The sequence below is a fragment of the Oncorhynchus masou genome, chromosome 9, assembly GCF_036934945.1.
Source record: "Oncorhynchus masou masou isolate Uvic2021 chromosome 9, UVic_Omas_1.1, whole genome shotgun sequence".
NCBI classification, from domain to species: Eukaryota; Metazoa; Chordata; class Actinopteri; order Salmoniformes; family Salmonidae; genus Oncorhynchus; species Oncorhynchus masou.
This window is the reverse complement of record NC_088220.1, coordinates 64,352,839-64,497,017: the sequence shown is the minus strand read 5'-3', so window position 1 is coordinate 64,497,017 and position 144,179 is coordinate 64,352,839. Positions and strand designations below refer to the sequence as shown.

The following is a 144,179-nucleotide window of genomic DNA, read 5'->3' as shown; positions in this document are numbered from 1 at the left end:
TGTGTCTCTGTGTACAGGTGAAGGATCATCTCAGTGTGTCTCTGTGTACAGGTGAAGGATCATCTCAGTGTGTCTCTGTGTACAGGTGAAGGATCATCTCTCAGTGTGTCTCTGTGTACAGGTGAAGGATCATCTCAGTGTGTCTCTGTGTACAGGTGAAGGATCATCTCAGTGTGTCTCTGTGTACAGGTGAAGGATCATCTCTCAGTGTGTCTGTTTACAGGTGAAGGATCATCTCTCAGTGTGTCTCTGTGTACAGGTGAAGGATCATCTCTGTGTGTCTCTGTGTACAGGTGAAGGATCATCTCTCAGTGTGTCTGTTTACAGGTGAAGGACTGTAAAGACCCAGCGGTGTGATCCAGGAGCTTCCAGCATTAGATATGAGCAGAAGATAAAGGCAGTATGAAAGACTAGCTGCTCCAGTCAGCCAAACCTCATCCACACCTCAGCTACAGTAGAGCTGGTTTGGTAACCACACATCCATCCCTCAGATCTAACTCCATACCATGGCAGCACAAGAATTCATTTGATGCCTGTTTGAAACATGTACCATCAGACTGCTTTTACATGTTCACAATAACTGTTCATGGAGAGAACATACTTAAGTAAACACGTACACACTAGCATTCATCCTTTGCCACACCATAATCCCCACCTCAACCCATCCATAAGAGTCCAGAGTGGGGTCCACAGAGAGGTCAGTCTGTGTGTGTGTGTGTGTAATGGTACAACGAAGTCTCAGCACACTCGGAAGAACAGCTAACCACAGAGAGTTAAAGCAGGTCACCCTGATAAGAGCACAACCAGTGGACCAGATAAGGATGCCAAAACACAGCTCCACTTCTCTCTGCTCTGATACAGAGAAAAGATAACAGAGCACAAGTCTACTGCTGCTCAGCACATGACTCCACATCCATGTCCTCACTAAAGATACCTTCCAGCCACCTCTCTATGGGCCCAGCAGCAGTAGCTTAGCTCCACGGAGGAGTCTATTGCAGAGGTTTTGCAGTAAAGATTGGAGGTGTCCATGTCAACTGGTGAGGTAGAGCACAATGGTTGTTAGGCCAGCAGTAGTATTCTAGTCTAATTAGCTTCATGACCAGTGCTTCAATGGCCGCACAGCAGGGCCAACTGTGGTAGGGAGAGTTAGAGGAGGAGGAAATGTTATCATAGTCAGTCTAACAACAACGCATTTGGGATTTCATAAATGTCCCTGTAAAATGTACTGTAATTCATTAAAGCAGGTAATACTCTGAGTTGTGACACAGCCTGTTTGATGAACCCAACAGGGATCAAACTCAGAGTCATCCAGCTTTATCATACATATGTCAGATGTTGATCTGTCAATGAGGGGGTTTCATTGGGATGTGATAAAATAACATAGAACATAATGAGAGTCAGTGTGAAGTCAGTCAGTCAATGTATGTGTGACAGATAAACATATATTTCCATATAGATCTGGCTGTGAAAAACCCCGGGATGAATAGATAACATCATGATAATGAGATAGACTTACACAGAACTGTGTGTGTGTGTAATACCATGAGAGTAGGGCCTACAGGCTGGGTGTGAATGTGTCACAGTAACACCAGGATATGTTACACTGGATGGTGTGCGGGGACGTGCCTTACTGCTATTCTCACACACACGCGCACACACGCACACACACACACACACACACACACGAGGCAATAAACATGCAGGAAGCCATGCATTTACAATGATTGTTACATAATCTCACACCCAGTCATCTCAATCCTTATACTGTCTGTAACAATTAACACACAACATCCGAGCTGGTATTTTCATCAATGATAAACACATTACTCCTTCCACATAACCGGGCCGTCCAGATATTCACAAGACCCCTTAACGAGCTATGATACAGTAGTATCAAGCAGCAGGTTAAATAGCAGAACCACATTCATCTGCATAATACCTCTCAGATATAACATTAACACTGAACCACTCAAATGTCCAACACATGGTGATAATTTAGACACACATACAGGGAAAAGGTTTCTAGCCAGAGGAAGATTGATTCTGATGACTCATAGAAAATAAATATTTTATCACTGCAAGCTTCACAATCACGACTGTTTTCAATGTGGATTTCAGGAGACAATATTTTTACACCAAATACTGCATTTCCCATTTGTGTCATCTATATCATATTCAAGTGTACATATATTCTAATGATAATGTAATTCACATAGACTATGATAAAGAAGGCAGACTAATATAGGTCTTCATCTCTCTCTCTAAAAATAAGCACGTTTACCCAAGCTTATTTACCTTTTAAACACACAGAAGGAATGTGAATAACATTGTGTATAATAGATGATTAGGCAAAGATATGATAACAATCACCCATCCCCCCATGGAAAGAGACTGTAAACCTGAGAGATACAAGGCATGAAGCAACGCAGGCTGCTGATTTTAGATCCCATCATTTGACTCCATACATTCATATTTCTTGTTAAGGAGGCCCGTGACATTTATGGCAGGAAGAGGGCCTTCCAAGGGTTTGAGGGCATGGCAGCAGTAGTGGGGCTGAGGCTGGGGCCAGGACTGGAACTGGGCCCCTGGGAATTGGTACAACGCGCTGGAGCCAGGAGCCTCTGTCCTGACACTCAGACACATACTCAGACAGCTATACACACACACACACACACACACACGGTACACACAGACACAAGCACGAAGTGCATAGATGCACACATGCACATACGCACACACCATCTCCCAGCCAATCACAGTGGGTTTCCTCTGGACCATGAGGATCCAGCAGTTATTCCAGACAAACAAAACAAATCACAGCTTAACTATGACGGGGTTACACACATTTCTTAGGGCGGAATCCTCAACATACAGCACGCTGTTTGGCAAACACAGTCACACTCTACAATATCTCCCTCTGTGAATATGTGTATGCTAATCCTAAAGCCTACTTTTAGCTTCCTCATTTGATAGAAAATGGGACGTGTCATAGATGACTTACACTTGTGGTACAGTTGTGTCCCATAGACTATAATGATGCAGAGAACATCCAATCATCCCACCACTGATTGACTTGGTGTCTCTTTTAATGACAGTTGGCTGGGGCTGCAACCGACCGTCTGACCCCCACAGTGAGTGCACTGACAGGTCAGAGGCCAGAGGTACTTCCACATTGGCAACAGCACAGCACTCGCTAACCACACACCAGAGAACACCACTTCTGCTACCTCTTCTGGGACAAAAGGTCTCCTTCGCAGGCATGCTCTCATACCTACTTTCACTTCTATCAATTTGACTCTGCATAAAGTGTTTACACTAGCAGATACAGAATATATATTTTGCTTCAGTGTTCTCGTTGCAAAAGTATGACCTTTGGTTGACATTACTGCAGTCTTTAATGGATCCCATGCTGTCCACTGGGCAGTGGTCTCATCATCGGTGACAATTGTTAACCATACTACTTCATGACCAAGAACCAATCCACATCCTCACAAAATGTTATCGTTTAAAAATGGTATAGTAGTGTGTCACATCTAGGCTTTCCATCAGACAAACATACTATGAATACAACCTTGGGGTTCAGAAGAGGCTGAGATCACTGAGGGAAAACTGATGATGGAACAAAGTGGCGTTTTGCTCCTCTTTATAAACGCTTATAAAAGCTTTATCACAGGATACATTAATATATTCACACCCAAATAAAAATCACCCCACTTAACTAATGTGCTTTCATAAGAGAAAACATATTTGTGACTCTGTGTGTGCATCAGGTAAGTGAAACTGGTCACAGGGGCTACTACACTACACCACAGAAGCCAACAGCTAAAGGTCTTGACCCTTGGTCAGCTGAGAAGCCTTGTGTGTGGGACTGAAACAGCAGCAGCATGCGAGAAGTAAAAACCCCAGGCCTCTGCTGGTTGCTGGCTGCCTGTGTGGCTTCCTCCTCAGTCTCTGTTTCCTTGTCTGCAGGGGAAGTGTGATGGTGCCAGGGTGCAGGAGTTTATGAGTTGGTCTCAACCAAACTCACCACATTCCCACCGGCTGGAGGCATGAGGACGTGACTCTGGCCATGCTGCAGAAGCAGCCAGACCACAGGTCACATGCAGTTGTACACACACACACGAACGCACACACACCCACACAGTCATTTCCTCATAACGCCGGCACACTGGGTGACGCAAAAACATACATGAACTAATACCGTAAATCATTCTCTACATACTTCATATCAAACATGAACAATCATTTATGTCAACATATTCACTGCCAAAATATTGTTAATATTGGTGTTACAGCGCCAATGAGTGGAGCCATTGGATCACTCAACAACTGTCCCTCAACAACCACCTCCATCTCTGCCTCTGCCCACCAAACCCATTCCAACTGGTCTGGCTCAGTAGAGGACATTGCGATTGTATTCCAAATGACACACTATGCCCTATATAGTGCACTTCTTTCAACCAGAGCCCTAAGGGTCCTGGTCAAAAGTAGTGCACTATATATGTTATAGTGTGTCATTTGGGACACAACGGGATTAGAGAAATGTTGACCCCTCCATATTCAAATCTCTATGTTCTCACCCTGGCCAAATCATGTTTCCTAACTGCAGTATATTATCATGAGATTTATGGAGGATGGACATAGCGAATTCCAGTGGCCGATCATATATGGCTCACAGACAAGGGGTGGTTGTTTGAAAGCGTCATATTTGTAAGATAGATCCACATTTTTAAAGAAAATGACTTTACCAATGTGCCCCACATGTGACCACAATGATCATCAATAACTGTACGTAATGCCAAAAGTCACTTTGGTGATTCAAACAATTTCATGATTTCCTCATTTCAATACCAAAGAAAATAGCAGAGCTTGAGAGACACCATAAAGAGACACACTCCTATAAAGGGTGTGTTGGCATATCCTTCCTGTGAAGTTGTGAGGTTGACCACAGGGTGATTACACACCCAGGACTGGTGGTGTGGTGAGAGCTGTGCGGCAGCAGCCAACCAGCCAGCCAGCGGTGGTTTGGATCATAACACTAAATCATCTCCTATCACAGCCATATCTAACGTTCCCATGGTAATTATGTTATCTAGCCACCGCTATCTTTAAGACCACTGGCACTAAAGGAATGTGCTACAAGATGGATCCCATTTCAACAAGTACAATGATTCGCAGCAAAAATGTAGATGTTTTTACCCCCCACAGAACCTTTAGGCCCAATGTTAAGAAGTATTATATTTCATATTTGTCGCCAGTGTTAGAGACAAATCATAAGACAGTGGTTAGTGGGTGTTGGGGGTGTTTGTTGCCCTTCAGCGCAGATAGAACATTAGCATTTGAATCTGTAGAGCCCACGTTATCAGGGAAGGTGGTATGTTGTGTAGCAACAGCAGTCAGTCAATAGTGAAGTGTAAGGACAAATCTGGCCTCCACTCCATGTAGATCCGAGCTCCTGGCCTTAAGCTATCTGAGTCAGGCTACAGAGGACTCCTGGTTGGGTGCTTCTGGAGGAGAGGAAATCGAAATCGTATCAATAATTCAAGCAAGCCAAGGCCAATGAATCCTTTTGAATTAGTTTGGTTTGCAAGTGTCAAAGTAAACAATCCTACAGTTAGAACTTTCCTTCAGGCCTAGACTGACACCTAATGGTGAACTAAGAAAAACCTCACTTCAAAAAGAGGAATATGAGCCTAGGCACACACAAAGTACTGTTAGAAAACTAATTAAATAATTGAATCAATCTGATAGGATTAAGTTGTCTAAAATTGTGACTATTTATACATACATACATACATACATACATACATACATACATACATACATACATACATACATACATACATACATACATACATACATACATACATACATACATACATACATACATACCATACTGTACATACATAGATACAAACTGTACATACATACAGTACTAGTCAAACATTTGGACACACCTAGTCATTCAAGGGTTTTTCTTTATTTGGACTATTTTCTACATTGTAGAGTAATAGTGAAGACATCAAAACTATGAAATAACACACAAGGAATCATGCAGTAACCAGAAAAGTGTTAAACAAATCAAAATCTATTTTATATTTGAGATTCTTCAAAGTAGCCACCCTTTGCCATTATGACAGATTTGCACACACTTGACATTCTCTCAACCAGCTTCACCTGGAACGCTTTACCAACAGTCTTGAAGGAGTTCCCACATATGCTGAGCACTTGTTGGCTGCTTTCCTTAACTCTGCGTTCCAACTCATCCCAAATCCTCTCAATTGGGTTGAGGTTGGGTGATTGTGGAGGCCAGCGCATCTGATGCAGCACTCCATCACTCTCCTTCTTGGTCAAATAGCCCTTCCACAGCCTGGAGGTGTGTTGGGTCATTGTCCTGTTGAAAACCAAATGAGTCCGACTAAGCGCAAACCAGATGGGATGGTGTATCACTGCAAAATGCTGTGCTAGCCATGCTGGTTTAGTGTGCCTTGCATTCAAAATAAATCACGGACAGTGTCGCCAGCAAAGCACACCCACACCATCACACCTCCTCCTCCATGCTTCACGGTGGGAACTACACATGCAGAGTTCATCCGTTCACCGAGGTTGGAAGCTAAATCTCAGATTTTGACTCATCAGACCATAGGACAGATTTCCACCGGTCTAATGTCCATTCCTTGTGTTTCTTGGCCCCAGAAAGTTTATTCTTATTATTGGTGTCCTTTAGTAGTGGTTTCTTTGCAGTAATTCAACCACGAAGGCCTGATTTACACAGTCTCCTCTGAACAGTTGGAGATGTGTCTTACTTGAACTCTGTGAAGCATTTCTTGGCGGTGTCATTTCTGAGGCTGTTAACTCTAATGAACTTATCCTCTGCAGCAGAGGAAACTCTGGGACTTCCTTTCCTGTGGCGGTCCTCATGAGAGCCAGTTTCATCATTGCACTTGATGGTTTTGAGACTGCACTTGAAGAAACTTTCAAAGTTCTTGAAATTTTCCGTATTGACTGACCTTCATGTCTTAAAGTAATGATGGATTGTCATTTCTCTTTGCTTATTTGAGCTGGTCTTGCCATAATATGGACTTGGTCTTTTACCAAATTGAGCTATCTTCTGTATACCAACCCTACCTTGTCACAACACAACTGATTGGATCAAATGCAGAAGGAAAGAAGGAAAGAAATTCCACAAATTAACTTTTAACAAGGCACACCTGTTATTTGAAATGCATTTCAGGTGACTAACTCATGAAGCTGGTTGAGAGAATGCCAAGAGTGTGCAAAGCTGTCATCAACGCAAATGGTGGCTACTTTGAAGAATCTGAAATATATTTAGATTTGTTTAACACTTTTGTGGTTACTACATGATTCCTTATGTGTTCTACAATGTAGAAAATAGTAAACATAAAGAAAAATCATTGAATGTGTAGGTGTCCAAACTTTTGACTGGTACTGTACATACATACATACTGTATATTAAGTACATACAGTAGATACATACATGCATACAGTACATACAGTAGATACATACATATATACAGTACATATATACAACAGATGGAGGTGTTAGAGAGATCACAGTGCTTTATAAAAACCAGCACCTTTCTCTTTCTCTGTCAAGGTTAGCCAGGGAAGATAATAAATACATTGATGTGTGAGCATGTGTTTGTGCATGTGGGGAAGGAAGGGGGAGGGGTGACTCATCAAGATGAGTCATGTGCTGTGTGTGTGGAGGGCGAGGGGAGGGAGGAGGGGAGGGTCACAGGTCCAGCATATACAAAAGGAGGAAGTGATGTGTGACAAAGGAACATTGAATGATAATGGCCTGAACAGCTTCCAAGGGCATAATATCTGTTGACCATATTATGCAGATCAAGTAGACATTCATCAGAGACTCAGCAGCGAATCTCATTTAATTTCATGAATCTGAGGCTCCTGTACACATCATATGGTATTTCTGAGAGGAACCCTAAATGATTTCACCTCAGGAACTGAAACTGGGGACTGGGACAAGTGAAAGGCAATGTTTATGTCTTGAGGCGCTGTGTGTGTGGACAGTGATATTTATGGCTCGATGGAAACAATTAAATACATTTTCATCAAAGCATTTCATACACACACCACACTCCTGCCTTTCACTCAGAGCTTTCAATCCGTCGCCCTCCCTCCCTTCTCTCTTTCCCCTGGGGAATAGGTGCAGATGAAAGGCTGACGTATTTCCCTGATGCCAGTGCTCTCACTTTCCATCTCCCTCGTCTCTACATCACTCCCTCCATCTTAAGCCAGAAAGTCACCCACCCATCTACATGACAGGAAACACATCATGATTTCGTGCTCTATACATTTGACTATATAGTACCATAGTGAAACATTGATGTAGTTTGGGTCTGAAATATCAGATATACTATATAGACAAGCGAAATTAGAAAATGTGATTTGAGGAGACATTTTCTAGTTGTTGGAGATCAGAGAGCATCGCTACATGGTTTCAAAGTTATTACTTGCTAGGCAATAATTTGTCATAAACTAAGTCAGACTTGGCGACTACTTTCTCCAAATGTAACTTTGTCTCGTCGTGAGTCGTGAGTCAGTGGTAGGAGGGAGTCTACCCTTAGCAAAGGCGTTTCTGTCTTACATAAATGACACCAATGACAAACACACCTACACAGTTTGGCATTGCTAACGGTCTATGCTGGCTGTATGACTCAGTGACAGGTGTTAGCAACATGAAGGTACAGCAGCCTTCTAATCTACCCCATATGGAATACTGACAAGTAGTGGGGCGATGATGACTAGCTACAGTACAATGACTATGGTGTTTCTCTCACCTCTCCTCAGTCAGTCACGTCTTTTACATCCAGGCTGCCTGCCTTCAGGTGATCCTTGTTAATTAATTATCACTCACCAAAAGAACAGTGGTATTTCAGAGGAGAGAAGAGGAGCTGTGGGAAGGAGAGAAGCTGAGGAGAGCTGAGGATTGGACAGGGTGGCAGAGAGGGAAGGAGAGGAAAAGAGAGGTTGGGCTAGGGAAGGAGAGGGAAAGAGGTTGGGTTAGGGAAGGAGAGGGAAAGGGAAAGAGGTTGGGGTAGGGAAGGAGGGGGAAAGAGAGGTTGGGCTATGGAAGGAGAGGGGAGGAGAAGAGAGGCTCTTAGGAGAGGGTAGGGTAGGGAAGGAGACAAGAGGAAATGAGAGGGGAGGAGAGAATAGGGTGGGAGAGAAAAAGAGTGGAATGGAGAGGAAGTCAGAGAGGAGTTGAGGAGTGGGTAGGGAAGGAGATGAAAGGAGAGGGGATGAGAGGGGAGGGGAGGAGGGGAAAGGAGAGGGAGACAGAAAGGAGCTGAGGAGAGGAGAGAGAGGCAGAGAGAAGAGGGAGGCAGAGAGGAGCTAATGAGAGGCAAGGAAAAGAGAGGGAGGCAGAGAGCAGCTGAGGTGAGGAGAAGAAAGGAGAGGGAGACAGAAAGGAGCTAAGGAGAAGAAGGCAGAGAGAAGCTGAGGAGAGGAAAGTAGAGGAAGGCAGAGAGGAGCTGAGGGATGGAGAGCGAAGGAGAGGAAAGGAGAGAGAGGCAGATGAGCGGGAGGGAGGCAGAGAGGATCTGAGGAGAGGAAGTTGTAAATGAATGGTTGATCTTTTCTCTCACTGGTATCTGGATCTCCTGATGGGCTGCCCCCAGATGGTGATGGTAGGCAATAACACATCTGCCATGATGACCCTCAATACGGGGGCCTCTCAGGGGTGCGTGCTTAGTCCCCTCCTGTACTCCCTGCTCACCCACGACTGCGTGGTCACGCAAAACTCCATCATTAAGTTTGCTGACGACACAACTTTGGTTGGCCTGATCTCCGATGATGATGAGACAGCCTATAGGGAGGTCAGTGACCTGGCAGCGTGGTGTCAAGACAACAACCTCTCCCTCAATGTCAGCAAAACAAAGGAGCTGATCGTGGACTACAGGAAAGCACGCACCCCCATCCACATCGACGGGGCGGTAGTGGAGAGTTCCTCCACATCACTAAGGAATTATCACGGTCAACACACACCAACAGTCGTGAAGAAGGCACTCCAACGCCTCTTCCCCCTCAGGAGACTGAAAAGATTTGGCATGGGCCCTCAGATGCTCAAAAGGTTCTACAGCTACAACATTGAGAGGATCTTGATTGGCTGCATCTGACTGCAAGGCGCTACAGAGGAAAGTGCGTACGGCCAAGTACATCACTGGGGCTGAGCTCCCTGCCATCCAGGACCTCTATACCAGGCGGTGTCAGAGGAAGGCCCTAAAAATTGTCAAAGACTCCAGCCACCCAAGTCATAGACTGTTCTCTCTGCTGCCACACTGAAAGCGATACCAATGCACCAGGTCTGGAACCAACAGGACCCTGAACAGCTTCTACGCCTCAAAGCTTCAAAGCCATAAGACTGCTAAATAGTTAATTAAATAGTTAACCAAATAGCTACCCAGACAATCTGCATTGACCCTTTTTGCACTAACTTCTCTGACTCATCACATATGCTGCTGCTACTATTTATTATGTATCCTGTTGCCTAGTCACTTTATCTATACCTATATGTCCATATCTACCTAAATGACCCCGTACCCCTGTACATGGACTCGGTACTGCTACCCTGTATATACAGTATAGACAAGTTATCACTACTCACTGAGGATTTATTTCTCTATCTTTCTCTCTGCATTGTTGGAAAGGGCCCGTAAGTAAGCATTTCACTGTTAGTCTACATCTGTTGATTATGACGCATGTGACAAATCAAATCAAATAAATGACTTATTGATACAGTATATCCCTTGGCTATGTTTTGTTGCACTACTCTGCAGATAGAGGGGAACAACTGTCAATGTTTTGCTTCAATGCAGGTAAAGCTACAGCTCCAGAGATTTGATGTGCGTGTGTGTGTGAGAGAGAGAGCGAGAGAGAACGAGAGATGGAAGGAGGAGAGGCAATGCAGAATACTGATGACTGATGTTCCGTTCTGTGAGAGTGACGTGATGAGGGAAGGTGGAGATGAGGGGAGGTGGAGATGAGGTGGAGATGAGGGGAGTTGGAGATGAGGTGGAGATGGAGATGAGGTGGAGATGAGGGGAGTTGGAGATGAGGTGGAGATGAGGGGAGTTGGAGATGAGGTGGAGATGAGGGGAGTTGGAGATGAGGTGGAGATGAGGGGAGTTGGAGATGAGGGGAGTTGGAGATGAGGTGGAGATGAGGGGAGGTGGAGATGAGGGGAGTTGGAGATGAGGGGAGGTGGAGATGAGGGGAGGTGGAGATGAGGTGGAGATGAGGGGAGGTGGAGATGAGGTGGAGATGAGGGGAGGTGGAGATGAGGTGGAGATGAGGGGAGGTGGAGATGAGGTGGAGATGAGGGGAGTTGGAGATGAGGTGGAGATGAGGGGAGGTGGAGATGAGGGGAGTTGGAGATGAGGGGAGGTGGAGATGAGGGGAGGTGGAGATGAGGGGAGGTGGAGATGAGGGGAGTTGGAGATGAGGTGGAGATAAGGGGAGGTGGAGATGAGGGGAGGTGGAGATGAGGTGGAGATGAGGGGAGGTGGAGATGAGGTGGAGATGAGGGGAGGTGGAGATGAGGTGGAGATGAGGGGAGGTGGAGATGAGGGGAGTTGGAGATGAGGTGGAGATGAGGGGAGTTGGAGATGAGGTGGAGATGAGGTGGAGATGAGGGGAGGTGGAGATGAGGGGAGTTGGAGATGAGGGGAGGTGGAGATGAGGGGAGGTGGAGATGAGGGGAGGTGGAGATGAGGGAGTTGGAGATGAGGTGGAGATGAGGGGAGGTGGAGATGAGGTGGAGATGAGGGGAGGTGGAGATGAGGTGGAGATGAGGGGAGGTGGAGATGAGGGGAGGTGGAGATGAGGTGAGGTGGAGATGAGGTGGAGATGAGGGGAGGTGGAGATGAGGTAGAGATGAGGGGAGTTGGAGATGAGGTGGAGATGAGGTGGAGATGAGGGGAGGTGGAGATGAGGTGGAGATGAGGGGAGTTGGAGATGAGGTGGAGATGAGGGGAGTTGGAGATGAGGTGGAGATGAGGTGGAGATGAGGGGAGTTGGAGATGAGGTGGAGATGAGGGGAGTTGGAGATGAGGTGGAGATGAGGGGAGGTGGAGATGAGGTGGAGATGAGGGGAGGTGGAGATGAGGTGGAGATGAGGGGAGTTTGAGATGAGGTGGAGATGAGGGGAGGTGGAGATGAGGTGGAGATGAGGGGAGTTGGAGATTAGGTGGAGATGAGGGGAGGTGGAGATGAGGTGGAGATGAGGGGAGGTGGAGATGAGGTGGAGATGTGGAGATGAGGGGAGGTGGAGATGAGGTGGAGATGAGGGGAGGTGGAGATGAGGTGGAGATGAGGGGAGGTGGAGATGAGGTGGAGTGGGGCAGCAGGAGCTATGCTGGTGAATGCTGAGCCCTGTAGGGTCCCTCCCCTCTGCAGATGATGTGCATGTAACCAGCAGCAGGGAGGAATGAACAGAGCCAGGCTGGGGGGAGAGAGAAAGAGAGATTCACTAGTAATGCGGAGAGAAAATGATACAGGGGATGGGGTGGGTGCTCAACACGTACAGAAAGTGGCTTCCCCAATCTCTCTCTTTCTGACAGCTAGATGTGATTAGTGCTGCATTGGCAAACATTCTGTTGTAAGGAAATGGGGGGGTGGTAAAGATACAACCTGCAGTAAGAGAAAGGGGGAAGAGATATATGATGCTGAAGAGCACACAGAGAGATTGGAGGTGAGGTCCTAAGGAGTAGCAGGGGGGTAAAGGTACAACCTGCAGTAAGAGAAAAGGGGAAGAGATATATGATGCTGAAGAGCACACAGAGAGATTGGAGGTGAGGTCCTAAGGAGTAGCAGGGGGGTAAAGGTACAACCTGCAGTAAGAGAAAAGGGGGGTAAAGCAGACCCGGGGACATATTTACATTATGCTTCATTCATAATCCCCTTAAGAGTGAACATGTATATGTACAGTGGGGCAAAAAAACTATTTAGCCACCAATTGTGCAAGTTCTCCCACTTAAAAAGATGAGAGAGGCCTGTAATTTTCATCATAGGTACACTTCAACTATGACAGACAAATGAGGGGAAAAATCCAGAAAATCACATTGTAGGATTTTTAATGAATTTATTTGCAAATTATGGTGGAAAATAATTATTTGTTCACCTACAAACAAGCAAGATTTCTGGCTCTCACAGACCTGTAACTTCTTCTTTTAGGCTCCTCTGTCCTCCACTCGTTACCTGTATTAATGGCACGTGTTTGAACTTGTTATCAGTAAAAAAGACACCTGTCCACAACCTCAAACAGTCACACTCCAAACTCCACTATGGCCAAGACCAAAGAGCTGTCAAAGGACACCAGAAACAAAATTGTAGACCTGCACCAGGCTGGGTGATGATGAAAATTACAGGCCTCTCTCTTTTAAGTGGGAGAACTTGCACAATTGGTGGCTGACTAAATACTTTTTTGCCCCACTGTAGGTATAAATAAGAGAACTGACCAGCAGTACCGTTGATATGGCATGACTTATTAAAGGCTTCAACTCATCTACAACATCTTAGGTTTCTCTCTGAGATAGCTATTACTGTAGTTTTAGGAGGGATGTGTTATATGCTCTATTGAGAATGGGGGAAGATGGGTTCACTGTTAAAATATCTCGGGTGTAGGAAATGAACAATTCCACTCGGACGGCGAGAGATGGTAAAAGAGGGAGAGAATTGAGAGACGGAGTGGAGAGATGAAAGCGATGGTGTGAATGAAGAGGACAAATGAAAGGATGTCTATCCACCATGTCAGAGCTGACTAAGCAATACTACTACACACTGGCCCTGTTCAATTAAACAGGTAGGTTAACTACATTTCCCCGGAAGTTTACACATTTTCTTATAAAAAAAACGCAAAATTAGATCAATTTTCTTACAGTATACAATGTCAGTTCTGACTAAAACCGTCAGAATGCACTTTGGTTAAATATGGTTCACATTGATCTGGTATACAAAGTAGAAGCATAGCTCTATACAGTTCTATAGCTTCCCAGAGGTGCCTCTAGATAATAGATGGCATTATGTGATATCTGCAGGGCTGAAGAGGGAAAAGAAGAGGTGAACTCAGTGGCTTTACATATCATTTTCTTAACCACTTACCAGTGCTTTCAAGAACTTCCCTTTACTCATCTAACGCCCCTATTTCGCTGTTATAAAGCTTCACCATTTATAGTGTCAGTGTATTTTATACCCCTCAGTATCCCCTGCACTTTTACTCCCTCCCTGTGTCGCTTCCTACCTTCATTACTAATGAATCATCTGTCTCTTCCTCCATCCTCTCCCTCTTTTCTCAGACACTGCACTGACTTTCTCATTACAGACATCAGCAGCCAACCAGAGTAGGAAGAAAACACAAATGATCCTAGATATGTAGAAAGCGTGGTGGAGAAAGTGATAGATAGAGAGAGGAATATACAGATAAAGAGGAGAGAAAGAAAGCAAGAGCGAGAGAGAGAGAGAGAGAGCGAGAGAGAGAGAGAGAGAGAGAGAGAGAGAGAGAGAGAGAGAGAGAGAGAGAGAGAGAGAGAGAGAGTGACAGAGAGGTGTCAATACCAAATGAAGAATATAATAAAATCTTGGCAGTCTGGTTGACAGCATTATGAATAAATTACTAACAAGAACAATAAACGTCTAAAATATCACATGTACAAGTAATGAGAAGATTCTTTACTAAATACAGTTTCCGACAAGATCTCAAATCCAAAATGCTGGAGTATAGAGCCAAATTGACTATTTAAACATTGTTGTCCAAATACATAGGTTGGGGAGGAAAGATGCAGAGCTATCTAAATGGTAATTTCACTTTTGAAATGTGCCCTGCCCTTTGTGAGTTTCTGAGGACTGGCCTGTCGGTAAATTGCATTTATTAAACACATTTGCAAATATCTGGCATACAGTATTTCAATTAATGAAGCCAGAACACATATTCTACAGTAAATATCCAATTTAAGATTATGACTGAACTTGATTTGGTCAGTGGCAAATACAGGATACACATTGATGATCTGTGTTGTTTACCAATACCTCCTCCCCATAACAAATACCATCATCACAAATAGGTCAAAGCCAGAGGGTTATTAAGGATCCCACTTGGGGGATATCTCTTCTCCGAGCTGTGATCTACAGAGTAGAACAGGTTGTGTCCCAAATGGCCTACAGGCCTGCTCAAAAGTAGTGCACTATATAGGAAATAGGGGGCCATTTGGGATGGTTACATGGTTTTTGAGAGCTGTAATGAGAATAAGAGGTTTTACCCATATATTGACTGGTGATTGGAGAGGTTGGTGCTTGTTAAATCTACGGCTCAGGTTACAGACACGGTTTACTATCACAGTCACTTTACCCATCTATGACAGTTGAATAGCCTGGATTAAAAAACATTTAATGGGAATCCAATGAGGATTGGTTCATGTTAAAATGACCTGTAAAACAATGTTCATACTGTTTATTGTTAATTCTTCATACACACTTATTAACGTTCTGCTTCAGTTTTTGTTACAATTACACAGCAATGATTCATGTTGTTACATATTAACTGTAGATTAAACATGATGACTTCCTGTTATAATCACAGGATTTCGTGTCGTTAATTTTGTAATTAATTACAGCTTGCAGATAAGACAACACTACCCCCCACAAATAATTCATTTAAAATAAAATAAAAGGTTGGGGGCCACCAGATATCATATGAACACCTCATAAGCAATGGCAAGATGTGTAGAATTGCAGGAAATTAGCTTTAACAGTCAACTTTGGCTCAGAAAAAGTCCAACTTCTCATCTTTCTCATTTGGGGTGTGCCCTTGGTTGTTCATCGATGTGTCATTCTGGTCATGCACGCCACGACTGATGTAACAAGTTCATTAGCTAAGCAAGCCACTTGTAGCGAGCCAGTAACTCCTCCAGTGTGATGTACTGTATACGCAGTAAGTCAGGAAGCAGGTTGAAAAAGAGAGTTTTATAATAAGACAAGGTAGTGTACTGAATATGAAAACAAACCAATACTGCATGATGACTGAGGCTACTGAGGGATAAATAAAGGGAATGTAATCAAGGTGATGAAGAAGTCCAGGTGTTCGTAATGATGGTTGCCAGGACCGGTGGTTAGTAGACTGGTGACGTCGAGCGCTGGAGAGGGGGAGTAGGCGTGACAGTACCTCTCCCCTACGCGCGGGTCTAGCCACAGGACAACGTCAGCCAGGAGGATGGCCACAAGGGCGAGGAGCGGGCCAGTTCAGACAGCGGAGATGGGACCCAACAGTGTTCCTCTGGACCGTACCCCTCCCAATCCATCAGATACTGAAGACGACCCCCACAACGTTCGGAGTCCAGTAGGGACCTGACAGCATAGGCAGGGGTCCTGTTGATGTCCAGGGGAGGCGAATGTGTATTGCAGGGGACGGCATCAGCCAGGGGACAAGGATCCACTGTCTTGAGGGAAACATGAAAAGAGGGTGAGATCCTGTTGTTGTTGGGGTGCTGCAAACGGAATGTTACCTCGTGTTCCAAACCTCCTGGGGCAGGAACCACTTGTCCACAGCAGGGGCTTCGGTCTGGCTCGTTGTCCATGGGGCCAGGGCCAGCTGATATCCCAGGACGCACTGGAGGGGAGTCAGATTGGTGGAGGTGACGAAGTGAGTTCTGGGCGTACTCCCCCCCAGGGAAGGAACCGGGCCCACTCCCCCTGCTGGTCCTGACAGTAAGTTCTAAGGAACCTCCCCAGCTCCTGGTTGGTCCTCTCCAACTGCCCGTTGGACTGCCCGTTGTACCCGGATGTGAGGCCGTGGCCCCAGCTTCTCCATGAACGCTCTCCATACCTGTGACGTGAATTAGGGGCCACGGTCGGAGACAACTTCCTCCAGAAGGCCAAAGTGCCGGAAAACATTCTGGAACAGTTCCTCAGCGACCTGGAGAGTGGTGGGGAGACCAGAGAGAGGGATAAATGGCAGGATTTGGAGATTCTGTCCACAACAACCATAATAATGGTAAATCCATCAAACGGAGTAAGATCAGTGACAAAATCAATGGACAGATGAGACCAAAGCCTCTGAGGCACCGGAAGGAGTTTCCCTGCTGGAGAACGTTGGGGAGATTTGGTTTGGGAGTTGACATAACGGGTGACGTCCTGCGCCAAGGTGGGCCACCAATACTTATCACAGATGGATTGAATTTTGTGGGTGACACCTGTGTGTCCAGCGGAGAGCGATGTGTGTCCCCAGGTCAACAGCTGATCTCTTACTCCTGTGTGGACATAGATGCGTTCAGGAGGGCAGGTAGCAGGAGTAGGTTCCCTCTCCAGAGCCAAGCAGATGTCCACATCTACGTCCCAAAGCACAGTGCCAATGATACAGGAGGCCAGAATGATGGGCTGGAGGGCACTTACAGGACTCTAAACCGACATAGAACAACAGGGTACGGGAAAGCAGGTCTTCCGGCATCCTGGTGCCCAGGTGGTGATTTTCATCCTCGACCAGGAGATGGTGGGGTTATGACGTTGGAGACACGGGAGGCAGAGGTTGACTTTGTGTATGGGTGTGGTGATGATGAGGAAGGGAAGGCTTTCCTGGTGCTTTGGTCCCACGGTGAGGGTGAGGGGTGCTGTGATGTGTGTGATTATGCCGGATCCCAATGGTCGATTATCCAGGGCTTGGACTGGAAAAGGAGAGGACAAGCGTATATGAGGTTATGTTCAGGGAGGAGGCAAGGGCCTTGTCAATGAAATTCCACTAGAGCTGTAGAGACAACACCTGAGGGACAGCCAGCCAGTGAAATGGAAACCAGAAAGGATTTGGCAGAAAATGAATACTCATGCCTACCCTGGGAGAAGGAAGATCACGGGTCCGCCCCTCAAATCAAATGTTATTTGTCACATACACGTGGTTAGCAGATGTTAATGCGAGTGTAGCGAAATGCTTGTGCTTCTACTTTCGACAATGCAGTAATACAAAACGAGTAATCTAACCTAACAATTCCACAACTACTACCTTATACACACACAAGTGTAAAGGGATAAAGAATATGTACATAAAGATATATGAATGAGTGATGGTACAGAACGGCATAGGAGTACAGTATAAACATATGAGATGAGTAATGTAGCGTATGTAAACATTATATTAAGTGGCATTGTTTAAAGTGGCTAGTGATACATTTTTTACATCAATTTCCATTATTAAAGTGAGCTGGAGTTGAGTCAGTATGTTGGCAGCAGCCACTCAATGTTAGTGGTGGCTGTTTAACAGTCTGATAGAAGCTGTTTTTCAGTCTCTCGGTCCCAGCTTTGATGCACCTGTACTGACCTCGCCTTCTGGATGATAGCGGGGTGAACAGGCAGTGGCTCGGGTGGTTGTTGTCCTTGATGATCTTTATGGCCTTCCTGTGACATCGGGGGTGTAGGTGTCCTGGAGGGCAGGTAGTTTGCCCCCGGTGATGCGTTGTGCAGACCTCACTACCCTCTGGAGAGCCTTACGGTTGTGGGCGGAGCAGTTGCCGTACCAGGCGGTGATACAGCCAGACAGCATGCTCTCGATTGTGCATCTGTAGAAGTTTGTGAGTGCTTTTGGTGACAAGCCAAATTTCTTCAGCCTTCTTCACGACGCTGTCTGTGTGGGTGGACCAATTCAGTTTGTCCGTGATGTGTACGCAAAGGAACTTAAAACTTACTACCCTCTCCACTACTGTCCCATCAATGTGGATAGGGGTTGCTCCCTCTGCTGTTTCCTGAAGTTCACGATCATCTCCTTTGTTTTGTTGACATTGAGTGAGGTTATTTTCCTGACACCACACTCCGAGGGCCCTCATCTCCTCCCTGTCTCGTCGTTGTTGGTAATCAAGCCTAACACTGTAGTGTTGTCCGCTGTTACGCACGCCTCTATGAAGAGGGAACGCAACACCCTGCTACAACTAGGTGGTGCTAAATTAGGTAAGTAGTGGGTAGGCAGGTAAGATAGGAGAGGGGGGGCTTTGAGGTTTACTTTCTTTGCTTTGGTTCCGTCCAGCCCCTTTTCCCCATATTACCGTGTGAAGGAATAAAGTCCTGGTAAACGGTACCACATTCTGCATGTTTTCATTCTTTCTTGCACCTACAGTCCATACATTTTTCACTTCACGGAGAGTTTAGTTGTAGCAGGGTGTTGCGTTCCCTCTTCATAGAGGCGTGCGTAACATCCGCAAACTTGATGATTGAGTTGGAGGCGTGCATGGTCACGCAGTCGTGGGTGAACAGGGAGTACAGGAGGGGGCTCAGAACGCACCCTTGTGGGGCCCCAGTGTTGAAGATCAGCGGGGTGGAGATGTTGTTACCTACCCTCACTACCTGGGGGCGGCCCGTCAGGAAGTCCAGTACAGTACCCACAGGGCGGGGTCGAGACCCAGGCTTGATGACGAGTTTGGAGGGTCCTATGGTGTTAAATGCTGTTAAATGCTGAGCTGCAGTCGATGAACAGCATTTTCAGAGGTATTCCTCTTGTCCAGATGGGTTAGGGCAGTGTGCAGTGTGGGTGCGATTGCGTCGCCTGTGGACGTATTGGGGCGGTAAGCAAATTGGAGTGGGTCAAGGGTGACAGGTCGGGTGGAAGAGATATGGTCCTTGACTTGTCTCTCAAAGCACTTCATGATGACGGAAGTGCTTTGAGAGACTAGTCAAGGACCATACTTCTAGACAACCCTCTGCCCTAGAGGACCAGGGTTGGGACTCACCAGATAACGCTGAAGCTGGTGGCCCTCCTGGCTGCAATTGGAACTAAGCCCCGAAGAAGGTTGTCTAGACGTATGTCCATCGCGATGAGCGCGACCAAGGAAAGGTTGTCGTCCAGGCACGCTAACTCTGTCTGGACCTCCCCGCACAGTATGGAATAAACCAAATCAAACTTAATGTGTCACATGTGCCGAATACAACAAGTGTAGACTTTACCGTGAAATGCTTACTTATAAGCCCTTAACCAACAGTGCAGTTCAAGAAGAAAAAAATATTTACCAGGGCTAAAATAAAAAGTAATAATAATAAAAAAATAGTAACACAATAAGAAAAACAATAATGAGGCTATATACAGGGGGCACGGTACCGAGTCAGTGTGCAGGGGTACAGGCTAGTTGAGGAAATCTGTACATGAAGGTGGGGGCGAAGTGACTATATATGTATAGTCACTTCACCCCCACCTACATGTACAGATTACCTCAATTAGGTAACAAACAAACAGCGAGTAGCAGCAGTGTACAAGAGGGGGAGGGGGGATCAATGTAAATTGTCTGGTGGCAATTTTTATGAATTGTTCAGCAGTCTAATGGCTTGGGGGTAGAAAGCTGTTGAGGAGCCTTTTGGTCCTAGACTTGGCACTCCAGTACCACTTGTCGTATGGTAGCAGAGAATACAATCAATCAATAAATTAAGTGACTGGAGCCTCTGACAATTTTATGGGCGTTCCTCTGACACCGCCTATTATAAAGGTCCTGGATGGCAGGAGGCTTGGCCCCAGTGATGCACTAGGCCATTCGCACTAACCTCTGTAGCGCTTACGGTCAGATGTCGAGCAGTTGCCGTACCTGTCGGTGACGCAACAGCTCAGGATGCTCTCGATGGTGCAGCTGTAGAACCTTTTGAGGATCTGGGGGCCCATGCCAAATCTTTTCAGTTTCCTGAGGGGGAAAATGTTTTGTTGTGCCCTATTCACGACTGTCTTGGTGTGTTTGGACCATGATAGTTTGTAGAGTGATGTGGACGCCAAGGAACTTGAAACTCTCAACCCGCTCCACTACAACCCCGTTGATGTTAATGGGGAACTGTTCCACCTGCCTTTTCCTGTAGTCTATGATCAGCTCCTCTGTCTTACTCATATTGAGGGAGAGGTTGCTGTCCTGGCACCACACTGCCAGTTCTCTGACCTCCTCCCTATAGGCAGTCTCATCGATGTCGGTGATCAAGCCTACCGCTGTTGTGTCATCAGCAAAATGAATGATGGTATTGGAGTTGTGTTTGGCCATGCAGTCGTGGGCGAACAAGGAATGCTGCTGATGTGAGCCATGACCAGCCTTTCAAAGCACTTCATGGCTACCGACGTGAGTGCTACGGGGCGGTAATCATTTCGGCAGGTTACCTTTGCTTCCTTGGGCACAGGGACTGTGGTGGTCTGCTTTAAACATGTAGGTATTACAGACTCAGTCAGGGAGAGGTTGAAAATGTCAGTGAAGACACTTGACAGTTGGTCCATGCCTGCTTCGAGTACACGTCCTCTTAATCCATCTGGCCCAGCGGCTTTGTGAATGTTGACCTGTTTAAAGGTTTTGTTCACATCGGCTACCGAGAGCGTTATCACACAGTCATCCAGAACAGCATTGCTTGCCTCGAAGCGAGTGTAAAAGGCATTTAGCTCGTCTGGTAGGCTCGTATCACTGGGCAGCTCACGTCTGGGTTTCCCTTTGTAGTACGTAATAGTTTTCAAGCTCTGCCACATCTGACGAGCATCAGAGCCAGTGTAGTAGGATTCAGTCTTAATCCTGTATTGACGCTTTGCTTGTTTGATGATTTGTCTGAGGGCAAAGCGGGATTTCTTATAAGCGTCTGGATTAGTCTCCTGCTCCTTGAAAGCGGGAGCTCTAGCCTTTAGCTCGATGTGGAGGTTGCCTGTAATCCATGGCTTCTGGTTGGGATATGTCACTGTGGGGACGACGCCATCGATGCACTTAATGATGAAGCCAATGACTGACGTGGTGTATTCCTTAATGCCATTGGATGAATCCCGGAACATATACCAGTCTGTGCAAGCAAAGCAGTCCTGTAGTGTAGCATCCGCGTCATCTGACCACTTCCATATTGAGTTAGTACTTCCTGCTATAGTTTTTGCTTGTAAGCAGGAATCAGGAGGATATAATTATGGTCAGATTTGCCAAATGGAGGGCGGGGGAGAACTTGTATGCATCTCTGTGTGTGGAGTAAAGGTGGTCTAGGATTTTTTTCCCCCTGGTTGCACATATGAGATGCTGGTAAAAATTTGGTAAAACTGATTTAAGTTTGCCTGCATTAAAGTCCCCGGCCACTAGGAGCGCCGCTTCTGTGTGAGCATTTTCTTATTTCCTTATGGCCTTATAGAGTTGGTTGAGAGCGTCTTAATGCCAGCTTCGCTTTGTGGTGGGAAATGGACGGCTACGAATAATACTTATTTAAAATTAGACACAAAACAAAACATAAAATTGCACAATTGGTTGAGAGAATGTAAAACGTCAGCCATGTTCTTCGGCGCCATCTTGTAATAGGGCAAAGAGCGCCGGCACATTCTACCCGCTTGAGGCTGCCATGGTCCGGAAGGTGAGGGTGTACTCAGCAGCGGTCTGGGCATCCTGCCGGAGTTGGAATAGTCGCTCACATCCCTCTCTGCCCTCCGGTGGATGGTCGAAAACAGCCCTGAACAGAGCCATGAACCTCTGGTAGGAACCCAGCCGAGCCAGGACTGGCTCGTGCAGAAGGCCCTCCGCTAGTTGAAAGTGAAACCTCTCTGGTGGTTGAGGCGGTGGAGGTTGTGGTGGTGAACCTCTTCCGTAGCCACACCCAGTTGCACCAGCTGATCGTGGTGTTGGCGGAGTAGGTATCCCTGATCACCAATCATCTGAGAGAGGACTTTTTCTTCTGCTGCTTCCATAATACTGAAGCAGTATTCTGTAATGTATATACAGTGAGTCAGGAAGCAGGTGCTGAAAAGAGAGTTTAATAATAAGACAAGGCAGATGAACAAAACCGCCTTGATTCAGTCTTATGTTGCAAAATAATTTAAAAGTGTGTTTTTTACATTGGATAAAAGTAGAAAATGGTATATCAAACAGTTGAGGAACAATGGGAAAATAATTCTGCTTTGAAAATTGATCAACTTTGATCCCCACTTTTGAGAAAATGGACCTTGAATGTTTTGGTACACTGTACCGGAGAGCTCTTCTTTGTCTACACCCATTCAGCATCGTTTACACCCTTTTAAGCCTTAGCCCCACCCATCTCTTTATGGATTCACATGTGAGGCTATGTGCTTAACAGAGTGAGTAGTTTAGTAAACAACCAAAGATTTCAAGACTAAATGTGATAAAAGTAGTAGACTACGATAAGGAAAAACTCCAGGTAAAAATACACATTATCTAGTCCTTGGCCTATATCCTAATCTGACTTTGGTGCAGGTAATGTTGTTCTTCACATTACCGTCTCTGCTAAACACACACTATATCAAATAAAATCCAAGATATGATGTGTCTCATGCCCAGTATACAGAAGGTGTAAACGGTACAGTGAAATGGTTACTCGCATAGTAGCAATATCAACAACAGAAAGTGTCCAGCAAAACAATGAACAGGCATAATTCCAACTCAAACTACTACCAATACAAACATTGTCATAGCTGTAGTATGAATCTCCAGGTAGCTAAAGCTAACCAACTAGGTTCAATGTTGGCTAGCTAACATTAGGCTATAACTTGCAATGCAAATGGATTTCTGAATCTAATAATATTACTACACAGATCATACATGTAATGTTAGTTAGCAAGTCAGCAAGCTAATGTTCGCTAGCTAGCTAACAGTACACTTTAACTTGCAATGAAAACAACTTTCTGACTAAATTAGAAATGTATAATATCTGAAGATGTAGCTAGACTCTTACCCGAATGGATGATGACTTCACGGCAAACTGGAACCTTTTAACTCTGCTTTGTTGGTAATTATATCCGTTTCACACTGAAACGTAGCCCATCACTTTTGCCAACTGATCTGTTGATAGCGCCTGCTAAATTCAGGGCAACCATGTTGTTGAAAAAAGTAGCAAAACTTTAGTAGTTCTCAATGGCTAATGTTATATATTTCAAAGTGGTAGAAAGGATTATCAACACATACTGAGTAGCTCACGTTGTAGACAGAAGCATGCTCCATGGCAGACCAATCCAAAGTCATCTCCTGACATGCCCAACCCACCAATTATCTCAGCCAACCACGACTAACGGGAAGGTTCCTGGCTTTTTCCGTGGCTAAACCAACTCGGCTTGTAATTGAACAATTGTATTCATATTTACAGATGGAATACAAAGTTTGTCATTAAGGCACATGAAAGGACACATGTTCTAGATGGCATTTCTACCACAAAACACGTTTTGATAAATAAAATGTAAAAAAAAATTACATTCAAATGCCACTCCTGTGAAGTAGTAAGTTAAACAGTTTTCCTTCTGAGTTTTTAAAAATAAGTATGTTAAAAACAGCTTTTCTATGTTGGAATGGTGTGGGCGTACCCCAACAACAGAATGGTGTGGGCGTACCCCAACAACAGAATGGTGTGGGCGTACCCCAACAACAGAATGGTGTGGGCGTACCCCAACAACAGAATGGTGTGGGTATATACCGGTCATTCAAAGTATTAATGCGAGTAGACCACTGACTGGCCAGCTCATCCTCCTCAGAATGATGACATCATCCTCTATGAGGAAATAGCAAGCATTTTTGAGATACAAGTTTGTTTTTTTGTTTTTTTAAGTGTTCGTTCTCCAATTGATGCTTTGGCTACAAATATGAGTATAGGATGAGTTAATGTTATTTGTGAGTTAACAGAATGTGTTCACTGGACATTTATTTTAAAACTGCAAAATAAATTCTCAGCCTCAGGGCAACATGTGAAGAGCAGCAGGAAATGTGCATCATATTCTCTCATCCTCATGGCAAAATGAAAAGAATAGCATGAGATGAGCTATAAAACAACACATTTTGTATCTCTGTCCTATGGCAAAATGTGTAGAATTGCATGGAATTAGCTTTAAAACTGCAAAAATGTATCTCAGACTTGTGACTAAATGTGTAGAATAGTATTATAAAACTGCAAATATTTCTTGTGCCCCATGGCAAAATTGCCGAAATGCAGGAAGTTAGCTGTTTTCCCAACAAAACAAAAACATCTCCGCCCCAAACTTATCCTTCCACTTATACTGTGATTTTAAAATACCCCTCCATATACACCCACCCCCAGAGAGGCATAATAAGTCATATTAAACTGTGTAGAATGTCAGGAAATGCGTTTTAAAATGTCCAAAATGTATCCAAGGAAGGACATCCGGACACAGTCTACTGTATGTCCCCCCCAATATCTACACCACAATTTCGCCCTTGCCTCATAGTGCTCATCACTGCCTTTCTAAAAGTGCAAATGAAGGTCCTTACTACACCCCATCCTCCATTCATACCTCTCTCCCTTCCTTCCCTTCTCCTAACGGAACCCTAAAGCGTCCTCCTGTTGACTACATTTCCTCAGTGACGTAGGATACTACGTACATAATCCATGTAGGTGATGCTTTTCGATGAATGAGTGCCCCCTCCCATCCCCATCACTAGTACTATGGCTTGTCTATAAAAACAGAATGCGGGGAGAGCCCACTTATTTTCACCGGTAGGCTATCCACGATGCAAGGGGGCAATGCATGTGGATCAAACAGAGAAGCTTTCACCTATTACAGATGATCTGAATTTCTGATATTCATAATGATGATGCCATGCCTATGGTTTTTATCTAATGCAGTTACATTTCAATTGGTGAGCTACGATCATAAATAGAAGCATCGTTTTCAGTAGAATTGGGTCGGTTTCTACACAAGATGGGTAAGTGGCTTATTTTTGTTAGTGGTTGTTTGCATAATATTTTATATGGATTGTCACAATTGAAATAGTTTGTCAACCACGTTTTAAACAACAACAAATGTAAATAATTCACGACGGTTTAAATCAAGACTAATTAGCAAGCAAAAAGTACTTTATTTTTTCGTGCGAGCCCTTTCCTAAAACTGCGGTAGATATAGAGGCTCAAAGTTACTGCAGTGTGAGTCACTTTGGCGCACATGTGCAGTGACAGTTGATAAAGAGAGACGAATTTCCTGCGTGTGCGCTGACCGCACGTTATTAACCAGCCAGCCAGCATCCCAGACCGACCGCAGATAGCAAATCAATCCCCAGTTGTTGCGTTTCTGTTGTTTGGGTACCACCGAGTTAAGGCTATCTGTGTAAAACCCTATTATTCATTCCCGATATTCAGAGTAGGCTACCACTTCGGTTTTGTTAAAAAGGTAAAGTAGACTAAACAGGAGAATGCGAGAAATATTCAGAATTGCTTTTCATCAACAGGCCAATCATTATAACCTGTTGCCTATACATTAGATTGTAGGATACCAGGCTATTTTACATGTTGACACGACAGAATCACATCAGAATGTCATTGAGTGCATCATCCTATGTCATTCTACCTGTGCCCGAGTGTTCATGTGATATTCCAGCAGCCTATCTATCGCTTAGGCATTAAGGGACTCTCCATCTCTTCGCCAGGTTTTTTTTTCTCTCACGTTGACATGACATCGTGACGCGTTCTCAATTCTGCGTCATTCCTGCGCACACCGAGACAACTTCCAATCACTGATCAGAAGTCTTTAAAGAGACAGCGCGAGGCGTGACTAGGTCCGCATGCTGCAGTGCGAGCTCACCCTGCTCTGAGTAGAGCGCGGGAGAAGAGGGGGGGGGGGGGGCGCCAGCGCCTGGGGGTCCTTTGAAATCTCCCCAAGGTAACAACTATAGAACTGCACGGAATGACGACGACTTTGGGTCGAAAAACTATTCTCTCTGCTGATTACAGTCTTCTTCCTGTTGCTGGCTTATATCCACACCGGTACAAGTGATATGACATTGTAGGCTACTCAGAAGAATAAAGTCCCTGTCTATGCTCCAGTGAAAATTGATCACTAGCTACAGTATCTCTATGGAAAACCGAATAGACAGGATACTCTGAGGGAGACTTCCATTTGATCGTAGCTGTCCATGGTGCTGAAAAGTTACCTCGCCTCTTGCTACTAAAACATTCAATGTCTTCGAAACAAGATATAGTAAACCCTGAGCAGCACGTGCCTCTGTTTGCTCAAAGAAAAGAAGGGAGTCTGTCCTGTGGGGAAACTAAACAGGCTACTCGGACTGAGGTAGACTACTGGAGGGGAGCTGAAAGACCGGTACTCTCTTGCTAGTGTCTTGAAACAAGAGTACCTGACCCCTGAATATTGATAGTCTTAGGAAATATAGGCTAATAAGACCATCGAATAGGTACTTAATTCTTCAAACATAACAATTAGACACAGATTCAGACAACCGATGCATGCTGGTGTCCTACTGTTCCCGTTCTGATTTGGCCAAGTATCACTTCCGTCTGATTGTTGAGTTTTAGCTTTTGGTTAGAAAATTGATTTGACCAGCAGTGCCCGTCAACATGCCTAATTCGGAGCACACGTGCAAAGCTATCGAAAAGAAAGTGAGCATTTATGGAGGTGTTTACGGTTCTGTGACAGAAATTTGGCCAATGGGTCTCTGTCATTTGGGATCATCTCAATTGCATATTCCTTGGGTCCTCTCTCTTTGCCTCCTCCTCAAAACCTATTGGAGAAGGTCAGAGGGCCGGAATCTCTGGCTTTCTCATCTAATGGGGTTTGAGAAGGAGGTGAGGAGAGAGGACCCAATGGGTATGCAATTGAGATTCTCCCAGTGCGACTGCATACTCCTTGCGTAGGCACTGGTCAGGCGTTTGGACAGCGACACAAAAAGCTCTAAAATCACAGACTTTTGTTATATTTTTGGTGTGGGAAATGTAAGGTTATAACTTCGAGTTCTCTCTTCTTAGATAAACCCATATTATATATTCAGTGAAAAACAAATACAATAAATACCAATGAACTTTCAAACCATTGAGTCTAAAAATATAAGATAATGTGGGTATCTTGGTCATTATTTGTTCGCTACTATGTTGTCACATAACATATTCTCTAGGTCACACACAACAGGAGCTATGGCCAGAGTAGGACAAGACAACTACATCAGCACCACTAAGAGCCAGCACACTTACACAGCTTTTTAAGAATGGCTTCAAGCTTATTTCTAAAATACCAAAAGTATCGAGTAATTGATAATGTTGCATGGGTTTATGTTTTTGTTCCTATATGTTGTGATATTTCAGATGTAGAAATGCAATGTGATTGCTATTACAGTCAGTGCATCAATACCTTGGCTCTAGACTGCTTACTGCTTAAAACTCATTGTAACAGTCTACAGTCATGGCTACTGACGTCTGGCAAATCTCTACCCTGTCTGCCCACCAGGCCCATGCAGCTGTCTTCATGTGTATCCCTGGTGGATTGAGTGTCAAAGACAGAGAGCTAACATGTGTAGTTAGATCAAGTGTGAAGGTTCTACTGCAAAGCCCTACTCTGCAGTCTGTGGGGTCCCTCAACACACCAACAAGCCAATCCTCATTCACTATGCGTTTCCACAGTAAATCCTGTTCTCCCGCTGTCTCCATGGTGACCGTGGCATTAGATTGTTACTGTAGCAACAGCACCACTGGTAACAGTCTACAGCCATGGTCGCTAGGGGGCAAACCTGCATCACATTGACAGGGGTGTGTAAGGAAGGCTGTGTGATGAGTTCCTCAGAGAAAGACTGGAAACGTCAAAACACCTGCAGTGATGCTGTGACCTTTGACCTTAGAAAATGGGTATATTGTTTGAGATTACGAGGCAGTGATGAGGGCACAGTGTTTGTTACCAGCACTTTGGTGCATGTGCTGACTAGTGTAACAAGTCTGTTTAGAATACTGTGATTTGCTAATGAAGCAACCAAGAAATGCAGAGATCTACACTTAGACAAATAGATGGCTCTGTTCAGGAGAAGCCTGACATTTCAGCAGTTAGACAGTGCAGAAAGAGCCCAGCCTATTTGCAGTAGCATAATACTGGACATTGATTCCCCAGGCCTGTGAAAGAGAACAACGTGAACTTGATGACTTGTGCATGAAAACAGTGGTGTTATCTGGATTCTGATGTATTCTGCCTATTGAGATATTACCCTTAATCATTCAAGGATCCGTCACAAATATATATTAAACACATATCCTCGAGGGGAGAAGAAAGAAGAAGTGCCAGGAGCTGATGAAGGAGATGCCTGTAGTTAGTGAGTGTTTATCATCAGAGCACAGCCCTGGGTTAGGTACACACTTCTAAGCTAAAAATGAAAGACAGTGTGAAGCACAGGGAGTACACTGAACTCTAACATGTCATCTATTTTTCACCAGCCCACATAAGCCCTGATAGGAACAGACAGAGCAGTTCTGTAGAATACAGATCACTTCAAGAGCTACAATAATTTCTTCATGAGGATATTGAAGTATGTTTTTATCTCCATTATGTCTGTAGATCTTTTTCTGACTTCCTTCTTTATACAGGTGGTTCTGATCTTCTATTTCCTACTTTTTCTGGTTGTCCTGCTTTTTCTTTACCTAAAAGCAACACAGTTTAATAAAAATAAATGTTATGTATTCAATTAGCATTTTATAAAATGATGAACATGCATTTTGTCTGTCATTTTTTAAATGTTTTAATAATTTTTTACTCCTGTTGACCTTTCTGCTTTGGAGTAACGGCATATACAGGTCAAAATAATGGAAACACGAGTAAATGAGAGGTACAAAGTATATGCCCCCATAGGGTGACAATGCCCCCATCCACAGGGCATGATTGGTAACTGAATGGTTTGATGAGCATGAAAATGATGTAAACCATATGCCATGGTCGTCTCAGTCACCAGATCTCAACCCAATTTAACATGCATGGGAGATTCTGAAGCCACACCTGAGACAGCGTTTTCCACCACCACTAACAAAACACCAAATGATAGAATTTCTCATGGAAGAAAGTTGTTGCATCCTTCCAATAGAGTTCCGGACAATGACGGGGTGCATTGAAGCTGTTCTGGCAGGTTATGGTGGCTCAATACCCTATTAAGACACTTTATGTTAGCGTTTCCTTTAGTTTGGGACCTGTATATGAAGCATCTCAGAGTAGGAGTGGTGATCTAGGATCAGGTGCCCTTTATTCATTGTCATCTAAAAGGCAAAACCGATCCTAAAATCAGCAATACTACTCTGACACGCTTGATACATAGGGCCCTTGATAGGATCTGCATTACGTACGCCTGTAGATGTGGTGTGAACGTCCTCCCAAGGCTGCTAGGCTGAGTGCAGTCCTCATGATTAAGAGTGGCCCTACTCCCTGTACTGTAAGAGGCTACATGCTGATGCTCCACTTTGACAGCACATAAAGTCTTACTGTTCAAAGAGGAGAGATCAGACTGATGGTCAAACAGACAGACAGGGGATTGATGAGCACCAATTCCTTCTGCACAGACTATATATACAAAAGTATGTGGACACCCCTTCAAATTAGTGGATTTGGCCATTTCAGCCACACACATGGTTGACAAGTGTATAAAATCAAGAAAACAGCCATGCAATCTCCATAGACAAATATTGGCAGTAGGATGCCCCTTACTGAAGAGCTCAGTGACTTTCAACGTGGCACCGTCATAGGATGGCACCTTTCTAACATGTCAGCTCATAAAATTTCTGCCCTGCTAGAGCTGCCCCGGTCAACTGTAAGTGCTGTTATTGTGAAGTAGAAACGTCTAGGATGAACAACAGCTCAGCTGCGAAGTGGTAGGCCACACAAGCTCACAGAACAGGACTGCCGAGTGCTGAAGCATGTAAAAATCATTTGTCCTCAGTTGCAATATAGCACAAGAACGGGTTTACATGGACGAGCAGCTGCACACAAGCCTTAGAACACCATGCACAATGCCAAGAGTCGGTAAAGCTCACCGCCATTGGACTGTGGAGCAGTGGAAACGCCTTCTCTGGAGTGATGAATCACGCTTCACCACCTGGCAGTCCGACCAACTAATCTGGGTTTGGCGGATGCCAGGAGAAAGCTACCTGTCCGAATGCATAGTGCTGACTGTAAAGTTTGGAGGAGGAACAATAGTCTGGGCTGTTTTTCCATGGTTCGGGGTAGGCCCCTTAGTTCTAGTGAAGGAACATCTCAAAGCTACAGCGAACAATGACATTCTAGATGATTCTCTGCTTCCAACTTTGTGTTTGGGCAACCTCCTAACAACCTTCCTTTCCTGTTTCAGCATGACAATGCCCCCGTGCAGAAAAGTGAGATCCATACAGAAATGGTTTGTCGAGATCTGTATGGAAGAACTTCACTGGCCTGCACAGAGCCTTGACCTCAACCCCATTGAACACCTTTGGTATGAATTGGAATGCCGACTGCGAGCCAGGTCTAATTGCCCAACATCAGAGCCCGACCTCACTAATGCTCATGGCTGAATGGAAGCAAGTCCCTGAAGCAATGTTCCAACGTCTAGTTGAAAGCCTTCCCAGAAGAGTAGAGGCTGTTATAGAAGCAAAGGGGGGACCAACTCCATATGAATGACAGTGATTTTGGAATGAGATTTTCAATGAGCAGGTGTCCACTTACCTTTGGTCATTTAGTGCATCTTCAATACATGACAACTTAGGACACTGTGGGTGCATCCCAAAAGGCCCTCTATGGGCCCTGCCCCTGGTCAAAAGGAGTGACTATAGGAATATGGTGCCATTTGGGATGCAGCCTGTAACAAAGTGAATGGCAGTAGCCTGAATGCCAGTAGTGTCTTCTTACCAGTCCTGAGATAGGCTGACCTTTCAATTGACTGAGGGGCACGACAACCACATGGCAGTAATGCTGTCGACTAGGGATTCCCTGTGTGGACACTCCATACTTCACCTAGGGGTTGTGTGTGTGTGTGCATTTGCATAAATGCAGGAAAAATCCTTCTCCAATTATTTTTATTACTAATGCACTGTACCAGTTTACACTATGTCATGTCAGCACTTCAATAATGCCCTAAAGACACAGCTTGTCACTAAGGAGATTAAGTGTGAAAGAGAGTGTGAGGAAATTATTGAATTAAAGAGAAACTATGAGAGAAGAAGAACACAGACAATGAAGCAGTCTTTTTCTACAGGTATTTAAAAGCACTAGAGAGATAATCCATGGCTGGCATTTGGCAGGCTGATAAGAGACAGACTGACCTCCCACACAGAATTACTCATATCTTTACAACACTTCATTTTTCCTCCATCAAAGTATTCTATCCAACCTCCTAGCAACCTTCCTTCATATTCCTATCTATTCTGTCCGTGCCCACACACATTCTGCCCACACCCACCAGCTTTTTCTCACATTAACACTTACAGATCCCGGTAGAGCTGAAAACACTGAATAATCATTAACATTTAGGACAATAACTGAGGGGGAAGTTTAACTTCCATCTGATTGTATGCTGATGATACGTGTACTAATTATTTGGAACTGCAAATAAGTTAGGCCAAGATGGTCCTTTTACATTGTATTCTTCATTGATCAACGTCATCTCACATATATTCTCCCACTGAACTCTGACTGTCTAATTCCATCGTTCCTCCCCTCAGGAATGCCCACATTCAGCTGTTTGTTTTCCTGCCAATGTGGCAAAGGCCTCACCCAGCCCTCAACCTCCCACCCCCCTCTCCCAGCCCTCAGCATCCCCCCCCCCCAAGCTCCCATTAACATTGGGGAAAGTAGACGATACTGGACAGTATTACACATCATACAGTAGCAATCTAATTTGACAGCAATATTCTTAAATTGAGACTGTTTGTATGCTTATAATCATATTTTTCCACAGTAGATACAACATTGAACATTTTGCCACAAATGCCATGTTGACATACCAATGCAGCACAAAGAGATGGGTTTCACAGCATACAACATAATTACTACCCGTAGTCACAGTCTTACCGACATAACGAACAACCAGGTCTCCAAAATTCAGCAGTCAAATGAACCAGATCCTCTTCTTTGTAGTGGTATAATATTCTAAATGGAATATACTGTCTCCGGCCAAGCCTGCGCTCCTCCAGCCGTGGCTGGCCCACTGCGCTCCTCCAGCCGTGGCTGGCCCACTGCGCTCCTCCAGCCGCGGCTGGCCCACTGCGCTCCTCCAGCCGCGGCTGGCCCACTGCGCTCCTCCAGCCGTGGCTGGCCCACTGCGCTCCTCCAGCCGTGGCTGGCCCAGTCACATCGTCTGGAGTCCACACACATAGCCTCCAAGTCACTTTTGCAGAAAAACAACAAAAACAGAGTTCTCCCTTTGTTGTTGTGCAACTTGTCAAAATAGCAAAAGTGTGTCTGACGTTTGTAGATCTGATCATATGTATGTGTGAATGAAAATAACTTTAACAACTCTGGAAAGAGAAGGATGACAAAATGAAAGAGGTGGAGGGAGGATGGCGCAAATGACAACCAGTCCCTCAAAAGATGTCAGACCTCTGAGTGAATGTTCTGTACACAGGAGGGCAACAGGGACTGATGGGGTCATTGGAGATGAAGGGAGAGCGGAGGGGAAGGAGGCTACTGTGACTCAGCTTCTCCACTGTCATGAAAATAAATGAGTAGATGAATACATCACATGGAGTGTTGCCTCTTCCCTAACAGGTGACAAACACACACGACCAGACCAGTTGCGGTCGGTGTCATTTAAGATAAGGGAGGACACTTTTTTTTCATGTGCTTATCTTATTTCTATTACAGCATATTGGATGACTGTCATTCATATTCCATACACCCAGCTCAATGTAACAGTGATAAGTTTAGGCTACTACATGATTCTTGAATTTCCCCTATACCCATCATGAGGTTGCTACAACCCAGCCTATGAATGAACGTTTACAATGTAGGTGCATACAGGTCCAGGGAAAATGTTGAGGTGACAGACAGTGACACATTCAATACCCCTTTGCACACTCTTCCCTGCATCTAGCTGATCTAGGGTAGAATCATTAGTCCAACAGTTGCAAACGAGTTTCTATTGGACAAATTCAGTTGTTTATCCCAGTTACGCTCCGTTTGCTTCCGTTTAAGAAACGTTTTTTCCACAGCGGAATGAATACACACCTGATCACGAGTAAACATGGTTCACTTTCATAGCAGCCACATTGTATCCCTTCTCGCATCTATGTGCTCCCCTCCTCTCACCCTTTCCCTTCACTTTTGGACTTCAATGCACAACACATCAGCTGTATGTGACCAGGTGAAAAAACCTTTCCAAGACAAACCATATCATAACCACTACACACAGCCTACACTGTGGTCACCATATTAGTTAAAGTAACGTCATAGGCAACATAGCTAATAGAACTAACGCGTTAGTAAAGCCGCTACAATTATGCAGTAATGTTACAGTGTATAGTTAGTAAGCAGTTAATTCATTATCTGATCCTTTGATTGGGTGGATAACTTGTCAGTTCATGTTACAAGAGCTCTGATAGGTTGGAGGACATCCTCTGGACGTTGTCATAATTACTGTGTAAGTCTATGGAAGGGGGTGAGAACCATGAGCCTCCTAGGTTTTGTATTGAAGACAATGTAGCCAGAGGAGGACAGAAGCTAGCTGTCCTCTGGCTACACCATGGTGCTACCCTACAGAGTGCTGCTGAATCTATTGTAGACCTTCATTGCAAAAAAGTGTGTTTTAATAAATTATTTGGTGACGTGAATATATTTAATACCGTTTTATCTGAAAAGGATCACTTTTGAAATGTTTTACAATTTTATTTGCATGAAATTCACTGAGGAGAATGGTCCTCCCCTTCCTCCTCTGAGGAGCCTTCTCTGGACCAGAAAAACAAACAAACAAACAAGCACATACTAGGAGTCTGAAAGTAAGCAATCAGTTGGTGCAACACATCTTTGGGTTTTACAAAAGTGCTATTTAAGATATACTACAGTGGAGGCTGCTGAGGGGAGGACGGCTCATAATAATGGCTGGAACAGTGCAAATGGAATGGCATCAAACACATAGAAACCATGCGTTTGATATATCTGATACCATTCCACTGATGCCGCTCCAGCGGTTACCCTGAGCCCGTCCTCCCCAATTAAGGTCCCACCAACCTCCTGCGATACACTATGACCTATATATTAACACATATCTTAAGAGGTCTCAAATGTTTTATTGTATTTGGGGGATATCAATGTAATGGTTTTGGGTGACCAACATAGGAACTGGGTTACAATAAACACCAGCTGACCGTACAGCGCAAACTGATAGCAGTCAAACGCCTGACAAATGACACCTGTTGTCTTTGAGAAAGGAAAGGGAAATACCTAGTCAGTTGTACAACTGACTGCATTCAACTGAAATGACTTAGTCACGTGACACATGTGTACAGGAAGCTCATAAGCAGTCAAAAGCAGTCATAACCCCTCCATAACCCCACCCTGGCCAATCCTGCCCTAGGGACAGGAAACGGGGAGCTGCTGGCAGAAGAAACATGATGGCAAAAACATTTGGAGAGAGAGAGGGAGAGGGGGAGGGATGCCAAGGGAGATGGAAGAGAGTGGAGTCACATTCCCCAAACATCTGGAAACAATTACACACACTGAATACAAAAAGCACACAGGGTTCTTGGAAGGACACCCCCAAGCACACTCACCCACTACACTGCCATACAAAACAGTGATAAATCAATCCCCCATGAGCTCTGGTGATTTAGCAGCACTATCAGAGTGGGGCTAAAACACACTGGCTATGCAGATTTCTCCATCTAGTGGCCACTGCCTCCCACTTCATCTCTGGTCCAATGAACCTGTGGTGCAATATGTCTGACACAATACACCACAGATCATACAGGGAGAATTTTCTCACATAACATGTTTTTCTGCATTTGGCCATATATGTGCATTGGATCAGAATCTCTGTGGAAGGCAAGTCAGAGAGTAGAGGTGGTGCAAATACTTGGGTTACTTCAGTTACCAAGAAAAAAAGCTAATTGTTTGAAACAGAGGAAGTACTACCTAGACATATTGGTTTAGCATGCTCATTTCTGTCTCCATTTAAAAACATTATTCCGTGCCTGTGCTTAATAAACATATCCCAGGGCTGTGGACAGGTACAGTGCTATAGTGGTTATGTTTTAAAAGACGTAGGTAGGGATTCTCTGTGGGTCAGGATCCAGACACTGGACAATAAAGAAGTAAACAGCGAAGAGAGACACAAGAGAGGATATTCAGTTTGGCTTTGCTATCCACAAAAGTTTACTCCGCTTAATTAAGTTTGATATTTTCTCTGCAGATCCTACAAGCATTAGGGAGTGAAGATTCTTTATTTATCTGTTGAATGCAATCCCCTGCCGAATCCCCACCTCCCAATATGTCAATTATACCTCAACTGAAAGAACTCTGTTTTCCAATGCTTCTATTCAAACCAACAAGACAACAGCCAGTAAACAAACACCTTTATAACTCACTAGCTAGCCTTGTGAGGGAAACGCTGAGGTGTCGAGCATGGTGTAATGTGATATTATATACAGTGACGTAGCACATTACCCAATACAACATCGAGGACCTGGGCATCTGGTGGGACCAGCAGTATCTAGCACCTGTGCTTGTGATTCGAATGAGATGCGGCTGTGACTGATCTGAGTAGAAGCTGCAGCACAGCAGGCCTTATCGGGGGGGGGCTTGTGACATCAAAGAGACTGTGGTAGATAACCTAGGGAGATGTACTCAGGGAACCAGCCTAGGCCACATCTCACACACACACACACACTGAAAGACTCCTGTCATTAATAAATAATGAGTAGAGAGCAAGTCGTGACTGACTAATACACAGCCCTAACCAGGAGCTTCTGTCTGACACACACTTCTAACTGCTACTGATTGGTAGACATGTTGGTTAAAATATTAAATCTCTCTCTCTCTCTCAAACTTTGATGCAGTAATGTCCATTCCATCAGGACAGTAAATATAATAGAGGGGTATCTGAGGTGAAGTGTCTCTGGTTCTCTGTCTCCTGGGGGAGGTGAGGTGTTGAGCAGGGCTCAGAGTGAAAGCCCTCCTGAGCTCCTTCAGCTGGTTGGCAGCCAGCAGGGGAGGTGTACATGTCATTCTCCCTGACAGCCAAAAGGGGCGCACTGGTTCTGTCCACACAGCTTAGACTGCTGTGAGGGAGTGGAGATAGGGGCTGGCTGTGAGACAGTCTTCTGTAGGGAAACAGTGGGAGAGAGTTAACATTTGGAACTGTGACAGTGCCCACCCCTAATAGTACCTATTCCTGATACAATGACAGGAAAACTCACAAGGAATGTTCATAGCAAGGAAATATTCCGCTAAAGGGACTGCATACATTTGATTGTTGATCAAAGAAGTCAAAGAAGAAATGTAAAATCATGAAATGTGTTCTGTTGTCAGTGTACCGCTGGGTGTCACCATGGTGACGTGCTCGCTCTTAGTAAGCACTTCCATTTAAGGCACATGACACACACACACACACACACACACACACACACACACACACGAGAGGCTTCAAGCATTTTGGACACACTTGGGTCCCCCCCCCCCCCCCAAGTCATTCGTCTTCTGCCCTACTCACCTGTGTCTGTTTGCGGGTGGGCCGAGCTGGTTGGTTGTCGGGGTGGTTGGGCGCCCATGGCCCCAGGCTCTGATTGGAGTAGAAGTCCATGGGGTACACCTCCTGCCAGCCCACCTGCTGCAGAGCCACAGCTGCCTGGTAGAGGAGAAGAGGGGAGGGAGAGCAGTGAGGACAGGACAGCAGTACATACACGTCCATTATACTGTACATACAGCCCATCATACTGTACATACAGCCCATTAAACTGCCCACCATACTGTACATACAGCCCATCATACTGTACATACAGCCCATTAAACTGCCCACCATACTGTACATACAGCCCATCATACTGTACATACAGCCCATTAAACTGCCCACCATACTGTACATACAGCCCATCATACTGTACATACATGTCCATCATACTGTACATACAGCCCATCATACTGTACATACAGCCCATTAAACTGCCCACCATACTGTACATACAGCCCATCATACTGTACATACAGCCGATCATACTGTACATACAGCCCATCATACTGTACATACAGCCCATCATACTGTACATACAGCTCATCATACTGTACCATACAGCCCATCACACTGTACATACATCCCATCATACTGTACATACAGCCCATCAAACTGTACATACATCCCATCATACAGCCCATTATACTGAACATAGAGACCATCATGCTGTACATACTGCACATACAGCCCATCGTACTGTACATCACACATCCCATCATACTGTACATCATGCTGAACATACATCGCCTTTTCCTATACTGTACATACAGCCCATCATACTGTACATACAGCCCATCACACTGTACATACTGCCCATCATAATGTAGATACAGCCCATCATACTGTACATACAGCCCATCACACTGTAGATACAGCCCATCATACTGTAGATACAGCCCATCATACTGAACATAGAGACCATCATACTGTACATACTGCACATACAGCCCATCATACTGTACATACAGCCCATCATACTGTACCCTACAGCCCATCATACAGCCCATTAAACTGCCCACCATACTGTACATACAGCCCATTAAACTGCCCACCATAATGTACATACAGCCCATCATACTATACATACATGTCATCATACTGTACATACACAGCCATCATACTGTACATACATGTCATCATACTGTACATACAGCCGATCATACTGCCCATACATGTCATCATACTGTACATACATGTCCATCATACTGTACATACAGCCCATCATACTGTACATACATGTCCATCATACTGTACATACAGCCCATCATACTGTACATACAGCTCATCACACTGTACATACTGCCCATCATAATGTAGATACAGCCCACCATACTGTATATACAGCCCATCATACTATACATACATGTCATCATACTGTACATACACAGCCCATCATACTGTACATACATGTCATCATACTGTACATACAGCCCATCATACTGCCCATCATACTGTACATACAGCACAGCCCATCATACTGTATATACATGTCATCATACTGTACATACATGTCCATCATACTGTACATACATGTCCATCATACTGTACATACAGCCCATCATACTGTACATACATATCATCATAGTGTACATACAGCCCATCATACTGTACATACATATCATCATACTGTACATACATGTCCATCATAGTGTACATACAGCCCATCATACTGTACATACACGTCCATCATACTGTACATACACGTCCATCATACTATACATACATGTCATCATACTGTACATACACAGCCCATCATACTGTACATACATGTCCATCATACTGTACATACATGTCCATCATACTGTACATACAGCCCATCATACTGTACATACAGCCCATCATACTGTACATACATATCATCATAGTGTACATACAGCCCATCATACTGTACATACACGTCCATCATACTGTACATACAGCCCATTATACTGTAAATACATGTCCATCATACTGTACATACAGCCCATTATACTGTACATACAGCCCATCATACTGTACATACAGCCCATCATACTGTACATACACGTCCATCATACTGTACATACAGCCCATCATACTGTACATACAGCCCATCATACTGTACATACAGCCCATCATACTGTACATACAGCCCATCATACTGTACATACAGCCCATCATACTGTACATACAGCCCATCATACTGTACATACAGCTTATCATACTGTACATACAGCCATCATACTGTACCATACAGCCCATCACACTGTACCATACAGCCCATCACACTGTACATACAGCCCATCACGCTGTACCATACAGCCCATCACACTGTACCATACAGCCCATCACACTGTACCATACAGCCCATCACACTGTACCATACAGCCCATCATACTGTACATCATGCTGAACATACAGCCCATCATACTGTACATCATGCTGAACATACAGCCCATCATACTGTACATACAGCCCATCATACAGCCCATTAAACTGCCCACCATACTGTACATACAGCCCATTAAACTGCCCACCTTACTGTACATACAGCCCATCATACTATACATACATGTCATCATACTGTACATACAGCCCATCATACTGCCCATCATACTGTACATACATGTCCATCATACTGTACATACAGCCCATCATACTGTACATACAGCCCATCATACTGTACATACACGTCCATCATACTGTACATACAGCCCATCATACTGTACATACAGCCCATCATACTGTACATACAGCCCATCATACTGTACATACAGCCAATCCTACTGTAATACAGCCATCATACTGTACATACAGCCATCATACTGTACCATACAGCCCATCACACTGTACATACAGCCGCTCATACAGCCCATCATACTGTACCATACAGCCCATCACACTGTATCATACAGCCCATCATACTGTACCATACAGCCCATCACACTGTACCATACAGCCCATCATACAGCCCATCACACTGTACATACAGCCCATCATACTTGTACAAAGTTCATAATCAAGGCTTTGGGCCAGTTCCATTCCAGTCATTTTCCATTGAGAACATGTATATGATTTAACTACTGAGCTGCCTGTAGTTGTTCTTTTCAATTCATGATTTCAATTCCTACTCATTTCCACAAATGACTGGCATTGGTATGTCATTGAGGTAGGGAGTGGGCTGATGGAAAAGGCAGAAGTGTTAGTGTTGGCCGAGAAGGAACAGTGAGGGAGAAGAGCACTGTATGGGGCACAGCTTTATTCAGAGAACCATGGGACAATGTCTGACTTCACACATGCCAGACAGGTGTCAAAATATTGAGTGGGTGTCACTTTATTTCTACCTACCTAACTGTATGCTTCCTAAATGGCACCCTATTCCCTTCATAGTGCACTATATAGGGAATAGCCTTTATAGTGCACTATATAAGGAATAGGGTGCCATTTAGGACACACAGTAGTGCAGAGCAAACAGGTGTTGGACAAGAACTAACACACTGCTTTACCATGTGCGAGAATTACTTTGAGCCAATGATTCATATTGGCTATGAATGGCATTAGTGAACATTAAGATAGAGATAAAAAAAGAATTCAATTTATAATACAGAGGATTTTCCAATTATCTCTATTAAAAAGACACGGGTCATGGAGAGATTTAATTTGATAAACAATTATGTAAATGATAAACAACTCTTGTATTGTACATGTTCTGCCTACAGTTTCAAACATTTCCCCTTTGTTATCATGTTAAACCATGTCGATACTAGAGCCTGGACGATACCAGTATTGTGGCAAGGAAACAAAACACAAACCGGATTTAACTTTCAGGAAAACAGCCCTAATGCTGGAAATAAACTTCATTTTGTTGTCATCCAGAGTCACATTTATTTACCAAGCTATACCACACAGTATTTTATATTCAGCTGGTTTTTAAAGGACCAAAGAGTTGTCTGCTTCATGTTTTCATTTTTTCCATGGAAAGAATATTGCAATACTGGTATCATCACAGCTCTAGTCAATAATGCAATGTACTCTTATCAATCACTCATTTCTCTTTCATCTTTCCCCCTTTCCTTTCCTCTCATCTCTACTCTCTTCAGCTCTAATCTATCTCCTCCCTCTCCCTCTCCCTGTGTAAACTAGCTGCTCCTGCTAATCCCTTCACTGACAGGAGGCAAGTGTGTCTTATTGACTATAAATATAACATGAGACGCTCTGAAAATAACCAATGCTCCCTCTCCACTCATATCTCTCTTCCCCCTCATCTCTCTCCTCCCTCATCCACCAATATCTCACATCCCTCTCCTCCCTCATATATCTCTCCTCCCCAACTCTCTCCTCCCTCATCCGCCCATATCTCTTCCCTCTCCTCCTTCATCCCCCCATATCTACCTCTTCCCTCTCCTCCCTAATCCCCCATACCTCTCTTCCTCATATCTATCTCTTCCCTCTCCTTCCCATACCTCTCTTCCTCATATCTACCTCTTCCCTCTCCTCCTTAATCCCCCTATATCTCTCTCCTCCCTCATCTCCCCAGTTCCTAATGCGCCACAGAGGAAAGCAGGGAAAACAGACGCAGATAGTCTATTAGAGAAGAGGTGAATTAACTTATCAAACGTACACACACAAACGCAGACAGCGCAAATCATTCATATGTATTGATAGTATCTGAAAAGGGCCGTCAAGGAAGCCAGGGAACATCTTACTAGAAGGCTTCTGAACACAAATGAACGTCATGGAGGGATATTACTACTGGGCGAATCACAGTCACACAGCGTCTGTAGTATTAGTTAATATCATAGCAGCAGCATAAACCGTGCATTATCACAGATATGGAATGTACTGACCTTGGACCATAGCTTAAAATAAGACCATGATGATGCTAATGCCCATACGACGGGCACCTTTCCCATTAGGAAACTAACCTAATATCTAAGACAATTAGTGTCTTAGTCACAATGTAAACTGTCCACTTTAAGCGTATTACTCATTTGTAAACAGTAATGACTGATGCTTACATTAACACCTCTTCGTGTCTCTAAAATGCAGCCCACCTCATATTCATACTCCTGGGCTTGATATCACTGTGCAACCAAAGCCTGTCTTAAGGGACGCACTACCTCCATAGGAGTACAAAAACAAACATTTGCTTATCATATCCATCTCTTCCTAGTTAGAAAAACAAGCTGCAGCTGGGGTGCAGTGTGGCGAGGCCCCCAGCGAGGGGAGCTGGTCTGCTGTGCTGTGGTGTGAGAGAACAACAGTCAGTCAGTCAGTGTGAGAGAGAGAGAGAGAGAGAGAGAGAGAGAGAGAGAGAGAGAGAGAGAGAGAGAGAGAAGAGAGAGAGAGAGAAGTGCAACCATTGAAGAACAAAACCACATTGTAAATACAACCAATATTTATATGTTTATTTATTTTCCCTTTTGTACTTTAACTATTTGCACATCATTACAACACTGTATATAGACATAATATGACATTTGAAATGTATTTATTCTTTTGGAACTAATGTTTACCGTACATTTTTTATTGTTTATTTCACTTTCGTTTTATTATCTATTTCACTTGCAATGGCAATGTAAAAATATGTTTCCCATGCCAATAAGCCCCTTAAATTTAAATTGAATTGAGAGCAACAGAGCTGAAAGACAGAACATAGGGGCTCCTACTGAAGAGCTTTGTCCATACCCGCCTCTCTCCCCAGACCCATCCAGCCCACCTCTCTACCCCCAGGCCCATCTAGCCAGCCTGCCTCTCTCCCCAGCCCCATTCAGCATGTCTGCCTCTCTCACCAGACCTATCCAGCCCACCTCTCTACCCCCAGCCCCATCTAGCCAGCCTGCCTCTCTCCCCAGCACCATCTAGCCAGCCTGCCTCTCTCCCCAGCCCCATCCAGCCAGCCTGCCTCTCTCGCCAGCCTCATCCAGCCAGCCTGCCTCTCCCCAGCCCCATCCAGCCAGCCTGCCTCTCTCCCCCAGCCACATCCATCCAGCCTGCCTCTCTCCCCAGCCCCATCCATCCAGCCTGCCTCTCTCCCAAGCCCCATCCATCCAGCCTGCCTCTCTCCCCAGCCCCATCCATACAGCCTGCCTCTCTCCCCAGCCTCATCCATCCAGCCAGCCTGCCTCTCTCCCCAGCCCCATCCATCCAGCCTGCCTCTCTCCCAAGCCCCATCCATCCAGCCTGCCTCTCTCCCCAGCCCCATCCAGCCAGCCTGCCTCTCTCCCCAGCCCCATCCATCCAGCCTGCCTCTCTCCCCCAAGCCCCATCCATCCAGCCTGCCTCTCTCCCCAGCCCCATCCATCCAGCCTGCCTCTCTCCCCAGCCCCATCCATCCAGCCTGCCTCTCTCCCAAGCCCCATCCATCCAGCCTGCCTCTCTCCCCAGCCCCATCCATACAGCCTGCCTCTCTCCCCAGCCCCATCCATCCAGCCTGCCTCTCTCCCCAGCCCCATCCATCCAGCCTGCCTCTCTCCCAAGCCCCATCCATCCAGCCTGCCTCTCTCCCCAGCCCCATCCAGCCAGCCTGCCTCTCTCCCCAGCCCCATCCATCCAGCCTGCCTCTCTCCCCAGCCCCATCCATCCAGCCTGCCTCTCTCCCCAGCCCCATCCATCCAGCCTGCCTCTCTCCCCAGCCCCATCCAGCCAGCCTGCCGCTCTCCCCAGCCCCATCCATCCAGCCTGCCTCTCTCCCCAGCCCCATCCATCCAGCCTGCCTCTCTCCCAGCCCCATCCATCCAGCCTGCCTCTCTCCCCAGCCCCATCTATCCAGCCTGCCTCTCTCCCCAGCCCCATCCATCCAGCCTGCCTCTCTCCCCAGCCCCATCCATCCAGCCTGCCTCTCTCCCCCAGCCCCATCCATCCAGCCTGCCTCTCTCCCCAGCCCCATCCAGCCAGCCTGCCTCTCTCCAGCCCCATCCATCCAGCCTGCCTCTCTCCCCAGCCCCATCCAGCCAGCCTGCATCTCTCCCCAGCCCCATCCAGCCAGCCTGCCTCTCTCCCCAGCCCCATCCATCCAGCCTGCCTCTCTCCCCCGCCCCATCCAGCCAGCCTGCATCTCTCCCCAGCCCCATCCAGCCTGCATCTCTCCCTCCAGCTCCATCCATCCAGCCTGCCTCTCTCCCCCCAGCCCCATCCAGCCTGCCTGCCTCTCTCCCTCCAGCTCCATCCATCCAGCCTGCCTCTCTCCCCCAGCCCCATCCAGCCTGCCTCTCTCCCCCCAGCTCCATCCATCCAGCCTGCCTCTCTCCCCCAGCCCCATCCAGCCCACCTCTCTACCCCCAGCCCCATCCAGCCAGCCTGCCTCTCTCCCCAGCCCCATCCAGCCAGCCTGCCTCTCTCGCCAAACTCATCCAGCCAGCCTGCCTCTCCCCAGCCCCATCCAGCCTGCCTGCCTCTCTCCCCAGACCCATCCAGCCCACCTCTCTACCCCCAGCCCCATCTAGCCAGCCTGCCTCTCTCGCCAGCCTCATGCAGCCAGCCTGCCTCTACCCAGCCTCATCCAGCCAGCCTGCCTCTCCCCAGCCCCATCCAGCCTGCCTCTCTCACCAGCCCCATCCAGCCAGCCTGCCTCTCTCTCCAGCCCCAGCCTGCCTGCCTCTATCCCCAGCCCCAGCCAGCCTGCTTCTCAACCCACCCCCATCCGGCCAGCCTGACTCTCCCCCTCCATAGCCCCATCAAACCTGCCTGCCTCTCGCCCTTCCTAACCCAATCTAGCCTATAGTACCTGCATTTCTCCAAAGTCCCATCTAGCCTGTCTGCCTCTCCCAGCCTGCATGCCTCTTTCCCCAGCCCCATCCAGCCAGCCTGCCACTCCCCCTAGCCCCATCCAGCCAGCCTGCCTCTCCCCCCAGCCCCATCCAGTCAGCCTGCCTCTCCCCCTAGCCCCATCCAGCCAGCCTGCCTCTCCCCCTAGCCCCATCCAGTCAGCCTGCCTCTCCCCCTAGCCCCATCCAGTCAGCCTGCCTCTCCCCCTAGCCCCATCCAGTCAGCCTGCCTCTCCCCCTAGCCCCATCCAGTCAGCCTGCCTCTCCCCCTAGCCCCATCCAGTCAGCCTGCCTCTCCCCCCCCAGCCCAATCCAGCCAGCCTGCCTCTCTCCCCCAAACCCCATCCAGCCAGCCTGCCTCTCTCCCCCCAGCCCACTCAGCCTGCCTCGCTCCCCCAAACCCCATCCAGCCAGCCTGCCTCTCTCCCCCAGGCCAATTCAGCCAGCCTGCATCTCTCCCCCAGCCCCATCCAGCCAGCCTGCCTCTTTTCCCTAGCCCCATTCAGTCTGCCTCTCTCGCCAGCCTCATCCATCCAGCCTGCCAGTCTGCCTCTTTCCCCTAGACACATTCAACCAGCCAGCCAGCCAGCTTGCCTCTCTCCGGCCCAATCCAGCCAGCCTGCCTCTCTCGCCAGCCCCAACCAGCCAGCCTGCATCTCTCCCCCAGCCCCAGCCAGCCTCTCTCTCCAGCCCCAGCCTGCCTGCCTCTCTCCCCAGCCCCATCCAGCCTGCCTCTTTCCCCCAAACCCCATCCAGCCTGCCTCTCTCCCCAGCCCCATCCAGCCTGCCTCTTTCCCCCAAACCCCATCAAGCCAGCCTGTCTCTCCCCAGTAACCATCCGGCCAGCCTGCCTCTCCAACCTCCCTAGCCCCATCAAGCCAGCCTGCCTCTCTCCCCAGCCACATCCAGCCAGCCTGCCTCTCCAACCTCCCTAGCCCCACCTAGCCAGCCTGCCTCTCTCCCTCACTAGCCCCATCAAGCCAGCCTGCCTCTATCCCCAGCTCCATCGAGCCTGCCTCTATCCCCAGCCAGCCTGCCTCTATCCCCAGCCCCAGCCAGCCTGCTTCTCTACCCACCCCCATCCGGCCAGCCTGACTCTCCCCCTCCATAGCCCCATCAAACCTGCCTGCCTCTCGCCCTTCCTAACCCCATCTAGCCTATAGTACCTGCCTTTCTCCCTAGTCCCATCTAGCCTGTCTGCCTCTCCCAGCCTGCATGCCTCTTTCCCCAGCCCCATCCAGCCAGCCTGCCTCTCCCCTAGCCCCATCCAGCCAGCCTGCCTCTCCCCCTAGCCCCATCCAGCCAGCCTGCCTCTCCCCCCAGCCCCATCCAGCCAGCCTGCCTCTCCCCCAGCCCCATCCAGTCAGCCTGCCTCTCCCCTAGCCCCATCCAGTCAGCCTGCCTCTCCCCCAGCCCCATCCAGTCAGCCTGCCTCTCCCCCTAGCCCCATCCAGTCAGCCTGCCTCTCCCCCTAGCCCCATCCAGTCAGCCTGCCTCTCCCCCTAGCCCAATCCAGCCAGCCTGCCTCTCTCCCCCAAACCCCATCCAGCCAGCATGCCTCTCACCCCCCCAGCCCCACTCAGCCTGCCTCGCTCCCCCAAACCCCATCCAGCCAGCCTGCCTCTCTCCCCCAGGCCCATTCAGCCAGCCTGCATCTCTCCCCCAGCCCCATCCAGCCTGCCTCTCTCCCCACAGCCCCACTCAGCCAGCCTGCCTCTTTCCCTAGCCCCATTCAGTCTGCCTCTCTCGCCAGCCTCATCCATCCAGCCTGCCAGTCTGCCTCTTTCCCCTAGACACATCCAACCAGCCAGCCAGCCAGCTTGCCTCTCTCCGGCCCAATCCAGCCAGCCTGCCTCTCTCTCCAGCCCCAACCAGCTAGCCTGCATCTCTCCCCCAGCCCCAGCCAGCCTCTCTCTCCAGCCCCAGCCTGCCTGCCTCTCTCCCCAGCCCCATCCAGCCTGCCTCTTTCCCCCAAACCCCATCCAGCCTGCCTCTTTCCCCCAAACCCCATCCAGCCAGCCTGCCTCTCTCCACCCAGCCCCATCCAGCCTGCCTCTCTCTCCCCAGCCCCATCAAGCCAGCCTGTCTCTCCCCAGTAACCATCCGGCCAGCCTGCCTCTCCCCAGCCTGCCTGCCTCTCCCCCTAGCCCCATCCAGTCAGCCTGCCTCTCCCCCAGCCCCATCCAGTCAGCCTGCCTCTCCCCCTAGCCCCATCCAGTCAGCCTGCCTCTCCCCCCAGCCCCATCCAGCCAGCCTGCCTCTCCCCCTAGCCCCATCCAGCCAGCCTGCCTCTCCCCCTAGCCCCATCCAGTCAGCCTGCCTCTCCCCCTAGCCCCATCCAGCCAGCCTGCCTCTCCCCCTAGCCCCATCCAGCCAGCCTGCCTCTCCCCCTAGCCCCATCCAGCCAGCCTGCCTCTCCCCTAGCCCCATCCAGCCAGCCTGCCTCTCCCCCTAGCCCCATCCAGTCAGCCTGCCTCTCCCCCTAGCCCCATCCAGTCAGCCTGCCTCTCCCCCAGCCCCATCCAGCCAGCCTGCCTCTCCCCCTAGCCCCATCCAGCCAGCCTGCCTCTCCCCCCAGCCCCATCCAGTCAGCCTGCCTCTCCCCCTAGCCCCATCCAGCCAGCCTGCCTCTCCCCCAGCCCCATCCAGCCAGCCTGCCTCTCCCCCTAGCCCCATCCAGCCAGCCTGCCTCTCCCCCAGCCCCATCCAGTCAGCCTGCCTCTCCCCCTAGCCCCATCCAGCCAGCCTGCCTCTCCCCCTAGCCCCATCCAGTCAGCCTGCCAGCCTCTCTCCTGAGCCTTGTCCTCAGTCCCATAAACCCTACTAGCCTGACTGTTACCTGCCTGCTCATAGACAAGCAGTACTGATGAGCCCCTGCAATGTTAACACCAGAACCAGACATTTTCTCACATTTACCACAGGGTACACAACACCGCCTGCTCTGAGGAAGAAAAGTCATCAGAAGTGTGTGTATGCGTGCACGCTCTTGTCGTGCTTTGATAGTGAAAGACAGCAGCAGAAAGTATGGATCGAGGCGAGCTGTTGTAAGACGCCTGTTTACCTCATAGGGAGACAGCAGGGGTTTGGAGAAGGCTGTGCCCCAATCAATGGAGAGACGCGGGCAAGCGATCTGGACCCACCTGCAAGGAGAGGGAGACAGCAGAGAAAGAGGGAGATTGCATTAAAGAGGCAGTGCACATCTCAGATAGCAGGGTGGGTAGGTCCATGATGTGAATCTGTGCTGCTGCATTGGGCTGCAGGCAGCTCTGCCTCCACCTGATCTCCTGCATATGTTAGAGGATCTGTCCTGATTCACTCTGAACACAAAACACACTCTACATTCATTCATCATACCAGGTACCAGGGAGAGAAAGAAAGAATGCTGAGAGGAGACAGGGGGAGAGAGGAGGGGAGAGGGGGAACACAAACAGGGAAACAGGGAGAGGTGCGAAGGTGTGAGAGGAGGATGAATAAGAGGTAAGACAAAGAAGAGGGAGAGGTTAGGTGAGCTTGAATAAAAAAGCTGCACTAGCCCAGTCTCCACGGAGCTAGCCTACATAGCAAGACAGACAGGGGAGGGGGGCCGGGAGTGTGTTAGAGAGGGAGAGACATTAAGAAAGATAGAGAGAGGGAGGGGTGATGGAAAAGAAAGGCGGGGGTTGGCAGTGAGATGTGTTTATCTTAGTGATTGTGAGAGTGAAGGATGAGGAGAATGGATGATGGGAGGATGGAGAGGCAGTGCGGGGTTAAAGAGGTTAGCTTCCACAAATCAATGCTATCCACAGCTCCATCTCCACGGTGACAGCCCCTCCCTGTACCGTCTATCTCCAAACACAGACAGCCACCAGTAATACACCAGACACATTTATGGATTCAGCTGTATTCACATGGACACGGTGAGGAATAAGAGAGCACATATCTAGGTAGATTTCAAGACAAATATATGGATCCAGAATCTGTGCACAGGTGTACAGAAAGTCGTGGAGGGAGAAATAAGCTAGCTCTAAAACACTGCATCGTGCTTCATCTTCAGGGATACTTTCACAAGTTTAACATGTATCTCTGCATCCTCTCTCGCTCTCCCACTCAGTTTGTATCCTTGTAGCAGTACTGTACTGTGTCTTATATCATAGTCGCTTCCTTGAACAGTACAATTGATTGGGGCTTCACCTGAACCACTGGAGGCCTCACTGCACTCCTCGTCTCTCTCACGATTAACTCAAATATTCCACCCCCTCAGGCAAAACACATGACATTTTCTCATTTTTAAATCATAATACCTTTTTAGGGGGAAAATATTTCCACAAAAACTTGGCGAATTAGTATTCACAAGCCTAATTTGGAAGGCAGCTGAGTCAGATGTTTCCCCTTTAGTCTCAGAGGAGGAAGTTGGGATGCTGACGCCGAGTTCTGATTGGAACAGAACTGTAGTTCTGATATGACCTTTAGGTATTTTCAGACTCTTAGGTTGTGTCCAAAATGGCACCCTATTGGCCCTAGTCAAAGATAGTGCACTATGTAGGGGGCCCTTTAGCCAAGCAAACACAGCAAATGCATCAGACTGAACGGCCTGAGTACTATCCCCCACTCATTATGGGGGATAGTGTAGCTGAGTGTTTATTTTAAAGCATGACTGGTAGCCTCAGGAAAGAGGGGTGACCCAGTACTAGCTAAGTAAAGCACAAAATCTGCACAGAATACTTGAAGAGATTTTCTGGTATTTTGTATACTTTTTAGCCAATAGTTTTGAAAGTAGTGCTCACAAGCCAAAAATGGTCCCTGAAAATGGCACGTGTGCAGATATGTGACCATGTCACTGCTCTCTCTCCCTCCCCCTCTCTCTGCTGTGTCCACCGAGCGAGTGGACCCGCCCTGCAAACTCATTGGATAACGCTGGGCAGGCCTCTTGCTAGCTGTGTACTCAAATGTGGGGGGTGAAGCTCATTGGCTAGAACCTGAATTGCTAGGGGGGAAATGTAGGGGAAATGGCCCAGCTTTAAGAAAACTGCCGCTTTCAAACTAGGGATTTCGTGGCTAACTGAGGTAAGACAGTAATTCTGCTCATAGAATATGGATGTATGAACTACACATTCACACATCCAGCCCAAAGCAGGAGGTTTAAAACATACTTTCTCAGTAGCAAAAGTACCGGAGCATGTCTTTAAGACAAGCAATGAGTGGATGGGAGTGCAGGAGAGAGAAGCGAAGGATAGAAGACAAGGGAAGAAAGACTGGACAATCCCTACCTCCCTCTTTAGGAACAGTATCTTAACAGATTGGCCTGGGAACATGCGCTGTGCCACGCTGGCTAGGTCCCCAGCATGCCACACAATTCAATTTACAGCCAATATCGGAGCTAAGATCTGCCTAGCGCACCGCAGATCACTCACCACGGAGCATAGACAGAGAGAGATGGATTAAATTGAGAGAGTGAGGGAGGGTGAGAGAATGAGAGAGGAGACGAAGAGAAAGGGGGAAAGAGACGGAAGAGGGAAACAGAGGGGTTGCCACAGGGAGGTAAAGGTAACTCCAGTCACAGTCAAATCAAATTTTATTGGTCACATACACATGGTTAGCAGATGTTATTGTGAGTGTAGTGAAATGCTTGTGCTTCTAGTTCCGACAGTGTAGCAATATCTTACATATGATCTAACAATTCCTCAACAACTACCCAATACACACAAATCTAAGTAAAGGAATGGAATAAGAATATATACATATACAGTGCCTTGCGAAAGTATTCGGCCCCCTTGAACTTTGCGACCTTTTGCCACATTTCAGGCTTCAAACATAAAGATATAAAAATGTATTTTTTTTGTGAAGAATCAAAAACAAGTGGGACACAATCATGAAGTGGAACGACATTTATTGGATATTTCTAACTTTTTTAACAAATCAAAAACTGAAAAATTGGGCGTGCAAAATTATTCAGCCCCCTTAAGTTACAGCTGTAAGTCGCTTGGGGTATGTCTCTATCAGTTTTGCACATCGAGAGACTGAATTTTTCCCATTCCTCCTTGCAAAACAGCTCAAGCTCAGTGAGGTTGGATGGAGAGCATTTGTGAACAGCAGTTTTCAGTTCTTTCCACAGATTCTCGATTGGATTCAGGTCTGGACTTTGACTTGGCCATTCTAACACCTGGATATGTTTATTTTTGAACCATTCCATTGTAGATTTTGCTTTATGTTTTGGATCATTGTCTTGTTGGAAGACAAATCTCCGTCCCAGTCTCAGGTCTTTTGCAGACTCCATCAGGTTTTCTTCCAGAATGGTCCTGTATTTGGCTCCATCCATCTTCCCATCAATTTTAACCATCTTCCCTGTCCCTGCTGAAGAAAAGCAGGCCCAAACCATGATGCTGCCACCACCATGTTTGACAGTGGGGATGGTGTGTTCAGGGTGATGAGCTGTGTTCCTTTTACGCCAAACATAACGTTTTGCATTGTTGCCAAAAAGCCCAATTTTTCAGTTTTTGAAAAAAGTTCAAGGGGGCCGAATACTTTCGCAAGGCACTGTAAATATATGGATGAGCAATGACAGAGCAGCATAGGCAAGTTGCAATAGAAGGTATAAAACATAATATATACATATGAGATGAGTAATGCAAGATATGTAAACATTACTAAAGTGGCATTGTTAAAGTGACCAGTGATCAATTTATCAAATTGGCCAATGATTTTAAGTCTGTATGTTGGCAGCAGCCACTCAATGTTAGTGATGGCTGTTTAACAGTCTGATGGCCTTGAGATAGAAACTGTTTTTCAGTCTCTTGGTCCCAGCTTTGATGCACCTGTACTGACCTCGCCTTCTGTATGGTAGTGGGTTGATCAGGCAGTGGCTCGGGTGGTTGTTGTCTTGATGATCTTTTTGGCCTTCCTGTGACATCGGGTGCTGTAGTTGTCCTGGGGGGCAGGTAGTTTTCCCCCGGTGATGCGGTGTGCAGACCGCACCACCCTCTGGAGAGCCTTGCGTTTGTGGGCGGAGCAGTTGCCATACCGGGCGGTGATACAGCCCGACAGGATGTTCTCAATTGTGCATCTGTAAAGGTTTGTGAGGGTTCTAGGTGACAAGCCAAATTTCTTCAGCCTCCTGAGGTTGAAGAGGCACTGTTGCGCCTTCGACACCATGCTGTCTGTGTGGGTGGACCATTTCATATACGGCTGTGACAATAACAGCGGATAATTATCTTGGGAGATAATATGGACGGCATTTGATTGTGAGGAATTCTAGGTCAGGTGAACGAAAGGACTTGAGTTTCTGTATGTTGTTACAATTACACCATGAGTCTTTAATCATGAAACATACACCCCCGCCCTTCTTCTTCCCGGAAAGATATTTATTTCTGTTGGCGCGACGTACAAAGAATCCAGGTGGCTGTATTGACTTTGAGAGCTTATCCCAAGAGAGCCATGTTTCCATGAAACAAAGTATGTTACAATTCCTGATGTCTCTCTGGAAAACAACTCTTGCCCTAATTTCATCTATCTTGTTATCTAGAGACTGGACAGTAGCGAGTAATATACTCGGAAGCGGTGGGTGGTGTGCGTGCCTCCGTAGTCTGACCAGAAGATCGCTCCGTCTACCTCTTCTCCGGCGGCATTGTTTTGAGTAAGTAGTGTAGTGCTGGGAAGTTGATGCCACTCTGATATCTAATAGTTCTTCCCGGCTGTATGTATTAACACTTCAGATTTTCTGGGCTAACAATGTAAGAAATAATACATAATAAAACAAAATACTGCAGATTTTCCTAAGAACTAGAAGCGAGGCAGCTCTCTGTCAGCACCATTTTACGTCTATCTACTACAGCCGCTGCCTCTGAACGTGTCCCCATTTCCCCTGTCCATTTCCTAGCAGCCCTCTGGGTGTAGGGGAACAGGACGGAGAGCAGGGTGCCATGCTGATGCCTCAAGTGATGCCCTGTGAAGAAGACCATCAGTAAGTGAATAGAATTCTGATGACTCTCTGTGAATGGGGGACCCTGCAGTGAGCTGAGGTAGAGAGAGGATAGCCTGATAAGCAGACCTAATTAGAGGGAAGGGGGGTGCCACACAGAGCTTGCATCCCAAATGGCACCTTTTCCCTATATAGTGCCCTAGAGGCCCTGGTCAAAAGTAGTGCACCAAACAGGGAGCCATTTGGGAGGCAGTCAGGGACGAGCAGGGTTGAGGTGACCACAGGACCCAAAGGGTTCCCCAGTGTTCCCAGTGTGAACTAAGGCACTGTCCACACCCTGCTACATTAGCTTCTCTGCTCCATTAGCCCCAGTAAAAGTTAGCATGCATCCCAAATGACACCCTATTCCCTCTACAGCAAACGGCTCTGGTCAAAAGTAGTGCACAATATAGGGAATACGGTGAAATTTGTGATGCAGACCTCCCTCCCCCTATAAGGCTGCTGCCTTTCAATTATTCTAGCAGCCTGAACCAAGACAGGCAAAAACAATTATCCTCTTCTCTCGATGTCACTTGAATAAAATAAAAAATATTAAATCAGGAATGTTGATTGGCATATGGATGAAAAGGAAATGCAGTTGATTTGCGGTAAATTGGCATTAGACATTGCGAGGTATTTACGATCCAGTTGATATAAGTGTGTGTGTGTGTGTGTGTGTGTGTGTGCCATATATCTACACGACGGTTCTAAACCAGCCTGGGGACAGTCTAATTACACACTTTAAAGTGTTTGCTAATGGTTTCACTTCTCGAAGTGTGTGTGGTGTGTCACTAATGGGAGAGAAAGGCTGAGGGTGGGCCCTCTCTGCTGCACTGTGTGGGCTAGTACACCTTCCCTTTCTCCCTCCCTTCTCTTTCTGCACTCCTCTCCACAGCCAGACTGTGCTGCCTTTGATTCTGTGCCCACAGGTAAGCACTGTCCCCAATGTGGGATCAGAACACAAACCAAACTTCCTTTCAAAACGTCCTATTTCTGTCTCCTTCAGGGTGTTTGTGTTTTTGTCTAACTCAGGAATCAATGGAGGTAGAAACACTCCAGCAAAACTAATTCCAAATACTGGTAGGCTAAATAGAGGAGTTCAGAGAATCACTGCCAACACTGAGTTAGTTAGTCTAGTGGTTAAAGTATCTGTCTAGGCTCGTCATCTCCTGCTGTGGGCCAATCTCACTCATCTTGCTGACCATTTCAGATTGCCTCCCGAAAAAAGTCAAATCTCATACACCTAACTAACACCACTTTAGTCACTTCTAGCCCTTTCATACACAGACAAAGACCCCACTAATGTGCCACGCTTGCTTCTTTTATCCTGCCACCGAAAGACTTAGTCATGATTCCTGCATTTTCACAGACCCTATAATCAAAACACAAGTGACAGGTCTGTGTAAATGCCTTAACACATCCCATTGTTTAACACCTCTCTAATTTGCAATGTAAACAGCCTCTAGGTTATGAACACGCCCCTCCCAATTTGCCAGTTGTATGAAAGGGGTATACTTGCAAGAAAGTGGTGAATAAGGGGTTGTTTGAAAGGGGGTCATAATAACATAGCCTTATATTTATTTTGTACATGTAATATACCACATCTTCTGTCTGAATTGGGTATTTCTGATCAGGCCATTACTGGCCCTCTAACACCGCTGCAGAGCCACCTTGAGACCAGTCTCATTACCTGGGGTACTGCTGAGAGCCGTGTAGCACTGAGATAAGCCCTGTAATGTCAGCCATCACGTCATTCCTATCACGCCTTCCCTGTAACAGAATTCCCATCACGTCTTCCCTGTAACAGAATTCCCATCACGTCTTCCCTGTAACAGAATTCCCATCACGTCTTCCCTGTAACAGAATTCCCATCACGTCTTCCCTGTAACAGAATTCCCATCACGTCTTCCCTGTAACAGAATTCCCATCACGTCTTCCCTGTAACAGAATTCCCATCACGTCTTCCCTGTAACAGAATTCCCATCACGTCTTCCCTGTAACAGAATTCCCATCACGTCTTCCCTGTAACAGAATTCCCATCACGTCTTCCCTGTAACAGAATTCCTATAGAGAGGTAACAGAATTCCTATCACGCCTTCACTGCGATGCCAGTCCGCCCTTTGGAGTCATATGGCTGAAACGAAAGGGATGATGACTATGTACTGACTGCGAGCCCTTTCGAGTCATCCCGGCTACATCAACCCTGTGATATCATGAACTTTGTGTCTGTCCTGTGACGTGTTTCAGAGCCATGACGCCAGCCTTGTCACACCACTCTACTAACGACTGACTGAGCGACCCCACTCTGCCAGCTCTCTGCATTTCAAAAGCACTTATTTTCCTTCCCTCCCTGAGTACTTAATCTGCGGCCACTGATCTGTCTAAACAGGTGCCTGTGAATCGCCTCGGGTGAGGGGTGTGAATATTTTGCCGGTTTGAGTCGTGCCGGGCTTATGAATTTACTGTTGTGTGTAACTGCCTTGGAGAGTGGTGAGATCAGATCAGAGCCAAAAAAGCAAGAGCAGCAACACCTCATTTTATCATGCTCTCTCCCGTTTCAACACAACCTCCTCAACTACCTCTGCGTCCCCCGATCTCTCTCTTTCAGACCTTCTGTCCATCCTTCACCCACTCCTCCCTCACACATCGCAGTACTCATTACTCCACAGTGAGAGGCCAATCTGTTGATTGTGTGGACTGTGAAGAATGTGTTCATTTGTGTCTCAAATATACAAATACACACTCCTCCTTTCCTTCTTTCTGTCAGACAGTCATAGAAAACAAAGCAACTGGAGCTTGAAGCACGAGAGGTTGACATTTCACTTAAGAAGCTTTTGGAGTTTTCTATTAAAGACATTTATGACTGTGCCTCGCTGGATAACAGAGCTGGATAACAGAGAGCCTTTCCCTGTGTGTGTGTGTTTGTGTGTGTGCATGCGTGTGTGTGTGCTGTAGACTCACGCATCCACTTCTGCCATCAGGTCCAGCTTGCTGGGGAAAATCTCAGACAGCAGCACTCGAGTGAAGGACTTGCCAAGAGACTCAAGCTTGGATTCCAGGTGCTATAATGGAGAGAGAAAGTGTGTGTGAGAGAGAGAGAAGTACAAAGAGTGAGGGAGTAATGAGAGTAGGAGGACATAGAGAAAGAGGATGGTCACATTAGCTTTGTGCCGAGTCCACACGAAGAACAAGTATGTGTTTGTGCAGGTCTTGGACTCACAAGGGACCAGGCTGTGTTGCCTGCCTATACTACTACAGACACAGACACACAACAACCCAGCTGGCTCTCAATGATGGAGCCCAGCAACACTGGAGAAAACCACCCAATAACATCACTAGATAAAACACATCACCACCCAATAACATCACTAGATAAAACACATCACCACCCAATAACATCACTAGATAAAACACATCACCACCCAATAACATCACTAGATAAAACACATCACCACCCAATAACATCACTAGATAAAACACATCACCACCCAATAACATCACTAGATAAAACACATCACCACCCAATAACATCACTAGATAAAACACATCACCACCCAATAACATCACTAGATAAAACACATCACCACCCAATAACATCACTAGATAAAACACATCACCACCCAATAACATCACTAGATAAAAGTGTTGAGCCAGTTCTGGGACTGAACTTCCTTCTGTGTTGGTGAACGTCTTTGAAGAGGGCCCGCTGGACCAAGAGTGTTACCACAGAGAGTCAAGACACACACACAGTGCATTAAAAGGTGAGTGGATGTTTCCCAGCTCAGAACGTCGACTTCAAAAAGATCCCCTAATGGTTAGTATAGAGAGAGGTAAACCTCTGCAGCCTGCCACACTGTGATTCTCCGTTCCCTAGTGGGTTAGTTCTCACCCTTTACTATGACAGCCTGGGATGTTATCTAAGATTATCCAGTCCTGTCCAGACAAAGGACTATCACACAACTCAACCACTTAATCTACACATTGGCCCAATGAGGGGTAGAACCAGTGGGACAGATACAAATCCAGCTACTGAACTAACCCACTAGGGAACGGAGAATCACAGTGTGGCTGGCTGCAGAGTTTTACCTCTCTCTATACTAACCATTAGGGGATCTTTTTGAAGTCGACGTTCTGAGGGGGGAAACATCCACTCACATTTTAATGCACTGTGTGTGTGTCTTGACTCTCTGTGGTAATAGATTACTGTATGTGGATAAGAGGAGAGGTTTTCATACAGGTTTGAAAATTGTGGGGGAAAGGTTTGGTTTTAAAATATAATCTGACAGCAAGAGGAGAGGAGAGATGCCAGAGAACGCTATGATTCTCTCAGTCTCACCCCCCCCCCCCTCTGTCTCTTCCTTCCAGCATACCAATTAGAGAAAAGGATGATGCGAGGACGTGGAGGAAGAATCCCAAACAAAGTCAAACACAGCACATGAGAGGAAAACAAGAAGCGGGCAGATCAAACGGAGGAGAGAACAAAGAGAAGAGTGCTGAGAGGAGGAAGGAGGAGGGAAGAAGAGGGCTTGAGAGAAGGCTAGAATGGGATCCAATAACCCCCCCATGTAGGACCGATTAAGAACCCCAGGCACACTCGCACAGAACATCCAGATGCCAACTGTTGGAGGGGTGAGGTTTGGCTTTACACAAGTCTCCACAGGTGCATTTAGCTGCTTGTCTGAGTAACTAAGAGAAGCTGTGCCCCACAAATTGTATTACACATTATTGCATAAGTGAAGGTCTCAGGGTGTGAGGGAGGGGTAGAATCAGGATAAGTGTGAGATCTCCGGGATACAGGCTCATACCTCCATGACCTTAGGGTTGCCCTGCCGGCCCAGCGTGCCCAGGATCAGGCCCCATCTCTGGGCAGAGCGAGCCTTGTCGATGGCCTGGAGCCGGATGGACCGCATGGCTTCATGGTCATAGTACTCCCTGGAGAATATCTTACTGTACGGGTCGTACCTAAACACACACATACACACAGCACACGAGTGCACAGACATACACACAAAAGCACAGGCATTTGCAATCATACACAAACACACAAAACATGCACATTAGAGTGTATTGTTCACAACTGGTATCTACCTCGAGGATAGAAGCGCAAGAAGAGAAAATCCAATCATGAAAATCCATCAAGTATTAAGGCAGTTATATGAGAGAAAAAGAGGCATTTTAGAGAAACAAATCTTTCTCTCTCTACCAGGAGAGCTCAGCTCAGCACATCTTGAGATGATCATCTTCTTTATTAGAGACCGAGAGGAGGGCAGTAGTGTATACAACAAACACCATTTCATATAAATAGTTTCCCACCAATACAGCTGAGTGGCAATGACACCATAATGACAACCTCCTACAAGGTGAACCACATCACATTAATCCTGTATACAGTCCATTCAGAAAGTATTCAGACCCCTTGATTTCTTTAAACATTTTGTTAAAGCCTTAATCTAAAATTTATGAATCAACCGACACACAATACCCCATATTTACAAAGCAAAAACAGGTTTTTAGACATTTTTGCAAATGTATTAAAAATAACAAACTGAAATATGACATATACATAGGTATTCAGACCCTTTACTCAGTACTTTGTTGAAGCACCTTTGGCAGCGATAACAACCTTCTGCCTTCTTGGTTATGACACTACAAGCTTAGAACACCTGTATTTGGGGAGTTTCTCCCATTCTTCTCTGCAGATACTCTCAAGCTCGGTCAGGTTGGATGGGGAGCGTCGCTGCACAGCTATTTTAAGGTCTCTCCAGAGATGTTAGATCGGATTCAAGTCTGGCCTCTGGCTGGGCCACTCAAGGACATTCAGAGACCTGTCCCAAAGCCACTCCTGCGTTTTATTGGCTGTGTGCTTAGGGTTGTCGACCCAGTCTGACATTCTGAGCTCTCTGGAGCAGGTTTTTATAAAGTCTCTCTCTGTACTTTGCTCCGTTAATCTTTCCCTCGATCCTGACTAGTCGACGACACAATAGTGGTAGGCATGATCACCAACAACAATGAAACATTGGTGCCTGGACAACAACCTCTCCCTCAACAGGATCAAGACAAAGGAGATGATGTGGACTACAGTAAAAGGAGGGCCAAGCACACCCCCATTCTCATCGACGGGGCTGTTACAAGGCAGGTTGAGAGCTTCAAGTTCCTTGGTGTCCACATCACCAACAAACTCTCATGGTCCAAGCACACCAAGACAGTCGTGAAGAGGGCACGACAAAACCTATTCCCCCTCAGGAGACTGAAAAGATTTGGCACGGGTCCTCAGATACTCAGAAAGCTCTACAGCTGCACCATCGAGAGCATCCTGACTGGTTGCATCACCCCCTGGTATGGCAACTGCTCGTCCTCCGACCGCAAGTCACTACAGAGGGTAGCGCGTATGGCCAAGATCATCACCGGGGCCAAGCTCCCTGCCATCCAATGACCTCTATACCAGGCGGTGTCAGAGGAAGGCCCTAAAAATTGCCAAAGACTCCAGACACCCTAGTCATAGACTGTTCTCTCTGCTACCACACGCATCCCCCCACCCCCATTTTTACGCTGCTGCTACACTGTTTATTATCCATGCATAGTCCCTGTACCTCTACCTACATGTCCATATTAACTCAATTACCTCGGATAACCTGTGCCCCCAACCATTGACTCTGTACCGGTACCCCCTGTATATAGCCTCGCTACTGTTATATTATTATATTATTGCACCTTAATTATTTGTTATTTTTCTACTTAATTATCATTTAATTTATTTTTACTTCAGTTTATTTTTGTAAATACTTGAACACTTATTTATCTTAAAACTGCATTGTTGGTTAAGGGCTTGTAAGTAAGCTTTTCACAGTAAGGTCTACTACACCAGTTGTATTCGGCACGTGACAAATAAAATTATAGCTTATTTTAGTTTTGAGTCTCCCAGTCCCGGCCGCTGAAAAACTTCCCCACAGCATGATGCTGCCGCCACCATGCTTCACCATAGGGATGGTGCCAGCTTTCCTCCAGACTTGGCATTTAGGCTAAATAGTTCAATCTTGGTTTCATCAGACAAGAGAATCTTGTTTCTCATGGTCAGAGTCCTTTAGGTGGCTGAGGAGTGGCTTCCGTCTGGCAAAGGCCTGATTTGTGGAGTGCTGGTTGTCCTTCTGGAAGGTTCTCCAATCTCCAGAGGAAATATAGAGCTCTGTCAGAGTGATCATCATCCCCTCTGACCAAGGCCCTTCACCTCCGATTGCTCAGTTTGGCCGGGCGAGTTGAGTCTCGTAGCAAAGAGTCGGAATACTTACAGTACCAGTCAAAAGTTTGGACACCTACTCATTAAAGGGTTTTTCTTTAATTTTACTAGTTTGTACATTGTAGAATAGCGAAGACATCAAAACTATATATACACATATGGAATCATGTAGTAACCAAAAAAGTGTTAAACAAATCAAAATATATTTTAGATTCTTCAAAGTAGCCACCCGTTGTCTTGATGACAGCTTTGCACACTCCTGGCATTCTCTAAACCAGCTTCACGAGGTAGTCACCTGGAATGTTTCCCTAGCCACCGTGCTTCTACACCTGCATTGCTTGCTGTTTGGGGTTTTAGACTGGGTTTCTGTAAAGCACTTTGAGATATCAGCTGATGTACGAAGGGCAATATAAATACATTTGATTTGATTTGAACGTGTTTAAATTAACAGGTGTGCCTTGCTAACTTTTTATGGCTGCAGGGGCAGTATTGAGTAGCTTGGATGAAAGGTGCCCATATCAAACTGCCTGCTCCTCAGTCATAGTTGCTAATATTTGCATATTATTAGTAGTATTGGTTAGAAAACACTCTGAAGTTTCTAAAACTGTTTGAATTATGTCTGTGAGTATAACAGAACTGATATAGCAGGTGGCAGATTGTCAACCAAGGTCTCATTGAAATTACAGCGAGATGTGGATGAGTTTTCACATCCTATGCCTTCCACTAGATGTCAGCAGTCAATAGAACTTTGTCTGATGACTAATGTGAAGGGGGGTCGATTGACACAGGGAATAGTCACCACAGCCATGTGTGGACCATGCTTTCACCAGGCGCGTTCACGGGGGAATGACTTGCGTTCCACCGCTCATCTGAAGTAATTCTAATTCTCCGGTTGGAACGTTATTCAAGATATATCTAAACAACATTCTAAATATTGATTCAGTACATCGTTTGACATGTTTCTACTGACTGTTACAGAACTTTTGATAATTTCGTCACGTTATAGTGGACGCGCTTTGTGACTTTGGAATAGTTTACCAAACGCGCTAACCAAAGTAGCTAATTGGACATAAATAACGGACATTTTCGAACAAATCAAGAATTTATTGTGGACCTGGGATTTCTAGGACTGCATTCTGATGAAGTTCATCAAAGGTAAGGAAACATTTATCATGTATTTTCCGGTTTCTGTAGACTCCAACATGGAGGCTAATTTGGCTACTGTTCTGAGCGCCGTCTCAGATTATTGCATGGGTTGCTTCTTACGTAAACTTTTTTTTGAAATCTGACACAGCGGTTGCATTGAGGAGAGGTATATCTATAATTCCACTTGTATTATCATCTACATTTATGATGAGTATTTCTGTTGAAACGATGTGGCTATGCAAAATCACTAGATGTTTTTGGAACTGGTGAATCTAACGTGCCAATGTAAACTCAGATTATTTTATATAAATATGAACTTTATCAAACAAAACATGCATGTATTGTGTAACATGAAGTCATATGAGTGTCATCTGATGAAGATAATTCAAGGTTAGTGATTCATTTTATCTTTATTTATGCTTTTTGTGAATGCTATATTTTGCTGGAAAATGGCTGTGCTTATTGTGGTTTGGTGGAGACCTAACATAATCGTTTGTAGTGCTTTCGCTGAAAAGCCTATTTGAAATCGGACACGTTGATGGTGGGATTAACAACGAGAATAGCTTTGATATGATATAAGACACGTATGTTTTAGGAATTGTAATTATGAGATTTCTGTGGTATGAATTTGGCGCCCTCTATTTTCACTGGTAGTTGTCATATTGATCCCGATATCGGGATTGCAGCCATAACAGGTTAAAAGTTAATTTGTTGAACTTCTTTCCTTCTTAATGTGTTTTAGCCAATCAGTTGTGACAAGGCTGGTGTGGTATACAGAAGATAGCCCTATTTGGTAAAAGCCAAAGTCCATATTATTGCAAGAACAGCTCAAATATGCAAAGAGAAACGGCAGTCCATCATTACTTTAAGACATGAAGGTCAGTCAATCTGGAAAATTTAAAGCACTTTTAAAGTTTCTTCAAGTGCAGTCGCAAAAACCATCAAGCGCTATGATGAAATTGGCTCTCATGAGGACCGCCACAGGAAAGACAGAGACTTACCTCTGCTGCAGAGGTTAAGATCATTAGAGTTAACTGCACCTCAGAATGCAGCCCAAATAAATTGTTCACAGAGTTCAGGTAACAGACACATCTCAACATCAACTGTTCAGAGGAGACTGCTTGAATCAGGCCTTCATGGTCAAATTGCTGCAAAGAAACCACTACTAAAGCACACCAATAAGAAGAAGAGACTTGCTTGGGCCAAGAAACACGAGCATGTCTTTGTGAGACACTGAGTAAGTAAGCGGATGATCTCCGCATGTGTGGTTCCCACCATGAAGCATGGAGGAGGAGGTGTGATGGTGTGAGGGTGACACTGTCATGATTTATTTAGAATTCAAGGCACACTTAACCAGCATGGCTACCACAGCGTTCTGCAGTGATACGCCATCCCATCTGGTTTGCGCTTAGTGGGACTATCATTTGTTTTTCAACAGGACAATGACCCAACATACCTCCAGGCTGTGTAAGGGCAATCTGACCAAGAAGGAGAGTAATGGAGTGCTGCATCAGATGACCTGGCCTCCACAATCACCCGACCTCAACCCAATTGAGATGGTTTGGGATGAGTTGGACCGATGAGTGAAGGAAAATCAAGATGGTTGGAAAAGCATTACTCGTAAAGCTGGTTAAGAGAATACCAAGAGTTTGCAAAGCTGTCATCAAGGCAAAGGGCGGCTACTTTGAAGAACTTAAAATATAAAATATATTTTGATTTGTTTAACACGTTTTTGGTAATTACGTGATTCCATATGTGTTATTTCATAGAAAATAGTAAAAATTAAGAAAAACATTGGAATGAGTAGGTGTGTCCAAACTTTTGATGGGTACTGTATGTAAATAAGGTATGCATGTTTTTATACTTTTTTATACATTTGCAAAATGTTTTCACTTTGTTGTTATGGGGTATTGTGTGTAGATTGATGAGGAAAACATTTAATATGATCAATTTTAGAACAAGGCTGTAACGTAACAAACTGTGGAAAAGGGGAAGGTGTCTGAATGCAATGTGTTACTGACAATAATGACATTCTGCAATCTACCTCAGACTCATCCACTGTAGTACACTAGTTAGTATACTGTAAATGGAACACACAGTGCCTGATTAGCTCTTTACACTTGTACCAGTATACAAAATAGCAAATTTGGACACTGAAACGCAATGTTCCCACCAGGAACTAAGCAAATTTCAGGTCTGCTGAGCGCAAACTTGAACGTTGTGATAATTCTGTGCGACTTCCAGTGCGTATTTACTGTGAACACTGAGGCTCTACCCACTTTAAGTTACAGGTTTAACAGAGGTCATGTAGGCTACTGTGGCTATTTGATCATAATGTAGGCCTACCAGAGTGGCCTACCATCAAAAACAATGGAGAAAATACACACCATAACATTTTAACATGGAAATAGCTGTTCTATCATTCAGCCTACAGTAGCATCCAATGTGTGGTGTTCAATGTAGGCCTACATTCCATGAGACTTTTGAAACAAACATGCAGGACTTGACATGAACCTGTTTATCCACTTGACCTTCAGACAAGGTGACTGAAAATACTGTGGTGTTGTTTGATGCAAGAAACCACTTTACAAAATAAAATGCATTATTAATTCCATACCATTATTACAGAGAATCAGACAAATTATGCTATCCTCTGTCTATTGGCTACTTAGGCTTGAATAAGCTGTCTCAAAATACAACACCGCCCATTTAAGACAAAAACAAATCTCTTTACCTGACAGGCTTTTTAGAAATGTACACATTTTGTGCTCTTGTAGAAAGCAATCATGCTCCTATTTCTGACTACAAATGATCTATAACTGGGCTAATAACTCACCAAATAGCAAAGGACATGAACAAAATGTGCACACTTCGCTACACGCAGCTCTCGCTCTCGCTTTGATCTCAAAACAACTGCATCTACTCACGACCCCTCATGCTGTAAACACAGTTCAGTTCAACGTAAATGGCACAGATACATATATAGCAATGGTGTATTTGCATATAGACGACTGCAGTTCTGATTGGTTATGCCGCACGTCTGTGTAGAGTACGGACTGAGTCCTGCGCAATAGAAATCCTACGCCGATGTGTTCTGCCAACAACACAATCTCTTGCATAGTTAGTTTTGTTTCGGTATGTTGCATTGAAAGTGGCTAATATTGTGTTGATTCGATCACAAATGCCACATTGAAGGGAAATATTGATAGTGTTCACTCATATGGAAAGCTCTAGAAAGTTGACTGAAGGTCAATCTCGTGCTCTCCGTGGGCTGACATTCTTCTGTGCTCTGCACGGCAGTCGAAGAGAGCAGCGTGGTAGTCGAAGAGCGCAGTGCGGCAGTCCAGGGGAGCAGTGCGGCAGTCCAGGGGAGCTGCGCGGCAGTCGAAGGGAGCAGCGCGGCAGGCCAGGAGAGCGGCGCGCCAGTCCAGGAGAGCGGCGCGGCAGTTCAGGGGAGCAGTCCAGGGGAGCAGCGCGGCAGTCCAGGGGAGCTGCGCTGCAGTCCAGGGGAGCTGCGCTGCAGTCCAGGGGAGCTGCGCGGCAGTCCAGGAGAGCTTCGCGTCAGTCTTTGGGCTACCGCTCGCCCGAGCACGCACGCAGCTTAGAGGGAACATTGCTGATAAGCGTCTAAATTGGAATGCAGTGGCTGCACAGTAACATACAATACATAATGCCAAAGCTCAAGGTCTCCGCTTCACAGCGCAGTATTGGTTTTGACTGACAGCCGTTCTGAACTTGAGTACTGCGCACGACAAGAAGTCCCCCCCTCAATTAGGCAACTTTTGCACAGTTTGGTTGTCAGAGAGGGAAATGCTGTAAATAAAGAGGACTCAATGTATTTTGAAAGATGAGACATTGAGGATTATAACAAATGCTGCTTTGATGTCATACAAGTGTAACGGATGTGAAACGGCTAGCTTAGTTAGTGGTGCGCGCTAAATAGCGTTTCAATCGGTGACGTCACTTGCTCTGAGACCTTGAAGTAGTAGTTCCTCTTGCTCTGCAAGGGCCGCGGCTTTTGTGGAACGATGGGTAACGATGCTTCGTGGGTGACTGTTGTTGATGTGTGCAGACGGTCCCTGGGTCGTGCCCGGGTATGGGCGAGGGGACGGTCTAAACTTATACTGTTACACAAGCAAGCCAAACACCTGTTAGTCCAGATGTGTACTTCACATTTCCACATCATAGAACTCATGTTATATACAGTGTCATCATTCATATTTACAATGCTTGGTGTACAGATACAAGATGACATGGCGTCATATCCTGGGTTGTCCTGAACAGAATGAGCCTGTTTGTGGTATTGTAAAGACATTTGACAGGGAATGTACTCGCGACTCTATTCTATGCACACCAAAATTATCTGCTTCTCTGAATTGCCTCGTGAAAGCCTAACACTGTTAGATCATATTTTGTAACTTAGCTAGCCATGTTGGCAATAAAACACGCTTTCAAATCATGCCCAACTGACCAGATTGCAATTTATAATGGACCATTTTTGGAATGCGTAAACAGTCATTGTGTAAAGGCAGGGATGCAGGGCTGTGCTCCAAATAAAATGACCAGTCTGCTTGCTCTCATTCCTCACAGCAATGCAAGGAGAGCTCAAAATAGTACCTTATAGTTGAAGACTCTTCTTTGAGTCATAAAAGTACATTAAAATGACTTGTGTACACTGGAGAAGTGTGTGGCCACCTGGAGACACCAGTTAGTCCTCTCACTCAAACCCTTGTCATTATTTTGTATTATGTTGCACCTGCCCCCAATGTTCCATTAATATTCTTATCATGTTACTGAATGTATCCAGAGTATTTTCTAATTTCGTTATCAACAAATGTGGCGAAAAGTACAGTAAATGTAAATGCTAATAAAATCAACAGTGTAATGTTTGGATTCAGTCTTGTTCCAGATTCATTGTTTTGTCCTCACCTTTAATCTAATCATTTCCCCATTAATCTCCAAACTTATGCATATGCTTTCCATATTTCTTCTGTAAGACTAATGTCAATTTAGCCCTATAGGCCAACTGGAACGACTGTAAGGAGGTAAAGGGTCATTATGTGCATGCTATTATTTACCTGTAGGCATGTATCTCTGGGTTGGCAATCATGATGGACTCCAGGTGGAACCTGCCATCTCCCAGGTAGCTATAAATACAAACACAACACACACAGAGGCACAGGATGAGAGAGATACAAACACAGTGAGACAGACACACTCCCTGCATACCTGTGGTGGAACAACAATTCTCTCCCTCCCTCCTTCCCTCCTTCCCCATCTGTCCTTCCTCTACACCCCCCACCCCTCTCTCCTGGTGAAACAAAGTGGTCTCAGAGGACCTATGCCTGGGGTTCAGGGGTGCAAGGTGTGACCAGGGGCTGCTGACGTATAGGAACACTGCCGCACACCACCCCTGTGATGACCCCATGTTGTTAATCCACTACCAGGCTTTTCAATTAACCCAGGGGTGTTATTAGTCAGCCCACCGAGACCAGTGATGGGGCAGGGTTCAAGGGGCACACACACACACACACAATTATCATCCCAGGGGGTTTTCTGGGAGGCGGCCTGCTATTGGCTGAGTGAGGTGTCCAGGCCTCTGTAACCGTGGCGAGTTCGCAGAGGCCCAAGGGGAGGCAGAGACAATTAGAGGAATTAATTAGCCAGCGTTTAGGAAAGTGTGTGTGGAACGGGCTGTGGGTGAGCATCCACAGGGACCCCCAGGAGCCACAACTAACCTCCACACAGACAGGCACACATAGACACACACACACACAAAATAACACACACCCACGCACTAGTGGTACGCGGGTTAACTCATAACCTGCAGTCCCCACGGTTATATCTGGGTTTAGGGTCATGAAATATTGTGTGGATGAAGAGCGGGTGGGTTGAATAAAGAGAAAGCGATGCATTAAAAAATCCATAAATGTATAATTATTGTGCGATTCACATTTTTAGGCTACATTGAGGTTTTTCTTTCATTATTTGTAACTGCCATTAGTGTATAAGCCTAATCTTTAGGTCCTAACTGTACGTGCACCAAATACACGGCAATCCCCAAATACAAGTCACAATCCCCAAATACACGGCAATCCCCAAATACACGGCAATAACCAAATACACGGCAATAACCAAATACACGGCAATCCCCAAATACACGGCAATCCTCCTGTACTCCCTGTTCACCCACGACTGCGCGGCAACGCACGCCTCCAACTCAATCATCAAGTTTGCGGACGACACAACAGTGGTAGGCTTGATTACCAACAACGACGAGACGGCCTACAGGGAGGAGGTGAGGGCCCTCGGAGTGTGGTGTCAGGAAAATAACCTCACACTCAACGTCAACAAAACTAAGGAGATGATTGTGGACTTCAGGAAACAGCAGAGGGAACACCCCCCTATCCACATCGATGGAACAGTAGTGGAGAGGGTAGTAAGTTTTAAGTTCCTCGGCATACACATCACAAACTAAATTGGTCCACTCACACAGACAGCATCGTAAAGAAGGCGCAGCAGCGCCTCTTCAACCTCAGGAGGCTGAAGAAATTTGGCTTGTCACCAAAAACACTCACAAACTTCTACATATGCACAATCGAGAGCATCCTGGCGGGCTGTATCACCGCCTGGTACGGCAACTGCTCCGCCCACAACCGTAAGGCTCTCCAGAGGGTAGTGAGGTCTGCACAACGTATCACCGGGGGCAAACTACCTGCCCTCCAGGACACCTACACCACCCGATGTTACAGGAAGGCCATAAAGATCATTAAGGACAACACCCACCCGAGCCACTGCCTGTTCACCCCGCTATCATCCAGAAGGCGAGGTCAGTACAGGTGCATCAAAGCTGGGACCGAGAGACTGAAAAACAGCTTCTATCTCAAGGCCATCAGACTGTTAAACAGCAACCACTAACATTGAGTGGCTGCTGCCAACACACTGACACTGACTCAACTCCAGCCACTTCAATAATGGGAATTGATGGGAAAGGATGTAAAATATATCACTAGCCATTTTAAACAATGCTACCTAATATAATGTTTACATACCCTACATTATTCATCTCATATGTATACGTATATACTGTACTCTATCATCTACTGCATCCTTATGTAATACATGTATCACTAGCCACTTTAACTATGCCACTTTGTTTACATACTCATCTCATATGTATATACTGTACTCGATACCATCTACTGTATCTTGCCTATGCTGCTCTGCACCATCACTCATTCATATCTTTATGTACATATTCTTTATCCCCTTACACTGTGTATAAGATATTAGTTTTGGAATTGTTAGTTAGATTACTTGTTGGTTATTACTGCATTGTCGGAACTGGAAGCACAAGCATTTCGCTACACTCGCATTAACATCTGCTAACCATGTGTATGTGACAAATAACATTTGATTTGATTTTGAATCCCCAAATACATGGCAATCCCCAAATACACGGCAATCCCCAAATACACGGCAATCCCCAAATACACGGCAATCCCCAAATACACGGCAATCCCCAAATACACGGCAATCCCCAAATACACGGCAATCCCCAAATACACGGCAATCCCCAAATACACGGCAATCCCCAAATACACGGCAATCCCCAAATACACGGCAATAACCAAATACACGGCAATCCCCAAATACACGGCAATAACCAAATACACGGCAATCCCCAAATACACGGCAATCCCCAAATACACGGCACGGCAATCCCCAAATACACGGCAATAACCAAATACACGGCAATCCCCAAATACACGGCAATCCCCAGATACACGGCAATAACCAAATACACGGCAATCCCCAAATACACGGCAATCCCCAAATACACGGCAATAACCAAATACACGGCAATCCCCAAATACACGGCAATCCCCAAATACACGGCAATCCCCAAATACACGGCAATCCCCAAATACACGGCAATCCCCAAATACACGGCAATCCCCAAATACACGGCAATAACCAAATACACGGCAATCCCCAAATACACGGCAATCCCCAAATACACGGCAATCCCCAAATACACGGCAATAACCAAATACACGGCAATCCCCAAATACACGGCAATCCCCAAATACACGGCAATCCCCAAATACACGGCAATAACCAAATACACGGCAATCCCCAAATACACGGCAATCCCCAAATACACGGCAATCCCCAAATACACGGCAATCCCCAAATACACGGCAATCCCCAAATACACGGCAATAACCAAATACACGGCAATCCCCAAATACACGGCAATCCCCAATTACACGGCAATCCCCAATTACACGGCAATCCCCAAATACACGGCAATAACCAAATGTTTTTGGGAATTTCGCCAGAAAAAGTTAACGTCGATCCACCGAGGCAAAAAGGACATTGTCAGAGTAGAACTAAATAAGAGAAAAGCTGTGAAATGGAGATTTTAAAATAAAGGGAGGGCCAGAACAGTAATGTTTGGGAAACATGCTGCGTGCTGACTACAAATTCAACAGTCACAAGATGGGGACATCAAATATGGAATGTCAAAGGACCTATACTGTTCTGTAATCCGCAGTGGCTCGTGTTCATCCATACCCACATATCAGTCAGAGCCGGTCCTAGCCTTTTCCACACATTTTACCATGGGCTGTAGAGAAAATGTTGCAGTTTTAAACTAAGTTTGCTGAAATTCTATAAATTTTGCCATGGGGCAAGCTTTTTTCTCTCTCACATAGCCTAATATAATATTAACTCCTGCAAAAAAATAATACATCAAATGTACATTTGTACTTGGGAACATTTGTACTTGGTGAAATATATTTATTTACTGTCTGTAAAGGTGCTATCTTTATCAGTATCATAAAAGCTGCATGTATTTCAACCACAAAAAGACATGCATCCAAGGCGATCTGAAATCTCGTCAGAAACATGAAGGGTCGTTTTCACAGCATTTAATTCCCTTCAAATCTATCAAACTGATGTCATTTGGACATTGTGCACAGAAAATCTTAGCCATTTTTTGTTGTTGTGTTATTGCATTTGCTCCCTGGTCTCTAAACGTTTGGCTGCACAAGAGAAGGACGGATAAAATCTAAACTTCATAGATTTCACCTAGATTGAAGCATTCATTCTATAGATGTATGACATTTTCTGGTGAGCAAGGGTTTAGTTAGTCTTCTAGGCCAAGATAATCTGCATGTATCTAATTACAGACTAAAATCAACAGACTAACATTTACTAAAAATAGCCTACCAAAATGTTGGCAATTATAAACAAAAACATAGCTTAGGTTTAAAAAAACACAGGCCTCAGTTTTTCAATTTATCACAGTCGGGCGGTTGCGGATGGTTTATTAGCAATTGCGGTTGGGTGAACAAACAGCTGACCCGCGCACCACTAACACGCACACACTCAGTCACTGAGACTAGATTGTGTGCGTGGGGATGTGTGTGTGTGAGCGCGTGTGCATCTGTGTCTTTGTGTGTATAGCAGGGTAAAAGCAGGGTAATTGTGAGCCAAGAAGAAAATGAAAGACGAGTGATGACGACTGTGCCGAGTGCTTGCTTTTCAATAATATACTAGGTCCCTCTATAATCACACTGGCTACAATGAGCCTCCTGCTTTTCAACATCACACCCTGTATGTGTTTCTATGCTTTAAGAGGATAGCGATCTATAGCACTCCTATGAGGGCCTTTGTTATCCTATCATTCATAATGCATTGTCCTTTGTAGGAGAGCTGAGTGTTGCTGTGCTATAATAGTGAACACTGTGCTGTATGTCCTACATTATGCATCAACACACTCTGATTCTGCTCTTAATATGTCTGCAGACATTAGCAGCAGGGTCTGAGAGAGGAAAGCTAGGAGTCAGGATGAGATCTGAGGGCATCTGCTACTAAAGCTATTCTTACAGCTGCTCTGTTCTAAAGCATTCAGCCATTTTAACATACTTCTCTTAATTACTGAAATCATATAGATTCTATAATGTATTAAAGACATGGGGCATCTCAGAGACTAATATACCATCCCACAATGTCCCAGCTACACTCAACTGAAGTCATTTCAACTTCTACTTAATAAATATCGCAGCAATAGGTCCCTTCCGACGCACTTTTACAAATAAATGACAAATAAGAGACAAGCATTTAGGTGACTTATGAGAGACAGTATTGGAGGCTGAGAGATATTTCAAGCTATTAAATGTCAAATCTGGTATATGCAAACTAAAATGAAGTGAAATGTAATCCATGGAGCATGATACTTTAACAGCCCTTATTTCTATGCATTATTACTGACTATTATATTTTGTTGATGCCTCCTGCTGGTTTCCCGTTTCCGGGGTCTGTACTGTTCTGTACTAAGGTATGAGCTGGTTGTATGCTGCCCCTCAGAGCACTGACATGAGGAGAGAGTGAGATGGAGAGGGGGCGCTAGAGAAGGGGAGAGGTGGAGAGAGGGGGAGAAAAGCAGGGAGGGAGAAGGTGAGAGAAAGGGCGAGAGACTCCGGGAGCTAATTCTCAGTCAAGATAATCAATTATTTCTCCCATCTCACCCCCACCCGCCCCTACACACACATCAAAGACACTCCACTTTAGATTAATGGGCAAAGTGCAAACACCCTTGACACACGCACGCACACACGGCTTTGCTCTCCCGTGCGACCAGGCTGTTTCCTATAATGGCTGTCTCTCCTCTACTTATCTGGCCAATCTAATCACATACACTGGGAAGGGTGTGTGGGTATCATAACATAAGTACAGCATGGCTATTATTAGGAGCCCACTATGTCTTAAAATGCATAGGATTGTGTGTCTATGATAATACACTGGGGTAATTTTCTATGTGTACTCACTGTCCCCTGAGCCTGTTAGCGTGTATGAGCAGGGCTGGGAAGTAACGGATTATTACATGTAACCGATTACAAAAAACTGTAATCTGTTTACATTACCAGCAAACATATTGTAATCTGATTACAGATACTTTTGAAAAAGTAAATGATTTATTCTAGGACTACTTTTAAATCCAGAAAGGCTGTTTGCGGAAAAAAATTGACACCTTTGTTTTCTCAATGACAATCAATCAGCATTTGAAATTTGTCAAGTTTAAGTTTGTTCCACCTGAGCGAGTCTGACCGCAAGTCAGAGACCACTATGATGACACACCTTAATGTGATTGATGGATCGCGGGGAAAGAGCAGGAATAAGCTTCTGTAGGTTTCAGTCCAAGCGGTGTCTTCCAATGGTGCGACTTCTGTCGGCATCCAAAGATTATCCATCTGAAATAAACGCTTGGTGGTAAGGACGTAGCCTACAGGCGATGCGGATATCACTTATTGTTGATAGGCTATCTACATAGAGCATTGATGTGAATCACACTGCTGCTCTTTCATTTAGCGATTTGCGCCTTAAGGATTGTGGTGGTTATGGATGTATGTGTAATTTAACAAGTTTAAAATGCCTGTTAATCATTGTTTTTGCAACCAGTGGACAGCCAGTGAAAAACGTGCTTTTGCAACAGCTGCATAGTGCAGATCCCAGCCTTTGGAATAAATGTTTGAGGGAGTTCCTCTCCTTTAAACTTCTCTGTGGTATTGTGCTCCATACTGTCAAAAACGGGTTAACATTAAGAAGACACTGAGTGGGGTTTTTATTGCTCAATCTAATTCACGCTGATTAACAACAACAACAAATCCATAGGCTTAATGGACACATGCTGAAACTCAAACACTTTTGTGTTAGACTTAAACAGCTGCAAATTATCTAGATATTAAAGTGTCACAAACAAAAACAAACAATAGGCCTATACCAAATGCAGAATATGGAATACATTTTTCACATGCAAATACCACTTTTCGGTGGAGCTCAAAGCATGCCATTCATGAGAGCTGCATTTATTTTTCAAGTCGAAGCAATGAGCCCAATCAGTCCTACATGACAACAAAATCATAAACAACAGAGAAAGCTAATATTTCTGGGTTATGCTCATGTAAAACAATTTGACTAATATACAGTGCCTTGCGAAAGTATTCGGCCCCCTTGAACTTTGCGACCTTTTGCCACATTTCAGGCTTCAAACATAAAGATATAAAACTGTATTTTTTTGTGAAGAATCAACAACAAGTGGGACACAATCATGAAGTGGAACGACATTTATTGGATATTTCAAACTTTTTTAACAAATCAAAAACTGAAAAATTGGGCATGCAAAATTATTCAGCCCCTTTACTTTCAGTGCAGCAAACTCTCCAGAAGTTCAGTGAGGATCTCTGAATGATCCAATGTTGACCTAAATGACTAATGATGATAAATACAATCCACCTGTGTGTAATCAAGTCTCCGTATATATGCACCTGCACTGTAATAGTCTCAGAGGTCCGTTAAAAGCGCAAAGAGCATCATGAAGAACAAGGAACACACCAGGCAGGTCCGAGATACTGTTGTGAAGAAGTTTAAAGCCGGATTTGGATACAAAAAGATTTCCCAAGCTTTAAACATCCCAAGGAGCACTGTGCAAGCGATAATAGAGATCTACAGCTGAGGTGGGAGACTCTGTCCATAGGACAACAATCAGTCGTATATTGCACAAATCTGGCCTTTATGGAAGAGTGGCAAGAAGAAAGCCATTTCTTAAAGATATCCATACAAAGTGTTGTTTAAAGTTTGCCACAAGCCACCTGGGAGACACACCAAACATGTGGAAGAAGGTGCTCTGGTCAGATGAAACCAAAATGTAACTTTTTGGCAACAATGCAAAACGTTATGTTTGGCGTAAAAGCAACACAGCACATCACCCTGAACACCCTATCCCCACTGTCAAACATGGTGGTGGCAGCATCATGGTTTGGGCCTGCTTTTCTTCAGCAGGGACAGGGAAGATGGTTAAAATTGATGGGAAGATGGATGGAGCCAAATACAGGACCATTCTGGAAGAAAACCTGATGGAGTCTGCAAAAGACCTGAGACTGGGACGGAGATTTGTCTTCCAACAAGACAATGATCCAAAACATAAAGCAAAATCTACAATGGAATGGTTCAAAAATAAACATATCCAGGTGTTAGAATGGCCAAGTCAAAGTCCAGACCTGAATCCAATCGAGAATCTGTGGAAAGAACTGAAAACTGCTGTTCACAAATGCTTTCCATCCAACCTCACTGAGCTCGAGCTGTTTTGCAAGGAGGAATGGGAAAGAAATTCAGTCTCTTGATGTGCAAAACTGATAGAGACATACCCCAAGCGACTTACAGCTGTAATTGCAGCAAAAGGTGGCTCTACAAAGTATTAACTTAAGGGGGCTGAATAATTTTGCACGCCCAATTTTTCAGTTTTTGATTTGTTAAAAAAGTTTGAAATATCCAATAAATGTCGTTCCACTTCATGATTGTGTCCCACTTGTTGTTGATTCTTCACAAAAAAAATACAGTTTTATATCTTTATGTTTGAAACCTGAAATGTGGCAAAAGGTCGCAAAGTTCAAGGGGGCCGAATACTTTCGCAAGGCACTGTATGCTACTCTCTTTGTTTACTGCTGTGCTATCATCAGATAATAGCTTCTTATGCTTTCGCCGAAAAGCCTTTTTGAAATCTGACATGTTGGCTGGATTCACAATGAATCCTTGCTCGCACACGCCTTTTCAGTTCTGCCAACACATTTCCTATGGGATTGAGGTCAGGGCTTTGTGATGGCCACTTCAATACCTTGACTTTGTTGTCCTTAAGCCATTTTGCCACAACTTTGGAAATATGCTTAGGGTCATTGTCCATTTGGAAGACCCATTTGCGACCAAGCTCAACTTCCTGACTGAAATCTTGAGATGTTGCTTCAATATCCACATAATTTTCATCCCTCATGTTGCCATCTATTTTGTGAAGTGCACCAGTCCCTCCTGCAGCAAAGCACCCCTACAACATGATGCTGATACCCCCATGCTTCATGGGATGGTGTGGGATGGTGATCTTCGGTTGCAAGCCTCCCCCTTTTTCCTCCAAACATAACGATGGCCAAATAGTTCTATTTATGCTTCATCAGATCAGAGGACATATCTCCAAATAGTACGATCTTTATCCCCATGTGCAGTTACAAACTGTAGTCTGGCTTTTTTATGGTGGTTTTGGAGCAGTGGCTTCTTCCTTGCTGAGCGGCCTTTCAGGTTACGTCGATATAGGACTCGTTTTACTGTGGATATAGATACTTTGTACCCGTTTCCTCCAGCATCTTCACAAGATCCTTTGCTGTTGTTCTGGTATTGATTTGCACTTTTGGCACCAAAATACATTCAAAAGGAAATAAAAAACTATTTTACAGATGACATTTGCATTGTAACATTGTCGTTATTCTACTAAATTTGAATAATTTTTGAGTGACAATTAAAAGAACATATATTCAGCATGACAATCATGTGGGCATTATAATAGTATACACAAACTAAAAGTCGTGAAATGTGCTCATAGCTTGACAGCAATAATATATTTAGATGACTTCGCGATTGTCTGGGCTTGCTACTAGTAGTAGCCACTTGCAAGCCAGCAGCCATGTGGGGAACATCGCACCCTAGGAAGGGAAATGCATTCTGGGAATTGTAGTACAAATTCATGCTGTGTAAAATCCATTGTATTTCTATGGTGTATAGACTAATGTAGAAGCTTCAGAAATTAGCTTTAAAGTCTTTTCGTGTAATTTTGGAACTAAACTATTTAATACATTAAATTATTTAGCTGTAATGAATAATAAATCATAGGTAATGAATGTCATGTGACCTGATATTATGGCCATAGATGAGCAAATTACCCTGATATTGTATGTATCAAATTACATTGTAAAACAGTTTAGATGTAATTTTGGCTGCTCCGAGTCACCGATATGTTTCGCATAAGGAAAATTGAGAGGTATTTTTCTGTTATTTAATATGGTGCTGTATTTTTGAAAGACATTGAATATAGAACAGAAGATATTATTTGTGTTATTTTATTTGTTCGACCAGTTATCAACACATTGTTCAATGTTTAAAAATAATAAAGCCCAGCGGTTATTCAGTGACTTCAGTAATAAATAAAAAAACGTTTTGCAATGGTATCGTTTTGATATCGAGTATAATTTCGGTATCGAGTATCGTTACGGTATCGAGTGATACAAAACCTGGCATCGAAAGTCCAACATTTGGTACCCTGGCAACACTAACACATAGATGACAGAGAGTCAGGGACCGAGGATGGGGAAGGTAGCTTTAACAATGTCTGGGGAAGTGTTGGGTAGGAAGGTAATATATAACAGAAACTGTGTAATGCAGTTCTGACAAACTGTGTAACATAGGTCTGACAGACTGACTGTGTGACATAGGTCAGACAGACTGTGACTGTGTAATACAGGTCTGACAAACTGTGACTGTGTAACATAGGTCTGACAGACTGACTGTGTGACATAGGTCAGACAGACTGTGACTGTGTAATACAGGTCTGACAAACTGTGACTGTGTAATACAGGTCTGACAGACTGTGACTGTGTAATACAGGTCTGACAGACTGTGACTGTGTAATACAGGTCTGACAGACTGTGACTGTGTAATACAGGTCTGACAGACTGTGACTGTGTAATACAGGTCTGACAGACTGTGACTGTGTAATACAGGTCAGACAGACTGTGACTGTGTAATACAGGTCTGACAAACTGTGACTGTGTAATACAGGTCTGACAAACTGTGACTGTGTAATATAGGTCTGACAGACTGTGACTGTGTAATACAGGTCTGACAGACTGTGACTGTGTAATACAGGTCTGACAAACTGTGACTGTGTAATACAGGTCTGACAAACTGTGACTGTGTAATACAGGTCTGACAAACTGTGACTGTGTAATACAGGTCTGACAAACTGTGACTGTGTAATACAGGTCTGACAAACTGTGACTGTGTAATACAGGTCTGACAAACTGTGACTGTGTAATACAGGTCTGACAAACTGTGACTGTGTAATACAGGTCTGACAAACCGTGGCTGTGTAATACAGGTCTGACAGACCGTGACTGCGTAAGGTAGGTCTGACAGACTGTGACTGCGTAAGGTAGGTCTGACAGACTGTGACTGTGTAAGGTAGGTCTGACAGACTGTGACTGTGTAATACAGGTCTGACAGACTGTGACTGTGTAATACAGGTCTGACAGACTGTGACTGTGTAATACAGGTCTGACAGACTGTGACTGTGTAATACAGGTCTGACAAACCGTGGCTGTGTAATACAGGTCTGACAGACCGTGACTGCGTAAGGTAGGTCTGACAGACTGTGACTGCGTAAGGTAGGTCTGACAGACTGTGACTGTGTAATACAGGTCTGACAAACCGTGACTGCGTAAGGTAGGTCTGACAGACTGTGACTGCGTAAGGTAGGTCTGTCAGACCGTGACTGCGTAAGGTAGGTCTGACAGACTGTGACTGTGTAATACAGGTCTGACAGACTGTGACTGTGTAATACAGGTCTGACAGACTGTGACTGTGTAATACAGGTCTGACAGACCGTGACTGCGTAAGGTAGGTCTGACAGACTGACTGTGTAAGGTAGGTCTGACAGACTGTGACTGTGTAATACAGGTCTGACAGACTGACTGTGTAAGGTAGGTCTGACAGACTGCCTGTGTAAGGTAGGTCTGACAGACTGTGACTGTGTAATACAGGTCTGACAGACTGTGACTGTGTAAGGTAGGTCTGACAGACCGTGACTGTGTAATACAGGTCTGACAGACTGTGACTGTGTAATACAGGTCTGACAGACTGAAATACAGGTCTGACAGACTGTGACTGTGTAATACAAGTCTGACAGACTGTGACTGTGTAAGGTAGGTCTGACAGACTGTGACTGTGTAATACAGGTCTGACAGACTGTGACTGTGTAATACAGGTCTGACAGACTGTGACTGTGTAATACAGGTCTGACAGACTGTGACTGTGTAATACAGGTCTGACAGACTGTGACTGTGTAATACAGGTCTGACAGACTGTGACTGTGTAATACAGGTCTGACAGACTGTGACTGTGTAATACAGGTCTGACAGACTGTGACTGTGTAATACAGGTCTGACAGACTGTGACTGTGTAATACAGGTCTGACAGACTGTGACTGCGTAAGGTAGGTCTGACAGACTGTGACTGTGTAATACAGGTCTGACAGACTGTGACTGTGTAATACAGGTCTGACAGACTGTGACTGTGTAATACAGGTCTGACAGACTGTGACTGTGTAATACAGGTCTGACAGACTGTGACTGTGTAATACAGGTCTGACAGACTGTGACTGCGTAAGGTAGGTCTGACAGACCGTGACTGTGTAAGGTAGGTCTGACAGACTGTGACTGTGTAATACAGGTCTGACAGAGGCTGAGAGTGGGATGGGTTTATAATAATAAAGTCTGAGTCACTCACATGATGGCGTTGAGGTTTCGGTCGAGGCGGGGGGAGGTGCATCCCAGGATCTCTCCAGGGGACAGGGGTCGACACTGAGGAACCACCACCTCATACTCTGGCCTCAGAGCTGCACTCACCGCCTGGGGGGGGCGGGACAAACAACCAATGATAGATGTAAAATAACACCTACATCTTCTCTGTTCACACAAAGTGAGAGGCTGAGAGCGAGTGCCAACAATTTAGGCAAGAAAGAAGAAGCAGCATGCTCGGAGGCGGAGGAATAATTTGTGTTCTGTTAAGTTGGAGGTAAACAGGGAATATGGAGGCTGACCTGACGACCCCCCACTCCATCTTGTATGACCTACACAAACCTACACATACCGTGAGCAAGAGGCGCACACACTCACACACACCCAAACCGCCCCCAACACACAACAAAAACATGACACACACATCAGCACGTCAGCGTGTATAAATAACACTGGTTACATTAGCAGGGGCCTGAACTAGCGTTGGTCATGCACTGACAGAGGGAAGCAGCAGAGAGGAGACGGAGGCGGAAGATAGCTCTACTGTGGATCTATAACTGCTTATGTAAAGGCCTGAGATGAGCAGTAGAGTTCACTCACTCCTCCTTTTAAGTCCAAAATAACTGCAGCTGGGTGTTCAAACCCACACTTGAACTGAACTTTAAGAGACAGGCAGGAGGCTGGCTCACGCAGGTGCAGAGCTTCTCTATATACAATTGAAGTCGGAAGTTTACATACACTATTTTTTTAACCACTCCACAAATGTCTTGTTAACAAACTATAGTTTTGGCAAGTCGGTTAGGGCATCTACTTTGTGGATGAAACAAGTCACTACCAACAATTGTTTAAAGACAGATTATTTCACTTATAATTCACTGTATCACAATTCAAGTGGGTCAGAAGTTTACATACACTAAGTTGACTGTGCCTTTAAACAGCTTGGTTTTAGAAGCTTCTGAAAGGCTAATTGACATCATTTGAGTCAATTGGAGGTGTACCTGTGTCTGTATTTCAAGGCCAACCTTCAAACTCAGTGCCTCTCTGCTTGACATCATGTGAAAATCTAAAGAAATCAGCTAAGACCTCAGAATATTTTTTAGACCTCCACAGGTCTGGTTCATCCTTGGGAACAATATCCAAACGCTTGAAGGTACCACCATCTGTACAAACAACAGTAAGTATAAACACCATGGGACCACGCAGCCGTCATACCGCTCAGGAAGGAGACGCGTTCGGTCTACTAGAGATTAACCTACATTGGTGCGAAAAGTGCAAATCGAAACCAGAACAACAGCAAGGACCTTGTGAAGATGCTGGAGGAAACAGGTACAAAAGTATCTATATCCACAGTAAAACGAGACCTATATCGACATAACCTGAAAGACCACTCAGCAAGGAAGAAGCCACTGCTCCAAAACCGCCATAAAAAAGCCTGACTAAGGTTCGCAACTGCACATGGGGACAAAGATGGTACTTTTTGGAGAAATGTCCTCTGGTTTGATGAAACGAAAGTAGAACTGTTTGCCCATAATGACCATTGTTATGTTTGGAGGGAAAAGGGGAAGGTTTGCAAGCCGAAGCACACCATCCCACACCATCCCATGAAGCATGGGGGTGTCAGCATCATGTTGTGGGGGTGCTTTGCTGCAGGAGGGACTGGTGCACTTCACAAAATAGATGGCCTCATGAGGTGGGAAAATGATGTGGATATATTGAAGCAACATCTCAAGACTTCAGTCACGAAGTTAAAGCTTGGTTGCAAATGGATCTTCCAAATGGTCAATGACCCCAAGCATACTTCCAAAGTTGTGGCAAAATGGCTTAAGGACAACAAAGTCAAGGTATTGGAGTGGCCATCACAAAGCCCTGACCTCAATCCTATAGAAAATTTGTGGGCAGAACTGAAAAAGCATGTGTGAGCAAAGAGGCCTACAAACCTGACTCAGTTACACCAGCTCTGTCAGGAGGAATATGCCAAAATTAATTCACCCAGCTTGTGGAAGGCTACCCGAAATGTTTGACACAAGTTAAACAATTGAAAGGCAATGCTACCGAATACTAATTGAGTGTATGTAAACTTCTGACCCGATGGGAATGTGATGAAAGAAATAATGGCTGAAATAGATCACTCTCTCTACTATTATTCTGACATTTCACATTCTTAAAATAAATTGGTGATCCTAACAGACCTAAGACAGGGAATTTTTACGAGGATTAAATGTCAGGAATTGTGAAAAACTGAGTTTAAATGTATTTGGCTAAGGTGTATGTAAACTTTATACTTAAACTGTTGACAGAAATCATGTAGGCTTATATACATGTACACATGAAGACACAAACAGACCCCACACACAAAGAGGCACGTACATATTCTCTCACACACACACACACACACACACACACACACACACACACACACACACACACACACACACACACACACACACACACACACACACACACACACACACACACACACACACACACACACACACACACACACACACACACACACACACACACCTGCAGTGCAGCCACAAACTGGATAGTGCTGACAAGTGCCAGAGAGTGTCCAGGGGGGAAGTTGAACTTGACCGTGTCCAGAAAGTGTGCGTTGTCCATCTGGATATCAACAAACACGTACAGCATCTTAATGCCTGCTGTGGAGTCTATAGGGACTGCAGGGAGACAGACAGGGTTAGGATTAATCATTGAATATGTTATGTTAGTTTTATACCATGGACATGGAGTACTCCTCATATAGCTAGCATTAAACTACAGTCACACAACTGCACACACCCACATTTGCAATAGAGCTGAAACCCTTTCCATGTGAATGAGCCGGCACACACACACGATGTTGGGCGCTGATGCAAATACCTCAGTTATTTTAGGAAGGAGAGGGACACATGCAATTACTATTAATTTCACAGGCCATTTACGCCGGGCCCGCCTGGGCTTAGGAAAGCCAGAGACTTAGGGACAGGGGGGAGCGGGCTGGAGGAGGTGGGAGAGACGGCCGAGGGAGATGGGGGGCAAAGGGCACGGATAAAGAGAGTAGCACCATCTTTGGTTTTGATCATGGTAATTACAGTTCTTCGTGTTACATGCAATTTACATTTACAAATCTTGAGCAAAGGACATTTATGCTGTGATTAAGTAAATGGGTCATTGTCATTTAAACGTTGAAACATTTGTAATGTAGCTCATTTGATGCCGCAGACGTATGAATAAGAGATAAAAGTGGAGAAGGCACGACAGGGAGAGAGGGGTGGAAGATCACAACACTTTACTAGTAGATAGTTTGTGGTTTGATAGATAGAAGCAGAAATGAAGAGGAGATGGGGGACAACACCAAAACAGCTACATACCACAATATTATGTTGGACGATATTATATCGATATTTTGACTCCAAGTACCAAAATGTTAAAAATAAATTCAATACAAAAATAAAACAATTCTAAAAAAAGAATAATAATAATACATTTGCTAGGTTGCGCTAATTGTCTGGGCCTGTGCCAAAACGCTGGTATAATTCATCCTACAGCTTGTCCTCCAGCTTATTTGAAATAGTGAGCCAACATGTTTTTAGCACTTTGATTTCCATGGGTGATAAAAACACATTTTCTCATGGTCTCTCGCCTCTCTGCAGCAGACATACACTAACCAGTATACCAAACACTAACCAGTATACCAAACATTAGGACAGTTAGTTACACCCCCCTTTGCCCTCAGAATAGCCTCAATTCATCGGGGCATGGACTCAACAAGGTGTCGAAAGCGTTCCACAGGGATGCAGGCCCATGTCGACTCCAATGTTTCCTACAATTGTGTTAAGTTGGCTGGATGTCCTTTGGGTGGTGGACCATTCTTGATGCACATGGGAAACTGTTGAGCGTGAAAACCCCAGCAGTGTTGCAGTTCTTGAAACAAACCAGTGCTCCTGGAACCTACTACCCCCTTCAAAGGCACTTACATTTTTTGTCTTGTCTATTCACACTCTGAATGACACACATACACAATCCATGTCTCAATTGTCTCATGGCTTAAAAATCCTTATTTAACCTGTCTCCTCCCCTTAATCTACACTGATTGCAGGGGATTTAACAAGTGACATCAATAAGGGATCATAACTTTCACCTGGATTCACCTGGTCAGTCTGTCATGGAAAGAGCAGGTGTTCTTAATGTTTTGTACACTCAGTGTAGAGTGAGCAATATGTTTGGAACATCACATCGTAATAAAATCTAACCGCAATTAATCTAACCGTGAGAATCACAATACATATCGGCACCTAAGTATCGTGATAATAATGTATCGTGAGGTCCCTGGTTATTTCCAGTCCTACGAGCTATAGAAGTGGGCTGGAAGAAAACACATTGTCAATCAATTTTGGGTGGGATAGGGAGAGGTAATGTACTGTATATATTAAATACAGGGGTAACGGGAGAAAGAGAACGAGAGGATTTGGAATTGTCAACTACCAGACATCAGGAGTGATAAATGGGTAGCAGTGTCAGGAAGGAAGGACAGAGAGAGATGGATAGTAAGAAACAGGTCTAGGTGGGAGACAGAGAAAAGTTACAAATACCAGGTGGTTGGAATGGGGAGATGTTGTGGAACTGGGGACAGACAAGGAGTAAAGACTCCACTTGCCCAGCTAGGCAGGCAGACAGACAAACATGTAGGCAGACAGACAGGCAAGGAGACAGACAGCAGGCAGGGAGGAGACAGACAGACAGCAGTCAGGCATGTAGACAGAGAGACAACAGGCAGAAAGGGAGACAGCGGGCAGACAAGACAGACAGACCAGAGGGAGAGGGAATACCAGGCGGCTGGGCTGCGGATCCATTCTCTGATTTCATTAGCACAGTCTGAATGAAAGATGACCAGTAGCAATAGGAAAAAAATGAAAAATAGATGGAGAGAGAGAGAGAGATAGAAGGGAGACAGCATTTTCATGTGTCAGTCAAGGAGGGCAGAGTGTCTTTCATCTCCTGCAGGTGACTGACACCTTTAGTTGTGTTGCTGATGAAGCCTCAACACTTCCACTTCATGTGATGCTGACTGCTGTCAGTCAACCACAGCTATAGAGACCTCCTCCACTCCTCACAGAGCAGAGAGAACACAGACCGTCCGCCAAGGTTGGGTTAATTCCATTTCAATTCAGTCCGTTTAGGGAGGACTGCAAATTACTCATTGATAATGATTGGCCGTTTAGATTCTTGGAATGTGAATTTCAACCATCGTGTTTCAAGTACAGGTTAATTTGTTCCCTTCACATGACATGTGAATTATATGATTAATACATACAGTGCCTTCAGAAAGTATTCATATCCCTTGACTTATTCCACATTTTCTCACCCATCTACACACAATACACCATAATGACAAAGGGAAAACAGTTTTTTTTTAAATGCTTCCTCTAAATACTGTTTTAAATGAAGATATGTATTTCTCACCCTTCCTGTAGGGTTGTGATGGGTCCATTTGCTGTCATCTAGTGGACTTTTTGCTTAATTGCCCTCAGCTATGTTTAGACTGTTGTTGTTCATGTTTTTCGGTGTTCTAGTGTACTAAAGAACATATTGCTTTCCTATTTTTGACACTTCTCCCAGTCATATCTAAGGTTAGAACTACCTTTTAGTCTTCTGATACTTCTAGCTTGGAGTTGTATTTTTATGATAACTTAGCTACATTATTTCACTTTTTAATGTGTATAGTATTGCTTACTAGGTGTGTCCAATCAATTTTGTAACCCCTCCCTCTTTAAATTAGGGCTAATTGGAAAAGCTGTTCAAAAGAGGATATTGTATTATTTTTTTGTACTCCCTGACAAAGGCCATGCAGCCAAAACTCGTCGGATTTTTAGAACTGTTTCTATTGAACATGCCATACTAATAAAGGTATTGTAATTCATTATATGAAGAGGCCTTGGTCCTCCTTTCTTTTCTTTTTGATGCAGTTTCTTTTTTATGTTTGCAAATGTATTGAAAATGAAAAACATTAATAATTCATTTACATAGCTTTTCACACCCGATACCTGTTAGACATGTTAGAATCACCTTCTGCAGCGATTACAGCCGGAAGTCTTTCTGGGTAAGCCTCAAAGAGCTTTGCATTGTACAATATTGGCACATTCATCTGTTTATTATTTTTTATTCTTCAAGCTCTGTCAAGTTGGTTGTTGATCATTGCTAGAAAGTCATTTTTAAGTCTTGCCATACATTTTCAAGCCAATTTAAGTCACAACTGTAACTAGGCAACTCAGGAACATTCAATGTCGTCTTGGTAAGCAACTCCAGTGTATATTTGGCCTTGTGTTTTAGGTTATTGTCCTGCTGAAAGGTGAATTCATCTCCCAGTGTCTGGTAGAAAGCAGATTGAACCCAGTTTTCCTCCAGGAATTTGCCTGTGCTTAGCTCTATTCCGTGTATTTTAATCCCCTCAAAACCCCAAGTTCTTGACATTTATAAGCATACCCATAAAAGGATGCAGCCACCACCATATTGAAAATATGAAGTGTGGTACTCAGTGATGTGTTGTGTTCACCCCAAACATGATGCTTTGCATTCAGGTCATTAAGTGCATACCTTCTTTTCACTCTGTCATTTAGGTCAGTATTGTGGAGTAACTACAGTGCCTTGCGAAAGTATTCGGACCCCTTGAACTTTGCGACCTTTTGCCACATTTCAGGCTTCAAACAAAGATATAAAACTGTATTTTTTTGTGAAGAATCAACAACAAGTGGGACACAATCATGAAGTGGAACGACATTTATTGGATATTTCAAACTTTTTTAACAAATCAAAAACGGAAAAATTGGGCGTGCAAAATTATTCAGTCCCCTTTACTTTCAGTGCAGCAAACTCTCTCCAGAAGTTCAGTGAGGATCTCTGAATGATCCAATGTTGACCTAAATGACTAATGATGATAAATTCAATCCACCTGTGTGTAATCAAGTCTCCGTATAAATGAAAGTAAAGGGGCTGAATAATTTTGCACGCCCAATTTTTCAGTTTTTGATTTGTTAAAAAAGTTTGAAATATCCAATAAATGTCGTTCCACTTCAAGATTGTGTCCCACTTGTTGTTGATTCTTCACAAAAAAAATACAGTTTTATATCTTTATGTTTGAAGCCTGAAATGTGGCAAAAGGTCGCAAAGTTCAAGGGGGCCGAATACTTTCGCAAGGCACTGTACAATGTTGTTGATCCATTCTCAGTTTTCTCCTATCACAGCCATTCAACTCTGTAACTGTTTTAATGTCACCATTGGCCTCAAGGTGAAATCCCTGAGCGGTTTCTTTCTTCACCAGCAACTGAGTTAGGAAGGACGCCTGTATCTTTGTCGTGACTGGATGTATTGATATATCCTCCAAAGTGTAATGAATAACTTTACCATCAAATTCATATTCAATGTCTGCTTTATTACCCATCTACCTATAGGTGCCCTTCATTGCGAGGCATTGGAAAACATCCCTGATCGTTGTGTTTGAATCTGTGTTTGAAATTCACTGCTCGATTGAGGGAACTTACAGATAATTGTACATGTGGGATTTAGAGATGAGGTAGTCATTCAAAAATCATGTTAAACACTATTATTGCACACAGAGTGAGTCCATGCAACTTATTATGTGACTTGTTAAGCACATTTTTACCACTGAACTTATTTAGGCTTGCCTTAACAGAGGGGTTGAATACTTAGACTCATGATATTTCAGCTTTCATTTTTAATTAATTAGATTTAAAAATGTAAAACATAATTCCACTTTGACATGATGGGGTATTGTGTGTAGGCTAGTGACACACAATCTCAATGTAATACATTTGAATTCAGGCTGTAACACAACAAAATGTGGAATAAGTCAAGGGGTGAGAATATTTTCTAAAGGAACTGTTCATCATTCTCATGACTTGGTATGGTATTGACCCAAGTCCTGATGCCCACCAACTTCAGAGAATTTAATTGTTTTAATACAGCATTTGGACTATAGTGATGAGGGGGAAAAATGCAATACATTTACATATCGGGATATTACTTTTGACGATATACAGTATCGTTTTGAGAGGGAGAAGTGTCCAGAAATGTAAAGTAAACTCACCCCATTCCGTACAAATGTGCGCAACCGCGTAATTCAAACGAGGCTGCAAAGAAAACTAATGGGACTGTAGCGACTGTGTTGACATCAAAGTCTGGGGTATGAACTACGTTTCTATTCAAGCATTGATCGACATGGTAAAAAAACTGACCCTCCGTTACATCGTGACGTGTCATGCCGTAACGTACAGCACGCATAAAGCAACTATTTCTGTCTTACAATCTCTCTCTACCAGGTGTAGCACTTCTCTCTTCCTTTAAAAACAAGAAATGGACAGTGACGGTGTAAGGGGGGATACCAAGTAATTTTTTGCGTCATCACTGCAAGCGATCATGACTCTCAAAAGCCACTGTTAACTTCTGAAGATCACTTTAGCACCGCCCTAAAAACCCGATTCAAACCTTCAAATAGGTATGTAATTACACATTATATAATGTATATAGTGCTTTACTTACATTTTAGAGGCGATAAGGTGATAAGTTGGAAAGATTGAGTGAAAAAAGCTGTTTCCCCACACGACATCTCTACTTCTCACTATCACTCATTAGTTTCACTTCCCCACCTGCCATTTTTAAAAAGACCCGACGGAGCTCATTGCCTTCTTGAATCATGCAGAAACGGGCAGCGTGGAGGTCTCGCCATGAATTTTGTTGGAAAGGGGAGAAATTGTGCTTTACAATGGTATTGACATTACAGTGGATCTGGAAGTACTATGTTTTTTGGGTGCTGAAATGAGGTAAATTGTACGGACCAAGGCGTTGTACAAAAGTGAGTGAGTTTACATTATACAGTTAAGAAAGCTACCTACATTTTCAGACATTACACATTTCTAGTTTAGTCAAAAAGTCGTTTTCGTTTCAAGTTAAAAGTACACTGTTAGCTAGCTAGCTAACATTAGCTGGCTCGCTAGCTAACGTTATGTGTATGATCTGTGTAGTAATATTCTCATCTCAGAGCCATTTGCTTTGATAGTTATAGCCTAATGTTAGCTAGCTAACATTGAACCTGGTTGGTCAGCTACCTGCAGATTCATGCAGAGCAGTAACATCATGAGTTGGGATTATGGTTTATTGTTAAGCTAGCTAGCTACATGCCTTACCTAAATACTCCACTATGCAAGTATCCATTTCAATAGAATGTTCATGAATTCATTGCGACACCACCGCTGTTGATAGACGTAGCTGGGAAATTCGCTCTGGCAATCTAGTCCGACTCTCGTCTGAGTGCATAACTGATGCATATTTCTGTTTATGAACATGTATACAAATACCATATTGAGAATTAAGCCTAGTAATCAGCTAGCATACAATAAGTTATACTCATTCTTTTCTTTCTATATTTTAGTTTGACTAATTTCAGTCACTATTACCGTACCTACGAAGCGGTGGCAATAAATCCTCCTTCCACACAGTAGTTGTACTGAGTTTATCTATCTGCTAAGCTTAAGAAGGGGACTCTTTTACGAGGGCAGAATAAAACGACTCCAATATGCATGTATCCATTTCAATAGAATGTTCATGATGTCACTGCAACATGACAGCTGTTCATAGACGTAGCTGATAAAGAGCGCAGAATAACTGACAAATTTACAAATGCTCAACACCTGTTGAATATGGCTGTTAGCAAAAAAAATCATAAATTGTTGCCAGGCTTTGGATAACATAAAAACAGCCTAACCACTACAGACGTTGGTTCGATCCGAGGCTGTGTTGCAGCCGGCTGCGACCGACCGACCCATGAGGCGGCGTACAATTGGCCAAGCGTCGTCCGGATTAGGGGAGGGTTTGGCCGGCTGGGCTGTCCTTGTCCCATCGCGCTCTAGCGACTCCTGTGGAGCGCCGGGCGCAATGCATGCTGACACGGTCGCCAGGTGTATGGTGTTTCCGCCGATACATTGGTGCGGCTGGCTTCCAGGTTAAGCGAGCATTGTTTCAAGAAGCAGTGAAGCTTGGCGGGGTCGTGTTGTGGAGGATGCACGGCTCTTGACCTTCGCCTCTCCCGAGACCGTAGGGCTGGTGCAGCGATGGGACAAGACCGTAACTACCAATTGGATATCACAAAATTTGAAGAGAAAAGGGCATAAAAAATATATAATTAAAAAAAAGCCTAACCAGATCTGCTTAGGCGAGTAAAATGGTCAGAGTGAGCTGTTCTCTCATTTGTGTCTGGAAGTAGCTAGCCAACGTTAGCCAGTTAGCTTGGGTGCTTGATTGCGGTTGTTCGGACAGAACCCTCTCTGGGATATGTGGGATGCTAGCATCCCACCTGGCCAAAAGCCAGGGAAAATGCAGAGCGCCAAATTCAAATAAATTACTATAAAAATCAAACTTTCATTAAATCACACATGCAAGATAGCAAATTAAAGCTACACTTGATGTGAAACCAGCCAACATGTCAGATTTCAAAAAGGCTTTTCGGGGGAAAGTAAACGATGCAATTATGTGAGTATAGCACCCCCGTAAACAAAGAGAGAAAAGCATATTTCAACCCTGCAGGCGCAACACAAGACACACAAATAAAAATATAATTCATGCCTTACCTTTGACGAGCTTCTTTTGTTGTCATTCCAATATGTCCCATAAACATCACAAATGGTCCTTTTGTTCGATTAATTCCGTCGATATATATCCAAAATGTCCATTTATTTGGCGTGTTTGATCCAGAAAAACACCGGTTCCAACTTGTGCAACGTGACTACAAAATATCTCAAAATTAACCTGTAAACTTTGCCAAAACTTTTCAAACTACTTTTGTCATACAACATTAGGTATTTTTTAACGTAAATAATCGATAAAATTGAAGATGGGATGATCTGTGTTCAATACAGGAGGAAAGCAAACTGTAGCTAGCTTTCTGGTCACGCACCTCTATCTAACAGTACACTACAAGTGACCCTCGTTCTGAACAGGGCTACTTCTTCATTACACAAAGGAAAAACCTCAACCAATTTCTAAAGACTGGTGACATCCAGTGGAAGCGGTAGGAACTGCAAGAAGGTCCCTTAGAAATTCCCAATGAAACCCCATTGAAAAGAGAGTGACCTCAACAACAACAAAAAATCTGAATGGTTTGTCCTCGAGGTTTCGCCTGCTAAATAGGTTATGTTATACTCACAAACATGATTCAAACAGTTTTAGAAACTTCAGAATGTTTTCTATCCAAATCTACTAATAATATGCATATCTTATCTTCTGGGGATGAGTAGCAGGCAGTTGAATTTGGGCATGCATTTGATCAGGACGTGAAAATACTGCCCCCTGTCACCAAGAAGTTAAAGAGATGGGTGGGGATAAAGCTTAAGAGGGTGTGAACGATGCTGAATGGGTGTAGACAAAGAAGAGCTCTCCAGTAGGTACCAAAACATTCAAAAGTCAATTTCTCAAAAGTGGGGTTACAAGTTTATCAACTTTCAAAGCAGAATTACTTTCCCATTGTTCCTGAACTGTAGTGTATGATATACAATTTTCTAGCCCCGAGTCTCTACTTTTATCCAATTGTAAAACACACCATTTCAATTTTTGCTACATAAGACCGAATTGAGCCGGTCGGTCAGAATTTGACATGAGCACTTTTATGTACATGTCTAATCAAGCAGCAGGTAGCCTAGTGATTAGAGCGTTGGACTAGTAACCGGAAGGTTGCAAGATCGAATCCCCCAGCTGACAAGGTAAAAATCTGTCGGTCTGCCCCTGAACATGGCAGTTGTTCCTAGACTGTCATTGAAAAGAAGAATTTGCTCTTAACTGACAAGCAAGGTTAAAATTAGAAAATATATATATATAGTTTTCTCATGGCTACACTGTCAGAAATACAGTGTAGACATTGTTAATATTGTAAATGACTATTGTAGCTAAAAACGGCAGATTTTTAATGGAATATCTACATAGGCATACAGAGGCCCATTATCAGCAACCATCTCTTCTGTGTTCCAATGGCACGTTGTGTTAGTTAATCCAAGTTTATAATTTTAAAAGGCTAATTGATCATTAGAAAAGCCTTTTGCAATTATGTTAGCACAGCTGAAAACTGTTGTTCTGATTGAAGAAGCAATAAAACTAGACTAGTTGAGTATCTGGAGCATCAGCATTTGTGGGTTTGATTACAGGCTCAAAATGGCCAGGAACAAAGATCTTTCTTCTCAAACTTGTCAGTCTATTCTTTTTCTGAGAAATGAAGGCTATTCCATGCGAGAAATTGCCAAGAAACTGAAGATCTCATACAACGCTGTGTACTACTCCCTTCACGCAAATTGTCTCGAAACAGAATAAAAAGAGGAGTGGGAAGCCCCGGTGCCTAACTGAGCAAAAGGACAAGTATATTAGAGTGTCTAGTTTGCGAAACAGACGCCTCACAAGTCCTCAACTGGCAGCTTCATTAAATAGTACCCTCAACGTCAACAGTGAAGAGGCGATTGTGGGATGCTGGCCTTCTAGATATATTCTCTTGTATGTGAGTTCAGAACACAGAGAGTGGGTGCTGTGTGTCTGTTGGTTGGTTAGAGAGTATGTATTGTTTGCTTGTTGGTTTGTTAAAGCAGTCAGCTGGTGTATTGGATTAATATTCTTGTGGTCAGGTCTGGTATTTGGGAGAGTGAGCCTTGTTCAACTCGTTCTGCCAAGGAGATTTCACAAATATCGATTCAGCATTTCCTGCTATATTGTGCTGCAGACAGGATGAGAGCAGCGCAGGGAATGAAGGGTCCTTAAGATCTGAACAGGCTTTTCAAAGGACAGCCCTAATGCATGTTTTCCATTGATCGTCTGAGTAAATGTGCTGCTGTCCAGCCTCTAAAGGTCTGAAGGTCTACAAAGCTGCAGCTAAGCACACATACTGAGCTATTGAGTACTACCCAGAGTCAGGCACTTATATTACAAAACCTACATTCTGTATGTGCTGCTGCTATTGATCTTGCTGTTTTATAACATGGCTGGAGTCCATGGTGTCTGTCTATCATACTTATGCCCTGAGTATGTGTGTGTGTGTATGTGTGTGTGTCATTTCTATTCCAGTGCTCAGAAGGACAGAAGTCACATGTAGATGATGATAATGCATCTAAACAGAACACAAAACTCAGCCAAAGAAATGGCATTTTCAAACATAAAAAAATAAAAATATATAGAGATTTTATTTTGCTAATATATATATATATATATTTTTAAATAACAAAAATAACTTATTTACATACAGTTGAAGTCGGAAGTTAATAACTTATTTACATACAGTTGAAGTCGGAAGTTAACATAAATTTAGGTCGGAGTCATAAAAAACTTGTTTTTCAACCACTCCACAAATTTCTTGTTAACAAACTATAGTTTGGCAAGTCGGTTAGGACATCTACTCTGTGCATGACAAGTAATTTTTCCAACAATTGTTTAGACAGATTATTACACTTATAATTCAGCGTGTATCACAATTCCAGTGGGTCAGAAGTTTACATACTGTACACTAAGTTGACTGTGCCTTTAAACAGCTTGGAAAATTCCAGAAAATTATGTGATGACTTTAGAAGCTTCTGATAGGTTAATTTATATAATTTGAGTCAATTGGAGGTGCTCCTGTGGATGTATTTCAAGGCCTACCTTCAAACTCAGTGTCTCTTTGCTTGACGACATAGGAAAATCAAAAGAAATCAGCCAAGACTTCAGAAAAAAAATTGTAGACCTCCACAAGTCTGGTTCATCCATGGGAGCAATTTCCAAACACCTGAAGGTACCACGTTCATCTGTACGAACAACAAGTTTAAACACCATGGGAGCACACAGCTCAGGAAGGAAACGCGTTCTGTCTCCTGGAGATTAACCTACTTTGGTGCGAAAAGTGCAAATCAATCCCAGAACAACAGCAAAGGACCTTGTGAAGATGCGGAGGAAAAACAGGTACAAAAGTATCTATATCCACAGTAAAACGAGTCCTATATCGACATAACTTGAAAGGCCACTCAGCATGGAAGAAGCCACTGATCCAAAACCGCCATAAAAAAGCTAGACTACGGTTTGCAGCTGCATATGGGGACAAAGATGACATTTTTGGAGAAATGTCCTCTGGTCTGATGAAACAAAAATAGAACTGTTTGGTCATAATGACTATTGTTATGTTTGGAGGAAAAAGGGGGAGGCTTGCAAGCCAAAGAAGACCATCCCAACCCTTGAAGCACGGTGGTGGCACCGTGGGGGTGCTTTGCTGCAGGAGGGACCGGTGCACCTCACAAAATAGATGGCATCATGAGGTGGGAAAATTATGTGGATATATTGAAGCAACATCTCAAGACATCAGAGTCAGGAAGTTAAAGCTTGGTCACAAATGGGTCTTCCAAATGGTCAATGACCCCAAGCACACTTCCAAAGTTGTGGCAATATAGCTTAAGGGCAACAAAGTCAAGGTATTGGAGTGGCCATCACAAAGCCCTGACCTCAATCCTATAGAACATTTGTGGGCAGAACTGAAAAAGTGCATGCGAGCAAGGAGGCCTACAAACCTGACTCGGTTACACCAGCTCTGTCAGGAGGAATGGGTCAAAATTCACCCAACTTATTGTGGGAAGCTTGTGGAAGGCTACCCGAAATGTTGGGCCCAAGTTAAACAATTTAAAGGCAATGCTACCAAATACTAATTGAGTGTGTGTAAACTTCTGACCCACTGGGAATGTGATGAAATAAATAAAAGCTGAAATAAATCATTCTCTCTACTATTATTCTGACATTTAACATTCTTAAAATAAGTGGTGATCCTAACTGACCTAAGACAGGGAATGTGTACTAAGATTAAATGTCAAGAATTTGTTAAAAACTGAGTTTAAATGTATTTGGCTAAGGTTTATGTAAACTTCTGACTTCAACTGTGCACGCACGCATGCACGCACACACCATACCATACACACACACACACACACACACATACACAGTACCAGTCAAAAGTTGACACAGCTACTCATTTAAAGGGTTTTTCTTTATTTTTACTATTTTGTACATTGTAGAATAATAGTGATGACATCAAAATTATGAAATAACATATATTGAATCATGTTGTAAGGAAACAAAACTAAATATATTTGAGATTCTTCAAAGTAGTCACCTTTTCCTTTGACGGCTTTGCACACTTGGCATTCTCTCAACCAGCGTCACCTGAAATGCTTGTCCAACAGTCTTGAAGGAGTTCACACATATGCTGAACACTTGTTGGCTGCTTTCCTTCACTCTGCTGTCTAAATCATCACAAACCATCTCAATTGGGTTGAGGTCAGGTGATTGTGGAGGCCAGGTCATCTGATGTAGCATCCCATCACTCTCCTTATTGGTCAAATAGCCCTTACACAGCATGGAGGTGTTTTGAGTCATTGTCCTGTTGAAAAACAAATGACAGCCCCACTAAGTGAAAACGCGATGATCGCTGCAGAGTACTGTGGTAGCCATGCTGGTTAAGTGTGCCATGAAGTCTAAATAAATCACTGACAGTGTCACCAGCAAAGCACCCCCACACCACCTCCTCCATGCTTCACGGTGGGAACCACACACGCAGAGATCATCCGTTCACCTACTCTGCGTCTCACAAAGACATGGCAGTTGGAACCAAAAATATCACATTTGTACTCTTCAGGCCAAAAGGATAGATTTCCACCAGTCTAATGTCCATTGCTTGGCCCAAGCAAGTTTCTTCTTCTTATTGGTGACCTTCAGTAGTGTTTTCTTTGCAACAAGTTGACCATGCAGTCTCCTCTGAAAGGTTGATGTTGAGATGTGTCTGTTACTTGAACTCTGTGAAGCATTTATTTGGGCTGGTAACACCAATGAACTGATCCTCTGCAGCTGAGGTAACTTTTGGTCTTGCATTCCTGTGGCGGTCCTCATGAGAGACAGTTTTATCATAGCGCTTGATGGTTTTTGTGTATGCACTTGAAGAAACTTTCAAAGATCTTGACATTTTCCAGATTGACTGACCTTCATGTCTTCAAATAATGATGGACTGTCGTTTCTCTTTGATTATTTGAGCTGTTCTTTTGCCAAATAGGCCTATCTTCTATATACCAACCCTACCTTGTCACAACACAACTGATTGGCACAAATGCATTAAGGAAAGAAATTCCACAAATTAACTTTTAACAAGGCACACACGTTAACCTTTCTAGGGCAGGCGTTCCGCTAGCGGAACCCCTCGACAACATTCCACTGAAAAGGCAGTGTGCGAAATTCAAAGATATTTTTTTAAATATGTAACTTTCACACATTAGCAAGTCCAATATAGCAAATGAAAGATACAAATCTTGTTAATCTACCCATCATGTCCGATTTCAAAAATACTTTACAGCGAAAGCACAACATAGGATTATGTTAGGTCATAGCCAAGTCAAAAAAACACAGCCATTTTCCCAGCCAAAAATAGGAGTCACAAAAAGCAGAAATATAGATCAAAGGAATCACTAACCTTTGATGACCTTCATCAGATGACACTCATAGGACGTCATGTTACACAATACATATATGTTTTGTTCGGTAAAGTTCATATTTCTATCCAAAAATCGGAGTTTACATTGGCACGTTACATTCAGTAGTTCCAAAACATCCTGTGATTTTGCAGAGAGCCACATCAATTTACAGAAATACTCATAATAAACATTGATAAACGGTATAAGTGTTATTCACAGAATTAAAGATATATTTCTCCTTAATGCAACCGCTGTGTCTGATTTAAAAAAAACTTTAAGGTAAAAGCAAACCATGCAATAATCTGAGTACGGTGCTCTGACGACAAATCAAGCCAAATTGATATCCGCCAGGTTGGAGTCAACAGAAGTCAGAAATAGCATTATAAATATTCACTTACCTTTGATGATCTTCATCAGAATGCACTCCCAGGAATCTCAGTTCCACAATAAAAGTTTGTTTTGTTCGATAATGTCCATAATTTATGTCCAAATTGTTGTCCAAATTGTTGTTAGCGCGTTCAGCCCAGTAATCCAACTTCATGACGCACGAGCAGACAAAGTCAAAGTCCAAAAGCTCCATTACAGTCCATAGAAACATGTCAAATGATGTACAGAATCAATCTTTAGGATGTTTTTAACATAAATCTTCAACAGTATTGCAACTGGAGAATTCCTTTGTCTTCAGAAAAGCAATGGAACGGGAACGTGAACGCGCGAGACTGAGCTCGTGGCCGCAGACAGACCTCTGACTCATTACCCTCTCATTCGCTCCCACATCACAGTAGAGCATCAAAAAAGATTCTAATGACATCTTGTGGAAGCCTTAGGAAGTACAACATGACCCCACATACACTGTGTATTCGATAGGGCAAGATTCGAAAAACTACAAACCTCAGATTTCCCACTTCATGGTTGGATTCTTTTCCAGGTTTTTGCCTGCCATATGAAGTCTGTTATACTCACAGACATCATTCCAACAGTTTTAGAAACGTCAGAGTGTTTTCTATCCAAATCTACTAATTATATGCATATTCTAGCTTTTATGGCAGAGTAGCAGGCAGTTTAATTTGGGCATGCTTTTCATCCAAAATTCCCAATGCTGGCCCCGAACCCTAGAGAAGTTAATTGAAATTCATTCCAGGTGACAAGTGTACAAAGCTGTCATCAAGATAAAGGGTGGCTACTTTGAAGAATCTCAAATATGTTTTCATTTGTTTAACACTTTTTTGGTTACTATATGAATCCATATGTGTTATTTCATAGTTGTGATGTCTTCACTAATTTTCTACAATGTAGAAAATAGTACAAATAAAGAAAAACCCTTTAATGACTAGGTGTGTCCAAACCTGTGACTGGTACTGTATGTCACCAGTAGAATATATACCGTTAATCTGCGTAATTTATTTACATACATTTCTGTTAATGCATGTATTAATTACAGTCATTTACCATTCTCGTTCTTGGAGTGGAAACGTTATTTGGAGAGTTCACAACTTGCTACATTTTTGAGAAACAAGCTATGGTTTATTTCATAATCATCATTTACGAGATTTGTCAATTTTTTCATTGTTCGTTGTTTGGAGTGCTCCATGTGAGCAATAAGCATGAGTCTGGTTTCTCTGTCCTGATAATGTTGAGGGAGCAAGCGCACCTGAACACTCATAGAAGTAAGTACCTGGTCTGCTGCATGGAAATGAAGGAAAGTGTTGTTTTTTTCCCATCCATAGCAAATGTAATATATTAAAGGTATAGATCCTCACAGTAAACTAGTTGATAAATCTTTCCAACAATCTCCCATCCTCAATGTGAAAGCACAATGGAAGCTATAGGCCTACTGCTGCATTGGCCTATAGGCTATGAGTTTCATGCGCTCATTTCTTTAGGCGCTAATGGTTCACAGTGTATCAATGTGTCCATATGGCAGAGGCTGTTGATTTTGCATTAGTTGACTTAACTTTGATATTTTTTATCATTTTAATTCAGAATTTTATGATTAACTACGTGACAATTATTTTGAGAAACCAAAACTTTTTGAATTGCATCCATGTTTCAATGGTGGGATTTTGCCTACTTTGAAACAGGGTAAAAGACATGCCTCCATAATATGAAATAAACATTTAGGTTTCAAACAATCAAGTCATACTGCCTCCAGCTCACATTGTAAAGTGGTGGGTGACGTGTTCCTAGCCTGTTTCCTGCACTTGACTGGTGAATGGGAGGCACGACTCTTGCTTTTGTCACTTCTAGGTTAGACTACTGCAATGCTCTACTTTCCAGCTACCTGGATAGAGCACTAAATAAACTTCAGTTAGTGCTAAATACGGCTGCTAGAATCTTGAACCAACAAATTTGATCATATTACTCCAGTGCTAGCCTCCCCACACTGGCTTCCTGTCAAAGCAAGGGCTGATTTCAAGGTTTTACTGCTAACCTACAAAGCATTACATGGGCTTGCTCCTACCCATCTCTCTGATTTGGTCCTGCCGTACATACCTACACGTACGCTACGGTCACAAGACGCAGGCCTCCTTATTGTCCCTAGAATTTCTAAGCAAACAGCTGGAGGCAGGGCTTTCTCCTATAGACCTCCATTTTTATGGAACGGTCTGCCTACCCATGTCAGAGACGCAGACTCGGTCTCAACCTTTATGTCTTTACTGAAGACTCATCTCTTCAGTGGGTCATATGATTGAGTGTAGTCTGGCCCAGGGGTGGGAAGGTGAATGGAAAGGCTCTGGAGCAACGAACCGCCCTTGCTGTCTCTGCCTGGCCGGTTCCCCTCTTTCCACTGGGATTCTCTGCCTCTAACCCTATTACAGTGGCTGAGTCACTGGCTTACTGGGGCTCTCTCATGCCGTCCCTGGAAGGGGTGCGTCACCTGAGTGGGTTGATTCACTGATGTGGTCATCCTGCCTGGGTTGGCGCCCCCCCTTGGGTTGTGCCGTGGCGGAGATCTTTGTGGGCTATACTCGGCCTTGTCTCAGGATGGTAGGTTGGTGGTTGAAGATATCCCTCTAGTGGTGTGGTGGCTGTGCCTTGGCAAAGTGGGTGGGGTTATATCCTTCCTGTTTGGCCCTGTCCGGGGGTGTCCTCAGATGGGGCCACAGTCTCCTGACCCCTCCTGTCTCAGCCTCCAGTATTTATGCTGCAGTAGTTTATGTGTCGGGGGGCTAGGGTCAGTTTGTTATATCTGGAGTACTTCTCCTGTCCTATTCGGTGTCCTGTGTGAATTTAAGTGTGCTTTCTCTAATTCTCTCTTTCTTTCTCTCTCTCTGAGGACCTGAGCCCTAGGACCATGCCCCAGGACTACCTGACATAATGACTCCTTGCTGTCCCCAATCCACCTGGCCGTGCTGCTGCTCCAGTTTCAACTGTTCTGCCTTATTATTATTCGACCATGCTGGTCATTTATGAACATTTGAACATCTTGGCCATGTTCTGTTATAATCTCCACCCGGCACAGCCAGAAGAGGACTGGCCACCCCACATAGCCTGGTTCCTCTCTAGGTTTCTTCCTAGGTTTTGGCCTTTCTAGGGAGTTTTTCCGAGCCACCGTGCTTCTACACCTGCATTGCTTGCTGTTTGGGGTTTTAGGCTGGGTTTCTGTACAGCACTTTGAGATATCAGCTGATGTACGAAGGGCTATATAAAATACATTTGATTTTGATGTGATTTGATTCAATTTCCAGTTGAGAAATCAAAATAGTATACATTTTTAATAGTGCACCAAACTGTTTTTAACATGCAATTGCATCTAGAATTGTTGTGCAATGTTAGATGTGGTCTAAGTGTGGTCTAAGTCACTGCACCGCAGTGTTAGCTATGGTCTAACGCACTGCACCGCAGTGTTAGCAGTGGTCTAAGGCACTGCACCACAGTGTTAGCTGTGCCTCTAGAGATCCTGGTTCGAGTCCAGGCTCTGTCGCAGCCGACCGCGACAGGGAAACCCATGGGGCGGCGCACAATTGGCGCAGCATCATCCAGGTTAGGGGAGGGTTTGGACGGCAGGGATGTTCTTGTCCCATCATGCTCAAGCGACTCCTGTGGCGGGCCAGGTGCTTCCTCCGACACATTGGTGCAGCTGGCTTCCGGGTTAAGTGGGCATTGTGTCAAGAAGCAGCGCACCTTGGCTGGATTGTGTTGTGTTTTGGAGGACTTTCGCCTCTCCCAAGTCCGTATGGGAGTTGCAGCGATGGGACAAGACTGTAACTACCAATTGGATACCACGGAATCAGGGAGAAAAATGGAGAAAAAATAAATACAAATAAAACATTTGTTGTGTAATGAATGGGTTTATAAAAACATGTTTACTCCGGCAGCAACCAGCTGAGGATCTGCAGGAGAAATCCAGCTCAGCATACTCTCTGTGTGCTGTGATAGTTGTGTTGGATAAATAAGATACATGACTAACGAAAATACACACAGGCCAATTTAATTCTGCTAATTGACCTATAGGCTGATAAGCCTGACAGTCAAATGTATTTCCATCAATGAATAATAAGCATTATTAAGCAATGGTGTTTTTTTCCCCCCAGGTCATTTAACAGCTTTTCATTTGGGGGGGGGGGGGGGACAAAAGCCAGCTAACGGAAACCCTGGAGTGTGCATTTATGTTTGCGTATGCTTTAGGGATGGGATTCGATTACTAATGTGTAGATGCCTTGTGTCTGTGAGTCGTGTGTGTTTGTTTCTGTGTGTGTGTGTTTGTTTCTGTGTTTGTTTCTCTGTGTGTGTGTTTCTGTGTTTGTTTCTGTCTGTCTTTGTGTGTCTGTGTGTGTTTCTGTCTGTGTGTGTGTGTGTTTGTTTCTGTCTGTGTGTGTGTTTGTTTCTGTCTGTGTGTGTGTTTGTTTGTGTCTGTGTGTGTTTGTTTGTGTCTGTGTGTGTTTGTTTGTGTCTGTGTTTGTTTGTGTCTGTCTGTGTTTGTTTGTGTCTGTCTGTCTGTCTGTCTGTCTGTCTGTCTGTCTGTCTGAGAGAGAGCGAGACTCACTGAGGCAGCTGTGGCCGTAGTGCACCATGAAGTCTGCCCCCAGGGCCCGAGCCGTGAAGTCGTCCACGCAGCAGGCTCCGTACGTCACATCACCCATCACAATGGTGTCTGCCTCTGTGAACCTGGAACAGTCACACACACACCATGATGAAAACCACTCCTCTGACCGTACATGAGCACCAACTGAACTGTCCCCGTCATTCAACACACACAGCTCAGTCTATTAGCCCCACTGACCTCCCCCTCTCCCGATGGTTACCATGGCGGGTGATACCCCACCTGGCTCCGAGCATCCTGATTGGGGTTTGAGCCTGCTGACCCTGTCTCAGCATGTTACCATGTACGGGCTGTCTCTGACTAGGACAAGTCACTAAGTAGATCAATCCCCAGTCTCACCATGCACTGGCTGTCTCTGACTGGGACAAGTCATTAAGTAGATCAATCCCCAGTCTCAGCATGCTACCATGTACTTACTGGCTGCTTCTGAGTGGGACAAGTCAAGTAGAGGGACTAGGAGCGACTCATATGAGTCATACCACTCAGATATTGCTTTTCCATCCCTTTATGATTGACATGCTAAACATCAATAGGGCCTATTGAGCAGTCAGGTTGGTTGGTTGGTGGTCCCTGAACTAGAGGTCGACCGATTATGATTTTTCAACGCCAATACCGATTATTGGAGGAGGACCAAAAAAGCCAATACCGATTAAATCGGCCAATTTTCTTTATTTGTAATAATGATAATTACAACAATACTGAATTAACACTTATTTTAACTTAATATAAAACATAAATAAAATCAATTTAGCCTCAAATAATGAAACATGTTCAATTTGGTTTAAATAATGCAAAAACAAAGTGCTGGAGAAGAAAGTAATGTGTGCCATGTAAAATATGTGCCATGTAAAAAAGCTAACGATTAAGTTCCTTGCTCAGAACATGAAAACATATGTAAGTTGGTGGTTCCTTTTAACATGAGACTTCAATATTCCAAGGTAAGAGGTTTTAGGTTGTAGTTAATATAGTATTTATAGAACTATTTCTCTCTACACCATTTGTATTTCATATACCTTTGACTATTGGATGTTCTTCTTATAGGCACTATAGTATTGTCAGTGTAACAGTATAGCTTCTATCCCCCTCCTCGCCCCTACCTGGGCTCGAACCAGGAACACATCGACAACAGCCACACTCGAAGCATCGTTACCCATCGCTCCACAAACGCGGCGGCCCTTGCAGCGCAAGGGGAATAACTACTCCAAATCTAAAAGCGAGTGATGTTTGAAACAGTATTAGCGCACACCCCGCTAACTAGCTAGCCATTTCACATTGGTTACACCAGCCATTAGGCTGATAGGCTTGAAGTCATAAACAGCGCTATGCTTGCGAAGAGCTGCTGGCAAAACGCACGAAAGTGCTGTTTGAATGAATGATTACGGGCCTGCTGCTGCTCAGTCAGACTGCTCTATCAAATCAGACTTAATTATAACATAATAACACACAGAAATATGAGCCTTTGGCCATTAATGTGATCGAATCCGGAAACTATCATTTCGAAAACAAAACGTTTATTATTTCAGTGAAATACGGAACCGTTCGGTATTTTATCTAACGGGTGGCATCCCTAAGTCTAAATATTATTGTTACATTGCACAACCTTCAATGTATGCCATAATTTCGTAAAATTCCGGCAAATTAGTTCGCAATGAGCCAGGCAGCCCAAACTGTTGCATATACCCTGACTCTGCGTGCAATGAACGCAAGAGGAATGACACAATTTCACCTGGTTAATATTGCTTGCTAAACTGGATTAGTAGTTATAACTAGTGATTGTGATTGATTGTTTTTTATAAGATAAGTTTAATGCTAGCTAGCAATTTACCTTGGCTTCCACTGCATTTGCGTAACAGGCAGATTACTCGTGGAGTGCAATGGTTAGAGCGTTGGACTAGTTAGCTGTGCGGTTGTAAGATTGGAACCCCCGAGCTGACAAGGTGAAAATCTGTCATTCTGCCCCTGAACAAGGCAGTTAACCCACAGTTCCGAGGCTGTCATTGAAAATAAGAATGTGTTCTTAACTGACTTGCCTAGTTAAATAAAAGGTATAAAAAAAAATATATATATATATATATATATATATATATATATATATATATACACACACTGCTCAAAGAAATTAAGGGAACACTAAAATAACATATCCTAGATCTGAATGAATGAAATATTCTTGTTAAAATTATCAATGGAAATCTAATTTATCAACTCATGGAGGTCTGGATTTGGAGTCACACTCAAAATTAAAGTGGAAACCCACACTACAGGCTGATCCAACTTTGATATAATGTCCTTAAAACAAGTCCAAATGAGGCTCAGTAGTGTGTGTGGCCTCCACGTGCCTGTATGACCTCACTACAACGCCTGGGCATGCTCCTGATGAGGTGGAGGATGGTCTCCGGACAGTCTGTGGTGCAACGTGGCGTTGGTGGATGGAGCGAGACATGATGTCCCAGATGTGCTCAATTGGATTCAGGTCTGGGGAACGGGCGGGCCAGTCCATAGCATCAATGCCTTCCTCTTGCAGGAACTGCTGACAATCTCCAGCCACATGAGGTCTAGCATTGTCTTGCATTAGGAGGAACCCAGGGCCAACCGCACCAGCGTATGGGCTCACAAGGGGTCTGAGGATCTCATCTCGGTACCTAATGGCAGTCAGGCTACCTCTGGCGAGCACATGGGGGGCTGTGTGGCCCCCCAAAGAAATGCCACCACACACCATGACTGACCCACCGCCAAACCGGTCATGCTGGAGGATGTTGCAGGCAGCAGAACGTTCTCCACGGCGTCTCCAGACTCTGTCACGTCTGTCACATGTAGTCAGTGTGAACCTGCTTTCATCTGTGAAGAGCACAGGGCACCAGTGGCGAATCTGCCAATCTTGGTGTTCTCTCTGGCAAACGCCAAACGTCCTGCACGGTGTTGGGCTGTAAGCACAACCCCCCACCTGTGGATGTCGCGCCCTCATACCACCCTCATGGAGTCTGTTTCTGACGGTTTGAGGAGACACATGCACATTTGTGGCCTGCTGGGGGTCATTTTGCAGGGCTCTGGCAGTGCTCCTCCTGCTCCTCCTTGCACAAATGCGGAGGTAGCGGTCCTGCTGCTGGGTTGTTGCCCTCCTACGGCCTCCTCCACGTCTCCTGATGTACTGGCCTGTCTCCTGGAAGCGCCTCCATGCTCTGGACACTACACTGACAGACACAGCAAACCTTCTTGCCACATCTCGCATTGATGTGCCATCCTGGATGAGCTGCACTACCTGAGCCACTTGTGTGGGTTGTAGACTCCGTCTCATGCTACCACTAGAGTGAAAGCACTACCAGCATTCAAAAGTGACCAAAACATCGGCCAGGAAGCATAGGAACTGAGAAGTGGTCTGTGGTCACCACCTGCAGAACCACTCCTTTATTGGGGGTGTCTTGCTAATTGCCTATAATTTCCACCTGTTGTCTATTCCATTTGCACAACAGCATGTGAAATTTATTGTCAATCAGTGTTGCTTCCTAAGTGGACAGTTTGATTTCACAGAAGTGTGATTGACTTGGAGTTACATTGTGTTGATTAAGTGTTCCCTTTATTTTTTGAGCAGTGTATATATATATATATATATATGTATTTTTTTAATATATATAATCGGAACTTGAAATCGGCCCTAATTAATCGGCCATTCTGATTAATCGGTCAACCTCTACCTCTAACCTCAAGAGTCAATCATCATTGAACAACAGAGCAGCAATCAGTCAGTCAGTCTGCATCAACAGATGAGCTATATTAGAGTGTCAGTATGAATAGAGGCTTAGTGGGGGTAGGGGTAAGTAAGGACAAATAAGGGGGAGGGGGACGGGGTAATAGGGTACTGGGCCAAGTATGGATTTATAGCACATCTGGATGGAAACTGCAGATGCAGGGTCAATTACAGATGATCTGTCCATCTGTGGTCTTAGCATAAACATACCTTCAACGTCCCTATCCCCAACTCCACATTACATACAACTACTACAGAAGGTCTGTTCTGTTTTTCTTTTGCTTTAATATATTAAAAGCAGCAAATTAATTCATTCTGCATCTCATCATCCCTTCCAGGGGATTAAAATGCAAAGTAAAACTCCTAAACACTGAATAAAAGGAGTGAATGCAGAAAACTGGGAAAGAGAGGTGTGAATGGATCAAGTACAGAGTGGGGAAAGAGAGAAGAGATGAGGAGAGGGGGGTGTCGTGGTTTAGGGACTGTGTGTTGACATATTTAGGCTAGCCAGTATAGGTAGTATTAAAAGTGAGAATAAAGGTGAAAACAGGAGACTGCAACAGACAGTGTAACCTACCCACCAACCCAATCTGACTAACAACAGCTGGCTGTCTACTGCTGCCCAGTCCGCAAACTATTAGATACTGGACACAGGCTACAGATGGCATGTCCTCCCTCTCTCCCTGTTTTAATTTCTCTCTTTCACTGGTGTTCATTGTACCTTCAACCTTCAGTTTAATACAATATAGAGTATGAACTTTGAACTTTCTCATCTCTCTGTTTACACCCATTTCCTTTTCTAATTCACCCTCTCTTTTTCTATCCCTGTCCCTCTCCTCTCTCAGTGCTGGACTACCTTCACCCTCCAGAGGGGTATGGACTCTCTTTATATTTGTTCTCTTCTCCATTCCGCTCTCTCTCTTCCTCTAATGGCTGCTCTGGTGTGAAGGACACTACAGTCCACCTGAGCCTAGTAAAACACAGCCACACAGATGAAGGGAACTCATCCAGTAAATCAATATTGTCCTTCCAAGATATTATTTGCTTATCCTTTCTCTAGTCAAGGTCTTGATTCAGTGTGTGTTGTGTGTGCGTTGTGTGTGTGACAGAGAGTGAGCTGTGCAATCGAGGGATCATGATAATGGGAGACTATGACACTAAGTGTTAGGTGCGCTCTCTGAACAATAGGCTTCCTTAAATCTCATCACAGCTGTTCTTTAAAGCATACTGATGACATTGTTAGAGCCGCATAAATGTATATCTCCCAGCTAAAAAATATATAGGGCATAGGGCTATCCCACAAGACTGCTGAAGAGATGCCCTGCAGTCTACCCACCACAGCAGCAGTCTACCCACCACAGCAGCAGTCTACCCACCACAGCATTCACAGTAGCAGTCGACCCACCACAGCAGCAGTCTACCCACCACGGCAACAGTCTACCCACCACGGCAACAGTCTACCCACCACAGTAGCAGTCTACCCACCACAGCAGCAGTCTACCCACCACATCAGCAGTCTACCCACCACAGTAGCAGTCTACCCACCACAGCAGCAGTCTACCCACCACAGTAGCAGTCTACACACCACAGCAGCATACTGCAATATCTACAATTTAAATGACTGCACTGCAGAATATTACTGTATCTAATCAAGCATCCATCTGCAAGAAATAACATTATCATGCCATCTTATTGGTGCTACACATCTCATTATTTCCACTGCGTGACTGAAATACCTGGGTAATAAATGCAAGGAATCTGATTACAGAGCTGAGAGAAGTGATGCTACCTGGGACTGGGAGAGTAAAGTACAGAGCAAAGAGAGGCACAATCCCCTGTTCCACCGGAGAAGGGCTGAACGAGGGAGAGAAAGGAGGAAAGAGGGAGGGTGGAGAAAGAGAGATGGGGGAGAGAGAAAGAAAGAGAACGAGAAAGAGAAGAAAAAGTAGAGAGAGAAAGAGAGAATGAAGGCTATCAGTGTTCACAACAACCCAACCCTCAAGCCCCATCTCACACAACCCTCAAGCCCCATCTCACACAACCCTCAAGCCCCATCTCACACCGGACTTATGAACGATTGGCCGGGATAACAAAGCTCTCCCTCTCCCACCCTCTCGTCTCCATTTCCTGGGCATATCAGCTGTAGTTACCATCTCTGGCTCTTGAGCTGAAACATCAGATGTGAAATGTCATTAAGATGTAATTTAGATGACGAGAAGCCTGTGAACTCCTTGTTAATTAGGGGCCCTCGTTAGCAGACAGTTAGAACAGAGGTCATAGCTAGGTGATTGGAGAGTTGTGGTTATGTACTGCAGAGACAGATGCATAAACTCAAATCAGACCAGCATCTTGTATGCATGCATAAACACACTCACTGGACAGCTTGACTAAGGGATCACCAGTGACAATGTATCATTGTAGATCAGCGGGGGGTTTTATTTACATAGCGGATCGATACCGTTCTCTCCCACTGTCAAGGGGAATCACGAGGGTAGCATGAAAGTAGATCCATCCACTTCCCGCTGTCCTCGGGAGATGAAATCCTTGCCTGGCTGCGACAGGAATTTCATCAGAGCCCAGCATGGGAGAAAGAGGGGCCTGTCGGTTTGGGCTCTCTCCCTCTCCGGGTTGGGAACAGCACCGCAGCAGACAGACAGACAGACGCAGATTGACAAACTTCCCCATCGTCCTGAATCAGTGCACCACCACACAAACCCTCTCCCTGTCAACCAATGACACTTCTTCCCTTATGACAATTAATTGTTTGCGCTTTAACTAACATGCTGCTTTAAATTTGTTTGATTAGGTGCTGACAGGCGTTGGGTTGAGATGGATGGCGTTTTGATGCGGATGTGCATTGAAATATGTTAAGTACTTCTCCCCTCAAGACATACTTGTTTAATCATTTAATCATGATGTTTCAGACACTAGTAGCCAACAGACACAAGTCTGACTATTTACTACGGAGAGACATCAAAATACCAACCTGACTTGACAGACAATACAAACAGCTGTCCGTGTTTCTACAATACGTCTAACTGTTGTTGTTTGCAAGGGGAATGGACTAATGGAGTTGTACACAGACCACAGTAAGCGGGCTTCAAAAAAGGGTCCAGTCATATGAAAAAAAAACATTTACCAACAAATGATCCATTGAGACAGCAGACATAGCATGCTGTGAGCTCCCTATGCTTGTCTTTAATATGGGCTCATTGCTGTCGCTGTGATTTATGAACAGCAAAAATATTTGAAACTCCCATCTGTGTGCCGCGGTGCACCCCCCAGCCCGGGAACTGGGAGGGATTGTAAGTATGGGTGGGAGTGTATGTGTGTGCAAGGAAGGAAGGAAGGAAAAGGGAGGAGAAAGAGAGAGAGGGAAAAACAGAGGAAGAAGGGAAGGAGGAGTGACCTGGCCTGCTGAGCTTACTGAGAGGAGATTCAGAAACACTTGGAGGACAATGGAATTCAATAAAAAAGCATATTTATTGCTAAAAGCTTTTTGCCTTCAGGGTTTTACTTACTGAGAGGGTCATTCCATTCCTAAATGTCTCAAACCCTGAACAATAGCCTACTTTTACAGACATCCGGTGGAATAAGATCTGGCTTTACAGGGTGACTCTTTTCAGACAAGGGGAAGAATGCAATGCCATACTTTCTGTGAAAGTGACCCAGTTCAATCCCTTGGCGCTGGTTGGAGGCCATGTTGGACAATGGCCCCCAGGATCTGTCAAGGCAAAATAAGAGTAAAATCTGTCACCCAGTAGGCTTTTCAGTCCATTACTGAGCCGTAGCAATATGTAAAGCTAGCCATGTGTCTATGGTGCCCGTTCTAGGCGGGTGTTATAACGGTGGAGACAGGAGAGTGGTCTCAGGGGAGAGGTAGACAGCGAGATAAGCAGGGTGGTCGCAGGAAGTGCTGACACCCTCTGACAACTTCCCTGAGGACAATACAGTCACATTCAGTAGAAATACCCACACACACACTACGATCATGTAGATCACTCAGCCTCTCCTCGTACACACAATCAGGTTACGGGTGTGACATATTTCAATCCTGCACCTGGTGATGGCTCATCTTTTATTTCATTACATTTCAGACAAGAGCTCCTATTCGTCCTGCGTCTGTGAGCAGGGAGGATATTGGAGGAGAGGAAGAGGCACTTCCCTGGGTAATAGCAGGGCAACTCAGCGGAGAGGAAGGTTCATTATTTTCTCTTTAGAAGAATCAAGTTAGAGAGAAAGGAAAGGAAAAATATGGAGAAAAAAACAGAGAAAAATTAAAGTCTGTGTCAGAGAGGGAGACAAGAAGAGATGATAGAGAGATGCCAGAGGGAGATGCTAGAGAGATGATAGAGGGAGACAAGAAGAGATGATAGAGAGATGCCAGAGGGAGATGAGAGAGGGAGACAAGAAGAGATGATAGAGAAATGCCAGAGGGAGATGCTAGAGAGATGATAGAGGGAGACAAGAAGAGATGATAGAGAGATGCCAGAGGGAGATGAGAGAGGGAGACAAGAAGAGATGATAGAGAGATGCCAGAGGGAGATGCTAGAGAGATGATAGAGGGAGACAAGAAGAGATGATAGAGAGATGATAGAGGGAGATGCTAGAGAGATGATAGAGGGAGACAAGAAGAGATGATAGAGAGATGCCAGAGGGAGATGCTAGACAGATGATAGAGGGAGACAAGAAGAGATGATAGAGAGATGATAGAGGGAGATGCTAGAGAGATGATAGAGGGAGACAAGAAGAGATGATAGAGAGATGCCAGAGGGAGATGCTAGAGAGATGATAGAGGGAGACAAGAAGAGATGATAGAGAGATGATAGAGGGAGACAAGAAGAGATGATAGAGAGATGCCAGAGGGAGATGCTAGAGAGATGATAGAGGGAGACAAGAGATGATAGAGAGATGATAGAGGGAGACAAGAAGAGATGATAGAGAGATGCCAGAGGGAGATGCTAGAGAGATGATAGAGGGAGACAAGAGATGATAGAGAGATGATAGAGGGAGACAAGAAGAGATGATAGAGAGATGCCAGAGGGAGATGAGAGAGGGAGACAAGAGAGAGATGCTAGAGAGATGATAGAGGGAGACAAGAAGAGATGATAGAGAGATGCCAGAGGGAGATGCTAGAGAGATGATAGAGGGAGACAAGAAGAGATGATAGAGAGATGCCAGAGGGAGATGCTAGAGAGATGATAGAGGGAGACAAGAAGAGATGATAGAGAGATGCTAGAGGGAGATGAGAGAGGGGGACAAGAGAGAGATGCTAGAGAGATGCTATAGGGAGATGCGAGAGGGAGTTGATAGAGAGAGATGATAGAGGGATGCTAGAGGGAGATGAGAGAGGGAGACAAGAGAGAGATGCTAGAGAGATGATAGAGGGAGACAAGAAGAGATGATAGAGAGATGCCAGAGGGAGATGCTAGAGAGATGATAGAGGAAGACAAGAAGAGATGATAGAGAGATGCCAGAGGGAGATGCTAGAGAGATGATAGAGGGAGACAAGAAGAGATGATAGAGAGATGCTAGAGGGAGATGAGAGAGGGGGACAAGAGAGAGATGCTAGAGAGATGCTATAGGGAGATGCGAGAGGGAGATGATAGAGAGGGATGATAGAGGGACGCTAGAGGGAGATGAGAGAGGGAGACAAGAGAGAGATGCTAGAGAGATGATAGAGGGAGACAAGAAGAGATGATAGAGAGATGCCAGAGGGAGATGCTAGAGAGATGATAGAGGAAGACAAGAAGAGATGATAGAGAGATGCTAGAGAGATGATAGAGGGAGACAAGAAGAGATGATAGAGAGATGCTAGAGGGAGATGAGAGAGGGGGACAAGAGAGAGATGCTAGAGAGATGCTATAGGGAGATGCGAGAGGGAGATGATAGAGGGATGCTAGAGGGAGATGAGAGAGGGAGACAAGAGAGAGATGCTAGAGGGAGATGAGAGAGGGAGACAAGAAGAGATGATAGAGAGATGCCAGAGGGAGATGCTAGAGAGATGATAGAGGGAGACAAGAAGAGATGATAGAGAGATGCCAGAGGGAGATGCTAGAGAGATGATAGAGGGAGACAAGAAGAGATGATAGAGAGATGCCAGAGGGAGATGCTAGAGAGATGATAGAGGGAAACAAGAAGAGATGATAGAGAGATGCTAGAGGGAGATGAGAGAGGGGGACAAGAGAGAGATGCTAGAGAGATGCTATAGGGAGATGCGAGAGGGAGTTGATAGAGAGAGATGATAGAGGGATGCTAAAGGGAGATGAGAGAGGGAGACAAGAGAGAGATGCTAGAGGGAGATGAGAGAGGGAGACAAGGGAGAGATGATAGAGAGATGCTAGAGGGAGATGCAAGAGAGATGCTAGAGGGAGATGGTAGAGGGAGATGAGAGAGGGAGACAAGAGAGAGATGATAGAGAGATGCTAGAGGGAGATGCTAGAGAGAGATGATGGAGGGAGATGAGAGAGGGAGACGAGAGAGAAATGATAGAGGGAGACAAGAGAGAGATGATAGAGGGAGAGAGATGATAGAGGGAGAGAGATGATAGAGAGAGATGATAGAGGGAGACGAGAGAGAGATGATAGAGGGAGACAAGAGAGAGATGGTAGAGAGATGCCAGAGGGAGATGCTAGAGGGAGACAAGATGCTAGAGGGAGACAAGAGAGAGATGATAGAGGGAGACAAGAGAGATGATAGAGGGAGAGAGATGATAGAGGGAGAGAGATGATAGAGAGATGATAGAGGGAGACGAGAGAGAGATGATAGAGGGAGACGAGATGATAGAGGGAGAGAGATGATAGAGAGAGATGATAGAGGGAGACGAGAGAGATGATAGAGGGAGACAAGAGAGAGATGGTAGAGAGATGCCAGAGGGAGATGCTAGAGGGAGACAAGAGAGAGATGTTTGAGGGAGACAAGAGAGAGATGAAAGAGGGAGAGAGATGATAGAGGGAAAGATGCTAGAGAGAGATGATAGAGGGAGACGAGAGAGAGATGATAGACGGAGACAAGAGAGAGAGATGATAGAGGGAGACAAGAGAGAGATGATAGAGGGAGAGAGATGATAGAGGGAAAGATGCTAGAGAGAGATGATAGAGGGAGACGAGAGAGAGATGATAGACGGAGACAAGAGAGAGATGATAGACGGAGACAAGAGAGAGATGATAGACGAGACAAGAGAGAGATGATAGGGGGAGACAAGAGAGAGATGATAGAGGGAGAGAGATGATAGAGGAAGAGAGATGATAGAGGGAGAGAGATGATAGAGAGAGGGAGATGATAGAGAGAGAGAGATGAGAGAGGGAGAGAGATGAGAGAGGGAGAGAGATGAGAGAGGGAGACAAGAGAGAGAGATGATAGAGGGAAACAAGAGAGAGATGATAGAGAGGTGCCAGAGGGAGATGCTCAAGAGAGATGATAGAAGGAGATGATAGAGAGATGCTAGAGGGAGATGCCTGAGAGAGATGATAGAGGGAGACAAGAGATATATGATAGAGGGAGACAAAAGAGAGATGATAGAGAGATGCTAGAGAGAGATGATAGACGGAGACGAGAGAGAGATGATAGAAGGAGACAAGAGAGAGATGATAGAGGGAGACAAGAGAGATGATAGAGGGAGACAAGAGAGATGATAGAGAGAGACTAGAGAGATGATAGAGGGAGACAAGAGAGAGATGATAGAGGGAGACAAGAGAGGGATGATAGAGAGAGACAAGAGAGAGATGATAGAGGGAGACAAGAGAGGGATGATAGAGAGAGACAAGAGAGATGATAGAGAGAGATGATAGAGGGAGAGAGATGATAGAGAGAGTGAGATGATAGAGAGAGGGAGATGATAGAGAGAGCCTGAGAGAGATGATAGAGGGAGACAAGAGAGATGATAGAGGGAGAGAGATGATAGAGAGAGGGAGATGATAGAGAGAAGGAGATGATAGAGAGAAGATGATAGAGAGAGATGCCAGAGGGTGATGATAGAGGGAGATGATAGAGGGATGTTAGAGAGAGATGATAGAGGGAGACAAGAGAGAGATGATAGAGAGATGATAGAGGGATGCTAGAGAGAGATGATAGAGGGAGACAAGAGAGAGATGATAGAGAGATGATAGAGAGATGCTAGAGGGAGATGATAGAGGGATGCTAGAGGGAAACGAGAGAGGGAGACGTGAGAGAGATGATGGAGGGGGACAAGAGAGAGATGATAGAGGGAGAGAGATGATAGAGAGAGGGAGATGAGAGAGGGAGACAAGAGAGAGATGATAGAGGGAAACAAGAGAGATGATAGAGAGATGCCAGAGGGAGATGCTCAAGAGAAATGATAGAAGGAGATGATAGAGAGAGATGCCTGAGAGAGATGATAGAGGGAGACAAGAGAGAGATGATAGAGGGAGACAAGAGAGATGATAGAGAGATGATAGAGGGAGAGAGATGATAGAGAGAGTGAGATGATAGAGAGGGAGATGATAGAGAGAGGGAGATGATAGAGAGAGGGAGATGATAGAGAGAAGATGATAGAGAGAGATGCCAGAGGGAGATGATAGAGGGAGAAAATAGAGGGATGTTCGAGAGAGATGATAGAGGGAGACGAGAGAGATGATAGAGGGATGCTAGAGAGAGATGATAGAGGGAGACAAGAGAGAGATGCTAGAGGGAGATGCCTGAGAGAGATGATAGAGGGAGACAAGAGAGAGATGATAGAGGGAGACAAGAGAGATGATAGAGAGATGATAGAGGGAGAGAGATGATAGAGAGAGTGAGATGATAGAGAGAGTGAGATGATAGAGAGAGGGAGATGATAGAGAGAGGGAGATGATAGAGAGAAGATGATAGAGAGAGATGCCAGAGGGAGATGCTAGAGAGAGATGAGAGGGAGATGATAGAGGGAGAAAATAGAGGGATGTTCGAGAGAGATGATAGAGGGAGACAAGAGAGAGATGATAGAGGGATGCTAGAGAGAGATGATAGAGGGAGACAAGAGAGAGATGATAGAGAGAGGGAGATGATACAGAGAGGGAGATGATAGAGAGAGGGAGATGATAGAGAGAGGGAGATGATAGAGAGAGATAGAGAGAGCGAGATGATAGAGGGAGAGCAGTGAGAGAGAGATGCTAGAGAGAGATGATAGAGGGAGAGCAGTGAGAGAGAGATGCTAGAGAGAGATGATAGAGGGAGATGATAGAGGGAGGGAGATGATAGAGAGAGGGAGATGATAGAGAGAGGGAGATGATAGAGAGAGGGAGATGATAGAGAGAGGGAGATGATAGAGAGAGGGAGATGATAGAGAGAGGGAGATGATAGAGAGAGGGAGATGATAGAGAGAGGGAGATGATAGAGAGAGCGAGATGATAGAGAGAGCGAGATGATAGAGAGAGCGAGATGCTAGAGAGAGATGAGAGGGAGATGATAGAGGGAGATTAGAGAGGGAGATGATAAGAGGGAGATGAGAGAGAGAGATTAGAGAGGGGGATGATAGAGGGAGATTAGAGAGGGAGTAGATACAGACTCAGTGAGCATAGCCTTGCTATTGAGAAAGGCCGACGTAGGCAGACCTGGCACACTGCCCACAAAGGTTGAAACTGAGCTGTATCTTCCTAACCTCCTGCCCAATGTATGACCATATTAGAGACACATATTTCCCTCAGATTACACAGATCCACAAAGAATTCGAAAACAAACACGATTTTGATCAACTCCCATATCTACTGGGTGAAATACCACATTGTGCATCACAGCAGCAAGATGTGTGACCTGTTGCCACAAGGTCAACCAGTGAAGAACAAACACCATTGTAAATACAACCCATATTTATGCTTTTTTATTTTCACTTTTGTACTTTTACCATTTGCTCATCATTACAACACTGTATAATAATAAGACATTTGTAATGTCTTTATTCTTTTGACACTTCTGAGAGTGTAATGTTAACTGTTCGTTTTTAATGTTTATTTCACTTTTGTATATTGCCTACCTCACTTGCCTTGGCAATGTTAACATATGTTTCCCATGCCAATAAGCCTCTTGAATTGAATTGATAGAGAGAGGGAGATAGAGGAGAACAATATAAGAGCAATGGAGTGAGTTGAAACACAGATAAGAAGGTTGTGTGATGAAGGGGGTGTAAATGAGGTGGTGGAGAGAGAAGAGGAGAGAAGAGATGGAGAGAGAGGAGAAAGCCTCTGCTGGCTGAGTGCATAAGGCAGATGAGCTGTTTGCTCCGGGGTTTGTAATATTAACAAATCTGATATCAGTAATCTGCTTTGCACACACAGAACACAGTAGTACAAACACTATGACTCCCACGTCTTACACCAGGAAAATTGGAAGACAAAACACGGGTGAAAATGACGGACTAATTGTAGTCAGAGAGTGAATGGGTACATTAGATATACTGGTAACGTGGTAACATGGGCGGCAGGCAGGCGGGGATGCAGGCGGGGAGGCAGGCAGGCGGGAGGCAGGCGAGGAGGCAGGCAGGGAGGCAGGCAGGGAGGCGGGCAGGGAGGCAGGCCGGGAGGCAGGTGGGGAGGCAGGCAGGCAGGAGGGGAGGAAGGCAGGAGGGAGGCAGGCGGGGAGGAAGGCAGGCGGGGAGGAAGGCAGGCGGGGAGGAAGGCAGGCGGGGAGGAGGCAGGCGGGGAGGGAGGCAGGCGGGCAGGGAGGAAGGCGGGGAGGCAGGCAGGCGGGGAGGAAGGTAGGCGGGGAGGAAGGCAGGCAGGCAGGCGGGCAGGGAGGCAGGCAGGCGGGGAGGAAGGCAGGCGGGAAGGAAGGCAGGCGGGAAGGAAGGCAGGCAGGAAGGCAGGCGGGGAGGCAGGCGGGGAGGCAGGCGGGCAGGGAGGCAGGTGGGGAGGCAGGCAGGCAGGAGGGGAGGAAGGCAGGCAGGAGGGAGGCAGGTGGGGAGGAAGGCAGGCGGGGAGGAAGGCAGGCGGGGAGGGAGGCAGGCGGGCAGGGAGGAAGGCGGGGAGGCAGGCAGGCGGGGAGAAAGGCAGGCAGGCAGGCGGGGAGGGAGGCAGGCAGGCGGGGATGGAGGCAGGCGGGGAGGCAGGCAGGCGGGGAGGAAGGCAGGCAGGGAGGCAGGCAGGCGGGGAGGAAGGCAGGCAGGCAGGCGGGGAGGGAAGCAGGCGGGGAGGCAGGCAGGCGGGGAGGCAGGCAGGCAGGCGGGAGGCGGGGGAGGCAGGCGGGGAGGAAGGCAGGCAGGCGGGGACGCAGGCAGGCGGGGAGGCAGGCAGGGAGGCAGGCAGGCAGGCGGGGAGGAAGGCAGGCAGGCAGGCAGGCAGGCGGGGAGGAAGGCAGGCAGCGGGGAGGCAGGCAGGCGGGTAGGGAGGCAGGCAGCGGGGAGGCAGGCAGGCGGGGAGGAAGGCAGGCAGGCAGGCGGGGAGGAAGGTAGGCAGCGGGGAGGCAGGCAGGCGGGGAGGAAGGCAGGCAGGCAGGCGGGGAGGGAGGCAGGGAGAGAGACGGGGCGGGCGGGGAGGCGGGCGGGGAGGCGGGCGGGGAGGGAGGCAGGCAGGGAGGGAGGCGGGCGGGGAGGCAGGCAGGCAGGCGGGGAGGAAGGCAGACGGGCAGGGAGGCAGGCGGGGAGGCAGGCAGGCAGGCGGGGAGGAAGGCAGGCGGGGAGGCAGGCAGGCGGGGAGGCAGGCAGGTGGGGAGGCAGGCAGGTGGGGAGGCAGGCAGGTGGGGAGGCAGGCAGGTGGGGAGGAAGGCAGGCAGGCGGGAGGCAGGCGGGCAGGGATGCAGGCAGGCAGGCAGGGAGGGAGACAGGCGGGGAGGCAGGCAGGCGGGCAGGGATGCAGGCAGGCAGGCGGGGAGGGAGGCATGCGGGGAGGCAGGCAGGCGGGGAGGCAGGCAGGCGGGGAGGAAGGCAAGCAGGCAGGCGGGGAGGGAGGCAGGCGGGGAGGGAGGGAGGCAGGCGGGCAGGGAGGGAGGCAGGGAGGAAGGCAGGCAGGTGGGGAGGCGGGCTGGGAGGGAGGCAGGGAGGCGGGGAGGGAGGCGGGCAGGCAGGCAGGCGGGGTGGGAGGCAGGCGGGGAGGGAGGCGGGCAGGCAGGCGGGGTGGGAGGCAGGCAGGGAGGGAGGCGGGCGGGGAGGCAGGCGGGCGGGGAGGCGGGCGGGGAGGCAGGCAGGCAGGGAGGCAGGCAGGCGGGGAGGGAGGGAGGCAGGCGGGCGGGGAGGCAGGCAGGCGGGGAGGAAGGCAAGCAGGCAGGCGGGGAGGGAGGCAGGCGGGGAGGGAGGCAGGCGGGCAGGGAGGCGGGCGGGGAGGGAGGCGGGCAGGCAGGCGGGGTGGGAGGCAGGCAGGCAGGTGGGCGGGGAGGGAGGCAGGCGGGCAGGCAGGCGGGGTGGGAGGCAGGCAGGGAGGGAGGCGGGCGGGGAGGCAGGCAGGCGGGCGGGGAGGCAGGCGGGCAGGCGGGCGGGGAGGAAGGCAGGGAGGGAAGATGGGATGAAGCTTCGACAGATGTTTTCAGTAACACCATTACATAATCCTTTAATCTTGATACTACCCATCCCGGATCCGGGATCGTGAATAAAGCCTCAGGCTCATTAGCATAACGCAACGTTAACGATTTCTGAAAATCGCAAATGAAATGAAAATAATATGCCTGCTCTCAAGCTTAGCCTTTTCTTAACAACACTGTCATCTCAGATTTTCAAAATATGCTTTTGAACCATAGCAAATCAAGCATTTGTGTAAGAGTATTGCAAGCTAGCTTAGCATTTTGCGTAGCATTTAGCACGCAACATTTTCACAAAAACCAGATAACCAAATAAATAAAATCATTTACCTTTGAAGAGCTTCGGATGTTTTCAATGAGGAGACTCTCAGTTACATAGCAAATGTTCAGTTTTTCCTGAAAGAATCTTTGTGTAGGAGAAATCGCTCCGTTTTGTACATCAAATTTGGCTACCAAAACGAACCGAAAATTCAGTCACCAAAACGTCAAACTTTTTCCGAATTAACTCCATAATATCGACCGAAACATGGCAAACGTTGTTTAGAATCAATCCTCAAGGTGTTTTTTCACATATCTCTTCATTGATATGCCGTTCGTGGAAGCCTGCTTTCCCCTCAGAATCCCATGGAAAAATACCAGCAGCTGAAAATGACGCACCAATTTCGACGGAGGACACCGGGCGGACACCTGGAAAATGTAGTCTCTTATGGTCAATCTTCCAATGATATGCCTACAAATACGTCACAATGCTGCAGACACCTTGGGGAAACGATAGATAGGGCAGGCTCATTCCTCTCGCATTCACAGCCATATAAGGAGACAATGGAAAACAGAGCCTCAAAAATCCTGCTCATTTCCTGCTTTCATCTTGGTTTTGCCTGTAGCTCCTGTTCTACGGCACCCACAGACAATATCTTTGCAGTTCTGGAAAATTCAGTGTTTTCTTTCCAAAGCTATCAATTATATGCATAGTCAAGCATCTTTTTGTGGCAAAATATCTTGTTTAAAACGGGAACGTTTTTCATCCAAAAATGAAATTGCGCCCCCAGAGTTTCAAGAGGTTATTAACTCCACCAAAAACAAGATCATTACTGCTGGGTCTAGTTCGGTGAGCGTATCTCATCTATTTGTTCTGGCAGGTTCTCAAACAGCCTGGGACCGGGTCATTATGCAAAAGACCACAGCTTTATCAACATACAGACCCTCTAAACTCCATAGCATTGCATTCTGAAAGGCGCTTGAATCCAATTTTTAAAAACGAAACAAATTGATATGGCAACTGTTATGGGAATCCAATGTTGTTGTACAGAGCTGGGAGTGGAGAACCCTAGTATGCTTCAATATCATCTATAGAGAGCTTTAAAAAAATGCAGACATCTATTATATAATTGGGTTATCAGATCTCAGAACAAGGTGTAAAAGGAGGAACCAGTGGACAGCACAGTGGGACCTTGGAGTGCTGAGGGGACATTAAAGGCTTTTAGTGGTGTTGCAGAGGGAATACAGTTTGATAGAATCTGATCTGAGGTCAGTCACTAGGCTTTAACCCCTCTGCTCAGCCAGATATAGGATAACTCATGTCCCTCAGGTTTCTTTACATGATACACTGGTATGGATGAACCTTTTACAGCGCAGCTATTTTAAAATCATCAGTTCGGAAACAAACAAAGGGCATGATATAAAAATGCATGGTTTTCTCACTGGGATGTGCAAATACACTGTCTGCAGCAACAACACACTGCAATCCAAATCCCCATGCCCAAAAGGGCTATGCACAAGTGAGACAAAATGGTTACATAGAGCTATCACTGTAGTAATTGATAGTAATATTCTGTCTCTCTCTCTTCCTACAACCTCCCTCTACTATCTATCTGTCACTGTTCCCTCCAGTCATATGACAATTTCTCTCTTCCTTTTCCACAACTGCTCTTAATTTCAAAAACTGCTTTTGGCTTGTCTCCTCCTCCTCTCTTCCCCCCCCTCTTCCCTCCCCCCTCTCAACATTTCTCATTTTCTCAATCCTTGGCATAGTCCACCGCCGTGCTGCTTTCTAGACCTACTGACATTCTACTACAATATTCTACTCTTCTCTATCCTCCCCTGTTAGACATGACATGATTTTGCTCCCTCATCCCATAAGGTCATCCCTTCATCTTTGCCCTCCCCTCCTCCTTCACACTCTCTCCTTCAGAGGGAGCAGAGGGCAGATGTGTAGCTAACCTTTACAAAGCAGGAAGTCTTGTTACAAACGGCTCATTAGGTCCTACAATAGCCTCTCTGCTTTATATGTGGATACTACTGATCTCTGTTCACAAGAATCTATATTTTCACATTCAGTTCAGATACACACTGAGTGTACAAAACATACCCCGTTCAAAGGCACTTATATCTTTTGTCTTACCCATTCACCCTCTGAATGACACACATACACAATCCATGTCTCAAATGTCACATGGCTTAAAAATCCTTATTTAACCTGTCTCCTCCCCTTCATCTACACTGATTGAAGTGGATTTAACAAGTGAAATCAATAAGGGATCACAGCTTTCACCTGGATTCACCTGGTCAGTCAGTGTACAGTATTAACGTTCAGAGATATGAACATTGTTGCAGTGTGTCCATTTTTAACCAACGATATTAGAACATGTACATACATGGAACTCTAGTTTTCTATTATTCAAATACAGAATTAGCCATTGGCCCATTTCCATTTTGCTCACATTGAACTGGCTGTCAACTGCCTGCAATCACTCCAAAATAACATCTTAAAAGCCCCAAACTCATTTTAAATGTGCATGAGCATATGTCCACACATATTCATGTTCCCCTTTGAAATTACAGGTAATATTACGCATCGCTCTGTGTTCAATTATGTCTGCATGTGGTGGGGCTGGAAGGTACCGTTGGTCCTAAATGGTCTGACTTATTTCACTCACTTACAGGAGTGAAATAGGAGAGAGTGAAGAGTAGGCTGGAACCTTGAGTTTCCCGAGCAGAGCACTGGACACTCCGTTTCTCACACACACAACGCTGGGCAGACAGACGGAAATACAAGGGAATATGTTTACTTCATTACTTCATAAATAACCAAGATTCCCTCAAAAACAGCACGCTGATGAGTTCCCTGCTCCGCTCCCTCTGTCTCCCAGTGTAATTAGCTACTGTGGAGTTCTATCGTCAGCTGCTCACTCGCTCATATTTCATTTATGTGCCGATCCCAAATGACACCCTATTCCCATTACAGTGCACTACATATGACCAAGTTCCATAGGGCTCTGAAAACAAGTCGTGCACTATAGGGTATAGGTTACCGTTTAGGTGATGGAGAGAAAGGGCAGACCGCCAGCCTTCCAGGCTCTCTATAAAGCCCATCAACTCCCCATGGAGTTGTACCCCTGGACATACAGACAGCCGGGAGGGACGGCAACAAAGTCTATATGATGCTTTATCTCTGGAGTGCATCCATTGTATTTTCAAGACAGGTCAAGCAATTTCCCAGGTGTTATCTGCCAAGGCATTATATGAGAGCCAGTATATCACCAGCAGCTATCCGCCATCCTCCAGTCAGAGTGGTGATTTAGGTTGGCCAATATAACAGAGTGGTCTATAGTTTGTGGTCCTCCAGGGTTGTGATGGCTGGGATATGAGATACAGGTGTGGGAGGATCGTTTTACACCTGTGACTTCCTGCAGCAGGCTGCACTCAGAGACTTCTCACTAAACCTGAAATAGCACTGAAAACATATCTGGTCGTGGGGATGGGAGTGGGCCGTGCATACTATAGCTGCCTGGTCCAGTTTGTGTCTGTCTGTCTCTGCTCAGGTCCCTTAGACCGACGTGATTGGGCGTTTGGGAAGGTAGTGAGGGGGCTGCCAAGCAGGAGAGCTCATTAGTCAGAGAGATGCCCTGTGTCTGTCTGTGTCTGTGTGTGTGTGTGTGTGTGTGTGTGTGTGTGTGTGTGTGTGTGTGTGTGTGTGTGTGTGTGTGTGTGTGTGTGTGTGTGTGTGTGTGTGTGTGTGTGTGTGTACGCACAATGGGGGCCCTGCTGCTCTCTACACCCAGTGGGAGCTTCTTATGTAATTGGTGGGGACAGAAGGCCGGGACACACTGTCACACCCAGGCTCCCGCTACCTACTGCTCAGCTGTGCTGTGGGAGGAACGGAGAGGCTGGGGGGCGAGTGATGAGACGAGGGCAGGGAGGCTCCTGCCAGTCTTCCTCTATAGAGGCAGGGCTGACATTTACCATGGAAGGCTGTGGGCTGAGGCTGCTTCTGCTGCTCACACATACGCTACAGCAGAAATTGATGAAATTGATCAGGTTCTGGCTGATGAAGCCCCAGGATGGGGTCCAGAGGGATAATGGAGTGACCAGAAAGGTCTGAGACAGCAGGGGCTTGCGCTCTCTGTGTAAGTGTGAATGTGAGAGAAAGAGAAATGAGGCTCTAAACTCCCATTTCATTCACTCTGCTGTCATGGACACAGTGGCAGGCCAATCACTGCCTGTGTTTCATCTGACATGGCATTCAACTGGTGAGGCTGTTGATCTAAGTGGCGTGCTGACATGAAAATAGCCAGAATATCTAACCACTACATTTATTACAAAGGGCCAGTCAATCATAAATAACATTCTCCTGGGCCGGCACAGTGACAAATCTATGTTTGAAAAGCCGAAATATACAAATGACTTCCTCTTTGTTTCATACTGTGAACTGTGTGAGTGTATGAGTCATTGAATAGGGCCCTCTGTTACATAATGCTCTCATGTCATGTACCTTCACCCCCAAGTACAAGATCCTAGTTATGCCACAAGTCAATATCTCTCTGTTTGGAGGAGGCCCATCTCTTCCATGCCAGAGAGCAGGTGACAGAGGACATTAAATGTTACTGCCGCCCCCTCTCCCTCTCTACTTCTCTCTCCTTCCCAGTCTCCAGGATTAGGCCATGGATGACAACAACAAGCCCTGGCTCTCCATTCCCGGAGCAGCACAGTAAATATTAAAGGAAGTTCATCAAAGTATAATTCAAGGCTGCGGTGAAGACAGATGGCCTGGCATCAAAGGCAATGAAACATATGGCGGGATGACAACACACACCATCGCCCGCCGCCCGCCTGTCCAAGTTAGGGATTCTTTCTGTTGTTCTGATCGCTTCTCCCTCGCTTGTGTTCTTATCTGTCTGTTTACTTGTTATGCAAGTTGAGTTATGCCTTAAGTTTCTTTGAATGATTTTGGCAGTTATCAACAGAGACGCTGCACCAATTGGCACCCTATTCCCTACATAGAGCCCTATGGGCCCTGGTCAAAAGTAGTGCCATATTTAGGGCCCTGGTCAATAGTGCACTATTTAGGTAATAGGGTGCCATTTGGGATGCAGCCCGTGTGTAGCTGTATTACAGGCAAGCAGAGGATACAGTGTGAAGTCAGAGCGTGCCTCTTCAACTGGAGCCATTACAGCAAACCTTTACAAGGTTTACTAAGTTCTTTGTGGGCCTATCAAAGCCTCTTTAAAGAACAGAAGCAGGCCTGCTTGTGGGAGACATTCTAAATGATCAGTGGAAGCGTGGTGCAGTCTCTCTACTTCTCTGTGGGAGAGAGTATGCTTACAGGTGCCTGTGTGGAACAGATAGCCACATATTCTTAGTATGAGCCAATCCTCCATAGTGTGGCTGTACAGACATATACTGTACTGTTGAAAATGAGATCAGCTTATACAAGCCTACTACTGTCTTTGTTTCAGTGTGTGTCCATGCATGTACATTGCTTCTACCATGAGCACCTCTGTCCCCTTGCGTAGCCGATCTCTCTGGCTGTATGTGAGCACTGAGCACTGAGCTGAATCTATATCCTGGCGGTGCCCGTCTCACCTAGTGCCTGTGTTTTTGTCTGTGTGTGTGCGTGAGAGCGCCTGCAAGCGTGTTCACTCTCATAGTTGACTTGTATTAACTGACTGCATGGGCTAGAATTCAGAGCAGCTTGCTCTCATTAGGCTTTATAGCTGTCCATCCCACCCTCCGTACCCACGGGGCAGCTTAGCCCCTTCATCTCTACACTGATATGGCCAGGTATAAAGCCATGGCCACGCCCCTGTCCATCCCACCCTCCGTACCCACGGGGCAGCTTAGCCCCTTCATCTCTACACTGATATGGCCAGGTATAAAGCCATGGCCACGCCCCTGTCCATCCCACCCTCCGTACCCACGGGGCAGCTTAGCCCCTTCATCTCTACACTGATATGGCCAGGTATAAAGCCATGGCCACGCCCCAGTCCATCCCACCCTCCGTACCCACGGGGCAGCTTAGCCCCTTCATCTCTACACTGATATGGCCAGGTATAAAGCCATGGCCATGCCCCTGTCCATCCCATCCTCCGTACCCACGGGGCAGCTTAGCCCCTTCATCTCTACACTGATATGGCCAGGTATAAAGCCATGGCCACGCCCCTGTCCATCCCACCCTCCGTACCCACGGGGCAGCTTAGCCCCTTCATCTCTACACTGATATGGCCAGGTATAAAGCCATGGCCACGCCCCTGTCCATCCCACCCTCCGTACCCACGGGGCAGCTTAGCCCCTTCATCTCTACACTGATATGGCCAGGTATAAAGCCATGGCCACGCCCCAGTCCAACCCACACCAACTGACAACAGACCATATCAAATCAAATCGTATTGTCACATACACGTGGTTAGCAAATGTTAATGCAAGTGTAGCAAAATGCTTATGCTTCTAGTACCAACAGTGCAGTAATATCTAACAAGTAATCTAACAATTGCCCAACAATTACCTAATACACACAAATCTAGAGGAGTGAATGAGAATATGTAAATATAAGTATATGGATGAGCGATGGCCGAGAGGCACAGGCAAGGTGCAATAAATGGTATAAAATACAGTATATACATGTGATATGAGTAATGTAAGATATGTAAACAGTTAAAGTGGCATTATTTAAAGGGGCATTATTTAAAGGGGCATTGTTTAAAGGGGCATTGTTTAAAGGGGCATTATTTAAAGGTGCATTGTTTAAAGGGGCATTGTTTAAAGGGGCATTGTTTAAAGGGGCATTATTTAAAAGGACATTGTTTAAAGTGGCATTGTTTAAAGTGGCATTGTTTAAAGTGGCATTGTTTAAAGGGGCATTGTTTAAAGGGGCATTGTTTAAAGGGGCATTGTTTAAAGTGGCATTGTTTAAAGTGGCATTGTTTAAAGGGGCATTGTTTAAATTGTTTAAAGGGCATTGTTTAAAGGGGTTTAAAGGGGCATTGTTTAAAGGGTTTAAAGTGGCATTGTTTAAAGGGGCATTGTTTAAAGGGGCATTGTTTAAAGGGGCATTGTTTAAAGGGGCATTGTTTAAAGCGACTAGTGATCCATTTATTAAAGTGGCCAGTGATTGGGTCTCAATGTAGGCAGCACCCTCTCTGAGTTAGTGATGGCTGTTTAATAGTCTGATGGCCTCGAGATAGCAACTACTTTTCAGTCTCTCGGTCCCAGCTTTGATGTGCCTGTACTGACCTCGCCTTCTGGATGGTAGCGGGGGGAACAGGCAGTGGCCCGGGTGGTTCTTGTCCTTGATGATCTTTTTGGCCTTCCTGTGACATCGGGTGCTGTAGGTGTCATGGAGGGCAGGTGGCTTGCCCAAGGTGATGCGTTGTGCAAGACCTCACTACCCTCTGGAGAGCCTTGCGATTGAGGGCAGTGCAGTTGCCGTACCAGGCGGTGATACAGCCCGACAGGATACTCTCGATTGTGCATCTGTAAAAGTTTGTCAGGGTTTTGGGTGAGAAACCAAATTTCTTCAGCCTCCTGAGGTTGAAGAGGCGCTGCTGCGCCTTCTTCACGATGCTGTCTGTGTGGGTGGACCAATTCAGTTTGTCTGTGATGTGTACGCCGAGGAACTTAAAACTTTCCACCTTCTCCACTGCAGTCCCTTCGATGTGGATGGGGAGGTGCTCCATCTGCTGTTTCCTGAAATCCACGATCAGCTCACCCACCAGTAGGTGAGATGGAGCCAGGTCCTTACTAGTCACTAAACATCCACATCTGACAGAAACCTCTGCTGACCCCACAGAACGGGAAGGGTGAGTAGAGGTCAGATACAGTATGGTGATTAGGGACACCAACTATCCAACAATGCCTCTGTAGCTAGATCCCCTATTCAAGGGCCAAGCCCATTCCCTAGATTTACTGACAGTGAACTATTGTGACCTGGGAGTCAAATGAGGTTGCCGATGTAATTATTTATACAGAGAAGAGAAGAAACACAAACAACAGCAACTGATGACAGAGGAAACTGCTCTTTATATAATCTGTAGGATCTGGATGGGGTGCGAGGGTGAGACATGCAGGAGAGAAGGGGGAGGAGAGGTGTGAGGGAGGTGAGGACGTGAGGAAAGCAATCATTTGCCGTTAATTGCTCTCATTAGCTGAAATGGGGTGAGATGGGCTGAGGTGATGAGGTGGCTTTAGTTTAGAGGACTCTGGGATGAACACAGCGTATACAATGTTGGTTTAAGCCCAGATATGAGAGACAACTCTCCTGCTGATAGCAGTGCTGCTGATAAGACAGGGCCACTATCTCCTCCTCTCTCTCTCTGAGGGGTGGCCGTACAGGGAGGGATGAAGAAATTAGAGGGAATGAGGGAGGCGTGGCACTAGTGGAGCGATGGAGAGGGGTTAAAAGGAAAGAGGAGGGCTGGTTCGAGGAGGAGGAGGAGGAGGAGGAGAGGGGTTAAAAGGAAAGCGGAGGGCTGGGTCGAGGAGGAGGAGAAGAGGGGTTTAAAGGAAAGAGGAAGGCTGGGTCGAGGAGGAGGAGGAGAGGGGTTAAAAGGAAAGAGGAGGGCTGGGTCGAGGAGGAGGAGAGGGGTTAAAAGGAAAGAGGAGGGCTAGGTCGAGGAGGAGGAGGAGGAGGGGGTTAAAAGGAAAGAGGAGGGCTGGGTCGAGGAGGAGGAGAGGGGTTAAAAGGAAAGCGGAGGGCTGGGTCGAGGAGGAGGAGAGGGGTTAAAAGGAAAGAGGAGGGCTGGGTCGAGGAGGAGGAGGAGGAGGAGGAGGAGAGGGGTTAAAAGGAAAGAGGAGGGCTGGTTCGAGGAGGAGGAGGAGGAGGAGAGGGGTTAAAAGGAAAGCGGAGGGCTGGGTCGAGGAGGAGGAGGAGGAGAGGGGTTAAAAGGAAAGCGGAGGGCTGGGTCGAGGAGGAGGAGGAGGAGAGGGGTTTAAAGGAAAGAGGAGGGCTGGGTCGAGGAGGAGGAGAGGGGTTAAAAGGAAAGAGGAGGGCTGGGTCGAGGAGGAGGAGGAGGAGAGGGGTTAAAAGGAAAGAGGAGGGCTGGGTCGAGGAGGAGGAGGAGGAGAGGGGTTAAAAGGAAAGAGGAGGGCTGGGTCGAGGAGGAGGAGGAGGAGAGGGGTTAAAAGGAAAGAGGAGGGCTGGGTCGAGGAGGAGGAGAGGGGTTAAAAGGAAAGCGGAGGGCTGGGTCGAGGAGGAGGAGGAGGAGAGGGGTTTAAAGGAAAGAGGAGGGCTGGGTCGAGGAGGAGGAGAGGGGTTAAAAGGAAAGAGGAGGGCTAGGTCGAGGAGGAGGAGGAGGAGGAGGAGGAGGAGGAGAGGGGTTCCAAACAACGTTTGCCATGTTTCGGTCGATATTATGGAGTTAATTCGGAAAAAGTTTGACGTTGTTGGTGACTGAATTTTCGGTTCGTTTAGGTAGCCAAATGTGATGTACAAAACGGAGCAATTTCTCCTACACAAAGATTCTTTCAGGAAAAACTGAACATTTGCTATGTAACTGAGAGTCTCCTCATTGAAAACATCCGAAGCTCTTCAAAGGTAAATGATTTTATTTATTTGGTTATCTGGTTTTTGTGAAAATGTTGCGTGCTAAATGCTACTCAAAATGCTAAGCTAGCTTAGCATACTCTTACACAAATTAGTGATTTGCTATGGTTCAAAAGCATATTTTGAAAATCTCAGATGACAGTGTTGTTAACAAAAGTCTAAGCTTGAGAGCAAATATATTTATTTCATTTCATTTGCGATTTTCATGAATAGTTAACGTTGCGTTATGCTAATGAGCTTGAGGCTATAAATAGAATCCCGGATCCGGGATTGCGCGACGCAAGAAGTTAAAAGGAAAGAGGAGGGCTGGGTCGAGGAGGAGGAGGAGAGGGGTTAAAAGGAAAGAGGGGGCTGGGTCGAGGAGGAGGAGGAGAGGGGTTAAAAGGAAAGAGGGGGCTGGGTCGAGGAGGAGGAGAATAGGGGTTAAAAGGAAAGAGGAGGGCTGGGTCGAGGAGGAGGAGGAGAGGGGTTAAAAGGAAAGAGGGGGCTGGGTCGAGGAGGAGGAGAATAGGGGTTTAAAGGAAAGAGGAGGGCTGGGTCGAGGAGGAGGAGGAGGAGAGGGGTTAAAAGGAAAGTGGAGGGCTGGGTCGAGGAGGAGGACAGGGGAAAGTCAACGCTTTCAGCCCACTGCGGTTCCTGTTTCTCAACGGTACATAACTGTGGTATGACAGGCATGGCTTCATACGAGGACACCATGAACTACGTTTCCTGTCTGAAATCAAATACGGGCTCTGATTGATAACCATGTGGAAGCTTCCCTTCCCAAGCTCACTATCCTTTACGTCCATCAACTAACCTCATTAGTATCGAACACACACATAGGAAAGTAATCTACTTTGGATGTGGAGTGATGCAGCCATCTTCTTTTAGATAACCCTTACAGTCGTCACAGCAGAGAGAGAGAGAGAGGCAGAAAGGGGTGAAATGAGAAGATGAAGGAAACAACCACAGAAGTCAAGGAATTCCTTAAACACACAGAGCTCCTCTTTCAACACCTCAAAAGCATATTTTAGGTGTAAACTGAAGTGTTTTTCTTTGGGGTTACTACCTTTTTTCAACCAATTTATTAATGTTGCACAAACTTGTTTTGGCACGGCGCAGGCCAAAGCTCAGTGTATACAAGACTAATGACTGAAAAGACTGATGCCGAGGCACTCCAACCCACGGGAAGGTGTGGACTCCTGCATCAGTTTGTGTGAGTGTGTCTGTGTGATGGAGTGTCTGTGTGATGGAGTGTCTGTGTGATGGAGGAGTGTCTGTGTGATGGAGTGTCTGTGTGATGGAGTGTCTGTGTGATGGAGTGTCTGTGTGATGGAGGAGTGTCTGTGTGATGGAGTGTCTGTGTGATGGAGTGTATGTGTGATGGAGTGTCTGTGTGATGGAGTGTCTGTGTGATGGAGTGTCTGTGTGATGGAGTGTCTGTGTGATGGAGTGTCTGTGTGATGGAGTGTTTGTGTTCAAAAGGGGTCTATGCAGACTGTAACAAGATGTAATTAACAGGAATAATGGCTGTCCCTCCTCCAACCGTGATCGAGTGAAGCGCTGATAGCCGCTCGAGCCCTGGACGCAATCGTGTCTAATTTTCTGCTGAAGACCAGATATGAGCTGGCTGCGGCAGGCAGGGAATGATGATAACACTGGCTGGCTTAATGACTAGAATGGCCATGCCGGCTCAACTTCAACTTAAGCAAGGACAACGACTGCTCCCTCACTCAAGCACCTTCTAAAGCCACCAAAACTTTAACACAAAGTCAAGGGGATCTGTTTCAGGGAGAAACATCAATGTTTTTAGCTAACAACAAATAGTTAGAATCTGTTTAATTTTAAAACGAGCACGAGTCACACTTGCCACCTATTGAAAACATTAGTGAGTGGTGAGTGTTTGTATGCTGTACCTACCTCTCGATGATGTCAGCGATGACACAGGCAAACATCTGCAGTCCCTCCGGTAGCTGCAGGGCCACTGTGAACAGAGACCGCCAGACAGTCAGAGGTAAGGTTCAGAGGACAAACTAGCCAGCCTACACACAGAACTGCAGCTTGAGTGACAACCACGTTATTTAATACATCCTAGACAGTATTTACATGTATATTGTAGCTTATGTTATTACTTTAGAGTGCTTCACTGAGACAGAAGGAAGCTGACATTTCAAGGTAATTCTCTCCCGTCCATTGCATTACAGTTGTCTTATCTTACTGAGAGATGCACAACAGGAAATGGAAGTGTATCAGCTCTGCTCTGTATTCACACTTCCCTTTTCTCCTAGCAATCCATTAGTCACCTTTTCTCCACCTGTCTCTGTCAATGACAGCCAACAGCTTCATGAGTCACAGTCACAAACCCAGTCACACACACAAATATCCCTCTCACAATGCAGACCGCTAAGAATCAGGAAACGTTGTGCTTCTTCTCATGCAGCATTAAGATATCATGGAGAAATGGATCAAATCGCTGTGAAATGGGAATCAAGCAATCACACAAAGGAAGGATTGGTCCTGCTGCTGATGTGAAGGGCTGAAAGCAGCATGTGTTTCCAGTAGGACCTTATTTGAGTGTGACACCAGCTAAGACGAATCAATGAGAAATGCTTTCATCAGGGGGTTGGCTCATTGCCAGGGTTGAGACACAAAATATCACACCTCTTTAAAATGATGCCAACAACTTTACAGAGACAAAATGCTATAAAGAAAGGCATGCTCTCTCAACATGTAGCCTAGTGCAGTTTCTCACCCAATTTCCTTCTATTGTTGAGAATGTGCAAGATGTCGGTTGTAAACATGAAATAAACATGATGACGTATCAGACATAACACAAATGTTGCTGATATAGAGATCTAGGCTATAGGACATGGAGAAACAGCTACACTTAAAGTCAGAGGAAGAGGACAAGGGGCGGGGTAATATCTGCAACTGAGAAATGGCATAAACCCTTTGGGAAAACGTACAGAACACTAAGAGGACAAGGGACGGGGTAATATCTGCAACTGAGAAATGGCATAAACCCTTTGGGAAAACGTACAGAACACTAAGAGGACAAGGGACGGGGTAATATCTGCAACTGAGAAATGGCATAAACCCTTTGGGAAAACGTACAGAACACTGGTCAGACTTCTGTGGCGGACCACAATTAAACCCATATTTCAAACTCAGACAGCGCGTCACACTGACCAGCACATATCTTTTTTTGTCATTTTTACCACCTTTGCTCCCAATTTAGTGATTACGATCTTGTCTCATCGCTGTAACTCCCCAGTGGGCTCAGGAGAGGCGAAGGTTGAGTCATACGTCCTCCAAAACATGACCTGCCAAACCACGCTTCTTAACACCTGGTCGCTTACCCTGGAAGCCAGCTGCACCAATGTGCCGGAGGAAACACTGTTCAACTGACGACGGGGTCAGCGTGTAGGCGCCCGGCCCACCACAAGCGATTGAACCCCAGGCTGTAGTGACGCCGCATCACTGCGATGTAGTGCCTTAGACCACTGCACCACTCGGGAGGCCCTGAATGACCTACATTTCTAACAAACATGGTTATTTTTTGTCATAAATTACAAATACTGTAGCCACAGTCAACAGGAAGGCAAAAACCTACAAAAATTGGGTTATCATGTACAACATAGATTCACTCAAAACTAGGCTAGAAGGCTAGTTCATCCATTGCTGGCTAAATGCAGACAGGTGTTGCAGGTTCTGCAATGTTGGCAAATGTACAACACATCCCAGTAGGTCTAATCCTTTTAGTCTTCAATTGATATCACATTAATTTCACATTGGAACAGATCCATTTTGAATAACAGAGGCTTTTTCCCCTCACATCAAGCCATTGCGTCCTCCTTGCGCAAATTGGTTATCCAGAGCTGTTGTCTTGGTAACAGACTGATGTCCTTATGTTGGTGTGGTTACATATTGTGCTATGCATACTTATGTAAAGTGCTCAGCATGATTGAATATTTAGCCTTTCTTTACTCAAATGGGATTATACCATAGTGTGATATTTATGTACAAGCCGTTCGTCCACTGTCCTCTGTTTCGCAAATCCCCTTGAATTTGATGTCATTTTCAGTAATTGAAGGAACACTTTAAATGTTTCCCTGCATCAAAGGTAGTGTAACCCAGTCTGCATTTCCTGTGCATGCTGAGATCAATGGGCTGGCTCTAGCAGACACTGGGACTCGTGGAGGCTCTGTTTAAATCAACTTTAGATACATCGGGAAGAGTGTTGACAATGTTTCACTGTCAGACTGACCCTGTCACACATCACCTTGATAAACCATGTGACTACAGTGAATGGACACTTAGACTGCAGTGTCGATAAATATTTCAGGCCTATGTTCACATACTGCAGTGGGTTCCTACAGCAAAGAGAAACAACAAAAACAGGGCTGTAGACAACACTGAACAATAAAAAATGGCCTAGGAAAAGTAAAAAGGGCGCTGACAAAAAGAAAGAATGGCCCTGAAGTGTGATGGATGGAGGAGAGAGAGGAGAGGAGTGTGTCTTTCTGATGGAAGGTTAAGGTATCACTGTGCACCATGTAGACAGACAGAGACAGGTCATTACCTGGGAAAGGGCGAGTTTATTAACCGAGAAAGGTTTCTAAGCCTCACAACAGCCCTGGCTGACAGAAGCCAAGAGCTCTCTTTCCATCTGATCTCAGTGTACAGGCTCTGCACAAGGGTTTAGAGGTTTAGTGTGTGTGTGTGTGTGTGTGTGTGTGTGTGTGTGTGTGTGTGTGTGTGTGTGTGTGTGTGTGTGTGTGTGTGTGTGTGTTTACATGTGAGCTAAAATGTCATGAATGTCACAGGAGCATTAACACAAACAAAATGTCAAGAATGCTTGTGTGTTTGTCATTCATCCTCCCACGGACACACGTACCAACATGCACATATGATAGTTTGTGATTGGTTTGAGTGTCGGCCTGTCAGAAAAGGGGATTTCTGTCTGGGAGGTGTCAACAGAGAGTGCAGCAACCAATTTTAGTGAGTGAATGGAGAAAAAGGTCAGCCGAGGAGCTGAAAAAAACAAGTTCACTTCCAAGTCCCCAATCCTGACTAGCCGGGCCCCAGCACTGAGATTTGTACTGTTCAGATTTGACTTCTGTCTAGTATTAGCATTCTATAACAGTGTGGAAGGTGCTCGGGGGGCTTGTGTTCAGTTCAGTCTGTACTTCTTCAGCGTAATGGTCAGTTACACTATACACATTTCATCTGCACTCAGATTTGTGCTGCTGCAGAAAATAAAAGTTGCCTCAACCTCTGTCTGCAATTAGTGGCTGGCTGCTCTAATAGGACTTCTCCCAGACTCCAAAAAACATCTGTAGACTTGTGTAGATGTAACATAAAGAATTCAGAGGTGTTAAAGGAGAAGACCAGAGGGAAATCATACGTGTCTCTGACTGCTGCTACTAAACATTTTGATTATTTGCGATGCTGCTCTGTCTCCTCTGAGAGAAACAGTTCTCTGGGTTTGTTTCGCAGCCCTGAGGGAAACATGTTCATGGTTCCTCCAGACACACAAGGTTGTTTTGTCTCTCTGTTCACTTTGTCCTGCTTCTGTTTCCTGCCCTCCACTTTCACAGGTACAATTCAGTATGCAAGGCTGAACAACTATCGACAACATAGAGAGGAATTGAGGTATGATAAAGTATGTGATCAGTTAAGCTGTAGCGTGTAGTATTTTTTTTGTGTGTTTTTTTATTTTATTTTACCCCCTTTTCTCCCCAATTTCGTGGTATCCAATTGTTTAGTAGCTATCTTGTCTCATCACTAAAACTCCCGTACGGGCTCGGGAGAGACGAAGGTTGAAAGTCATGCGTCCTCCTATACACAACCCAACCAAGCCGCCCTGCTTCTTAACACAGCGCCATCCAACCCGGAAGCCAGCCACACCAATGTGTCGGAGGAAACACTGTGCACCGAGCAACCTTGCCAAACCCTCCCGAACCCGGACGACGCTAGGCCAATTGTGCGTCGCCCCCCGGACCTCCCGGTCGCGTCCTGTTATGACAGAGCCTGGGCGCGAACCCAGAGTCTCTGGTGGCACAGCTGGCGCTGCAGTACAGCGCCCTTAACCACTGCGCCACCCGGGAGGGCCCTGGCTGTAGTATTTAACAATAATGGATGGAATATAATAATTCTGTGACTGCTTATGTTCGTCCTATTTCATTGGAAATGTTTTTTGCATATGCCAACTCCCGAGACAACCTAGAGTGCAATCAATTCACATTGTCGGCTTTGGAGATTCCACATAGCAACCTTTCGGTTAGTGGCCCCACGCTCTAACCGATAGGCTACATGCCGCCCAACATGAAATTGCTCCGGCACCACTCCAAAATGTCTATATTTGGTGCAAAGAAGAATAGAAGCATTCTGGGGATACATTTTTTAGCCTTAAAAATAATCTGTACATTCTGTTCATTTTCAGACAGAATAGCACAGGTTCTTGAGATCAAATCAAATGTTATTGGTCACATACACATGGTTAGCAGATGTTAATGCAAGTGTAGCGAAATGCTTCTGCTTATAGTTCCGACATGCAGTAATATCTAACAAGTAATCTAATAATTTCACAACAACAAACTTATTCACACAAGTGTAAACGAATGAACAAGAATATGCACATATAAATATATGGATGAGCGACGGCCGAGCAGCATAGGCAAGATGCAGTAGATGGTATAGAGTACAGTATATACATATGAGATGAGTAATGTAGGGTATGTAAACATTATATAAAGTGTCATTGTTTAAAGTGACGAGTGATACGTTAATTATATCCAATTTTTTATTTTTAAAGTGGATAGAGATTTGGTTCAGTATGTTGGCGGCAGCCACTCAATGTTAGTGGTGGCTGTTTAACAGTCTGATGGCCTTGAGATAGAAGCTGTTTTTCAGTCTCTCGGTCCCTGCTTTGATGCACCTGTAATGACCTCGCATTCTGGATGATAGCGGGGTGAACAGGCAGTGGCTCGGGTGGTTGTTGTCCTTGATGATTTTTTTGGCCTTCCTGTGACATCGGGTGGTGTTGGTGTCCTGGAGGGCAGGTAGTTTGTGCAGACCTCACTACCCTCTGGAGAGCCTTACGGTTGTGTGCGGAGCAGTTGCCGTACCAGGCGGTGATACAGCCTGACAGCATGCTCTCGATTGTGCATTTGTAATCGTTTTTTGGGTGAGGATCACAGCCCTCTCTCTCTCTCCCTCTCCCACCAAAGGTTTATGACGGTCATAAATAGCTAAAACTCTTTACCCCACTCGGCCAAAACTGAAGAAGAATCCTTTTGTTACCACAGAGAAAGACTTTGCAGTACGGTAACGTCAAAAGGTTGAATAATTGAACAGTATTTCTGTATTCCAAGCAGATGGAGTGGTCTGTGGACACTTAAGGAACAGTCATGTCGAGTATGTTTCATTTGGTGACATCATGAAGGACAGGAGACACATTACTGTTTCTTTGTTTGTATACACTTCTCAATTATGGGGTTTGCACATGAATGTTGTATACAATTAACTTCTTTGATATAGGTGGCGCTCTTTTAATTTTTGGATAAAAAAAACGTTCCCGTTTTAAACAAGATATTTTGTCACAAAAAGATGCTCGACTATGCATATAATTGACGGATTTGGAAAGAAAACACTCTGATGTTTCTAAAACTGCAAAGATATTGTTTGTGAGTGCCACAGAACTAATGCTACAGGCGAAACCAAGATGAAATTTCATACAGGAAGTGCCCCAGATTTTGAATGCGCTGTGTTCCAATGTCTCCTTATATGGCTGTGAATTGCGCCAGGAATGAGCCTACACTTTCTGTCGTTTCCCCAAGGTGTCTGCAGCATTGTGACGTATTTGTAGGCATATCATTGGAAGATTGACCATAAGAGACTACATTTACCAGGTGTCCGCTTGGTGTCCTCTGTCAAAAATTATTGCGCAATCTCCAGCTGCGTGCACTTTTCCATTTGGTTCCATTTTTCTTAGCCAAACGTGATGAACAAAACGGAGCGATTTCTCCTACACAAATAATCTTTTTGGAAAAACTGAACATTTGCTATCTAACTGAGAGTCTCCTCATTGAAAACATCCAAAGTTCTTCAAAGGTAAATGATTTTATTTGAATGCTTGTCTTGTTTTTGTGAAAATGTTGCCTGCTGAATGCTAGGCTAATGCTATGCTAGCTATCAATACCTCTTACACAAATGCTTGTGTAGCGATGGTTGAAAAGCATATTTTGAAAATCTGAGATGACAGTGTTGTTAACAAAAGGCTAAGCTTGTGAGTGAATATATTTCTTTCATTTCATTTGCGATTTTCATGAATAGTTAACGTTGCGTTATGCTAATGAGCTTGAGGCTATGATTACGCTCCCGGATACGGGATTGCTCGACGCTAGAGGTTAATGATTAAGTATAAGACTACTTTTGAAAAGATGAAATGTGATGTTAGCTTTCTAAATGAGAGGATGGCTTTTCATATAAAGTTTTAACAAGTCAGTGACCCCTCCGTGAGAACAGATATTTACACCGGCGTAATGGAACGCCCCCTTTTCTATTAAAAGTATAAAACACACTTCCGACAAAATTTACATTAGACCAAAACATGCCAGGTGATGCTGGTGTGTGAAGTGGTTTAAACTACAACTCTACAAAAGGACAAGACCAGAGAATGTGGAGATCATCAACACGCTTAAATGGTGAAGAAATCTACAAATTAAAGACCAATTATTCAGATTTTTGAAATACTTTAGTCTGTTAAACGCATCCTATCTAATAACATTTCCAAATGGTACTCTGACGTATCCATTATAACAACCTACAACCACGAAAAACCTTGGGACTTCTGGGGAACGCAACTAGAGTCTCTCTGATGAACTATTATCCCCCCTCCTCCCTCTCTGCAGATGACTTCGTCAACCATTTTGAAAAGAAGGTCGACGACATCCGATCCTCATTTGCTAAGTCAAACGACACCGCTGGTTCTGCTCACACTGCCCTACCCTGTGCTCTGACCTCTTTCTCCCCTCTCTCCAGATGAAATCTCGCTTCTTGTCACGGCCGGCCGCCCAACAACCTGCCCGCTTGACCCTATCCCCTCCTCTCTTCTCCAGACCATTTCCGGAGACCTTCTCCCTTACCTCACCTCGCTCATCAACTCATCCCTGACCGCTGGCTACGTCCCTTCCGTCTTCAAGAGAGCGAGAGTTGCACCCGTTCTGAAAAAACCTACACTCGATCCCTCCGATGTCAACAACTACAGACCAGTATCCCTTCTTTCTTTTCTCTCCAAAACTCTTGAACGTGCCGTCCTTGGCCAGCTCTCCCGCTATCTCTCTCAGAATGACCTTCTTGATCCAAATCAGTCAGGTTTCAAGACTAGTCATTCAACTGAGACTGCTCTTCTCTGTATCACGGAGGCGCTCCGCACTGCTAAAGCTAACTCTCTCTCCTCTCATCCTTCTAGACCTATCGGCTGCCTTCGATACTGTGAACCATCAGATCCTCCTCTCCACCCTCTCCGAGTTGGGCATCTCCGGCGCGGCCCACGCTTGGATTGCGTCCTACCTGACAGGTCGCTCCTACCAGGTGGCGTGGCGAAAATCTGTCTCCTCGCCACGCGCTCTCACCACTGGTGTCCCCCAGGGCTCTGTTCTAGGCCCTCTCCTATTCTCGCTATACACCAAGTCACTTGGCTCTGTCATAACCTCACATGGTCTCTCCTATCATTGCTATGCAGACGACACACAATTAATCTTCTCCTTTCCCCTTCTGATGACCAGGTGGCGAATCGCATCTCTGCATGTCTGGCAGACATATCAGTGTGGATGACGGATCACCACCTCAAGCTGAACCTCAGCAAGACGGAGCTGCTCTTCCTCCCGGTGAAGGACTGCCCGTTCCATGATCTCGCCATCACGGTTGACAACTCCATTGTGTCCTCCTCCCAGAGCGCTAAGAACCTTGGCGTGATCCTGGACAACACCCTGTCATTCTCAACTAACATCAAGGCGGTGGCCCGTTCCTGTAGGTTCATGCTCTACAACATCCGCAGAGTACGACCCTGCCTCACACAGGAAGCGGCGCAGGTCCTAATCCAGGCACTTGTCATCTCCCGTCTGGATTACTGCAACTCGCTGTTGGCTGGGCTCCCTGACTGTGCCATTAAACCCCTACAACTCATCCAGAACGCCGCAGCCCGTCTGGTGTTCAACCTTCCCAAGTTCTCTCACGTCACCCCGCTCCTCCGCTCTCTCCACTGGCTTCCAGTTGAAGCTCGCATCCGCTACAAGACCATGGTGCTTGCCTACGGAGCTGTGAGGGGAACGGCACCGCAGTACCTCCAGGCTCTGATCAGGCCCTACACCCAAACAAGGGCACTGCGTTCATCCACCTCTGGCCTGCTCGCCTCCCTACCACTGAGGAAGTACAGTTCCCGCTCAGCCCAGTCAAAACTCTTCGCTGCTCTGGCCCCCCAATGGTGGAACAAACTCCCTCACGACGCCAGGACAGCGGAGTCAATCACCACCTTCCGGAGACACCTGAAACCCCACCTCTTTAAGGAATACCTAGGATAGGATAAAGTAATCCTTCTCACCCCCCCCCTTAAATGATTTAGATGCACTATTGTAAAGTGGCTGTTCCACTGGATGTCATAAGGTGAATTCACCAATTTGTAAGTCGCTCTGGATAAGAGCGTCTGCCAAATGACTTAAATGTAAAAAATGTAAATCCAGCAGACATTCCTGCTCTTGAGCCCCCTTTGCTTTGTCTACCAAGCCATCATATCGATTTCGTCCACTATGGACTTTTCCTTGTGACATGTTAGTACCCAATGTATAACTAACTGTTGTGTGTTTATGTAATTCTGTTTATGTAATTCTGTGATTGATTAGTTAGAGTTAGTAAATAAATAATTAAGCCAATTTGTATATCACTGATTCATGATCTATGTTAGGGTTCGTGCAGATCTCCAAGGTTTTGCGACATTCAGGAATGAGACTAATGAGGTAACAATATATTAATAGAAGACGGTAATCAATAAGATAATAAAATAGTTATAGTTATATTTGGGAAATTTAAACTCTATAAACAACATTTTCCCGTGGTGCCCCGACTTCCTAGCTAATTACTATTCTGTGATTAGTTTAATCGCGTAATAATTACACATAGAGAACTGATTTAATAATATACAGTCTTCACATTTAATGACAGCAAACGCTACGACACAATCAAATCTGAAATTCTGACGTTTCTAAGGAGCTATGGTTTCTCTCCAGAACCAAAAGTATGCTCACTTAGCTGTTGCTTCTGTTTACACTCAACAATTGAGGCTGGGCAGTAAAAACAATGGTGTTTGCTTGCTACATTTCATTCCATTCCAACAGGAAGTGAAATGACCAAAACAAAGACGCCAATTCAACTGAGGATGAGTGAGAGAGGCTGAGTGGAAGGGGTTCAAAGCCCAGGCAGAAACAGATGGAGGGAGAGAGAGGGGTAGAGTGCAGAGACGATAAGGTGATCTTTGATTTTGCGAGCCCAGAGAGAGAAGAAACTCTCTAATGAAACCAATACAGAACAGAGACATGGTCAGTATCCTTAAAGCCACCCTATCCCAAATAGTACCTAAAGAGCTCTGGTCAAAAGTAGGACAATGTATATGGAATAGGGCTATTTTCTTCATCATTCCCTCTTGCCCCCTCCATTCTAGCTCTCTATGTGTGATTATTAGATGAGAGTATCAGTGCCATCAATGTCACCTGTATGGGTGAGTGCAGAGCAAGGGGAACAACCACTCCAAGTCTCAGAGCGAGTGACGTTTGAAACGCTATTAGCACGCACCCCGCTAACTAGCTAGCCATTTCACATCGGTTACACCAGCCTCATCTCGGGAGTTGATAGGCTTGAAGTCATAAACAGAGCAATGCTTGACGCACAACGAAGAGCTGCTGGCAAAACGCACGAAAGTGCTGTTTGAATGAATGCTTACGAGCCTGCTGCTGCCTATCACCACTCAGTCAGATACTTGTATGCTCAGTCAGATTATATGCAACGCAGGACACGCTAAATAAACTAGTAATATAATCAACCATGTGTAGTTAACTAGTGATTATGATTGTTTGATTGTTTTTTATTACATAAGTTTAATGCTAGCTAGCAACTTACCTTGGCTTACTGCATTCGCGTAACAGGAGTGCAACGAGAGAGGTGATTATAACGTTGGACTAGTTAACTGTAAGGTTGCAAGATTGGATCCCCCGAGCTGACAATGTGAAAAAAATATGTCGTTCTGCCCCTGAACGAGGCAGTTAACCCACAGTTAATAGGCCATCATTGAAAATAAGAATGTGTTCTTAACTGACTTGCCTAGTTAAATAATGGATAAATAAAAGGTGTAAAATTGTTATGAAAACTTGAAATCGGCCCGAATTAATCGGCCATTCCGATTAATCAGTCGACCTCTAATCACAACCTAATAACCCCTCAGCCCTCATCACCATCACAACCGAATAACCCCTCTCATCACCACCACAACCCAATAACACCTCACCCCTCTCATCACCATCACAACCTAATAACCCCTCTCATCACCATCACAACCTAATAACCCCTCTCATCACCATCACAACCTAATAACCCCTCAGCCCTCATCACCATCACAACCTAATTACCCCTCTCATCACCATCACAACCTAATAACCCCTCTCATCACCATCACAACCTAATAACCCCTCAGCCCTCATTACCATCACAACCTAATAACCCCTCAGCGCTCATTACCATCACAACCGAATAACAACCCCTCAGCCCTCATTACCATCACAACCTAAGAAACCCTCAGCGCTCATTACCATCGCAACCGAATAACTCCTCATCACCATCACAACCTAAAAACCCCTCAGCCCTCATTACCATCACAACCTAAAAACCCCTCAGCGCTCATTACCATCACAACCGAATAACTCCTCATCACCATCACAACCTAAAAACCCCTCAGCCCTCATTACCATCACAACCTAATAACCCCTCAGCCCTCATTACCATCACAACCGAATAACTCATCACCATCACAACCTAAAAACCCCTCAGCCCTCATTACCATCACAACCTAATAACCCCTCAGCCCTCATTACCATCACAACCGAATAACTCCTCATCACCATCACAACCTAATAACCCCTCAGCCCTCATCACAACCTAATAACCCCTTAAGCCTCATCACCATCACAACCTAATAACCCCTCTCATCACCATCACAACCTAATAACCCCTCTCATCACCATCACAACCTAATAACCCCTCAGCCCTCATTACCATCACAACCTAATAACCCCTCAGCGCTCATTACCATCACAACCGAATAACCCCTCAGCCCTCATTACCATCACAACCCGAATAACCCCTCATCACCATCACAACCTAATAACCCCTCAGCACTCATTACCATCACAACCGAATAACTCATCATCACCATCACAACCTAATAACCCCTCAGCCCTCATTACCATCACAACCGAATAACTCCTCATCACCATCACAACCTAAAAACCCCTCAGCCCTCATTACCATCACAACCAAATAACTCCTCATCACCATCACAACCTAATAAACCCTCAGCTCTCATTACCATCACAACCTAATAACCCCTCAGCCCTCATTACCATCACAACCTAATAACCCCTCAACCCTCATTACCATCACAACCGAATAACTCCTCATCACCATCACAACCTAATAACCCCTCAGCCCTCATTACCATCACAACCAAATAACTCCTCATCACCATCACAACTTAATAGCCCCTCAGCCCTCATTACCATCACAACCAAATAACTCCTCATCACCATCACAACCTAATAACCCCTCAGCCCTAATCACCATCACAACCCAATAACCCCTCAGCCCTAATCACCATCACAACCAAATAACCCCTCTCATCACCACCACAACCCAATAACCCCTCAGCCCTAATCACCATCACAACCAAATAACCCCTCATCACCATCACAACCTAATAACCCCTCAGCCCTAATCACCATCACAACCCAATAACCCCTCAGCCCTAATCACCATCACAACCAAATAACCCCTCTCATCACCATCACAACCCAATAACCCCTCAGCCCTAATCACCATCACAACCAAATAACCCCTCATCACCATCACAACCCAATAACCCCTCTCATCACCATCACAACCTAATAACTCCTCTCCCTCATCTTTTTATTTTTGTACATTATTTAGTAAATATTTTCTTTAACTCTATTTCTTGAACAGCATTGTTGATTAAGGGCTTGTAAGTAAGCATTTCACGGTAAGTTCTACACCTGTTGTATTCGTCTTAGGTGACAAATAAAATTGGATTTGATCAGCATTACAACCCAATAACAACTCAGCCCTCATCACAACCCAATAACACCTCAACTCTCACATCACCACCACAACCAATAACACCTCATCACCATCACAACCTAATAACCCCTCTCACCACCATCACAACCTAATAACCCCTCTCACCACCATCGCAACCTAATAACCCCTCTCACCACCATCGCAACCTAATAACCCCTCTCATCACCATCACAACCTAATAACCCCTCGCATCACCATCACAACCTAATAACCCCTCCCATCACCATCACAACCTAATAACCCCTCGCATCACCATCACAACCTAATAACCCCTCTCATCACCATCACAACCCAATAACACCTCACCCTCTCATCACCATCACAACCTAATAACCCCTCCCATCACCATCACAACCTAATAACCCCTCGCATCACCATCACAACCTAATAACCCCTCTCATCAACATCACAACCCAATAACACCTCACCCTCTCATCACCATCACAACCCTATAACACTTCACAGGGGTCTGTCCTGGGGCCCACCCCTGGGTGCACTTTTAGGTTTTTGCCTGAACACTACACAGCTGATTCAAATAATCAAAGCTTGATGATAAGTTTGTTATTTCAATCAGCTGTGTAGTGCTCAGGCAAAAACCTAAAAGTGAACCCAGGGGGGCCTCAGGACCGAGTTTGGGAAACGCTGCTCTAGCAGACTCCAACTTGTGAATGTCCTAAGGTTGATAGTTTAGTTTAACGTCCTCTAGCTGTGAGACAACTGCTGACAATAACGTTGATAGGCAGTATTTGAACATGGTACTCCTATGTTCTATAGTAAGAGCTAGGCCTTCCTGGTAAATACCACAACAACACAAGTTACCAGAACAATAACCTTCGAGAAACATACCATTACCTATTTTTTTGTTTGTTATTGGTTCTCTCATTCACTAATGGTGTCTGATATAGATAGACATTAAAACTGCATGATAAAGCATATTCAAGTATTCAGATAGCAAGTTAACTTTCTATATAGCAACACTAGCTATTCTGAGGTTCTCCGGGTTTAAGGTTATCCTTAGCCAGGAACTGATAGACACACCTTATTAGTCTTTTCCAGTAAGGAGTCCACCCGGGGTAAATACTTTATCCAAGCCCTATAGATAGTAGAAAAGTCATGAATAGGCCTATTCTGAGCTCACCTCTCTTAGACGTGGCCTGTCTCACCCGCCAGACTGTCTTGTGGATCTCAAAGTTGTAATTTGAAGGCAAAGCACGGATAGCCTCCTGTAACTCTGGGTCTTGCAGGATTTCATCAGGAATTTGATTGGCCACCCGCCGTGGTCCTCGTACTTGGGGAAGAATCAAATAATTTTACTGTAGGAGATAGTTGACAAACACAGACAAGACAGGAGGCTTCAGATCAAATACGGTGTAGGGGCAGAGTCTCATATGATTATTGGTAATAATTTACATGAAGTTACTCTTCTGAGTTGTTACATATTGTTTTGGTAAGTGCTTTGAAATTCCACAGTCCCTATTCCTGTACAGGCCTAATTATACAAACCACAACTCCATAAACAATTATAATCCAGTCATAACAAAACGTTAATACAATGCTGGTGTAGTTTATTACAGCATAAATAGGTGCAACCTACTGCTTAGCAGGGTCCCCCAACTGGTCTCCCATGTTTTCTAAGCAGATGACGAAAGTTAGACCCAGGACCTTAAAAATATTCAAAAACGTGTTCTATAATTTTCATATATTTCGTTCTTGTAGGTAAGTATCAAATAAGTTAGCAAGCTAATCACTCTTTCAAACCAGTTGAGTCAGTTGTCCTTGTTATTAGCATTAGCTGGTCGCTAGCTTTATCTGCGTCATAATTCTTTATTCATGGTGGCAATTTATTACACTGTTTTTTTCAAGCATGTCCCATACACCACGTTCTTGGTTATTTCTCGTGTGATAGCATTTTTATAACGGAGACTCATATTTACCGGTTGATTTTTTAGCTGGTACGATTTGCGTTTCGACCGTGAGCGCCGCCATGTTTCCGGTGCATGTGGGAAACAGAAAGGCAGCAGTAATCTAATGCAGAAGCCAACATATCATATCCAACATATCATACCGAAACAGTTGCAGGCGGAACAATCGATGTGAGATAATCGAGTTGCGTATCGCTGTCTGTGGATCTGAATTTCTATTGACACGAAATCATAGAAAATGTCGCATTTGTTCAGAATGAAATAGAAAATATATGCTTTTTTATTTCATTGACAGTAAGCTTCATTTTTAGTAACATTATCAAATCAAACTTAGTAGGCCTACTGTTCTCTTCTCTTGCCCCATCACAAGTTACAGATGTATGATCTTAATTTGAGCCAGTGTACTGCAGCAGGAAAATAATCTTGCAGCACCAGGAAATGTGAATTATTATGTGGATAATAATGAATGGACATTTGTGTATAGGTTGATTCATTTGTAGTTCCAGCAAATCGAGACTGAAATTTCAAAGTTGAAATTTCTAACTTCAGACGCTCATTTAAAACTAAAACACACTACAGTTTTGCTCCTGAGTGGAGCAACAGTCTAAGGCACTGCATCTCAGTGCAAGAGGCATCACCACAGTCCCTGGTTCAAATCCAGACTGTATCACATCTGGCCGTGATTGGGAGTCCAATAGGTTGGTGCACAATTGGCCCTGCGTTGTCCAGGATTGGCCGGTGTAGGCCGTCATTGTAAATAAGAATTTGTTCTTAACTGACTTGTCTAGTTTAATAGCAACAAAAAGGTGATCAAATTAAGATCCTACATCTGTATGAATAGAGCCCAGTAATTTTCACCTCCTGTCTGTGCCATTGATGTTCAGTGAGAATCTGGCTATGAATGAGACAAGGAAGGGACAGAAATTACTCACAAAATGTCATGCCTACAAGAATTGAGAATAAAGTGAAAATGACTCTGCCTTATTTAGCAACAGCATTTCTGATGTTCCTTGATGCTTATTCCTTTCTTACAGTATGTAGAATAGGCCTATAGCAAGCTACCTTTCTTGAAAGAAAATGTTTAAGACGATGGTGTCTGCTATTGAAGTCTTCCATTAATTATGTTGCACAGTTGTAATTGTAAGTAGGGTCACAACCCACTGGGCACAGACGTCAATTCAAAGTCGATTCCACCTTGGTTCAACGTAATTTCTTTGAACAATGTTCATTCAACCAGTGTGTGGCCAGTGGAAAGGCTCATGATCATGGAAACAGTGTTATCTTCTATCTGCAACCATTGTTATGAGTTCTCTTACCATTTCAACCGTAATCATTGAGACTAATTGGCTGTGAAAGTTTCTCCTCCTGGGAAAACTACAGTCAAAGTCACACTATGGTACAGGGCACCAGCAGCACAGTAACAGGCCTCCAGCCTCCAAGATCTATCAGCTGGTACCAAAGGA

General features: G+C 45.3%; 1 protein-coding gene across 4 annotated transcripts; it reads right to left on the bottom strand.

Moving 5' to 3' along the window:
• Positions 1 to 36,459: 36,459 nt before the first annotated feature.
• Positions 36,460 to 142,806, bottom strand: LOC135546468 (2-(3-amino-3-carboxypropyl)histidine synthase subunit 1-like). Of its 4 annotated transcripts, XM_064974907.1 has the most exons (13): positions 142,729 to 142,796; positions 142,389 to 142,456; positions 141,933 to 142,082; positions 128,294 to 128,357; positions 100,338 to 100,459; positions 81,354 to 81,508; positions 78,820 to 78,941; positions 66,507 to 66,575; positions 57,854 to 58,010; positions 56,010 to 56,110; positions 48,177 to 48,255; positions 37,374 to 37,508; positions 36,460 to 36,984 (listed from the first exon to the last, which is right to left on the bottom strand). In XM_064974907.1, the coding sequence occupies exons 4-13, from the start codon at positions 128,326 to 128,328 to the stop codon at positions 36,886 to 36,888; spliced, it is 1,074 nt and encodes a 357-aa protein (XP_064830979.1). In that variant the 5' UTR covers positions 128,329 to 128,357; positions 141,933 to 142,082; positions 142,389 to 142,456; positions 142,729 to 142,796; the 3' UTR covers positions 36,460 to 36,885. The 4 variants fall into 4 exon arrangements, with proteins under 4 accessions (XP_064830979.1, XP_064830980.1, XP_064830977.1 ...); XM_064974908.1 differs by lacking the exon at positions 142,389 to 142,456 and having other exon boundaries at positions 141,933 to 142,107; positions 142,729 to 142,806; XM_064974905.1 differs by lacking the exon at positions 142,389 to 142,456.
• Between the last annotated feature and the right edge of the window lie 1,373 nt (positions 142,807 to 144,179).

Bases quoted from the DNA above. Each gene is read 5' to 3' on its own strand.
- LOC135546468 (XM_064974905.1), bottom strand. From the start codon at position 142,780: ATGGCGGCGCTCACGGTCGAAACGCAAATCGTACCAGCTAAAAAATCA. The intron at 78,942-81,353 runs GTGTGTGTGTGT...CGCCCCCCCCAG, and splicing joins AGTTTGTGGCTGCACTGCAG to GCGGTGAGTGCAGCTCTGAG. The intron at 48,256-56,009 runs GTGAGTCTACAG...CTCTCCTTGCAG, and splicing joins CTGATGGCAGAAGTGGATGC to GTGGGTCCAGATCGCTTGCC.